General features: G+C 42.9%; 7 protein-coding genes and 1 long non-coding RNA gene across 15 annotated transcripts in view; all 8 read left to right on the top strand.

The window, feature by feature from the left end:
• Nucleotides 1-17031, top strand: part of LOC133563655 (protein mono-ADP-ribosyltransferase PARP6-like) — a 45475-nt gene extending 28444 nt beyond the window's left edge. The window contains 8 exon segments of the mRNA XM_061917916.1: nt 944-992; nt 1084-1196; nt 1258-1330; nt 1410-1479; nt 16182-16261; nt 16340-16397; nt 16472-16556; nt 16634-17031. Coding sequence (XP_061773900.1) covers nt 944-992; nt 1084-1196; nt 1258-1330; nt 1410-1479; nt 16182-16261; nt 16340-16397; nt 16472-16556; nt 16634-16730 — 625 coding nt within the window. The 3' untranslated portion in view covers nt 16731-17031.
• Nucleotides 17032-27342: 10311 nt separating this feature from the next.
• LOC133563853 (uncharacterized) lies at nt 27343-27761 on the top strand. The gene is made up of 2 exons (XR_009809138.1): nt 27343-27427; nt 27506-27761. It is a non-coding gene; the product is annotated as an uncharacterized LOC133563853 (long non-coding RNA).
• Nucleotides 27762-37485: 9724 nt separating this feature from the next.
• Nucleotides 37486-39977, top strand: LOC133563852 (ribonuclease P protein subunit p25-like). Its single transcript, XM_061918113.1, has one exon. It carries the CDS (start codon nt 37707-37709, stop codon nt 38292-38294), a length of 588 nt encoding a protein of 195 aa, XP_061774097.1. The 5' UTR covers nt 37486-37706; the 3' UTR covers nt 38295-39977.
• Nucleotides 39978-45348: 5371 nt separating this feature from the next.
• Nucleotides 45349-52819, top strand: LOC133563653 (cytochrome c oxidase subunit 5A, mitochondrial-like). Its single transcript, XM_061917913.1, has 5 exons — nt 45349-45510; nt 46783-46899; nt 52296-52417; nt 52492-52605; nt 52679-52819. The coding sequence occupies exons 1-4, from the start codon at nt 45438-45440 to the stop codon at nt 52603-52605; spliced, it is 426 nt and encodes a 141-aa protein (XP_061773897.1). The 5' UTR covers nt 45349-45437; the 3' UTR covers nt 52679-52819.
• A 12983-nt stretch (nt 52820-65802) lies between these two features.
• On the top strand, nt 65803-66258 carry LOC133562856 (uncharacterized proline-rich protein-like; the record flags this gene model as incomplete). The annotated part of the gene is made up of 1 exon (XM_061916660.1): nt 65803-66258. A coding segment is annotated over one exon (456 nt), but the record flags the coding sequence as incomplete, so codon positions are not given.
• Nucleotides 66259-67797: 1539 nt separating this feature from the next.
• Nucleotides 67798-109099, top strand: LOC133563650 (AT-rich interactive domain-containing protein 3B-like). The gene is made up of 9 exons (XM_061917911.1): nt 67798-68001; nt 69491-70069; nt 89696-89767; nt 89839-89911; nt 95667-95850; nt 102277-102527; nt 102591-102854; nt 102973-103062; nt 108106-109099. The coding sequence occupies exons 1-9, from the start codon at nt 67975-67977 to the stop codon at nt 108246-108248; spliced, it is 1683 nt and encodes a 560-aa protein (XP_061773895.1). The 5' UTR covers nt 67798-67974; the 3' UTR covers nt 108249-109099.
• A 1211-nt stretch (nt 109100-110310) lies between these two features.
• syt18b (synaptotagmin XVIIIb) lies at nt 110311-130599 on the top strand. Of its 5 annotated transcripts, XM_061917912.1 has the most exons (4): nt 110315-116250; nt 119823-119915; nt 124885-125214; nt 126150-130599. In XM_061917912.1, exons 3-4 carry the CDS (start codon nt 125070-125072, stop codon nt 127058-127060), a joined length of 1056 nt encoding a protein of 351 aa, XP_061773896.1. In that variant the 5' UTR covers nt 110315-116250; nt 119823-119915; nt 124885-125069; the 3' UTR covers nt 127061-130599. The 5 variants fall into 4 exon arrangements, 1 of the variants encoding a protein (XP_061773896.1); XR_009809076.1 differs by lacking the exon at nt 124885-125214 and having other exon boundaries at nt 110311-116250; nt 126150-126286; XR_009809077.1 differs by lacking the exon at nt 126150-130599 and having other exon boundaries at nt 110311-116250; nt 124885-125057.
• Nucleotides 130600-143309: 12710 nt separating this feature from the next.
• The window catches only part of LOC133563648 (caprin-1-like), a 99763-nt gene continuing 98893 nt past the window's right edge, over nt 143310-144179 (top strand). For 2 of the 4 annotated variants that reach the window (XM_061917908.1, XM_061917909.1), the window contains exon 1: nt 143310-143437. The gene's annotated coding sequence lies outside the window, so the exon portion shown is untranslated. The remainder of the gene's footprint in view (nt 143438-144179) is intronic. The other 2 variants (XM_061917906.1, XM_061917907.1) reach the window with 2 other exon arrangements.

Below are 144179 nucleotides of genomic sequence, written 5' to 3'. Positions count from 1 at the left end.
AAAACATTTTTAAATATGCTTTAGAAAAAGAACATTGGCCAAAATAAATCTGTGATGTGCTAGATCTGGTACGATGGGGAGGAGGGGTTTGTTCTCCCAGGATGCAAACGGACGACTCCGGACAGAACTTGCAGGTATGAACATGATTTAATCTGAAATTACACTCAACGAGGTACAAAACAGAAAACAAGGAGAAGGAACAAAGTGGCAATTGCACTTGAAGCTAATGCAAAGACTTAGCGCAGGAAACATGGAACTTCACGAAACTGTGGCATGAAACAAACAAAAGTCACAGGGACACGGCATAAAGTGAATAACGAGCGTAAACTATGGCATTGAACAAACAAAACTTACTTGGCAAGGCATGAGGTAAACACTTACCATAAACTATAGCATTGCATGAAACAAACAATGACGCCAGGCCGACTGACTGGCAAAGGCAGGCTTAAATAATGTCTCATGATTAGAGCCAGGTGAGCGTCTCGAACACAGGAGGCAGGTGAAACTAATTGGCAACCATGGCAACCAAAACAAACAAGAGTGCACAAAAAACAGGAATTCATGAAGTCCAAAACTAACAGAACATAACAAAAACATGATCCGGACCAAAGCGAGAGAAGACTGTACCTGAAATATAACCATACAACATTTATGCCAAAAGCATGTTAAACTAAGCATATAATAATGATTCAACAGAAATATGTATCTTGAAAACAAACAAATAACATTGAAAAAACTTAGATTCCAGGACTGTGATGAGAATTTACACGACAGAAAATGGAGAATAATAAACGTTGTTTGCAATGCTTCTACATCATTGAGCATTTTTGTTTTTGCACGGGCAGAATTTCATATTGTGCAGGTGTACCTAATGTTGTGGCCAGTGTGACTATGTCACAAATATTGCAAATGAGAGTGAATGTCAGCTATTTGTTCAAATCAGGATTTTATCGAGCAACAGATCCTACATTGTCAAGCTTCCAGCCAACAGGGTAGGACTGAGCTCTGCAGTAAGAAGCAGCCTGAAGTCATGATGTACAGTATACCAAGATGTACTTCTATTTGTCCCTTGCTGCACGATAGCAGCTGCCGTTCATGCACACTCCCCACCAGTTCCTGCTCATCAGCAGCCCCCCCAACAAAGAGGCTCGCTTTCAAAGTGCCCGCAAGCTTCATGGGAGCACCTTTGCTTTCCAGTGAGTAAATGACTTTTATCCCAAACAAATCATTGCTTGATATCATTATTTTCTCCCCCAGTGGTTCCCACATCGAAAACTGGCATTCTATTTTAAGAAATGGACTTGTTAATGCCTCCAATACAAAGTTTCAGGTAAAACGATGGAGAATATGAATATTTACTTTGACAACTTCTCAGATGTTTTTAGTTACGTATGTGTCTTCTTTTAAAGATGCATGGAGCTGCTTATGGCAAAGGCATCTATTTAAGCCCCATTTCAAGCATATCATTTGGATATTCTGGTAGGAAATCAAATTGCAGAACACAACACACGTGCACCTTTGGAAATTATTCTCATTTTAATTTGGGGCCCGTAATTCTTTGTTTGTGCTTCTATTTTCAAGGCTGGAATAATAAGACAATGTACATCTTCAATAAAAAACAATATTTTAATAAAAAGTATGTATGTGTATATATATATATATATATATATATATATATATATACATACATACAAACCCCGTTTCCATATGAGTTGGCAAAGTGTGTGAGATGTAAATATAAACAGAATACAATGATTTGCAAATCCTTTTCAAGCCATATTCAGTTGAATATGCTACAAAGACAACATATTTCATGTTCAAACTCATTAACTTTATTTTTTTTTGCAAATAATAATTAACTTAGAATTTCATGGCTGCAACACGTGCCAAAGTAGTTGGGAAAGGGCATGTTCACCACTGTGTTACATCACCTTTTCTTTTAACAACACTCAATAAACGTTTGGGAACTGAGGAAACTAATTGTTGAAGCTTTGAAAGTGGAATTCTTTCCCATTCTTGTTTTATGTAGAGCTTCAGTCCTTCAACAGTCCGGGGTCTCCGCTGTCCTATTTTACGCTTCATAATGCGCCACACATTTTCCATGGGAGACATGTCTGGACTGCAGGCGGGCCAGGAAAGTACCCACACTCTTTTTTTTAATAATAGATCATCTCTATTTTGCAATCTGAATTAAAGGCAAAATTGACAGATTTGTAATCATATTTAAGTGAGTAATGATTATTTTAGATGTATATTATATTGTCTGGCCACTTTAGATTGAATTAGATGGTAGTTACAATTCAAATATCCAAATTATTAAAGTGAGTTTATTTTGTTATGTTGTGTGTAAAAAGCTGTTTTCCACCAAATTCCTGCATGAATTAGTTTTTTAGAGCATGTATGCAAACATAGCAAGTGTGTGTACGGGTCAACAATGTCAGCTTCATGTCTGCAGGAGTCTTGACGAGTGTGTCAGCTCCCATATTGTTTCAACAATCTGCTACACTGATAGGGTTCAGTTTGTCATGATCTCACAACACAGTTATTATTACTTTCTTGTGCTTTGTATTATTTCCTGTTTAGCGCTCTTATTTGTCGTTCCACTTCCTGTCGGCCTCTATTCCTCTGGTCTGCTTGTTTTGCACTTCATACCCAAATGCAGCTTCACAGCTTCTTCAATTAAAAGGCCTTCTTTTCTGCATTTGCCCTACATTTCTGCATCCTGCGGTCCAGTTTAATGTTACACTTCAAATGATTTCCCTTTAGTCAAATATAAATTAGTCTGTATATTTTTGTTGTGTATGTATTATCTTTGTCAGTGGGTCAACTTCCACATTCAGTACCAGTGTTCATTTTGTTGACAACGTGTTTCATCAAAACAAATGCACATTGACAACAACTAGAACAAACTGAAGTGTCAGTTTTGTCAATGAATAATAACAAGACAAAACTGTTGACAGAAATGGACTCCAGTCAGGTGTAATTACTGTACGCTGCAATATTGTAGGGCGTTACAAGCTGCAATATTGTTGGGCGTTACCAGCTGCAATATTGTAGGGCGTTACAAGCTGCAATATTGTAGGCCGTTACAAGCTGCAATATTGTAGGCCGTTACAAGCTGCAATATTGTAGGCCGTTACAAGCTGCAATATTGTAGGGCGTTACAAGCTGCAATATTGTAGGGCGTTACAAGCTGCAATATTGTAGGCCGTTACAAGCTGCAATATTGTAGGGCGTTACAAGCTGCAATATTGTAGGGCGTTACAAGCTGCAATATTGTAGGCCGTTACAAGCTGCAATATTGTAGGCCGTTACAAGCTGCAATATTGTAGGGCGTTACAAGCTGCAATATTGTTGGGCGTTACAAGCTGCAATATTGTTGGGCGTTACAAGCTGCAATGTTGTAGGGCGTTACAAGCTGCAATGTTGTAGGGCGTTACAAGCTGCAATATTGTAGGCCGTTACAAGCTGCAATATTGTAGGCCGTTACAAGCTGCAATATTGTAGGCCGTTACAAGCTGCAATATTGTAGGCCGTTACAAGCTGCAATATTGTAGGCCGTTACAAGCTGCAATATTGTAGGCCGTTACAAGCTGCAATATTGTAGGCCGTTACAAGCTGCAATATTGTAGGGCGTTACAGGCTGCAATATTGTAGGCCGTTACAAGCTGCAATATTGTAGGCCGTTACAAGCTGCAATATTGTAGGGCGTTACAAGCTGCAATATTGTAGGGCGTTACAAGCTGCACTATTGTAGGGCGTTACAAGCTGCACTATTGTAGGGCGTTACAAGCTGCAATATTGTAGGCCGTTACAAGCTGCAATATTGTAGGCCGTTACAAGCTGCAATATTGTAGGGCGTTACAAGCTGCAATATTGTAGGGCGTTACAAGCTGCAATATTGTAGGCCGTTACAAGCTGCAATATTGTAGGGCGTTACAAGCTGCAATATTGTAGGCCGTTACAAGCTGCAATACTGTAGGGCGTTACAAGCTACAGTACTGTAGGGCGTTACAAGCTGCAATATTGTAGGGCGTTACAAGCTGCAATATTGTAGGGCGTTACAAGCTGCAATATTGTAGGGCGTTACATGCTGCAATATTGTAGGGCGTTACAAGCTGCAATATTGTAGGACGTTACAAGCTGCAATATTGTAGGGCGTTACAAGCTGCAATATTGTAGGCCGTTACAAGCTGCAATATTGTAGGCCGTTACAAGCTGCAATATTGTAGGGCGTTACAAGCTGCAATATTGTAGGCCGTTACAAGCTGCAATATTGTAGGGCGTTACAAGCTGCAATATTGTAGGGCGTTACAAGCTGCACTATTGTAGGGCGTTACAAGCTGCAATATTGTAGGGCGTTACAAGCTGCACTATTGTAGGGCGTTACAAGCTGCAATATTGTAGGGCGTTACAAGCTGCAATATTGTAGGGCGTTACAAGCTGCAATATTGTAGGGCGTTACAAGCTGCAATATTGTAGGGCGTTACAAGCTGCAATATTGTAGGGCGTTACAAGCTGCAATATTGTAGGCCGTTACAAGCTGCAATATTGTAGGCCGTTACAAGCTGCAATATTGTAGGCCGTTACAAGCTGCAATATTGTAGGCCGTTACAAGCTGCAATATTGTAGGGCGTTACAAGCTGCAATATTGTAGGCCGTTACAAGCTGCAATATTGTAGGGCGTTACAAGCTGCAATATTGTAGGGCGTTACAAGCTGCAATATTGTAGGGCGTTACAAGCTGCAATATTGTAGGGCGTTACAAGCTGCAATATTGTAGGGCGTTACAAGCTGCAATATTGTAGGGCGTTACAAGCTGCACTATTGTAGGGCGTTACAAGCTGCACTATTGTAGGGCGTTACAAGCTGCAATATTGTAGGCCGTTACAAGCTGCAATATTGTAGGCCGTTACAAGCTGCAATATTGTAGGGCGTTACAAGCTGCAATATTGTAGGGCGTTACAAGCTGCAATATTGTAGGGCGTTACAAGCTGCAATATTGTTGGGCGTTACAAGCTGCAATATTGTAGGGCGTTACAAGCTGCAATATTGTAGGGCGTTACAAGCTGCAATATTGTAGGCCGTTACAAGCTGCAATATTGTAGGCCGTTACAAGCTGCAATATTGTAGGCCGTTACAAGCTGCAATATTGTAGGCCGTTACAAGCTGCAATATTGTAGGCCGTTACAAGCTGCAATATTGTAGGGCGTTACAAGCTGCAATATTGTAGGCCGTTACAAGCTGCAATATTGTAGGCCGTTACAAGCTGCAATATTGTAGGGCGTTACAAGCTGCAATATTGTAGGGCGTTACAGGCTGCAATATTGTAGGCCGTTACAAGCTGCAATATTGTAGGGCGTTACAGGCTGCAATATTGTAGGCCGTTACAAGCTGCAATATCGTAGGGCGTTACAAGCTGCAATATCGTAGGGCGTTACAAGCTGCAATATCGTAGGGCGTTACAAGCTGCAATATCGTAGGGCGTTACAAGCTGCAATATTGTAGGCCGTTACAAGCTGCAATATTGTAGGCCGTTACAAGCTGCAATATTGTAGGGCGTTACAAGCTGCACTATTGTAGGGCGTTACAAGCTGCACTATTGTAGGGCGTTACAAGCTGCACTATTGTAGGGCGTTACAAGCTGCAATATTGTAGGCCGTTACAAGCTGCAATATTGTAGGCCGTTACAAGCTGCAATATTGTAGGGCGTTACAAGCTGCAATATTGTAGGGCGTTACAAGCTGCAATATTGTAGGCCGTTACAAGCTGCAATATTGTAGGGCGTTACAAGCTGCAATATTGTAGGCCGTTACAAGCTGCAATACTGTAGGGCGTTACAAGCTGCAATACTGTAGGGCGTTACAAGCTGCAATACTGTAGGCCGTTACAAGCTGCAATATTGTAGGGCGTTACAAGCTGCAATATTGTAGGGCGTTACAAGCTGCACTATTGTAGGGCGTTACAAGCTGCAATATTGTAGGGCGTTACAAGCTGCACTATTGTAGGGCGTTACAAGCTGCAATATTGTAGGGCGTTACAAGCTGCAATATTGTAGGGCGTTACAAGCTGCAATATTGTAGGGCGTTACAAGCTGCAATATTGTAGGGCGTTACAAGCTGCAATATTGTAGGGCGTTACAAGCTGCAATATTGTAGGGCGTTACAAGCTGCAATATTGTAGGGCGTTACAAGCTGCAATATTGTAGGGCGTTACAAGCTGCAATATTGTAGGCCGTTACAAGCTGCAATATTGTAGGCCGTTACAAGCTGCAATATTGTAGGGCGTTACAAGCTGCAATATTGTAGGCCGTTACAAGCTGCAATATTGTAGGGCGTTACAAGCTGCACTATTGTAGGGCGTTACAAGCTGCACTATTGTAGGGCGTTACAAGCTGCACTATTGTAGGGCGTTACAAGCTGCACTATTGTAGGGTGTTACAAGCTGCAATATTGTAGGGCGTTACAAGCTGCAATATTGTAGGGCGTTACAAGCTGCAATATTGTAGGGCGTTACAAGCTGCAATATTGTAGGCCGTTACAAGCTGCAATATTGTAGGCCGTTACAAGCTGCAATATTGTAGGCCGTTACAAGCTGCAATATTGTAGGCCGTTACAAGCTGCAATATTGTAGGCCGTTACAAGCTGCAATATTGTAGGCCGTTACAAGCTGCAATATTGTAGGGCGTTACAAGCTGCAATATTGTAGGGCGTTACAAGCTGCAATATTGTAGGGCGTTACAAGCTGCAATATTGTAGGGCGTTACAAGCTGCAATATTGTAGGGCGTTACAAGCTGCAATATTGTAGGGCGTTACAAGCTGCAATATTGTAGGGCGTTACAAGCTGCAATATTGTAGGCCGTTACAAGCTGCAATATTGTAGGCCGTTACAAGCTGCAATATTGTAGGGCGTTACAAGCTGCAATATTGTAGGGCGTTACAAGCTGCAATATTGTAGGCCGTTACAAGCTGCAATATTGTAGGGCGTTACAAGCTGCAATATTGTAGGGCGTTACAAGCTGCAATATTGTAGGCCGTTACAAGCTGCAATATTGTAGGGCGTTACAAGCTGCAATATTGTAGGGCGTTACAAGCTGCAATATTGTAGGGCGTTACAAGCTGCAATATTGTAGGGCGTTACAAGCTGCAATATTGTAGGCCGTTACAAGCTGAAATATTGTAGGGCGTTACAAGCTGCAATATTGTAGGGCGTTACAAGCTGCAATATTGTAGGGCGTTACAAGCTGCAATATTGCAGGGCGTTACAAGCTGCAATATTGTAGGGCGTTACAAGCTGCAATATTGTAGGGCGTTACAAGCTGCAATATTGTAGGGCGTTACAAGCTGCAATATTGTAGGGCGTTGCAAGCTGCAATATTGTAGGGCGTTGCAAGCTGCAATATTGTAGGGCGTTGCAAGCTGCAATATTGTAGGGCTTGCAAGCTGCAATATTGTAGGCCGTTACAAGCTGCAATATTGTAGGGCGTTACAAGCTGCAATATTGTAGGGCGTTACAAGCTGCAATATTGTTGGGCGTTACAAGCTGCAATATTGTAGGGCGTTACAAGCTGCAATATTGCAGGGCGTTACAAGCTGCAATATTGTAGGGCGTTACAAGCTGCAATATTGTAGGGCGTTACAAGCTGCAATATTGTAGGCCGTTACAAGCTGCAATATTGTAGGGCGTTACAAGCTGCAATATTGTAGGCCGTTACAAGCTGCAATACTGTAGGGCGTTACAAGCTGCAATACTGTAGGGCGTTACAAGCTGCAATACTGTAGGCCGTTACAAGCTGCAATATTGTAGGGCGTTACAAGCTGCAATATTGTAGGGCGTTACAAGCTGCACTATTGTAGGGCGTTACAAGCTGCAATATTGTAGGGCGTTACAAGCTGCACTATTGTAGGGCGTTACAAGCTGCAATATTGTAGGGCGTTACAAGCTGCAATATTGTAGGGCGTTACAAGCTGCAATATTGTAGGGCGTTACAAGCTGCAATATTGTAGGGCGTTACAAGCTGCAATATTGTAGGGCGTTACAAGCTGCAATATTGTAGGGCGTTACAAGCTGCAATATTGTAGGGCGTTACAAGCTGCAATATTGTAGGGCGTTACAAGCTGCAATATTGTAGGCCGTTACAAGCTGCAATATTGTAGGCCGTTACAAGCTGCAATATTGTAGGGCGTTACAAGCTGCAATATTGTAGGCCGTTACAAGCTGCAATATTGTAGGGCGTTACAAGCTGCAATATTGTAGGGCGTTACAAGCTGCACTATTGTAGGGCGTTACAAGCTGCACTATTGTAGGGCGTTACAAGCTGCACTATTGTAGGGCGTTACAAGCTGCAATATTGTAGGGCGTTACAAGCTGCAATATTGTAGGGCGTTACAAGCTGCAATATTGTAGGCCGTTACAAGCTGCAATATTGTAGGCCGTTACAAGCTGCAATATTGTAGGCCGTTACAAGCTGCAATATTGTAGGCCGTTACAAGCTGCAATATTGTAGGCCGTTACAAGCTGCAATATTGTAGGCCGTTACAAGCTGCAATATTGTAGGGCGTTACAAGCTGCAATATTGTAGGGCGTTACAAGCTGCAATATTGTAGGGCGTTACAAGCTGCAATATTGTAGGGCGTTACAAGCTGCAATATTGTAGGGCGTTACAAGCTGCAATATTGTAGGGCGTTACAAGCTGCAATATTGTAGGGCGTTACAAGCTGCAATATTGTAGGCCGTTACAAGCTGCAATATTGTAGGGCGTTACAAGCTGCAATATTGTAGGCCGTTACAAGCTGCAATATTGTAGGCCGTTACAAGCTGCAATATTGTAGGGCGTTACAAGCTGCAATATTGTAGGGCGTTACAAGCTGCAATATTGTAGGCCGTTACAAGCTGCAATATTGTAGGGCGTTACAAGCTGCAATATTGTAGGGCGTTACAAGCTGCAATATTGTAGGGCGTTACAAGCTGCAATATTGTAGGGCGTTACAAGCTGCAATATTGTAGGCCGTTACAAGCTGAAATATTGTAGGGCGTTACAAGCTGCAATATTGTAGGGCGTTACAAGCTGCAATATTGTAGGGCGTTACAAGCTGCAATATTGTAGGGCGTTACAAGCTGCAATATTGCAGGGCGTTACAAGCTGCAATATTGTAGGGCGTTACAAGCTGCAATATTGTAGGGCGTTACAAGCTGCAATATTGTAGGGCGTTACAAGCTGCAATATTGTAGGGCGTTACAAGCTGCAATATTGTAGGGCGTTGCAAGCTGCAATATTGTAGGGCGTTGCAAGCTGCAATATTGTAGGGCTTGCAAGCTGCAATATTGTAGGCCGTTACAAGCTGCAATATTGTAGGGCGTTACAAGCTGCAATATTGTAGGGCGTTACAAGCTGCAATATTGTTGGGCGTTACAAGCTGCAATATTGTAGGGCGTTACAAGCTGCAATATTGTAGGCCGTTACAAGCTGCAATATTGTAGGCCGTTACAAGCTGCAATATTGTAGGGCGTTACAAGCTGCAATATTGTAGGGCGTTACAAGCTGCAATACTGTAGGGCGTTACAAGCTGCAATACTGTAGGCCGTTACAAGCTGCAATAGTGTAGGGCGTTACAAGCTGCAATATTGTAGGCCGTTACAAGCTGCAATATTGTAGGGCGTTACAAGCTGCAATATTGTAGGGCGTTACAAGCTGCAATATTGTAGGGCGTTACAAGCTGCAATATTGTAGGCCGTTACAAGCTGCAATATTGTAGGGCGTTACAAGCTGCAATATTGTAGGGCGTTACAAGCTGCAATATTGTAGGCCGTTACAAGCTGCAATATTGTAGGGCGTTACAAGCTGCAATATTGTAGGGAGTTACAAGCTGCAATATTGTAGGGCGTTACAAGCTGCAATATTGTAGGGCGTTACAAGCTGCAATATTGTAGGGCGTTACAAGCTGCAATATTGTAGGCCGTTACAAGCTTCAATATTGTAGGCCGTTACAAGCTGCAATATTGTAGGGCGTTACAAGCTGCAATATTGTAGGGCGTTACAAGCTGCAATATTGTAGGGCGTTACAAGCTGCAATATTGTAGGGCGTTGCAAGCTGCAATATTGTAGGCCGTTACAAGCTGCAATATTGTAGGCCGTTGCAAGCTGCAATATTGCAGGGCGTTACAAGCTGCAATATTGCAGGGCGTTACAAGCTGCAATATTGCAGGGCGTTACAAGCTGCAATATTGTAGGGCGTTACAAGCTGCAATATTGTAGGGCGTTACAAGCTGCAATATTGTAGGGCGTTACAAGCTGCAATATTGTAGGGCGTTACAAGCTGCAATATTGTAGGCCGTTACAAGCTGCAATATTGTAGGGCGTTACAAGCTGCAATATTGCAGGGCGTTACAAGCTGCAATATTGCAGGGCGTTACAAGCTGCAATATTGTAGGGCGTTACAAGCTGCAATATTGTAGGGCGTTACAAGCTGCAATATTGTAGGGCGTTACAAGCTGCAATATTGTAGGCCGTTACAAGCTGCAATATTGTAGGGCGTTACAAGCTGCGACAAGCCTGAGAGAAAGAGAAGAAGAGTAGACATAGTTTCACACGTGTTGCCATGAAGAACAAGACATATTCATGTTTAAAGAAGAGGTATGTTGTGTTATCATTCCACCTTGTGAAGAAGGCAGTAAAAACAATCATTAATGAATAAGATATTCATGCCTATGACGTGCAGACTTGCCAACCCTCCCAAATTTCCCAGGAGACTCCCCAATTTCAGTGCCTCTCCCAAAAATCTCCCAGGACGACCATTCTCTTGAATTTCTCCTGAGTTGCAGCCGACCTGAGTGAGGACAGCCTGTGGTCACCTCCACTTTTCCTCCTTATAAACAGCCAGTCACGTTATAACATCTCCAGCTTTTGGAGACTACACAAGAAGAAGGAGACTATTATATATGTCTCCATTATCCATAGCTGTATCTATAACCCATAATGTCGGCAGGCACGGAGCTATTTCTCAGCCTGTCTTTATTCCAGCCAGCACGTTAATACACTGACACACAACATCCGGATTCCAATCATGCATTGCTTCAAAACTACGGCAAGTAGTAATGTCCAAAAAAAGACACTGACAGAGAATAGAACGAGGATGGACAATTCAAACCTAAACTCACTCCTTTCCTGCAAGTTAAATTTGACAGATGCTGCCCATACCTATGCTCCTTCAGAGGCTGTGCTACTGCCTGCAAAGTATTGCACTTTATATACAACACAAGTAGAGGAGTGTTATGTGTGTGTAAATACATGAACACTGAAATTCAAGTATTTCTTTTATATGCATATCCATCCATCCATTTTCTATCGCTTGTCCCGTTTGGGGTCACAGGAGGTCGCTGGAGCCTATCTCAGTTGCATTCAGGCGGAAGGCAAGGTACACCCTGGACAAGTCGCCACCTCATCGCAGGGCCTACATACAGTACATATATACTTGAAATTAACTAAATTAATTTAATTTATATATATTTATACGTATAAATAAAATAAATAAATTATATATATATATATATATATATATATATATATATATATATATATATATATATATATATATATATGGCAATTCTGGTTGCCCCCCGGCTCAAAGCCTGTACGTTTGAGTTCAACCCAGTGGACGAGAGGGTAGCTTCCCTTCGCCTTCGGGTGGGGGGACGGGTCCTGACTGTTGTTTGTGCTTACGCACCAAACAGCAGTTCAGAATACCCACCCTTTTTGGGTACACTCGAGGGAGTACTGGAAAGTGCTCCTCCGGGTGATTCCCTTGTCCTACTGGGAGACTTCAACGCTCATGTTGGCAACGACAGTGAAACCTGGAGAGGCGTGATTGGGAAGAATGGTCGCCCGGATCTAAACCCGAGTGGTGTTTTGTTATTGGACTTTTGTGCTCGTCACAGTTTGTCGATAACGAACACCATGTTCAAACATAAGGGTGTCCATATGTGCACTTGGCACCAGGACACCCTAGGCCGCAGCTCCATGATCGACTTTGTAGTTGTGTCATCGGATTTGCGGCCTTATGTTTTGGACACTCGGGTGAAGAGAGGGGCGGAGCTTTCTACCGATCACCACCTGGTGGTGAGTTGGCTGCGATGGTGGGGGAGGATGCCGGACAGACCTGGCAGGCCCAAGCGCATTGTGAGGGTCTGCTGGGAACGTCTGGCAGAGTCTCCTGTCAGAGAGAGTTTCAATTCACACCTCCGGGAGAACTTTGAACATGTCACGAGGGAGGTGCGGGACATTGAGTCCGAGTGGACCATGTTCCGAACCTCTATTGTCGAGGCGGCTGATTGGAGCTGTGGCCGCAAGGTTGTTGGTGCCTGTCGTGGCGGTAATCCCAGAACCCGTTGGTGGACACCAGCAGTGAGGGATGCCGTCAAGCTGAAGAAGGAGTCCTATCGGGTTCTTTTGGCTCATAGGACTCCGGAGGCAGTGGACGGGTACCGACGGGCCAAGCGGTGTGCAGCTTTAGCGGTCGCGGAGGCAAAAACTCGGACATGGGAAGAGTTCGGGGAAGCCATGGAAAACGACTTCCGGACGGCTTCGAAGCGATTCTGGACCACCATACGGCGCCTCAGGAAGGGGAAGCAGTGCACTATCAACACCGTGTATGGTGCGGATGGTGTTCTGCTGACTTCGACTGCGGATGTTGTGGATCGGTGGCGGGAATACTTCGAAGACCTCCTCAATCCCACCAACACGTCTTTCTTTGAGGAAGCGGTGCCTGGGAAATCTGTAGTGGACTCTCCTATTTCTGGGGCTGAGGTCGCTGAGGTAGTTAAAAAGCTCCTCGGCGGCAAGGCCCCGGGGGTGGATGAGATCCGCCCGGAGTTCCTTAAGGCTCTGGATGCTGTGGGGCTGTCTTGGTTGACAAGACTCTGCAGCATCGCGTGGACATCGGGGGCGGTACCTCTGGATTGGCAGACCGGGGTGGTGGTCCCTCTCTTTAAGAAGGGGGACCGGAGGGTGTGTTCCAACTATCGTGGGATCACACTCCTCAGCCTTCCCGGTAAGGTTTATTCAGGTGTACTGGAGAGGAGGCTTCGCCGGATAGTCGAACCTCAGATTCAGGAGGAACAGTGTGGTTTTCGTCCTGGTCGTGGAACTGTGGACCAGCTCTATACTCTCGGCAGGGTTCTTGAGGGTGCATGGGAGTTTGCCCAACCAGTCTACATGTGCTTTGTGGACTTGGAGAAGGCATTCGACCGTGTCCCTCGGGAAGTCCTGTGGGGAGTGCTCAGAGAGTATGGGGTATCGGAATGTCTTATTGTGGCAGTCCGCTCCCTGTATGATCAGTGTCAGAGCTTGGTCCGCATTGCTGGCAGTAAGTCGGACACGTTTCCAGTGAAGGTTGGACTCCGCCAAGGCTGTCCTTTGTCACCGATTCTGTTCATAACTTTTATGGACAGAATTTCTAGGCACAGTCAAGGCGTTGAGGGGTTCCGGTTTGGTGGCCACGGGATTAGGTCTCTGCTTTTTGCAGATGATGTAGTCCTGATGGCTTCATCTGGCCGGGATCTTCAGCTCTCACTGGATCGGTTCGCAGCCGAGTGTGAAGCGACCGGAATGAGAATCAGCACCTCCAAGTCCGAGTCCATGGTTCTCGCCCGGAAAAGGGTGGAGTGCCATCTCCGGGTTGGGGAGGAGACCCTGCCCCAAGTGGAGGAGTTCAAGTACCTAGGAGTCTTGTTCACGAGTGGGGGAAGAGTGGATCGTGAGATCGACAGGCGGATCGGTGCGGCGTCTTCAGTAATGCGGACGTTGTATCGATCCGTTGTGGTGAAGAAGGAGCTGAGCCGGAAGGCAAAGCTCTCAATTTACCGGTCGATCTACGTTCCCATCCTCACCTATGGTCATGAGCTTTGGGTCATGACCGAAAGGATAAGATCACGGGTACAAGCGGCCGAAATGAGTTTCCTCCGCCGGGTGGCGGGGCTCTCCCTTAGAGATAGGGTGAGAAGCTCTGCCATCCGGGAGGAGCTCAACGTAAAGCCGCTGCTCCTCCACATCGAGAGGAGCCAGATGAGGTGGTTCGGGCATCTGGTCAGGATGCCACCCGAACGCCTCCCTAGGGATGTGTTTAGGGCACGTCCAGCTGGTAGGAGGCCACGGGGATTACCCAGGACACGTTGGAAAGACTATGTCTCCCGGCTGGCCTGGGAACGCCTCGGGATCCCCCGGGAAGAGCTAGACGAAGTGGCTGGAGATAGGGAAGTCTGGGCTTCCCTGCTTAGGCTGCTGCCCCCGCGACCCGACCTCGGATAAGCGGAAGATGATGGATGGATGGATGGATGGATATATATATATATATATATATATATATATATATATATATATATATATATATATGTCTTAATTAGGCTTCACGGTGGCAGAGGGGTTAGTGCGTCTGCCTCACAATACGAAGTTCCTGCAGTCCTGGGTTCAAATCCAGGCTCGGGATCTTCCTGTGTGGAGTTTGCATGTTCTCCCCGTGAATGCGTGGGTTCCCTCCGGGTACTCCGGCTTCCTCCCACTTCCAAAGACATGCACCTGGGGATAGGTTGATTGGCAACACTAACTTGGCCCTAGTGTGTGAATGTGAGTGTGAATGTTGTCTGTCTATCTGTGTTGGCCCTGCGATGAGGTGGCGACTTGTCCAGGGTGTACCCCGCCTTCCGCCCGATTGTAGCTGAGATAGGCGCCAGCGCCCCCCGCGACCCCAAAAGGGAATAAGCGGTAGAAAATGGATGGATGGATATGTCTTAATTAGATTATCCAGAGAATAGTGCTCGATACCGTGGTAGAATGCAATATGTATGTGTGGGAAAAATCACAAGACTACTTCATCTCTACAGAACTGTTACATGAGGGTCATGAAACAGTTCTGTAGAGATGAAGTAGTCTTGTGATTTTTTCCAACACATACATATAATTATATATATATATATATATATATATATATATATATATATATATATATATATATATATATATATATATATATACATATTAATAAAATAAATACTTGCATTTCAGTAAAATCTGGCTATAAAAATTAGGGGTGTGGGGGGAAATCGATTTGAATACGAATCGAATCGAATACGTTGTGCGATTCAGAATCGATTGTCTTTTTGTTTTCTTTTTTAAATCGATTTTTTATTGTTTTTTATTTTTTTAGGTTTTTTTTTAATCCAACTACACAGCAATACCATAACAATGCAATCCAATTCCAAAAGTGAACCTGAGCCAGCAACACTCAGAACTGCAATAAACAGAACAATTGAGAGGAGACACAAACACCACACAGAACAAACCAAAAGTAGTGAATATTATCAACAACAGTATCAATATTAGTTATCATTTCAGCATAGCAGTGATTAAAATCCCTCATTGACATTATCATTAGACATTTATAAAAATAATAAAAAAGTGGCTTACACTTGCATGGCATCTCATAAGCTTGACAACACACCGTGTCCAATGTTTTCACAAAGATAAAATAAGTCTTATTTTTGGTTCGTTTAATAGTTCAAACAAATGTACATTATTGCAATCAGTTGATAAAACATTGTCCTTTACAATTATAAAAGCTTTTTACAAAAATCTACTACTCTGCTAGCATGTGAGCAGACTGGGGTAGATCCTGCTGAAATCTATGTATTGAATGAATACACAATCCTTTTCAATCGGGAAAAAAATGTTTTTTGAATCGAGAATCGAATCGAAAAAAATCGCTATATTATCGAATCGTGACCCCAAGAATCGATATTGAATCGAATCGTGGGACACCCAAAGATTCGCAGCCCTAATATATATATACTCCTCCCCCTTAAACCTCCCCAATCTCCCAACTTTGAAGGTCTCCAGGTTGGCAAGTCTGATGACCTGTACGTGAAGTGAATTGTGAAGTGAATTATATTTATATAGCGCTTTTCTCAAGTGACTCAAAGCGCTTTACATAGTGAAACCCAATATCTAAGTTACATTTAAACCAGTGTGGGTGGCACTGGGAGTAGGTGGGTAAAGTGTCTTGCCCAAGGACACAACCGCAGTAACTAGGATGGCACAAGCGGGAATCGAACCTACAACCCTCAAGTTGCTGGCACGGCCACTCTACCAACCGAGCTATGCCTTTTTAGCTGAACTTGTGATGTTTCATCAGACATGGGTAAGGGACAACACCAGGTACCAACCAAAGAAGAACTCATGGGAAAATATAATCGAATAAACAAAGTCCAAAAGGTATATATATATATTTTTTTACTATAAAAATGTTCATTTCAAATATTCTTTTGACTTGATATTTTGTGATTGTTGTAGGATCCCCCTGGCAGGTTTCTGCAAAGCAGGAACCTCAACTGTGTTGCACTTTGCGAAGGTTAGCATGAGCAAGAAAAGCCTCACGGGGTTTAGTGCGTCCTTCCTCCTAAAATGTGTTGCTTTGGTCAACAGTAATAACAACAAAGGACCTTAAGAAACACGGCAACATCTGGGTGTGCCCGACACCTGACCACGTGTGCACCCGTTTCCTTTTCGTGTAAGTTCCACCTGGCAGGAGCATCATTCCCTTCCAGATGGTCGCGTCTTCTAACGCCGCCTTTCTGTGTGTCTCAGGTATGAAAACGGTTGCGTGGGCGATGTGCACATCAACACTCAGGACGCCAACATTCATAGCCAGATTTTACACGTCACTGCGACCGAGCCAAGCTGAAAACAATGGCCTCGTTATTTGTGTTGTGTTAGAGAGCAGGAACTCCACATACTCTATGCTATAGTTTACACACACATGCCATGGAGTGAAGAACAGTAAGAAAAATGTGTGTTCCCTGCCAATTGTAGGTAGATTCCTCTTTTTGGACGGATAAAGAAAACCAAATGTCCACCACAAAACTTTATTTTCAGGTTATAAATCAGTGATTCTCAAACTGTGTTACGGCTACCACTGGTGACTCAATTAAGTGTTTTATTTCCAATATTCCAACACACCGTTCAAACTGTGTGTAATGTTACACTGGCCAAAAATATTAAATATACTTCTTAAATAAAACATCTGCCTTGTTTTTAATGAAAACTTATGCCTACTAGGCTGCTGTATTTTAATGTTGGTCATTATGGCATACTTGCCAACCTGGAGACCTCCGGAGATGGGGGGGGGGGGGGTCGCAGGGGATGCGTGTATGTATATATATATATATATATATATATATATATATATAGCTGTAATATACTGAAATTCAAATATTTGTTATTTATATATACATATATATACCTAGGGCTGGGTTGAACAACCTTTTTTAATATTTCAATATTTTTAGGCCATGTGACAATACAGCATATACATCTCCATATTTTGCCTTGAATGAACACTTGATGCATATAATGACAGCAGTATGATGATTCTATGTGTCTACATTCAAACATTCTTCTTCATACTGCATTCATATATGCTACTTTTAAACTTTCATGCAGAGAGGGAAATCACAACTAAAAGTGTATTTATTAAACAGTTATTAAGCAGTGGCACAAACATTCATGTCATTTCCAAACAGAAAGTGAAGTGAAGTGAATGATATTTATATAGCGCTTTTCTCAAGTGACTCAAAGCGCTTTACATAGTGACACCCAATATCTAAGTTACATTTAAACCAGTGTGGGTGGCACTGGGAGCAGGTGGGTAAAGTGTCTTGCCCAAGGACACAACGGCAGTAACTAGGATGGCACAAGCGGGAATCGAACCTGCAACCCTCAAGTTGCTGGCATGGCCACTCTACCAACCGAGCTATACCGCCCAAAAAGTGCAAGATTGTCAGAGACGTTTTAAAACAAGCTATGAGTGCACTTTTGTGCATGATGTCACTAAGATGACATATCAAAACAACACTAAATTAAAGTGCACTTTTTGTACAGAATGCCACTACAATAGTTTAAAACAAATAAAGTGCACTTTTGTGCATGATGTCACTAAGATGACATATCAAAACAACACTAAATTAAAGTGCACTTTTTGTACAGAACGCCACTACAATAGTTTAAAACAAATAAAGTGCACTTTTGTGCATGATGTCACTAAGATGACATATCCAAAACAACACTAAATTAAAGTGCACTTTTTGTACAGGACACCACTACAATAGTTTAAAACAAATAAAGTGCACTTTTGTGCATGATGTCACTAAGATGACAGTATGTGACGTGTGAGGTGACAGTATATGACGTGTGAGGTGACAGTATGTGACGTTTGAGGTGACAGTATGTGACGTGTGAGGTGACAGTATGTGACGTGTGAGGTGACAGTATGTGACGTGTGAGGTGACAGTATGTGACGTGTGAGGTGACAGTATGTGACGTATGAGGTGACAGTATGTGAGGTGTGAGGTGACAGTATGTGACGTGTGAGGTGACAGTATGTGACGTGTGAGGTGACAGTATGTGACGTGTGAGGTGACAGTATGTGACGTGTGAGGTGACAGTATGTGACGTGTGAGGTGACAGTATGTGACGTGTGAGGTGACAGTATGTGACGTATGAGGTGACAGTATGTGACGTATGAGGTGACAGTATGTGACGTATGAGGTGACAGTATGTGACGTGCGAGGTGACAGTATGTGACGTGCGAGGTGACAGTGTGTGACGTGCGAGGTGACAGTGTGTGACGTGCGAGGTGACAGTGTGTGACGTGCGAGGTGACAGTGTGTGACGTGCGAGGTGACAGTGTGTGACGTGCGAGGTGACAGTGTGTGACGTGCGAGGTGACAGTGTGTGACGTGCGAGGTGACAGTGTGTGACGTGCGAGGTGACAGTGTGTGACGTGCGAGGTGACAGTGTGTGACGTGCGAGGTGACAGTGTGTGACGTGCGAGGTGACAGTGTGTGACGTGCGAGGTGACAGTGTGTGACGTGCGAGGTGACAGTGTGTGACGTGCGAGTTGACAGTGTGTGACGTGCGAGGTGACAGTGTGTGACGTGCGAGGTGACAGTGTGTGACGTGCGAGGTGACAGTGTGTGACGTGCGAGGTGACAGTGTGTGACGTGCGAGGTGACAGTGTGTGACGTGCGAGGTGACAGTGTGTGATGTGTGAGGTGACCGTATGTGACGTGTGAGGTGACCGTATGTGACGTGTGAGGTGACAGTATGTGACGTGTGAGGTGACAGTGTGTGACGTGCGAGGTGACAGTGTGTGACGTGCGAGGTGACAGTGTGTGACGTGCGAGGTGACAGTGTGTGACGTGCGAGGTGACAGTGTGTGACGTGCGAGGTGACAGTGTGTGACGTGCGAGGTGACAGTGTGTGACGTGCGAGGTGACAGTGTGTGACGTGCGAGGTGACAGTGTGTGACGTGCGAGGTGACAGTGTGTGACGTGCGAGGTGACAGTGTGTGACGTGCGAGGTGACAGTGTGTGACGTGCGAGTTGACCGTATGTGACGTGTGAGGTGACAGTATGTGACGTGTGAGGTGACAGTGTGTGACGTGCGAGGTGACAGTGTGTGACGTGCGAGGTGACAGTGTGTGACGTGCGAGGTGACAGTGTGTGACGTGCGAGGTGACAGTGTGTGACGTGCGAGGTGACAGTGTGTGACGTGCGAGGTGACAGTGTGTGACGTGCGAGGTGACAGTGTGTGACGTGCGAGGTGACAGTGTGTGACGTGCGAGGTGACAGTGTGTGACGTGCGAGGTGACAGTGTGTGACGTGCGAGGTGACAGTGTGTGACGTGCGAGGTGACAGTGTGTGACGTGCGAGGTGACAGTGTGTGACGTGCGAGGTGACAGTGTGTGACGTGCGAGGTGACAGTGTGTGACGTGCGAGTTGACAGTGTGTGACGTGCGAGGTGACAGTGTGTGACGTGCGAGGTGACAGTGTGTGACGTGCGAGGTGACAGTGTGTGACGTGCGAGGTGACAGTGTGTGACGTGCGAGGTGACAGTGTGTGACGTGCGAGTTGACAGTGTGTGACGTGCGAGTTGACAGTGTGTGACGTGCGAGGTGACAGTGTGTGACGTGCGAGGTGACAGTGTGTGACGTGCGAGGTGACAGTGTGTGACGTGCGAGGTGACAGTGTGTGACGTGCGAGGTGACAGTGTGTGACGTGCGAGGTGACAGTGTGTGACGTGCGAGGTGACAGTGTGAGGTGACAGTGTGTGACGTGTGAGGTGACAGTGTGTGACGTGTGAGGTGACAGTGTGTGACGTGTGAGGTGACAGTGTGTGACGTGTGAGGTGACAGTGTGTGACGTGTGAGGTGACAGTGTGTGACGTGTGAGGTGACAGTGTGTGACGTGTGAGGTGACAGTGTGTGACGTGTGAGGTGACAGTGTGTGACGTGTGAGGTGACAGTGTGTGACGTGTGAGGTGACAGTGTGTGACGTGTGAGGTGACAGTGTGTGATGTGTGAGGTGACCGTATGTGACGTGTGAGGTGACCGTATGTGACGTGTGAGGTGACAGTATGTGACGTGTGAGGTGACAGTATGTGACGTGTGAGGTGACAGTATGTGACGTGCGAGGTGACAGTATGTGACGTGCGAGGTGACAGTATGTGACGTGCGAGGTGACAGTATGTGACGTGCGAGGTGACAGTATGTGACGTGCGAGGTGACAGTATGTGACGTGCGAGGTGACAGTATGTGACGTGCGAGGTGACAGTATGTGACGTGCGAGGTGACAGTATGTGACGTGCGAGGTGACAGTATGTGACGTGCGAGGTGACAGTATGTGACGTGCGAGGTGACAGTATGTGACGTGCGAGGTGACAGTATGTGACGTGCGAGGTGACAGTATGTGACCTGCGAGGTGACAGTATGTGACCTGCGAGGTGACAGTATGTGACGTGCGAGGTGACAGTATGTGACGTGCGAGGTGACAGTATGTGACGTGCGAGGTGACAGTATGTGACGTGCGAGGTGACAGTATGTGACGTGCGAGGTGACAGTATGTGACGTGCGAGGTGACAGTATGTGACGTGCGAGGTGACAGTATGTGACGTGCGAGGTGACAGTATGTGACGTGCGAGGTGACAGTATGTGACGTGCGAGGTGACAGTATGTGACGTGCGAGGTGACAGTATGTGACGTGCGAGGTGACAGTATGTGACCTGCGAGGTGACAGTATGTGACTTGAGAGGTGACAGTATGTGACGTGCGAGGTGACAGTATGTGACGTGCGAGGTGACAGTATGTGACGTGCGAGGTGACAGTGTGTGACGTGCGAGGTGACAGTGTGTGACGTGCGAGGTGACAGTGTGTGACGTGCGAGGTGACAGTGTGTGACGTGCGAGGTGACAGTGTGTGAGGTGCGAGGTGACAGTGTGTGAGGTGCGAGGTGACAGTGTGTGACGTGCGAGGTGACAGTGTGTGACGTGCGAGGTGACAGTGTGTGACGTGCGAGGTGACAGTGTGTGACGTGCGAGGTGACAGTGTGTGACGTGCGAGGTGACAGTGTGTGACGTGCGAGGTGACAGTGTGTGACGTGCGAGGTGACAGTGTGTGACGTGCGAGGTGACAGTGTGTGACGTGCGAGGTGACAGTGTGTGACGTGTGAGGTGACAGTGTGTGACGTGTGAGGTGACAGTGTGTGACGTGTGAGGTGACAGTGTGTGACGTGTGAGGTGACAGTGTGTGACTTGTGAGGTGACAGTGTGTGACGTGCGAGGTGACAGTGTGTGACGTGCGAGGTGACAGTGTGTGACGTGCGAGGTGACAGTATGTGACGTGCGAGGTGACAGTATGTGACGTGCGAGGTGACAGTATGTGACGTGCGAGGTGACAGTATGTGACGTGCGAGGTGACAGTATGTGACGTGCGAGGTGACAGTATGTGACGTGCGAGGTGACAGTATGTGACGTGCGAGGTGACAGTATGTGACGTGCGAGGTGACAGTATGTGACGTGCGAGGTGACAGTATGTGACGTGCGAGGTGACAGTATGTGACGTGCGAGGTGACAGTATGTGACGTGCGAGGTGACAGTATGTGACGTGCGAGGTGACAGTGTGTGACCTGCGAGGTGACAGTGTGTGACGTGCGAGGTGACAGTGTGTGACGTGCGAGGTGACAGTGTGTGACGTGCGAGGTGACAGTGTGTGACGTGTGAGGTGGTGCGAGGTGACAGTGTGTGACGTGTGAGGTGACAGTATGTGACGTGTGAGGTGACAGTATGTGACGTGTGAGGTGACAGTATGTGACGTGTGAGGTGACAGTGTGTGACGTGTGAGGTGACAGTGTGTGACGTGTGAGGTGACAGTGTGTGACGTGTGAGGTGACAGTGTGTGACGTGCGAGGTGACAGTGTGTGACGTGCGAGGTGACAGTGTGTGACGTGCGAGGTGACAGTGTGTGACGTGCGAGGTGACAGTGTGTGACGTGCGAGGTGACAGTGTGTGACGTGCGAGGTGACAGTGTGTGACGTGCGAGGTGACAGTGTGTGACGTGCGAGGTGACAGTGTGTGACGTGCGAGGTGACAGTGTGTGACGTGCGAGGTGACAGTGTGTGACGTGCGAGGTGACAGTGTGTGACGTGCGAGGTGACAGTGTGTGACGTGCGAGGTGACAGTGTGTGACGTGCGAGGTGACAGTGTGTGACGTGCGAGGTGACAGTGTGTGACGTGCGAGGTGACAGTGTGTGAGGTGCGAGGTGACAGTGTGTGAGGTGCGAGGTGACAGTGTGTGAGGTGCGAGGTGACAGTGTGTGAGGTGCGAGGTGACAGTGTGTGACGTGCGAGGTGACAGTGTGTGACGTGCGAGGTGACAGTGTGTGACGTGCGAGGTGACAGTGTGTGACGTGCGAGGTGACAGTGTGTGACGTGCGAGGTGACAGTGTGTGACGTGCGAGGTGACAGTGTGTGACGTGCGAGGTGACAGTGTGTGACGTGCGAGGTGACAGTGTGTGACGTGCGAGGTGACAGTGTGTGACGTGCGAGGTGACAGTGTGTGACGTGCGAGGTGACAGTGTGTGACGTGCGAGGTGACAGTGTGTGACGTGCGAGGTGACAGTGTGTGACGTGCGAGGTGACAGTGTGTGACGTGCGAGGTGACAGTGTGTGACGTGCGAGGTGACAGTGTGTGACGTGCGAGGTGACAGTATGTGACGTGCGAGGTGACAGTATGTGACGTGCGAGGTGACAGTATGTGACGTGTGAGGTGTGAGGTGACAGTATGTGACGTGCGAGGTGACAGTATGTGACGTGTGAGGTGACAGTGTGTGGCGTGTGAGGTGACAGTATGTGACGTGTGAGGTGACAGTATGTGACGTGTGAGGTGACAGTATGTGACGTGTGAGGTGACAGTATGTGACGTGTGAGGTGACAGTATGTGACGTGTGAGGTGACAGTATGTGACGTGCGAGGTGACAGTGTGTGACGTGCGAGGTGACAGTGTGTGACGTGCGAGGTGACAGTGTGTGGCGTGCGAGGTGACAGTATGTGACGTGTGAGGTGACAGTATGTGACGTGTGAGGTGACAGTATGTGACGTGTGAGGTGACAGTATGTGACGTGTGAGGTGACAGTATGTGACGTGTGAGGTGACAGTATGTGACGTGTGAGGTGACAGTATGTGACGTGTGAGGTGACAGTATGTGACGTGTGAGGTGACAGTATGTGACGTGTGAGGTGACAGTGTGTGACGTGTGAGGTGACAGTATGTGACGTGTGAGGTGACAGTATGTGACGTGTGAGGTGACAGTATGTGACGTGTGAGGTGACAGTGTGTGACGTGTGAGGTGACAGTATGTGACGTGTGAGGTGACAGAGCCATCGACTTTGAAACAAACTCGGGCGTGGTCAGAGTGCTCCCACTTTCCGACTAGGAACGCGAGAGTCATGACTTCCCAGTACAAATCGATGGCACCATAAAGAAGACAACAGGAAGAAGTCCGGTGACCTGTGTTTTCTGTAAATGTCGCCCCCAAGACCTTTCAGAGGAATACTGTAGGAAAAACAACAATAGAGTCTACATTGAAAATCATTCACAGGGCAAGATTGAACCTGGAGTTTAATTTGAGCAAATAACTGAGTGTGTTTATTGTCCGTGTCAGCAAACAAAGGATATGTTTGCTCCTGTGAGGCAGAAAGACAAGATTAGAACACTTTTGTGCGTCCATATGAGCCCAACTCCCAGCTGCCTCCCCTTCTCCCGTCAGCATTGTTGGCATCTGCCAGGAAATGTCCCGTTGTGTTCTACAGACACTTAGCCAAAAAAGTCACCGCTTCGAGGGTTGAACGTTCTCGTTCGTTCACATTGTGGAGCAGACATTTTCTGGGTCAGCCCAGCAGGTTATTGATTAACTACAAGGTGGATAAATGGTTGCATTAGCACAAAGGAAGACCCTTCTTCAAGACCACATGGCTCCTTGTTCATAGAGCAATGGGTATAGATTTTTCTTTCTCCTATGTCCCCCCCTCCCTTGTGGAGGGGGTCCGGTCCGATGACCATGGATGAAGTACTGACTGTCCAGAGTCGAGACCCAGGATGGACCGCTCGTCGGGACCCAGGATGGACCGCTCGCCTGTATCGGTTGGGGACATCTCTACGCTGCTGATCCGCTTGAGATGGTTTCCTGTGGACGGGACTCTCACTGCTGTCTTGGAGCCACTATGGATTGAACTTTCACAGTATCATGTTAGACCCGCTCGACATCCATTGCTTTCGGTCCCCTAGAGGGGGGGGGGGTTGCCCACATCTGAGGTCCTCTCCAAGGTTTCTCATAGTCAGCATTGTCACTGGCGTCCCACTGAATGTGAATTCTCCCTGCCCACTGGGTGTGAGTTTTCCTTGCCCTTTTGTGGGTTCTTCCGAGGATGTTGTAGTCGTAATGATTTGTGCAGTCCTTTGAGACATTTGTGATTTGGGGCTATATAAATAAACATTGATTGATTGATTGATAGATTACTAAGATCATAGGGTCATCAAGGACCGGACTTGTAACAATGGAATCAGGTCAACTTTCAGGATAATATCAATGAAGATTCGCTGCAATGCAGATTCTCGCCTGGGAAAGTGTGGAGTGCCATCTCCGGGTTGGAGAGGAGACCCTGGCCCGAGTGGAGGAGTTCAAGTAGCTCAGAGTCTTGTTCACGAGTGAGGGAAGAGTGGATGGTGAGATCGACAGGCGGATCGGTGCGGCGTCTTCAGTAATGCGGACGCTGTATCGATCCGTTGTGGTGAAGAAAGAGCTTAGCCGGAAGGCAAAGCTCTCAATTTACCAGTCGATCTACGTTCCCATCCTCACCTATGGTCATGAGCTTTGGGTTATGACCGAAAGGACAAGATCACGGGTACAAGCGGCCCAAATGACTTTGGGTCTCTCCCTTAGAGATAGGGTGAGAAGCTCTATCATCCGGGAGGAACTCAACGTAAAGCCGCTGCTCCTTCACATCGAGAGGAGCCAGATGAGGTGGTTCGGGCATCTGGTCAGGATGCCACCCGAACGCCTCACGTTAAGGGCACGTCCGACCGGTAGGAGGCCACGGAGAAGACCCAGGACACGTCGGGAAGACGATGTCTCCTGGCTGGCTTGGGAACGCCTCGGGATCCCCCGGGAGGAGCTGGACAAAGTGGTTCGGGAGAGGGAAGTCTAGGCTCCCCTGCTTAGGCTGCTGCCCCCGGGACTTGACCTCGGATAAGCGGAAGAAGATGAATGGATGGATGATGGATTTGCTGCAAGGGAGCTTCATTTAATCACGTGTATTAATTCATGATTCCTGAGGCTTCACGGTCTAAATAAAGTTGGCTTTGTGCCTTTAAGAGCTCTGTGAGAGAAGTTAAGTCCCTACCTTTAGTCAAAAGTGATTTATGACCCCCCATAAATCAATGATTTATGACCCTCAAGGTCAAAGGTCAATGATTTATGAGGGGTCAAGTTCAAAGGTTAATGATTTATGAGGGGGTCAAGGTTAAAGGTCAAGGTTAAAGGTCAGGTTCAAAGGTCAGGTTCAAATATCAAGGTCAAGTGGGTGTGGCTTACCCGGAAGAGGGTGGAGTTAAGACCTGCGGTGGGAGTGGTTAAACCAGGAAGAGGGTGGAGTTTTAAACAGAAAGAGGGCAGAGTTAAGACCTGCGGTGGGAGTGGTTAAACCAGGAAGAGGGTGGAGTTAAGACCTGACAGGGAACAGAGGAGGGTTCAGTTTTTTTTAAGAAAGCAATGTCATCTGAGCAGCATGTGACCATATATTTGATAGTTTAAATATTTACGATCGTTTGAAACAACTTCCAGATTTCGATGTATTGATGGCTGGGAATGTTACGTGTGGAGATGTGGACACGCACACACACGCACACACACACACACACACACACACACACACACACACACGCAGAGGAGGGGTACAAAAGGGAGGTGTAAGGCTTAGTCATTAGTTGGAGCTTTATACGTTAGCGTAAAGACTTTGTTCGATTCGGTCATGATTAGTGAAACGCCTGTGTCGATTTATAAAAATAATAAAACTTACATTGACGCTCCGCAAAAAAGTCGAGTGTTTCTAAATCGTATTCAGATGCCGCCGACCGAGTCTTTGCGTGAGAAATGGGATTTGGAAGGGTTAGGGATGGAGGGATCTTTTGGATTTGTATTCAGATACGAAATGGGTGATATCTGCTTATTTCAGCTAAAAGAAAGAAGAGACGGAAGCCCTTTCTCGATATTTTCATCGTTATCTACCGTGGATTGGGAAGTTTTTGGTGGACACGCACACACACGCACACACACGCACACACACGCACACACACTTCACACGCACACACACACACACACACGCACACACGCACACACACACACACACACACACACACACACACACACACACACACACACACACACATTCGTACGCACTGAAACAACTTCCATACCTCACGAAAACATATTTAAACAGATGGAAAAAACTATCGCAGAACACAGTGTCACGTAGCAACTGGTCTTTACGGTCGTTTGAATCAACAGGTCAGTTTGGGGTACAAAGGAGGGTTCAGTTTTTATGGAAGCTTGAGAATGTCGTATGAATAGCAACCATTTGACAGTTTAAATGTTTACGATCGTCTGAAACAACAGGACACGCACGCACGCACGCACGCACGCACGCACACACACACACATACACACACACACGCACACACACACACACACACACACACACCATTACCTCTGCTTTACCATGTTATTAGACATTGGTTTAACTCCATTTAAGCATTTAAACGTTAAAAGCATTGCACTTGTACGACGTTGTAATACTTTTTTTTTTTACCAGCCGATGACGACGAAGTGAAAGACGATGAACTTTGCTTAAACGGTCTTACAAAGTTGGAAGATGATTATCGAGGTGTGTTTAAACCTTCGAATTATTTAATATTGTGTGTATTCATTATTTTGTTTTATAGAGGATTCGCCGGAAGAGACCAACGCGATCCCTTTAACCCAATCGCAGTCTGGTGAGTCAAATAATTCTCATTTTTACAAGAAAAAAAACATGCGGTATACGATACATATATACATATATTTACTTACAGATTTTCCGTTTACATCTCTTGCTCACTGGTCTCCCTTAACGCTGGAGGGTCCGTCAACGGCCATTCCAGGCAGAGGAGAAGGCTTGATTGCGCCAAAGACTCCAGACATCGAATCCTTGCTCCGTGGGGAAATCATCGAAAACGACGGTGAATGTCCAACAGGCACCCGCTGTAAGTTTTTCTCGTTTTCTGTAAGCTTTTTAAGATTCTCAGGAGCTTTAAAGAGCTCCTCTCATTCCAATGTCTTTCGCTCAAATGAATTTCGCGCCTAAGGGGAATGGGCGGGGACTGATTCCGGAGGTGGGCGGTTGTTTCCGCCAAGCAACCTTCTGGTTGAAATGGAGTGTGGATCAAGATGGATCCCTACTCTATATTCTTTTATTTAACCCAATGTTTTTTAAATACGTGTATAATGCTTTATATACTATGTGTTGTGAATTCCATCCTACAATATCTTCCAAGGAACCCAAAGAAATGTTACCACACCTCCCGCTTTATTTATTCTATAGATTACCTGAACTATTTCATAAACTAAATCTTGTCTTGTTTCTGATGCTATGTTTTTTTATGCTCATCAATGCACTGTTGGACTGCGAGCACACAACTACTTTCCTTGCTTTGTTTTCCTCTATCCAGTTAACTGCCATATAAATTGCTACCAATTCCCCCGTAAAAACAGATAGTTTATCACTGATTATTTTATTTAATACTATGTTTCCTTGTGGGATAACTGCTACAGCTCTTACCTTTATTTTTTTTATATAGTTTTTGATGCATCCGTATATATCATATCTCAATCCATTTTTCTATCCGGTAACTATTTAAATTTCTATTCTTTAGTAATTGCATGTTTTCTTTTGGGTTATCAAACATCCACGGTGGTATTGCAGGCATTGGTACTGTAGGACTAACTTTAATATTGTCAATTTTAACTTTATTACATATGTCTCCTATAATCCACCCAAAACTATTCTTTTTTTCTTTTCTCTTTTTCTTGGCAGATTGGTAGCACTGGACAAGTCGGATATCCTTGCTTGGATCCTTTTAAAGTTGCCCGATAAACTGCTGAGAGTTGATCTCTCCTCTTGTCCAAAGGTTTTTCGTTCATTTTTACTTGTAATACTGCCACTAGGGTTGATGTAGTAGCTCCACAACATAACCTTAAAGCCTGTGACTGGATCCGGTCTATTTTCCCAAGTCATGTTTTTGAAGCAGATTGGTAAATAATGCATCCGTAATCAATAACAGATGGAATTAAAGTTATAAATATATACATGTATTGTTTTCAACGTTAACCTATCAGCCCCCCAATCATTACCCCTCAAAGACCTCATTATATTTAACACCTTTTTACTTTTTCCCCTATTTTTTTATTTTCCGGAAGGAACACTCCTGAAGGAATAAATAAAGTACTATCTAATCTAATCTAATCAAATCTATTTTGCTGATGTGGGTTGACTAGTTCATATTTTTATCAAACCATATTCCTAAATATTTAAATACTTGTACCTCTTCTATATTTTCACCTTAGAGTTTTTATTTGGAGCTTGTTTGGTACTTTTGTCTTTGTAAAATGTATGACTTTTGTCTTTCCAACAGAGAATCTTAAACCTCAAGCCGTTCCCCAGTCTTGAACATTATTTACCACTTTGTTAGTTGTTTGATTATTTCTTTTGACTCTAAATAATATACTAGTCTTTCATTAATCTTTTTTTTTTTTCCATTACTTTTCCCCAAATTTATAATTTCCTGCCTCTTCCGGGTCTTACCCTGACTTGCATATTGGAATTGTTACCGCTAATTTTCCCCTCTGCCGGTCATTCTCCTTCTTCATATATCCTGTCATATCATTTCAAGACCACTTCTTTGACGATGCCACCTAAGTTTTTGATCATTTGATAACCCGCTAGGTCTTTCCCCGGTGACGTATTTTTAACCTTTTTCAAAATTCGAACCATTTCATTCAAAGAAAATGTCATATCCATAGTGTTGGTAAAGCTATTAACGTTGTCTTCCATCATTTCCCCAATATTTAAACTCATTGTTTTTTCTCTCTTTTGTTTTTCCACATTTCTCAAATTATCATTACTGTGCACTTCAACAAATGTTTTTGCTAAAGGTTCTGCTGTTTCTTTACCCGTGACTACATCTTCTTTGATAAATGTGGCACATCATCCTCTTTACCCTTCATTCCTATCTTTACGAATCGTTATATATCCTTTTATTATAAAGTTTAATTTTGGCTTCAGCCCTGTTTCTTGAATACAAATTATACGTGGTTTAGTTTTCATATTTTTAATATATCCCTTTAATTCATGTTCGGTTGCTATCAAACTTCTGGCATTCCACCGGACCATTAACAGGGTGTTGGAATGTGGTGACATGACTCCGTCACGTCTACTCTCCGTAGTACAGCTTGCACCCGGTACCAAGATAGTTCTTTCAACAACTTTGATGCTGCTTTGACAATTATTTTGATCTTCTCAGTCTTATTTTTACTTTCATTTTGTATCAAAGCTGAGTTGTGCTCTCTGGTTTATTTTGCAAATGAACCGACAGAACATGATCATGTACAAGACTCGCCTACCCACAATGCACTGCAGCCCAACGCTCCTGGTCGGATGTTTTTTCGGGGTTCATGGAGAGATGCGGTAAAGAGTGGTAGCCAAGACACACGGTCACACACGGTCACACACGGTCACACACGGTCACACTCGGCAATTATTTTGACCTGGGGAGCAGATATAGAGGAAAAAATGTGTCTGGGGGGCCGGGATATCTGATTTTCAGGTACAAAAAACTTCACAATGACACAAAATAAACACAACAGTTAAACCTCACACTAAAAACAAGACATTGACTTGTACGTTCAAAAGACAGAATAGAACAAGTCAAGACATGCAATGCCATCTACAAAATGTTATGTAAATGTTAGTCATTACACACGCGGCTATGGTTTTGATGTATTTGTTACAGACATGTTTACGTCAAGTAACATCACATGGTTCCATTTGCACCTTTCAACAAATCTGAAAAGGAATATTAAGAAGTAAAACTTATATTTAATCCTACCTCTTCTCCGAGCACACGGTGACTGTACATACGGGTCGAAAAATGTTGACCTAATTCAGCATTTCTCAAAGTGTGGGGAATAGAGACATGACAGGTGGGGCGCGAGGAAATGGAGGAAATTTTTATTTTTGATTTTTTTTTACTATGCTTTCATTTTCTATACACACTGTAAATCACTTTGTGATTCTGTCTGTGAAATCCGCCGTATAAATAAATGTAAATTACTTATTTTTCCTGTAGGCTTTAAATTTCTCGGCAGGAGCGAAAGTTTGACAGACATAGCAACAGTAACTTTTGCAGGCAGGGCTAAGAGGAACAAACTTTCGCGCGGATGGGTAGCAGGCTAATGTGCGAACCACAATTACACAAAATGGATACATTTGCAACTCGCACCTCAAAGGTCTGCGGAGAAACAAAAATATGACGGGTCTAATCAACCAAAAAGTCAACCTAAAAGAAAATATGGCGAAGGGTATCTTGCTCTTGGATTCACGGCAGCGGAGGTGGGGGCAGAGGAGAGACCCCTGTGTGTTCTTTGTCTAAAACGGCTAGCAGCAGACAGCCTGAGGCCCAACAAAGTAAAGAGACAACTCGAGACCACACATGATGTCCAATAAATTGTTTTGTTGGGGCGATGGGGGTAGGTGGGCCTTGAGTCTAAAGTGGTGATGACAGAAAAAAAAAAAGTTTGAGAAGCCCTGACCTAATTGTACGGATCTCACTTTAAACGGCAAACCGATCATTTAAATGTTTTCACTTTGAATATGAAACGAGGAGTAAAATGTACAATGTACAATATTATCAATTATTTCACAAGGACATGTTTTAAGGATATTGTACAGTATAATTAAATCTAAAATGAATGTGATCACTTTCAGGATCATTTTATTTTTAGCCAGTAAACAACTGTTATGTACTTTTGAATCGGGTTTTCAAAAAAAAAAAAAAGGGAGGGACAATCAAGGATCAACAATGGCACGACTTTCACTAACTTGCGTGAGGTCAAAAGACAAGAGATTTTAGACCAATGCTGCTTTGGATCTGTTCCTGCTAAACTAGTAAGTGACTTTCAATGCTCAAATCAGAATAATAATACTAATTTTAGCTACTGGAAATTTGTGTGGTAGCAATAAATACCCACCAGCGCGATACTTTGCAGTTCCACACTGACCAACCACGCAACAAACTCAAAAGAACTGTACAAGGAAAAAACAATGCAGTGACTTCAAACTGCAAATATAAGGTTTGAGTAAAATATGTAGGTTGGTGTGAATGTTGTCCGTCTATGTTGACCCTGCAATGAGGGGGCGACTTGTCCAGGGTGTACACCTCCTTCCACCCGATTGTAGCTGAGATAGGCGCCAGCGACCCCCACGTCCCCAAAAGGGAATAAGTGGTAGAAAACGAATGTAGGTTCCTACTGTGGAAAGTTCAGTAATACAGAATCATTGTGGCATTATCGTGTCAGTTGGACGCTATATGCGCTAGTCCTCATGGTAAATGTGGTTTTGCTTTTGGGAAAACGCCATCGCTTTGGTTCACTGGTGCGGCCAATATAAACCAAAACTGAAAATTCTTAAGTGGGGCTTTAAGTAGAGTTTATAAATCTTGTATCTGTGCCACATATAGCCTTATTTCAGTGTCAACAGTCTCCAGCTTACTTGCTACACATGTTTTGGCTCTGCCCATCCCTGTGCAGTTATTGGACCGACATTTTTAATACTTTGTCTGTTGTTGTAATTACCTACTAGGCCTTCTTTGCCTTTATTTGTTGTTGTATCTTTATGTTAGCAATTGGGACTTTTTGAATGAAATTGTCTGTGGCTCCATGTTAACGAAGTTGCCTGTACTATTTGACTGATGCATTTTATTGATTGATTTATTAGCAGTAATTGCACAAAGGCATTCTTCTTCTTTTAGTTTTCTGACTGCACGTAGGCGTTCGCATCAACTTTCGTCTTTTTAACAAATGGGTAAAGGGGGAATGATGTATGCCGTAAAACTAGTTGGCACATTTAATATTTAATAATAATGAATATTGTAAAATTCTATAATTTTTGTTATTTAGGAGAAGAGGTAGGATTAAATATAAGTTTTACTTCTTAATATTCCTTTTCAGATTTGTTGAAAGGTGCAAATGGAACCATGTGATGTTACTTGACGTAAACATGTCTGTAACAAATACATCAAAACCATAGCCGCGTGTGTAATGACTAACATTTACATAACATTTTGTAGATGGCATTGCATGTCTTGACTTGTTCTATTCTGTCTTTTGAACGTACAAGTCAATGTCTTGTTTTTAGTGTGAGGTTTAACTGTTGTGTTTATTTTGTGTCATTGTGAAGTTTTTTGTACCTGAAAATCAGATATCCCGGCCCCCCAGACACATTTTTTCCTCTATATCTGCTCCCCAGGTCAAAATAATTGCCGAGTGTGACCGTGTGTGACCGTGTGTGACCGTGTGTGACCGTGTGTCTTGGCTACCACTCTTTACCGCATCTCTCCATGAACCCCGAAAAAAACATCCGACCAGGAGCGTTGGGTTGCAGTGCATTGTGGGTAGGCGAGTCTTGTACATGATCATGTTCTGTCGGTTCATTTGCAAAATAAACCAGAGAGCACAACTCAGCTTTGATACAAAATGAAAGTAAAAATAAGACTGAGAAGATCAAAATAATTGTCAAAGCAGCATCAAAGTTGTTGAAAGAACTATCTTGGTACCGGGTGCAAGCTGTACTACGGAGAGTAGACGTGACGGAGTCATGTTACCACATTCCAACACCCTGTTAATGGTCCGGTGGAATGCCAGAAGTTTGATAGCAACCGAACATGAATTAAAGGGATATATTAAAAATATGAAAACTAAACCACGTATAATTTGTATTCAAGAAACAGGGCTGAAGCCAAAATTTAACTTTATAATAAAAGGATATATAACGATTCGTAAAGATAGGAATGAAGGGTAAAGAGGATGATGTGCCACATTTATTAAAGAAGATGTAGTCACGGGTAAAGAAACAGCAGAACCTTTAGCAAAAAAATGTGTTAAAGTGCACAGTAATGATAATTTGAGAAATGTGGAAAAACAAAAGAGAGAAAAAACAATGAGTTTAAATATTGGGGAAATGATGGAAGACAACGATAATAGCTTTACCAACACTATGGATATGACATTTTCTTTGAATGAAATGGTTCGAATTTTGAAAAAGGTTAAAAATACGTCACCGGGGAAAGACCTAGCGGGTTATCAAATGATCAAAAACTTAGGTGGCATCGTCAAAGAAGTGGTCTTGAAATGATATGACAGGATATATGAAGAAGGAGAATGACCGGCAGAGGGGAAAATTAGCGGTAACAATTCCAATATGCAAGTCAGGGTAAGACCCGGAAGAGGCAGGAAATTATAAATTTGGGGAAAAGTAATGGAAAAAAAAAAAAGATTAATGAAAGACTAGTATATTATTTAGAGTCAAAAGAAATAATCAAACAACTAACAAAGTGGTAAATAATGTTCAAGACTGGGGAACGGCTTGAGGTTTAAGATTCTCTGTTGGAAAGACAAAAGTCATACATTTTACAAAGACAAAAGTACCAAACAAGCTCCAAATAAAAACTCTAAGGTGAAAATATAGAAGAGGTACAAGTATTTAAATATTTAGGAATATGGTTTGATAAAAATATGAACTAGTCAACCCACATCAGCAAAATAGATTTGATTAGATTAGATTAGATAGTACTTTATTTATTCCTTCAGGAGTGTTCCTTCCGGAAAATAAAAAAATAGGGGAAAAAGTAAAAAGGTGTTAAATATAATGAGGTCTTTGAGGGGTAATGATTGGGGGGCTGATAGGTTAACGTTGAAAACAATACATGTATATATTTATAACTTTAATTCCATCTGTTATTGATTACGGATGCATTATTTACCAATCTGCTTCAAAAACATGACTTGGGAAAATAGACCGGATCCAGTCACAGGCTTTAAGGTTATGTTGTGGAGCTACTACATCAACCCTAGTGCCAGTATTACAAGTAAAAATGAACGAAAAACCTTTGGACAAGAGGAGAGATCAACTCTCAGCAGTTTATCGGGCAACTTTAAAAGGATCCAAGCAAGGATATCCGACTTGTCCAGTGCTACCAATCTGCCAAGAAAAAGAGAAAACAAAAAAGAATAGTTTTGGGTGGATTATTGGAGACATATGTAATAAAGTTAAAATTGACAATATTAAAGTTAGTCCTACGGTACCAATGCCTGCAATACCACCGTGGATGTTTGATAACCCAAAAGAAAACATGCAATTACTAAAGAATAGAAATTTAAATAGTTACCGGATAGAAAAATGGATTGAGATATGATATATACGGATGCATCAAAAACTATATAAAAAAAAATAAAGGTAAGAGCTGTAGCAGTTATCCCACAAGGAAACATAGTATTAAATAAAATAATCGGTGATAAACTATCTGTTTTTACGGGGGAATTGGTAGCAATTTATATGGCAGTTAACTGGATAGAGGAAAACAAAGCAAGGAAAGTAGTTGTGTGCTCGCAGTCCAACAGTGCATTGATGAGCATAAAAAAACATAGCATCAGAAACAAGACAAGATTTAGTTTATGAAATAGTTCAGGTAATCTATAGAATAAATAAAGCGGGAGGTGTGGTAACATTTCTTTGGGTTCCTTGGAAGATATTGTAGGATGGAATTCACAACACATAGGATATAAAGCATTATACACGTATTTAAAAAACATTGGGTTAAATAAAAGAATATAGAGTAGGGATCCATCTTGATCCACACTCCATTTCAACCAGAAGGTTGCTTGGCGGAAACAACCGCCCACCTCCGGAATCAGTCCCCGCCCATTCCCCTTAGGCGCGAAATTCATTTGAGCGAAAGACATTAGAGTGAGAGGAGCTCTTTAAAGCTCCTGAGAATCTTAAAAAGCTTACAGAAAACGAGAAAAACTTACAGCGGGTGCCTGTCGGACATTCACCGTCGTTTTCGATGATTTCCCCTCGGAGCAAGGATTCCATGTCTGGAGTCTTTGGCGCAATCAAGCCTTCTCCTCTGCCTGGAACGGCCGTTGACGGACCCGCCAGCTTTAAGGGAGACCAGTGAGCAAGAGATGTAAACGGAAAATCTGTAAGTAAATATATGTATATATGTATCGTATACCGCATGTTTTTTTTCTTGTAAAATGAGAATCATTTGACTCACCAGACTGCGATTGTGTTAAAACGATCGCGTTAGGATCTTACGGCAAATCCTCTATGAAACTAAATAATGAATACACATAATATTAAATAATTTGAAGGTTTAAACACACCTCGAAAATCATCTTCCAACTTTGTAAGACCGTTTAAGCAAAGTTCATCGTCTTTCACTTCGTCGTCATCGGCTGTTAAAAAAAAAAAGGTATTACATCGTCGTACAAGTGCAATGCTTTTAACGTTTAAATGCTTAAATGGAGTTAAACCAATGTCTAATAACATGGTAAAGCAGAGGTAATGGTGTGTGTGTGTGTGTGTGTGTGTGTGTGTGTGTGTGTGCGTGTGTGTGTGTGTGTATGTGTGTGTGTGTGTGTGTGTGTGTGCGTGCGTGTGTGTGTGCGTGCGTGCGTGTCCTGTTGATTCAAACGGTCATAAACATTTAAACTGTCAAATGGTTGCTATTCATACGACATTCTCAAGCTTCCATAAAAACTGAACCCTCCTTTTGTCCCCCAAACTGACCTGTTGATTCAAACGACCGTAAAGACCAGTTGCTACGTGACACTGTGTTCTGCGATAGTTTTTTCCATCTGTTTAAATATGTTTTCGTGAGGTACGGAAGTTGTTTCAGTGCGTACGAATGTGTGTGTGTGTGTGTGTGTGTGTGTGTGTGTGTGTGTGTGTGTGTGTGTGTGTGTGTGTGTGTGTGTGTGTGTGTGTGCGTGTGTGCGTGCGTGTGTGTGTGTGTGTGTGTGTGTGTGTGTGTGTGTGTGTGTGTGTGAAGTGTGTGTGTGTGTGCATGTGTGTGCGTGTGTGCGTGTCCACCAAAAACTTCCCAATCCACGGTAGATAACGATGAAAATATCGAGAAAGGGCTTCCGTCTCTTCTTTCTTTTAGCTGAAAACTGAATACGATTTAGAAACACTCGACTTTTTTGCGGAGCGTCAATGTAAGTTTTATTATTTTTATAAATCGACACAGGCGTTTCACTAATCATGACCGAATCGAACAAAGTCTTTACGCTAACGTATAAAGCTCCAAATAATGACTAAGCCTTACACCGCCCTTTTGTACCCCTCCTCTGCGTGTGTGTGTGTGTGTGTGTGTGTGTGTGTGTGTGTGTGTGTGTGTGTGTGTGTGTGTGTGTGTGTGTGTGTGTGTGTGTGTGTGTGTGTGTGTGCGTGTGCGTGCGTGTCCACATCTCCACACGTAACATTCCCAGCCATCAATACATCGAAATCTGGAAGTTGTTTCAAACGATCGTAAATATTTAAACTATCAAATATATGGTCACATGCTGCTCAGATGACATTGCTTTCTTAAAAAAAACTGAACCCTCCTCTGTTCCCTGTCAGGTCTTAACTCCACCCTCTTCCTGGTTTAACCACTCCCACCGCAGGTCTTAACTCTGCCCTCTTTCTGTTTAAAACTCCACCCTCTTCCTGGTTTAACCACTCCCACCGCAGGTCTTAACTCCACCCTCTTCCGGGTAAGCCACACCCACTTGACCTTGATATTTGAACCTGACCTTTGACTTTGACCTTTGACTTTGACCTTTAACCTTGACCCCCTCATAAATCATTAACCTTTGAACTTGACCCCTCATAAATCATTGACCTTTGACCTTGAGGGTCATAAATCATTGTTTTATGGGGGGTCATAAATCACTTTTGACTAAAGGTAGGGACTTAACTTCTCTTCTGTGCACATGCCTCTCTCAGAGCCTCATGTGTTGGCATCAGCTGTCCTCACTGCTGAATTCAGCAAGGACACCGTTGACATCAGAGGGATTCGGTGAAGAAATGGCCTTTTTCCTCCTCAGTTATCTCAAAACGACAGAAGACTGAGGATCTCTCCAAAGAAATAGACATTATCACCTGGTTTCAGCAGTTTCGGACCCTTCTGGAACATGACAGAACTACAGGATCAGATGAGGAGCACATCTGTCAATCCGAACAGCTCGAGGAAAGTGAGCCGCACAGAAGACCTCGGCCCCTGTCCCATCCCCGGACTGGCCCCATCGGGCGTTCTCCACATGAGAGTGAAAGAAGGAAGCAAGATCCGCAATTTGCTGCACTTTGCCACGGCTCGCATGCAGGGCGAGGGCAAAGACAGCCTTGGGACATCGCCCAGACAGGTTGTCTTCACCGGCTCGGGCAGAGGGGTCACCAAGACCATCACTTGTGCTGAGATTTTTAAGCGTAAAGTGGGAGGACTCCACCAGGTGTCCAAACTCTACTACAAGACGGTGAATGAGGTTTGGGAACATTCCCAGCCTGGCGACACAGGTGTGACTGTGCAGACGACCGTCCCGGCCATCTGTATCCTGCTCTCCAAAGACCCTCTAAATCCTCAGGAGCCTGGCTACCAACCTCCACAAACTCTTACCACAGAGGACATGTGTGGGACATGTGGTGGCATCCACAACCCGCCTCATGGTCCACCCTCAGCTAAGAGACTCTGCATGCAAGAATTTGTATGCTCCTTCACCTCCTAAACCAGGAATATTGTTTTGGGAGCCACTCGTCCAGAAAACTTAAGACCGGAGGCCAGACTTCGCCCTTAAGCATTAGTCTCATTTTGTAAATCCCGTATAGCAACAACTTCTACAGACAATATTTGATTTTGGTCTATTTATTGTGTCAGAGTTACAGGAGCCCTCTGTTGTTTCTTGGAATCTTCTGCAAAAATGTGGATCTCTCATTAGTTCAATAGCTTAAATGAGGACCTAAAATCGACCCTTAAAAATGCAGAGGCACACCACCAGCAGAAATCATTAAAAAACAAAACTCAATGGTTGTCAAAATAGTTGGATATGACCTTAAAACATAAGCAGGCATGCATGACTATAGCTCTTGTCTCAAAGTAGGTGTACTGTCACCACCTGTCACATCACACCCTGACTTATTTGGAGCTTTTTTGCTGTTTTCCTGTGTGTAGTCTTTTACTTCTTGTCTTGCAATCCTAGTTTGGTGGCTTTTCCTCTTTTTGGGTATTTTCCTGTAGCAGTTTCATGTCTTCCTTTGAGCGACATTTCCCGCATCTACTTTGTTTTGGCAATCAAGAATATTTTAGTTGTTTAATCCTTCTTTGTGGGGACATTGTTGATTGTCATGTCATGTTGGGATGTACATTGTGGACGCCATCTTTGCTCTACAGTAAGTCTTTGCTGTCGTCCAGCATTCTGTTTTTGTTTACTTTGTAGCCAGTTCAGTTTTAATTTTGTTCTGCATAGCCTTCCCTAAGCTTCAATGCCTTTTCTTAGCGGCACTCACCTTTTGTTTATTTTTGGTTTAAGCATTAGACACCTTTTTACCTGCACCCTACCTCCCGCTGTTTCCGACATCTACAAAGCAATTAGCTACCGGCTGCCACCTACTGATATGGAAGAGTATTACAGGGTTACTCTGCCCAGCTCTAGACAGCACCCACACTCAACAACAACACATACTTTGCAGACTATAAGTACTGCTTTGCGAAAAATATTTTTAACCCAAATAGGTGAAATTGGATAAAATCCCACGGCCCAGCAGACTGTATCTAGTGTGGCGTGGCACAGTGGTTTAAAAACACTGCCTTAAGAAACACCACTAGTATATCGAAATAAGTTGAACAAATGACTACTGACTGCATTGGAAGGAAAGCAGCTAATGTCATTTATCACATTACAAAAAAATGCCAAAAAAGGAGAGGACTTAAGGGGTGCCTTGATGAACACCCCAGTCATGTATATCACAGGTTTGGACCCAAGTCTTCTACGTTTGCTCACAAGGTTCAAATGTCAATGCAAGGATCTGCCAATGTTTTTACAGCAATCCAAGTTCCTCTTTACAACAGGAGCACTCTAGTGTTTTTCCGGAATTTGCTCCAAAAATGTTTGTCTCCCAAATATTGAACTGTATGGTGTCATTCCTGAGCCAAATGGACCTGGATTGGCCCCCAGTTGAATAGTCCTGTTCTAATCTAATGAGGCAAACAATTTACAGACTGTGGGATGAATCCAGACCGTGACTGTTGTATTTCATATGGTGAGATTAATAAGATGATCAGTACATTCACAAGGTTTGTTGTGGTTTTTTGTCCTTGTGCTTTGTCAACACTTTAAGTCTGAAGAGTTTCTTAAAATTCATATTATTACATTGTTTGATTTCTGGTATTAATCCATTCCATTTAATTACACATACGGACATAACACATTTTTTAAGTGTTGTACGTGAATACAAATATTTTGAATTAGATTTTCCTCTAAGGTTATATTTATTCTCCTTTGTTGAGAAGAATTGTTGGGTAGCATGTTATAGTTTGCATAATTTTATCTTTTTGCAAATTCACTATGTCATGGAATTTCAATATTTTGGATTCAATGAATAAAGGGTTTTGTTAGAAAAATTGTATGTAAATTATCAAAAAACTTTCCGTTCTCTCAGTTCCGGTGAACAAACAAGAGGCTGTCGTTGCTGTACCAAGCCAAAGGCTTGTAAAATTCCATTATGTACGATGGGAAGAGACGGGAAGGGTTATCTAATTTGATCCAAGACCTGCCCAAGCTCGATCCAGGACCAGTCCAAGCCCGAGGCATCTTTTTGTTTTGTGTTAATGTGACCGAAAACAATGGCTGTTTACATACCCCCCATTCCTTTAGAAACAGCTGTTGTTATGTAAACAGGGGATTGGTGGCGTACAATCTTTCGCCAGAGCGTGCTGAGACACTGTACAATGGTACAGTGTCCAGGCGTCTCTCCTCAAATTAAGCCACATTGAATTATGTCTCTGTATATTTCCTTGCTTCTTGTCTTGTTTAATAGATGTCATCAGTGTTTGAACCTGACTGGTTTGAATGTTCTCTAAATCCAACATGATGTATTATTCCAACTGATCTTTTTTGTAACACAGTTAGTGAATGAAGTGTACTTTTGTGGTTATTTCCCATATTTCTGCACAATAACTCAGTTATGGTTACACTAGCGAACAGTAGAGAAAATGAAGTGATTTTTGGTCCAATGCATATTTTGCTTTATTCAATATTGACGTGTTTCTTGCAAATTTATGTTGTATATTTTTTACATGAGATTTCCAGTTCATTTTGTCATCAACCATCAAACCCAGATATTTGGTTTCATTAACTCTTTCAATTTCTATTTGTGTTTGACTTTCTCTTCTACTGTTACCGAATAACTGTATTTTAGTTTTACTGAGGTTGAAGGATAGTCCGTTTTTGTCAAACCATCTTTGTAATTTGTTAATTCCTTCTGTTATTATTTGTATTATCAATCGATCAATCAACCAATCAATGTTATTTATATAGCCCTAAATCCCAAGTGTCTCAAAGGGCTGCACAAGCTACAACGACATCCTTGGTCAACCCTTTTTTGCTTGTTTTAAAATCTGCCATATATAGTAAAAATTGAAAAACGGACCTCATTTTATTTTTTGATTTGCGTTTCACAATTTTAAAATAGATCAAATAATTGGAAATAGAATGAAGGGGAGGTACACGGACCGTCCCCGTTTAGGACAGAACAGATCACATCTGGTAGATTAAGAAATGCTTGTTAGTGTTGCAAACATGAAAGCCACAAATCTTCACCTTGGTTCAATGATGTCAATTTATGAGTACAATTTTGGAAAACGGTTATAAGTACAAATGCCCTTGAATTATTATCTTTATTGGAGGATTTGAAGTTAGATTAGACCATTAATATATATATATATATAGGGCTTCACGGTGGCAGAGGGGTTAGTGCGTCTGCCTCACAATACGAAGTTCCTGCAGTCCTGGGTTCAAATCCAGGCTCGGGATCTTTCTGTGTGGAGTTTGCATGTTCTCCCCGTGAATGCGTGGGTTCCCTCCGGGTACTCCGGCTTCCTCCCACTTCCAAAGACATGCACCTGGGGATAGGTTGATTGGCAACACTAAATTGGCCCTAGTGTGTGAATGTGAGTGTGAATGTTGTCTGTCTATCTGTGTTGGCCCTGCGATGAGGTGGCGACTTGTCCTGGGTGTACCCCGCCTTCCGCCCGATTGTAGCTGAGATAGGCGCCAGCGCCCCCCGCGACCCCAAAAGGGAAAAAGCGGTAGAAAATGGATGGATGGATATATATATATATATGTATGTATGTATATATGTATGTATGTATATATATATATGTATGTATATATATGTATGTATATATGTATATATATATATATATATATATATATATATATATGTGTATGTATATATATATGTATATTTATATACGTATATATATATATATATACGTATATATATATATATTGCTGACCTACTGCCCTCGGTAATGGCACCATTCCCAAAGTATGTGGGCTCTATTGATAACCTCACTAACAACTTTAACGACGCCCTGCGCGAAACCATTGATAACATAGCACCGCTAAAGTTAAAAAAGGCTCCAAAAAAGCGCACCCCGTGGTTTACAGAAGAAACTAGAGCTCAGAAATTATTATGCAGAAAGCTGGAACGCAAATGGCGCACGACTAAACTTGAGGTGCACCATCAAGCATTTAGTGATGGTTTAATAACTTATAAACGCATGCTTACCTTAGCTAAAGCTAATTATTACTCAAATCTCATCCACCGTAATAAAAACGATCCTAAATTTTTGTTTAGTACGGTAGCATCGCTAACCCAACAAGGGACTCCTTCCAGTAGCTCCACCCACTCAGCTGATGACTTTATGCAATTCTTTAGTAAGAAAATTGAAGTCATTAGAAAGGAGATTAAAGACAATGCGTCCCAGCTACAACGGGGTTCTATTAACACTGACACGATTGTATATACGGCGGATACTGCCCTCCAAAATAGTTTCTCTCGTTTTGAGGAAATAACATTAGAGGAATTGTTACAACGTGTAAATGGAATAAAACAAACAACATGTTTACTTGACCCTCTTCCTGGGAAACTGATCAAGGAGCTCTTTGTATTATTAGGTCCATCAGTGCTAAATATTATAAACTTATCACTTTCCTCGGGCACTGTTCCCCTAGCATTCAAAAAAGCGGTTATTCATCCTCTTCTTAAAAGACCTAACCTCGATCCTGACCTCATGGTAAACTACCGACCGGTGTCTCACCTTCCCTTTATTTCAAAAATCCTCGAAAAAATTGTTGCGGAGCAGTTAAATGAACACTTAGCGTCTAACAATCTATGTGAAACCTTTCAATCCGGTTTCAGGGCAAATCACTCGACGGACACAGCCCTCGCAAAAATGACTAATGATCTATTGCTAACGATAGATTCTGATGCGTCATCTATGTTGCTGCTCCTCGATCTTAGCGCTGCTTTCGATACCGTCGATCATAATATTTTATTAGAACGTATCAAAACACGAATTGGTATGTCAGACTTAGCCCTGTCTTGGTTTAACTCTTATCTTACTGATAGGATGCAGTGTGTCTCCCATAACAATGTGACCTCGGACTACGTTAAGGTAACGTGTGGAGTTCCCCAGGGTTCGGTCCTTGGCCCTGCACTCTTCAGCATCTACATGCTGCCGCTAGGTGACATCATACGCAAATACGGTGTTAGCTTTCACTGTTATGCTGATGACACCCAACTCTACATGCCCCTAAAGCTGACCAACACGCCGGATTGTAGTCAGCTGGAGGCGTGTCTTAATGAAATTAAACAATGGATGTCCGCTAACTTTTTGCAACTCAACGCCAAAAAAACGGAAATGCTGATTATCGGTCCTGCTAGACACCGAACTCTATTTAATAATACAACTCTAACATTTGACAACCAAACAATTAAACAAGGCGACACGGTAAAGAATCTGGGTATTATCTTCGACCCAACTCTCTCCTTTGAGGCACACATTAAAAGCGTTACTAAAACGGCCTTCTTTCATCTCCGTAATATCGCTAAAATTCGCTCCATTCTGTCCACTAAAGACGCTGAGATCATTATCCATGCGTTTGTTACGTCTCGCCTCGACTACTGTAACGTATTATTTTCGGGTCTCCCCATGTCTAGCATTAAAAGATTACAGTTGGTACAAAATGCGGCTGCTAGACTTTTGACAAGAACAAGAAAGTTTGATCACATTACGCCTGTACTGGCTCACCTGCACTGGCTTCCTGTGCACTTAAGATGTGACTTTAAGGTTTTACTACTTACGTATAAAATACTACACGGTCTAGCTCCATCCTATCTTGCAGATTGTATTGTACCATATGTCCCGGCAAGAAATCTGCGTTCAAAGGACTCCGGCTTGTTAGTGATTCCCAAAGCCCAAAAAAAGTCTGCGGGCTATAGAGCGTTTTCCGTTCGGGCTCCAGTACTCTGGAATGCCCTCCCGGTAACAGTTCGAGATGCCACCTCAGTAGAAGCATTTAAGTCTCACCTTAAAACTCATTTGTATACTGTAGCCTTTAAATAGACTCCCTTTTTAGACCAGTTGATCTGCTGTTTCTTTTCTTTTTCTTCTATGTCCCACTCTCCCCTGTGGAGGGGGTCCGGTCCGATCCGGTGGCCATGTACTGCTTGCCTGTGTATCGGCTGGGGACATCTCTGCGCTGCTGATCCGCCTCGACATCTCTGCGCTGCTGATCAGCCTCCGCTTGGGATGGTTTCCTGCTGGCTCCGCTGTGAACGGGACTCTCGCTGCTGAGTTGGACCCGCTTTGGACTGGACTCTCGCGACTGTGTTGGATCCATTGTGGATTGAACTTTCACAGTATCATGTTAGACCCGCTCGACATCCATTGCTTTCCTCCTCTCTAAGGTTCTCATAATCATTATTGTCACAGACGTCCCACTGGATCATTATTGTCACCGATGTCCCACTGGGTGTGAGTTTTCCCTGCCCTTATGTGGGCCTACCGAGGATGTCGTGGTGGTTTGTGCAGCCCTTTGAGACACTGGTGATTTAGGGCTATATAAGTAAACATTGATTGATTGATTGATTGATATATATATATATTTTTATTTTTTTTATTGATTTATTTTCAGTATTTTTATATTTTATTAGTATAAATTAATTGCTCAACGATCCGTGTACCTTCCATTCATTCTATTTCGAATTCTTAAACGCAAATCAAAAAAAATTATTTTGGGCTATTTTTCCTATTTTCATTTCAGTAACAAAAGTTGGACAACTATTTGATGAAACTTTTTTTAAACAACAATAGGACTACTGCTAAACAAATATGTTACCGTTATACTAAAAAAAAGAAAAAACTTACTAAACCCGAAGGAAAATCTAAAATACCACTTCCGGTTCTTTTTGTCATCACGCAGATAACCTCGCATTTTTGCATTTAGAATGAACATGTTTTATAATTAATATCCATAAAAGGAAAACAGCACGAAATCCATTTTTATGGTAATATTTTAATGAAAATCAACCATTTTTGGTTTGTTTAAAATCTGCCATATATTAAAAAAAAAAATCGAAAAACGGCCCTCCTTTTATATTTTGATTTGCGTTTCAGAATTGTAAAATAGATCTAAATAATTGGAAATATAATGAACGGGAGGTCCACGTACTCATTCTACTTAAGATTTTTTTTTTAAGGGGTAAAGGTCGCACACGCGCATAACCGACATGTGACGTCACAGTGGAGCTCGGCTTCCTGCAGCAAAATCTGAGCGGCCCGCGCAGCTTGTCTGTCCCGCAACATGTTGAGAGCAGCCGCCCGCCTCTCTCTCTCCGGCCTTCGCAGTCCGGCCCCAACAAAACCCAGGTGTCAAGGTATTTGTCGAATGTGTCCGTCGGACTGTTGTCCTTTAGGAGCCAACTGGTGATGAACTCGTGGCGCGGCTCAATGCGGAAGGAGCTGGGCTAGCATGCTAATATTAGCCTCACAAGTAGCGGCTAGCATGCTAATATTAGCCTCACAAGTAGCGGCTAACATGCTAATATTAGCCTCACAAGTAGCGGCTAACATGCTAATATTAGCCTCACAAGTAGCGGCTAACATGCTAATATTAGCCTCACAAGTAGCGGCTAGCATGCTAATATTAGCCTCACAAGTAGCGGCTAACATGCTAATATTAGCCTCACAAGTAGCGGCTAATATGCTAATATTAGCCTCACAAGTAGCGGCTAGCATGCTAATATTAGCCTCACAAGTAGCGGCTAACATGCTAATGTTAGCCTCACAAGTAGCGGCTAACATGCTAATATTAGCCTCACAAGTGTCGCTGACGAGCACTAAGCCGAGTTAAACTTTTCTAATTTTAAAGGAAAACCGGGTAGACTCAAACTGACTCATAACTATCTCATTTAGAGACAATGTCTGTGAAACTCCCTTTGCTGTTCGTGTCCCAATGTGTGTCCTTGTCGTGACCCACTTGAAAGACACCTGCCCCGGGCCTTGTAGTAGTGCTTCTGTTCCAGCCATGTCTGTCCTAAACTACACCTGCCCCGGGCCTTGTAGTAGTGCTTCTGTTCCAGCCATGTCTGTCCTAAACTACACCTGCTCCGGGCCTTGTAGTAGTGCTTCTGTTCCAGCCATGTCTGTCCTAAACTACACCTGCCCCGGGCCTTGTAGTAGTGCTTCTGTTCCAGCCATGTCTGTCCTAAACTACACCTGCCCCGGGCCTTGTAGTAGTGCTTCTGTTCCAGCCATGTCTGTCCTAAACTACACCTGCCCCGGGCCTTGTAGTAGTGCTTCTGTTCCAGCCATGTCTGTCCTAAACTACACCTGCCCCGGGCCTTGTAGTAGTGCTTCTGTTCCAGCCATGTCTGTCCTAAACTACACCTGCCCCGGGCCTTGTAGTAGTGCTTCTGTTCTAGCCATGTCCGTCCTAAACTACACCTGCCCCGGGCCTTGTAGTAGTGCTTCTGTTCCAGCCATGTCTGTCCTGTCAGTGGGCATGTTTCACGAAGTCTTTTTGAGATGATGTATCCTTTTTAAATGTTTTTGTTTGTGTTGACTGCATACTTTTGATTTTGTTTACCCATTTTCAAGGCCAAAGTAGGTACTTTTAATATGCTGACGATGTCATTTTCACCCTGCAGCTCTGTTGGCGTCAAGGTGCTATTCTCATGGGAAACAAGAGACCGAAGAGGAGTTTGACGCCCGCTGGGTCGCCTACTTCAACAAGCGAGACATTGACGCATGGGAGCTGAGAAAAGGTAAACGGAAGAATGAAGTTGTAGATGGACATCCATCCATTTTCTACGGCTTGTCCCTTTTGGGGTGGCGGGGGGTGCTGGAGCCAATCTTAGCTGCATTTGGGCGGAAGGAGGGGCACACCCTGGACAAGTCGCCACATCGCAAGGCCGACACAGATAGACAGACAACATGCACACACTAAGCGTGACTATATATCGATACGTCAAAACTATCGCGATATTTAACCTTATGATATGATTATCGATTAACTATTGCAGCCCCTGGTTCTACCTCAATGGTTTTACATTAATCAGTATTTTTGGCCTCAAATGCAATTAGATTTTTACTCCCAAACTGATACAATGACAATGCTATAATAGATTATCAGTGTTGGCGCTAGGAGTTCTCCAAATGGGGTCCCCTGAGGCTCCATCAAGGCATAAAAATGGGGTCCCGCAGTACATTTTTGGGTTCCTACTTTTTTGTGACTTTCGAAAACCAATGATACAATTTTATGCATTACCCTGTTATTTTTCACATTCTATATTGTTTTGGGAAAAAAGTTTTCATAAATGTTACTTGATTCGTTAAAATAATTTAGGACTGCAACTAACGATTAATTTGATCATCGATTAATCTGTTGATTATTACTTCGATTAATAATCGGACAAAAGAGAAAAAACTACATTTCTATCCTTTCCACTGCTTTATTTAAAAAACAGCATACTGGCACCATGTCCTTTGGACTTGCCAAATAAAATAAGACAAGTGTTACAAAAATGTTGTTTTTTTTATAAAGTGCACCATTGTCATGCACAACAGCAAAAATTTTGCTTTGATGAATTTCAAACCTGGCTATTACCTATTTAACTATTCTGCAATGTTGGATGCTGAATGTCTTTCCTCTAGTGCAGGGGTAGGGAACCTATGGCTCTAGAGCCAGATGTGGCTCTTTTGATGACTGCATCTGGCTCTAGAGCCAGATGTGGCTCTTTTGATGACTGCATCTGGCTCTCAGATAAATTTTAGCTGACATTGCTTAACACAATAAGTAATGAATAATTTTGCTGGCAATCAGTGTTAAAAATAATGTTCAAAATATATGCATTTTAATCCATCCATTCATTTTCTACCGCACCTGTTCAAGAAGTCACATTATTGATTAGAAATATTTTATTTATTATTGGTTAGCTTTAGAATAAAACATGTTATTCAAAATAATAGGAGACTTATTGTACTCTACAAATGTTGTTATTAATGAAAAAATGCATGCATTTAGTTGTATTCAGTGTTAGAAAATATTAAAGGGCTCTCACGGAAATACATTTTAAAATCTTTGGCTTTCATGGCTCTCTCAGCTGCGCTTCCTGAAAAAAATCTTCTCGTTAGCAAAATATTAAAAACGGACACAACGGATCAATGTACTCGGACTATGGACTGAAAAAGTTACGTACCCTGAGTTCTCTTCATGCATGGATAAAAGATGCTTCCTGTTCAGGTGTTCCTGAAGCGATGTTGTTCTTCCGTGCCATGCGGGGTTCATGCTGCACATTTTGCAGGAAACTGTCTGCTTTGCAGTGTTTAAAGTGAATTATTCCCACACTTTTGACAACTTAGGTCGTACACTTTTCTCAATTGAAGCATTAACCTCCAGATGTTTCTCCACTGAACTATCCTTACTGTTTCCCTCCGCCGTTTTTCGAATGTTTCCAGCAAAGGAGACTGCATGGTCACGTGAGCTGCACGACACATCATTGGCTGGCTCACTGCCACCTCATGAGACGTGGCCTCAGCGCCGCCCTGGCGCTGTTTTGTACTGTTTTTGTACTTATTTTGATTGTTTCTCAGCTGTTTGTAAATGTTGTGGTTTATAAATAAAGGTTTAGGGAAGAAGAAAAAATGGCCCCAACGCATGCGCATTGCATACATTCAACGAACCGATGACTAAATTGATCGACAACTATTTTTATAATCGATTTAATCGATTAGTTGTTGCAGCCCTAAAATAATTATACAAAAGACAACTAATTTTTATGCATACTTGTATAGCAATTTTTACCTTCAAGGTACTCAAAACGCTTAGTCACTATTTCCACATTTGCACACTGATGGCAGGAGCTGCCATGCAAGGCCCTAAGCATGACCCATCATGAGCAAGGGTGAAGTGTCTTGCTCGAAGACACAACGGACGTGACGAGGTTGCTAGAAGGTGGGGATCGGCACGGTCACTCTCCCAACTGCGCCACGCCGTCTCCAACATAACCAGAACTCATGATCATAATTAAAGACGGAAGTAATGTTTAATTTACTTTCCCTAAATATCTAAAAATATTCCTATTCTCTAACATTTCAACCTTTGTCCCATGAGCTACAGAAGACAACTTATTGAAGTTGAGGTTACATTCGGAGCCAAGATTCTATCACCTTGTACAAGTGATGTCATCAATCCATCCACTTTATTTATACAGCACATTTAAACAACAAAAATGTTTCCAACAATATTAAAATATTATCTTTAGCTACGCCAATGACTGAATAAAAATTAAAAATAAATATGATTTAAAAACGATTTCAAAGGGTAAAAGGTGGTCCTTGATTGGCTTGTGTCCTGCTCGTGCCTTCTCCGCTGTGATATAATGTGAATCAGCTTTGGCATCTTTTTCCAAAAAAGTCTGCTCTCATCACTATTTAAAACTAGCTGTGGTACTAAGACTTCTTCCTCCATTGTTCCATACTTGCGATCGCCATTGATTTACTTCTCGTAAATAGTCTTTTTTTTTACTCCACTGCGTTTCCCTTCTTCTTTCCACGCTGGTCTTTGGTCTTTTTGGTACAAAATGAACAAAACTTATCGAAATTTGGTCTGGGCTGATAACAAATTTTGCTGGACGATATATTGTCCCATAACTTATTGTCAGCATTCTTTTGTGACCAAATGAAGCACTTGGGCTTGGCGATATGGACCAAAACTGATATCAAGATATTTCTTGTATTCCTTAGTGGTCAACGATGCCAAGATGACTCTGAGTACTCAAGGGGCCTAGCTCTTCCTACAAAAAGTAGATGCAAGTAAAACAAATCTAAAAATAAAATACAATACATCCCTGTTCTTTTTAATAAAATGTTTGTCGAGTGATATCAAATGTTATCCATTGGTGGAGGTCCCAGACATATTGAACTATCTTGTGCTCCAACGTCATTCTACAAGAAAAAACAGATACAAACTTTAAAAAACATGAAAGTCTACAACTATTATGTGTGTGGCTCGGTCACGAAAATTGATATCAAGACTCTCCTGGGCAAATATGCATCATTTTTACTCGGGTAAGGTAGTATTTCATGATTCTACTTTGTGTCTTGTGAGGGCGCGTCCATGTCAACAAACTAGTGCCCGACAGCTGGACACGTGTGACTGCATATCATTTAACTAACTGACAATCGCTGAATCATCAGCATATTTGATTTTTGTCCTGTGATGTATACTCTGACACATTTGTGTACAAAATAAACAAGAGGGTAGACATGTAAATGCCTTCCCTGACAAAAGAAAATAAAATTGACTCTGGCTTTCTGGTTTCTGTTTGCTAAAAATTAAAGCACAAATAATATCAAGTTAATATTTTAAAGGCCTACTGAGAGCCACTACTACCGACCACGCAGTCTGATCGTTTATATATATATTAATGATGAAATATTAACATTGCAACACATGCCAATACGGCCGGGTTAGTTTACTAAATTGCAATTTAAAATTTTGCATGAATTATCCTGCTGAAAACCCGGCAGTAATTCAAGGCAGGCGCATACTATATGCCCTGCGGCAATTCAAGGAAATACGGTGTATATATAAAAAAATGGGTATTTCTGTCTGTCATTCCTTCGTACATTTTTTTTTCCTTTTACGGAAGGTTTTTTGTATGGAATAAATGATGAAAAAAAACTTAATTGAACGCTTAATTGACGCCGTGGGGCAGTGTGGCCGTGCGCAACCCGAGGGTCCCTGGTTCAATCCCCACCTAGTACCAACCTCGTCACGTCCGTTGTGTCCTGAGCAAGACACTTCACCCTTGCTCCTGATGGGTGCTGGTTAGCGCCTTGAATGGCAGCTCCCTCCATCAGTGTGTGAATGTGGAAGTAGTGTCAAAGCGCTTTGAGTACCTTGAAGGTAGAAAAGCGCTATACAAGTACAACCCATTTATCATTTATAAAAGAGGAGAAAACTGGAAAAAAATGAAAACTTAATTTTGAAACATAGTTTATCTTCAATTTCGACTCTTGGAAATTCAAAATTCAACCGAAAAAAAGAAGAGAAAAACTAGCTAATTCTAATCTTTTGGAAAAAAAATAAAAAAGATTTTATGGAACATTAGTCATTTTTCTTGATTAAGATTAATTTTAGAATTTTGATGAATTTTTTTAAATAGGTTAAAATCCAATCTGCACTTTGTTAGAATATAAAACAAATTGGACAAATCATTATGTCCTCTAGATTTTCCAGAACATAAATTTTAAAAGAAATTCAAAAGAATTTGAAAAAAGACTTAAATTTGATTCTAAAGATTTCCTAGATTAGCCAGAATATTTTTGGGGAATTTTAATCGTAATAAGTTTGAAGAAATATTTCACAAATATTTTTCGTCAAAAAAAAACAGAAGCTAAAATGAAGAATTAAATTAAAATGTATTTATTATTCTTTACAAAAAAAAAATACATTTACTTGAACATTGATTTAAATTGTCAGGAAAGAAGAGGAAGGAATTTAAAAGGTAAAATGGTATGTTTAAAAATCCTAAAATCATTTTTAAGGTTGTATTTTTTCTCTAAAATTGTCTTTCTGAAAGTTATAAGAAGCAAAGTAAAAAAATAAATGCATTTATTTAAACAAGTGAAGACCAAGTCTTTAAAATATTTTCTTGGAATTTGAAATTTTATTTGAGTTTTGTCTCTCTTAGAATTAAAAATGTCGAGCAAAGCGAGACCAGCTTGCTGGTAAATAAATAAAATTTAAAAAATAGAGGCAGCTCACTGGTAAGTGCTGCTATTTGAGCTATTTTTTAGAACAGGCCAGCGGGCGACTCATCTGGTCCTTATGGGCGACCTGGTGCCCGCGTTGGTGACCCCTGGTATAGATGCCGTGCGTGTGTGCGTGTGTGCGTGTGTGCGTGTGTGCGTGTGTGCGTGTGTGTGTGTGTGTGTGTGTGTGTGTGTGTGTGTGTGTGTGTGTGTGTATATACATATGTATATATACATATGTATATATACATATGTATGTGTGTCTTTTTAAGAGCTTAATTTCAGTCCATGTTTGTGATAACATAAATCCGCTGTCCAATCAATGCCTTGCTTAAGTGTCTCAGTTCAACCACCTCCACAGGGAATATTTACTTCTTAAACCGTAGCTTCCTAATTGTTCCAGGGATGAACACACTGATTTGTTACGATCTGGTACCTGAGCCCAAGATTCTCGAGGCAGCACTGCGAGCTTGTCGGAGGTTAAACGACTTGGCCCCTGCCATCCGAATTCTGGAAGCTGTGAAGGTGAGAGAGAAGAGTGGTGGTAAAGAAGTGTGTAGTTGTGGTGTGGGTATTGACAAGGATGTTTCCTTCCACAGGAAAAAGCTGGGCCACACAAAGAGATCTACCCATATCTCATTCAAGAACTGAGGCCAACTTTAGACGAACTGGGAATCTCCACACCTGAAGAGCTTGGAATTGACAAGTTATAAGTGAGTTATCTGAGCTCATGTTCCTTTATAGCAGGTCAGTCTGTTGCTATGACGACTTATGTTTGTATTGCAGATGCCATGGTGGTGCTTGTCCTCAGATTACACAATCGTTGTCCCTACATGTTTGCCTCATATGTCTATTTAATTTGACCTTTATTACGTTATTTTGCTTGTAAAATATTAATGAACCTAATAAAGGAAAATTTACCTGTAATGCTTGACAAAAGTACTTCGGTTTAAAAATGTTTTAAGTACTTGTTGAAACAAAAGCTTTTAACTGTAATGTGACTGCTCTTGTGTGGCCCACTTTTGCCAGCAGAGGTCAGTGTTTTCACATGTTGACTTTAAAGCCATTCTACTGCATGCCTCAAGTCTTTCCCTTTCAAGGGCAAATAAACGGGTTCAAAGGGCACTGTGGTATTATATTGGAATCAGTGCAAGGGAATGAGACCTACTCAAGCAGAGTTATTTTAAGTAAAACTCAACCATATTGTGAAAATTAAAAATGTAATAGAACACAAACTTTTTTTTTGTTTTTTTTGCCTTGAAAATTTTTTTATGTTACGTTTATGGTTAGTTTCCCATAGGTTTTTCAGAACATGTTCTTTAGTAGAGAGGTACAGTTTCAAACTTTCTGATGAAATAAATGCAGCGTAGAAGCTGCTGGGTCATTTAAAGTAAGTGTCACTTTTGCATAATATCAAAGAAAATACAGAGATACTAAAAAAGGGACCTATGTGAGCATGCAGGGACTTGTTACTGCCGCCCTTTTGCAGAGGAGAAGCCAGCCATGATTGAAATACTCCTTTTTAGGGCTGGGACATATGACCTTTTATTAGTATCTTTATTATCAAGCCATGTGACGATACAGCATATATATCTCCATATTTTGCCTTAGCCTTGAATGAACACTTGATGCATATAATGACAGCAGTATGATGATTCTATGTGTCTACATTCAAACATTCTTCCTTATACTGCATTCATATATGCTACTTTTAAACTTTCATGCAGAGAGGGAAATCACAACTAAAAGTGTATTTATGAAACAGTTATTAAGCAGTGGCACAAACATTCATGTCATTTCCAAAACAGAAAGTGCAAGATTGTCAGAGACATTTTAAAACAAGCTATGAGTGCACTTTTGTGCATGATGTCACTAAGATGACATATCAAAACAACACTAAATTAAAGTGCACTTTTTGTACAGAACGACACAATAGTTTAAAACAAATAAAGTGCACTTTTGTGCATGATGTCACACAATAAGAGTCAAATAAAAATGAGCTGCATAATAGGAAATCAAATAGTGTATGTCCTTCACTATGTGGTAGGTTCCAGCGGACGTTATCTCCTTCTGTTGTTGACTATTTTTTTTCTTACAGTGTTGATGTGGAAATGGTTGCTTGGGCATTTTGTTGGTGTGGCACTGAACGGAGATGTTGACATGCAGAGTTTCAAGCACTCATCATTCTCTAGTGGGTAACTTTTCAAATGATGCTACATTAGCAGTGCTGCTACTTTTTGTAGCAACGCTTTTGCCGCGTACTTGTTCGACATCTTCCCGCTTGAAGCCAAACCACAGCCAGACGATGCACCACCTGCTGTTTTTCTTGGGAATTAATTATTCATTTGTTAACAGATCCGCACCTTCTTTCTCTCGTATTACCACTCGCTCCACTCTGCTAGCATCACAGCTAATGTGACCCATGCCGCTACCTCTCTGCTCAGCGAGAGTGTATGACGTGACATATGTATGAAGGTGCGCTTGTTTTATGTCTCTGTGAGGAGGAGAGACATGAAAGAGTGAAGAAAAGCCTGCAGTGTAATGCCAGCAGCTAAAAGCAACTGTGTGAGGACCTATTCTCCAATATCACAATATAGTCATTTTCTATATCGCACAGAGACAAACCTGTGATACATCACCCAGCCCTACTCCTTTTGTTTGAGCACAATGTCTCTAACAGATAAAATGCAAATACAGAAATATTATAATACCCCCAAGACAAAGGATTATACATCCAAACTCCAAACAGGACTTTCACACAAAAGAGCAGGTGATCAGACTTTTGACAAGAAAGTAACACATTTTCCTGATGTATAATAGTTCACCCTAAATGGTTTTCATGTTTAGAAAAACAAACAGACAAATAAGTATTTTCCAATAAAGGTTTGCAGAAGTAAAATATTCCCCTTTTTTTCTATTTAGCAACCTTTATTAACATTTAACAGGGCACAGGAATTTAATGTAAAACAAAAAATGTAATCGTTTGGATCGTTTCGCAGCCGAGTGTGAAGCGACCGGAATGAGAATCAGCACCTCCAAGTCCGAGTCCATGGTTCTCACCCGGAAAAGGGTGGAGTGCCATCTCCGGGTTGGGGAGGAGACCCTGCCCCAAGTGGAGGAGTTCAAGTACCTGGGAGTCTTGTTCACGAGTGAGGGAAGAGTGGATCGTGAGATCGACAGGCGGATCGGTGCGGCGTCTTCAGTAATGCGGACGTTGTACCGGTCCGTTGTGGTGAAGAAGGAGCTGAGCCGGAAGGCAAAGCTCTCAATTTACCGGTCTATCTACGTTCCCATCCTCACCTATGGTCATGAGCTTTGGGTCATGACCGAAAGGATAAGATCACGGGTACAAGCGGCCCAAATGAGTTTCGTGTGGCGGGGCTCTCCCTTAGAGATAGGGTGAGAAGCTCTGCCATCCGGGAGGAACTCAAAGTAAAGCCGCTGCTCCTTCACATCGAGAGGAGCCAGATGAGGTGGTTCGGGCATCTGGTCAGGATGCCACCCGAACGCCTCCCTAGGGAGGTGTTTAGGGCACGTCCAACCAGTAGGAGGCCACGGGGAAGACCCAGGACACGTTGGGAAGACTATGTCTCCCGGCTGGCCTGGGAACGCCTCGGGATCCCCCGGGAAGAGCTAGACGAAGTGGCTGGGGAGAGGGAAGTCTGGGTTTCCCTGCTTAGGCTGTTGCCCCCGCGACCCGACCTCGGATAAGCGGAAGATGATGGATGGATGGACAAAAAATGTAAAGGCATTAGTGCTTCACGGGCCTTAAACGTCAACGCATGTTGAGTTGTACGTCGATGCCATTTGGATGTGGAAGGTGCCCACAGAGAAGATGCCTTGCTCATGTGCATCATGACATTGGACCAATTTGTTTAAAGTCTAGACCAGATATGTGGATGGTTCTATTGGTGGTTTGGTGCTCAGCAGAGTTGTGTAGATTAACCAAACATTGTACTCAGAAGTGCCGTTACTTTACAGCAGAACTTGGCAAAGTGCAGCCCGCCGGACATACTACATCATTTTTTTAGACCTTTAACATGAGAACTACAGCCACAATTATGATGTGCAGTGTTGTTTTTAAATGACCTTAAGTCTTCAACTACACAAAGTATTTACATGGTTGAATTCTTGCGCTTTTGAGTATTTAACGAGGTATTACAGTAATCTAAGTCAATGGTTCTCAAATGGGGGTACTTGAAGGTATGCCAAGGGGTATGTGAGATTTTTTTTTTTTTAATATTCTAAAAATAGCAACAATTCAAAAATCCTTTATAAATATATTTATTGAATAGTACTTCAACAAAATATGAATGTAAGTTCATAAAGTGTGAAAAGAAATACAACAGCTAGATTTTTTGTGGACATGTTCCATAAATATTGATGTTAAAGATTAATTTTTTTGTGAAGAAATGTTTAGAAGTAAGTTGATGAATCCAGATGGATCTCTATTACAATCCCCAAAGAGGGCACTTTAAGTTGATGATTACTTCTGTGTGGAGAAATCTGCATTTAGAATGTTAACAAGTTTTTAGTTATGTTTATCTTTTTTCCAAATAGTTGAAGAAAGACCACTACAAATGAGCAATATTTTGCACTGTTATACAATTGTGCTGTATTTTACTTCTTTATCTCTTTTTTTCAACCAAAAATGCTTCGCTCTGATTAGGGGGTACTTGAATTAAAAACATGTTCACAGGGGGTACATCAGTGACAAAAGGTTGAGAACCACTGATCTAGACCACAGCAGCTCAGACCAGGGACAAAGCAGAGGGGGCGGGGCTTGTTTTCAGAGCAGCCAGCCCCAAACCAGTGTGTCAGGAACAGATGCGGAAACGGACTTTTACAACAAATGTGTGCATAAAAGTGATAGTGGGGCGGTATAGCTCGGTTGGTAGAGCAGCGGTGCCAGCAACTTGAGGGTTCCAGGTTCGATCCTCGCTTCCGCCACCCTAGTCACTGCCGTTGTGTCCTTGGGCAAGACACTTTACTCACCTGCTCCCAGTGCCACCCACACTGCTTTAAATGGAACTCAGATATTGGCTTTCACTATGTAAAGCGCTTGAGTCACTAGAGAAAAGCGCTATGTAAATATAATTCACTTCATATATTGTAGGTGTTTTTTGCCCTTTGGATTTATATTTTGCTTTTTGTTACATTTTTGTTGTGTTCTACTTGATTGTAAAAGATGTTAATCAAGGAGCGATGTTCATATGTTGTTAATATTCAGTGTTTTATTGTTCATCGTTAATATTGTAAATCCCACTTTATTTTCATGTAAATTGTACGTGTCCTGTTCAGTAAAAAACTGTAAAATTCCATTCCTTTTGTTTTTTTAGGTAGTCTGTCATAACGTTTTTAGAACTCTATCGGACATTGTGACTTTTGGTTTTAGTTTTCCTGGAAAAAAAGGGAGCCAAACACACATACTGTACAGCACATTTTTTACAGCTTAATGTGTATAAATCATTTATATACACACAGGACCCCCAGACACATTTTCTTCTATCAATGTGGCCCCCGAGTCAAATTATTTGCCCAGCTCTGCTTTAGAGTAAATTGACACAAGTATTCGAGTAGTCCTCCAGATAAGTACTTCAGTAAGTGTAAGTATTCCGTGATAAAACCAGAAGTACTAAGTAACTTCTGATTTACTTGGTCATTTTTTGAATTAATTCATTCATTTTTACTGCCAATATTATCAGACGATAAATGCTTTAAATGTAATATCGGACATTATCGGTTTCAAAAAGTAAAATTTACAATTTTTTAAAAGGCCGCTGTGTACACGGACATCGGGAGAAGTACAGAGTGCCAATAAACCTTAAAGGCACTGCCTTTGCGTGTCGGCCCAATCACATAATATCTACGGCTTTTCACACACACAAGTGAATGCAAGCATACTTGGTCAACGGCCATACAGGTCACACTGAGGGTGGCCGTATAAACTACACCAACACTGTTACAAAGATGTGCCACACTGTGAACCCACACCAAACAAGAATGACAAACACATTTCGGGAGAACATCCACATTGTAACACAACAGAACAAATACCCAGGACCCTTTGGAGCACTAACTCTTCTGGCAGGCTACAGTATACACCCCCCCCTCCCCTCAACCACGCCCAACTCAACATCATGCTCTCTCAGGGAGAGCATGTCCCAAATTCCAAGCTGCTGTTTTGAGGCATGTAAAAAGAAAATAATGCACTTTGTGACTTCAATAATTTAAATATGGCAGTGCCATGTTGGCATTTTTTCCCATAACTTGAGTTGATTTATTTTGTAAAACCTTGTTACATTGTTTAATGCATCCAGCGGGGCATCACAACAAAATGAGTCACAATAATGTGTTCATTCCACCACTGTATATATCGGTATCGGTTGATAGCGGTAATTAAGAGTTGGATAATATTGGATATCGGGAAAAAAAGCCATTATCAGTCATCTCAAATTATTTCTACTAGTTTGTGTAATCATCCATCCATCCATTTTCTACCGCTCTTTCCCTTTGGGGTTGCGGGGGGCGGTGGTGCCTATCTCAGCTACAATCGGGGAGAAGGTGGGGTACACCCTGGACAATTCGCCACCTCATCACAGGACCAACACAGACAGACAACATTCACAGACTAGCGACCATTTAGTGTTGCCAATCAACCTTCTAGTTTGTACAGAACAGACCAAAAGTTTGGACACACCTCATTCAATGTGTGTTTTTATTTATTGTCATGACTATTTACATTGGAGATTGTCACATCAAAACTATGAATGAACACATGTGGAGGTATGTACTTACCAAAAAAAAGGTGAAATAACTGAAAACATGTTTTATATTCTACTTTCTTCAAAATAGCCACCCTTTTTGATTGATTGATTGATTGATTGAAACTTTTATTATTAGATTGCACAGTACAGTACATATTCCGTACAATTGACCACTAAATGCTAACACCCCAATAAGTTTTTCAACTTGTTAAAGTCGGGGTCCACCTTCATCAATTCATGGTACCCATTGCTCTGATTACTGCTGTGCACACTCTTGGCATTCTCTGGATGAGCTTGAAGAGGTAGTCACCTGAAATGGTTTTCACTTCACAGGTGTGCTTGAAGTTCATGTGTTCATTCATAGTTTGGATGCCTTCAGTGACAATTTACAATGTAAATAGTTGTGAAAATAAAGAATGCATTGAATGAGAAGGGGTGTCTTGTCCTGTACTGTACATAAACATTGAAGAGCTCAATCTATCTCAAAATGACATTTTCACAGTCACTTGTGATGTTCAATCAATCAATCAATCAATGTTTATTTATATAGCCCCAAATCACAAATGTCTCAAAGGACTGCACAAATCATTACGACTACAACATCCTCGGAAGAACCCACAAAAGGGCAAGGAAAACTCACACCCAGTGGGCAGGGAGAATTCACATTCAGTGGGACGCCAGTGACAATGCTGACTATGAGAAACCTTGGAGAGGACCTCAGATGTGGGCAACCCCCCCCCCCTCTAGGGGACCGAAAGCAATGGATGTCGAGCGGGTCTAACATGATACTGTGAAAGTTCAATCCATAGTGGCTCCAAGACAGCAGTGAGAGTCCCGTCCACAGGAAACCATCTCAAGCGGATCAGCAGCGTAGAGATGTCCCCAACCGATACAGGCGAGCGGTCCATCCTGGGTCTCGACTCTGGACCGTCAGTACTTCATCCATGGTCATCGGACCGGACCCCCTCCACAAGGGAGGGGGGGACATAGGAGAAAGAAAAGAAGCGGCAGATCAACTGGTCTAAAAAGGAGGTCTATTTAAAGGCTAGAGTATACAGATGAGTTTTAAGGTGAGACTTAAATGCTTCTACTGAGGTAGCATCTCGAACTGTTACCGGGAGGGCATTCCAGAGTACTGGAGCCCGAACGGAAAACGCTCTATAGCCCGCAGACTTTTTTTGAGCTCTAGGAATCACTAATAAGCCGGAGTCTTTTGAACGCAGATTTCTTGCCGGGACATATGGTACAATACAATCGGCAAGATAGGCTGGAGCTAGACCGTGTAGTATTTTATATGTAAGTAGTAAAACCTTAAAGTCACATCTTAAGTGCACAGGAAGCCAGTGCAGGTGAGCCAGTACAGGTGTAATGTGATCAAACTTTCTTGTTCTTGTCAAAAGTCTAGCAGCCGCATTTTGTACCAACTGTAATCTTTTAATGCTAGACATGGGGAGACCCGAAAATAATACGTTACAGTAATCGAGACGAGACGTAACAAACGCATGGATAATGATCTCGGCGTCTTTAGTGGACAAAATGGAGCGAATTTTAGCGATATTACGGAGATGAAAGAAGGCCGTTTTAGCAGCGCTAATGTCAACATGTGCCCAGGTAAAACCTCAAAAATATTATTTCTACTAGTTTGATTTACAATCACAAAACCACAACCACCTGCCCAGATCTGGACTTACATCCGGGCAAGGAGAAACTCCAAAGAAGAAATCTTGGGATCGGTCGGGTTCCTGGGTGACCGACAGCAATGGATGTACACTTATGATCGTCTGAGAGTCCTGTCCACCTGAAAGCAAGCAAAAGGGTCTCAAAGAGGAACTCCTGGGACGTAGACAACGCTGAGACGTCACCACCTGTTGTGCACGGGATGGTGAGGAACTCAATTTGGATTCTCTGCATGCCATGCACTTGTGAAGAATTGCCGATAAAGCTGACTTTGATGCATAGAAGAGTGATCACAACTTGGGACAGCTACCGCTGGTACCTGGTAACCTCCGCCATGCAGGAGAGGGGACAGAATGGAAAAGAGAAGCGGAAGGTCAACTGGTCTGAACGGGACTATTTAAAAGCTGGAGTATGTAAAGGAGTTTGAAGCTGGGACTTAGATGCTACCTCAGTAGAAGCATCTAAGTGTTGCCAGTTGGGTATTCCAGAGTACTGGAGCCACAATACAAAACGCTTTACAGCCCGCAGACTTTTTATGGCCTCGAGGAATCACTGATAAGTCTGACTTGTGCTACCTCTGATACACACTCTTTACAGTCTAGTTCTGAGAGTGGTCATGTGACTGCCAGGCTCCGTTTGATTGGTGCGCGTCACTCGTGCTTGCAGTGGCTTGGCACAGGAAGAAGTGTCTAACCAACCAAATTGTCTTTGCAAGCACTAATAAAGTATAATGACTTCAATAGAATAGAACACTTTATTGTCGTCAAAAATGAGCGCATGAATAAAATACAGGTAGCATCTGTTAGGTGCAGTTTAAATACACGACCGAGATTTAATTCATTGTGAAAACAGAAGAGTTGTAATCACTGTATTGGTGTGTAGTGCGGAAATAACTCTGACAATATCATTCAAGTCTTCTATTTTAACTGCTTCATGCTCTTGGTCAGGTCTGCAAGGTCTGAAATGTCCATCAGCGACTCCAGAGAAAGTATGAGTGTATCCTCCTTAGTCGCCATGTTCCAGGGTCCCAGGGTCCCAGGGTCCCGGGCTTCAGACCAAGACAAAAGTTGGACGAGCTCCCGTTAGCCCCGCCCACTGACTTTGATAGGTGAGTTTGACCTGTACAATTACGGGCGTCCCTCGCCACATCACACTTCAAATAGTGCGTCTTTGTCGGAGACTTTTTGAGTGTGTATATATATATATATATATATATATATATATATGTATATACCTATATATATATATATATCTCTCTATCTATCTATCTATCTATCTATATATATATATATATATATATATTAGTACAGGCCCAAAGTTTGTACGCACCTGCTCATTCAATGTGTTTACTTTCTTTTCATGACTATTTACATTGTAGATTGTCACTGAAGGCATCAAAACTGTGAAGTGAACAACATTTCAGGTGACTAGCTCTTGAAGTTCATGGAGACAATGCCATGAGTGTGCAAAGCAGTAATCAGAACTAGAATATAAAACACGTTTTCAGTTATTTCACCTTTTTTGTTAAGTACATAACTCCACATGTGTTCATTCATAGTTTTGATGTGACAATCTACAACGTAAATAGTCATGAAAATAAAAACAACGCATTGAATGAGGTGTGTCCACACTTTTGGCCTCTGCTGTGTTGGCCCTGCGATGAGATGGCGACTTGTCCAGGGTGTACACCGCCTTCCGCCCAAATGCAGGCTCCAGCACCCAGCTTGTCCGAAAGGGAAAATATATACGTGTGTGTGTGTGTGTGTGTATATATATATATATATGTATGTGTATGTATGTTTGTATATATATACATGTGTGTGTATTTATATGTATGTATATATCCATCCATCCCATCCCTTTTCTACCGCTTAATCCCTTTTGGGGTCGCAGGGGGCGCTGGCGCCTATCTCAGCTACAATCGGGTGGAAGGCGGGGTACACCCTGGACAAGTCGCCACCTCATCACAGGGCCAACACAGATAGACAGACAACATTCACACTCACATTCACACACTAGGGACCATTTAGTGTTGCCAATCAACCTATCCCCAGGTGCATGTCTTTGGAGGTGGGAGGGGCCTATCCCCAGGTGCATGTCTTTGGAGGTGGGAGGGGCCTATCCCCAGGTGCATGTCTTTGGAGGTGGGAGGGGCCTATCCCCAGGTGCATGTCTTTGGAGGTGGGAGGGGCCTATCCCCAGGTGCATGTCTTTGGAAGTGGGAGGAAGCCGGAGTACCCGGAGGGAACCCACGCATTCACAGGGAGAACATGCAAACTCCACACAGAAAGATCCCGAGCCTTGATTTGAACCCAGGACTGCAGGACCTTCGTATTGTGAGGCAGACGCACTAACCCCTCTGCCACCGTGAAGCCTAGTATTCAGTATATATATATATATATATATATATATATATATATATACATACACATGTGTGTATATATATATATGTATATATGTATATGTATGTATACATATGTGTGTGTATATATATGTATGTATATATGTATGTACATATGTACATATACATATGTATGTATACATATATGTGTGTATATATATGTATGTAAGTGTATATATGTGTGTGTGTGTGTATATATAACGTGTGTATGTACGTGTGTGTATATGTATGTATGGGTATATATATATGTATGTATATATGTATATATATATGTTTATAGTAAATATATATGTATGTATATATACATGTATGTGTATGTATGTATAAATATGTATGTATATATGTGTGTGTGTATGTATGTATGTATGTATATATATGTATGTATATATATATATATATATGTATGTAAAAAAAAAAGTAGTTTTTACAGGAAAACGCTGGAATTACCAGAGAATTCCTATAAAAATTACAGCAGCACAGTAGATAACTTTACAGTCAAAATATGTAAATTGATTTACAGTGAATTTAATTACGTCTGAATCACATTAAAAAACTGTAAAGTATACAAAAAAAACCGCGTTAATTTTGCATAACGGTGTTGTAAAAAAACAGACCAATTCCTGTATTTTTTACATGTAATAATTGCTTATTGTGCATCAATAAATGATCAAATGAACAGGGAAATATCAAACAAAACAATAATTTAAACTGGTAGAAGAACAGTTAAACTTTGCATTTTAAATGGAGCTCTTCTGTATATTATACATCAAATCTATTAATAATATGCTGTATTTTTATGTTTTAATAATCCAGTTATTATGCACACCAAAACCAAAATACATCTTGAGAAAAGACGAGAGGAAAATATCACTTTTGGAACATTTATTTAACATCCATCATTAATAGTTCTAAACAATTGGATTTTTTTCCCCCCTCTTCTTTTTTGTTAATACAACGTGATGGATCTTTTGACTGAATCCAGGTTGAAATACTGCAGAAGATGAGCCTCTTTAAATCTGGACATGTGTTGAAGTTCCAGCTGCCCCACAACAGCCGACACTCCTGTCTGGAATGTTCAACAACATGTGGCATAAAACAAGTGGGAGCATTTTTACCTCCAAAAGATTAGGCTCTTCAAATCTGGACATTTTTGTCTCAAACAGGCCAAGTTGCAGCTCTGGCTCGCTCGTTAGTGAGGTCGGCTGCCGCCATTAACGAGGAGCTTCTCCCGCTCTTCCCGCCCTCACCTCATTATCCAATCAGAGACCAGCTTCAGCTGCGCACTTTTTGACAATAAAAATTAGGCGCACTGTACAGAGAGAAAGAAGTAGTCTACAACTACAAGTCTGTGGTTATGTAGGGTAATGACACAAGGCTTACTTTACTAATATTATTTTATCAATCATATTTATCAATTACTGTAAGGTGAGCAAGGAAACAAAAAATCTTCCAAACAAATTATTATAATTGTAGCCTATATTTGTGTTTATGAATAGTCCTATGGGAGCCTCTCATGTTCACAATGACTTTTTTTTTTTGGTGTGAAAACATTTTTATTACCTCAATTTGCATTGTTTCATCAATCATGTTAAAAGTGACTCACACTTTTTTTTTGTATTTTTCAAAACAAACCGACTAAAACTATAGTTTTTACAATATTTTTATGTCAAATTAACAAAATTGTTTTGTTATGAGTATTACAATATTTCTCAATATTTGTAGTTTTCACAGTTAAATTTGATTCTAATCACATGTTGTTGTTGCAAATACAACAAAAACATTCTGTTTAATAGTTTATAAAAGTTCACTGTAATTTCAACTAAAAATATATTTTTTTGAGTTTACAATACTTTTTTGTAGTGATTTTACATAGTTTTATGTAAATTTCACAGTCATTTCTTACAATGTGTACAAATGTGTATGTACATATGTGTGTGTATATATGTATATATGTATAATGTTTGTATGTATTTATATATTTAATGTGTTTGTATGTGTGTGTATACACATATATATATAGTGTGTGTATACACACACACATATATATGTGTGTGTGTGTGCATATATACAGTATATATGTGTGTATATATGTATGTATAATGTGTGTATATATATACATGAATAAGTATATATATTTTTTAATTATCATTTGTTTTAATTTTGTTCCGTTTTACCCTACATAAAAAATGTTTCCTGCCCCCTCCCCCCCCAAATTACGATTCTGAATTTTAAGAAAAGAAACATTTATCAAAATAAGTATTAATTTCCGCAATTCGGTTCCGACCCAGGGTGTAGTCTGCCTGAGGCTCCGAGCCCCCCGCCCCCGCGACCCAATAAAGTGACAAGCAGTAAAAATTGGATGGATGGATGGGTTACTGTAATTCCATGATATCTGATCGATACCGAAATGTGCAGTATCGCCCACCCTGGGCGACGCAAGGAAATGCAGTAAATAGAGCAGTGGTTCTCAAATGGGGGTCCGTGTACCCCTGGGGGTACTTGAAGGTATGCCAAGGGGTACGGGAGATTTTTCCAAAATATTCTAAAAATAGCAACAATTCAAAAATCCTTTATAAATATATTTATTGTATAAAACTTCAACAAAATATGAATGAAAGTTCACAAACTGTGAAAAAAAAATACAACAAGGCAAGATTTTTTGTGGACATGTTCCATAAATATTGATGTTAAATATTTCTTTTTTTGTGAAGAAATGTTTAGAAGTAAGTTGATGAATCCAGATGGATCTCTATTACAATCCCCAAAGAGGGCTCTTTAAGTTGATGATTACTTCTATGTGGAGAAATCTGCATTTATCATTGAATCACTTGTTTATTTTTCAACAAGTTTTTAGTTATTTTTATATCTTTTTTTCCAAATAGTTGAAGAAAGACCACTACAAATGAGAAATATTTTGCACTGTTATACAATTTAATAAATCAGAAAGTGATGACATAGTGCTGTATTTTACTTCTTTATCTCTTTTTTTCAACCAAAAATGCTTTGCTCTGATTAGGGGGTACTTGAATTAAAAACATGTTCACAGGGGGTACATCACTGAAAAAAGGTTGAGAACCTCCTCCTCCTACACCACCACCCCCGCCTCCTCTTCCTCGTCCTACACCACCCCCACCTTCTCTTCATCCTCCTCCTACACCACCACCACCTCCTCGTCCTCCGAAACCACCACCACCTCATCTTCCTCCTCCTACACCACCCCCACCTTCTCTTCATCCTCCTCCTACACCACCACCACCTCCTCGTCCTCCTACACCACCACCACCTCCTCCTCCTACACCACCCCACCTCATCTTCCTCCTCCTACACCACCACCACCTCATCCTCCTCCTCCTCCTACACCACCCCCACCTTCTCTTCATCCTCCTCCTACACCACCCCCACCTCCTCTTCCTCCTCCTACACCACCACCACCTCCTCCTACACCCCCCCACCTCATCTTCCTCCTACACCACCACCACCTCCTCCTAGTACACCACCCCACCTCCTCTTCCTCCTCCTACACCACCACCACCACCTCATCTTCCTCCTCCTCCTACACCACCCCACCTCCTCTTCCTCCTCCTACACCACCACCTCCTCCTACACCACCACCACCACCACCTCATCTTCCTCCTCTTAAACCACCACCACCTCTTCTTCCTCTTACACCACCACCTCCTCATCTTCCTCCTCCTCCTACACCACCTCCTCCTACACCACCACCACCTCTTCTTCCTCTTACACCACCACTTCCTCATCTTCCTCCTCCTCCTACACCACCACCACCTCCTCCTACACCACCACCACCTCCTACACTACCACCACCTCATCTTCCTCCTCCTCTTCCTCTTACACCACCACCTCCTCATCTTCCTTCTCCTCCTACACCACCACCACCTCCTCCTACACCACCACCACCTCCTACACTACCACCACCTCATCTTCCTCCTCCTACACCACCACCACCTCCTCTTCCTCTTACACCACCACCTCCTCCTCTTCCTCCTCCTACACCACCACCACCTCCTCCTCCTACATCACCACCACTGCCTCTTCCTCATCCTACACCACCACCACTTCCTCTTCCTCCTCCTACACCACCCCCACCACCACCTCCTCTTCCTCCTCCTACACCCCCATCACCACCACCTGTTCCTCCTCCTACCACCACCACCTCCTCTTCCTCCTCCTACACCCCCACCCCACCACCTCCTCTTCCTCCTGCTCATACCTCACCACCACCACCTCCTTCTCTTCTTCCTCCTCCTCTTCCTACACCACCACCTCCTCTTCCTCCTCCTCCACCTTGCCAACCCTCCTGGATTTTTCAGGAGACTCCTGAAATTCAGCACCTCTCCCGAAAACCTCCAGGGAAAAAATTTCTCCCGAAAATCCCCTGAAATTCATGCGGACCTGAGTGAGGTGTATAAACAGCGTGTCTGCCCAATGACGTTATAACTGTAGAATGATCGAGGGCGAGTTCTTGGTTTCTTATGTGGGTTTATTGTTAGGCAGTTTCATTAACGTCCTCCCAGCGCGGTAACAACACACAACTACAGCAGTCAGTTTTCGTCTACTGTAAAGCAGTTTGTCTGCCGTAAACAGCAATGTTGTGACACTCTTAAACAGGACAATACTGCCATCTACTGTACATGAACAAGGATGGGCAATTCAACCCTTAACTCAACAATGAGTAGATGGGTGTTATGTGTGTGTAAATAAATAAACACTGAAATTCTTGTATTTCTTTTATTTAATTATTTATATATATATATATATATATATATATAGCTAGAATTCATTGAAAGTCAAGTATTTTTTAATGTATGTATATATATATATATATATATATATATATATATATATATATATATATATATATATATATATATATATATATATATATAATGTGTGTGAAATACTTGACTTGGTGAATTTAGGGGGAAATATACTCGTCCCCTCTTAACCACGCCCCCCACCTCCCAAAATCGGAGGTCTCGAGGTTGGCAAGTATGCTCCTCCCCCACGACCCCGACCCCCGCCTTCCCCACCACCACCACCTCCACCTCCACCCACCACCACCACCACCACCACCTCCACCGGCCTCCACCTCTTCCTCCTCCTTTGGCCCCAAAGCGTTTCCACCGTTAGAAGCAGCGAAAGTCGGCAGTGTGTCGGAGCCGCCGTCGTGCGATGTTGGCGGCTGTTGTGGCGGCAAAAGAAGACGAGGAGCGGCCATGATGGATCCCAGCGAGGCACAGATGGTGAGTGTTTGTTAGCGAAGACGTCCCACTCCGCAACAAAAGCAGACATGACGGCGTACCTTTTACTCCCCGACCGGCTTCCTTTCTTACAACATGGAACCGACAACGTGGGTTTTTGGACGGAACGTCTGCTTTAAAAGACACCATTTAAACCTCATGGAGAAGAAGTGAAGTCACAGAAAATCTCTTCGAGAAAGTTCTTCCTTTTTTTAAATGATAAAATTACGTTTTTTTAAATTTAACTCCAAAGGTTCGGTTTCAAATAACATAATGTAATTGTCTTAACTTCTTAAAAAACGTATTTTTGTCCCGCTCAAAAAGGTTCATTATGTCTTCTTATTGTACTTTTTCAAATGTTGTTGTAATCAGAGCCTATTATTTGTACCTAGACCGAGGTAAAGAAATCCATCTAATATACCGATTACAAAAAATATGAAAACACGTATTTTTGTCCATTAAGACCAAATATACAGTATTTATTTAGACATTTTTACAGAGTGAAAAGCATCCATCCTAGTGGCTCTCAAACCTTTTTCCACTGAGTACTACTTAGGAACACACTTGGCTCTCCAACTACCACCAGAATGTGTAATATTGAAATACAGTCGCGTACTAGGCCTAAATATTCATTGAAATACATCTAGGTGTTTAATTTAATGAGTAATATTAAAGATTATGGCCACTGTAACCTCACACTCAGTTTGAATGGTAACACTGTGTTTGAATATTTAATGAAGTGATTCTTTGGCACACCACTAATGAGACGCGTACCTGAGTAATATTTAAATACAGTAGCGTACTAGGCCTAAATATTCATTAAAAAACATCCAGAGGTTTAATTTAATGAATATATGTTAAAGAGTTTGGCCACTGTAGCATTACACTCAGTTTGAACAGTAACACTGTGTTTGAATATTTACTGAAGTGATTCTTTGGCACACCACTACTGGGACACGTACCACATGAGTAATATTTAAATACAGTAGCGTACTAAGTCTAAATATTCATTAAAAACATCCAGAGGTTTAATTTAACAAGTATATATTAAGGATTTGGACCACCTTACACTCAGTTCGAACAGTAACACTGTGTTTGAATATTTAATGAAGTGATTCTTTGGCACACCACTAATGAGACGCGTACCACATGAGTAATATTTAAATACAGTAGCGTAGTAGGCCTAAATGTTAATTAAAAATTTCCACAAGTTTAATTGAACAAGTATATATTGAATATTGTGACCACTGTAGCATTACACACAGCTTGGTTGTGGTTTAAAGTCATATCCAACAATTGGGACTTTTTGCTGTCAATATCGAGTTCCATTTTTTACTGATATCTGCTGGTGGTGTGTCTCCGGATTTTTTCAACGCACAAACCGTGCCTTGGCTGAAAAAAGGTTAAAAGAGACTGGTCTGAGGAACACCGCTTATCCATCAGCTGTGACTGTATCTGTAATTGAAGTGGTGGTGTTCCGTGTCTCTCTCAGTCAGGTTTATCGGAGGAGGGCGGCGCAGCCAGATGCCCCCAGTCCAGTCCTGCTGGTGTGAAGCTGGAGGCGCTGATGGAGCACATCCAAAGACAACACGAATCCAAGCAGGACATGAACTTCCAAGAGAAACACCTCCTCCAAGCTCAGTTCCTCTTCGCCCAACACGCTGCAGGGGCCACGGCTAGAGCCCAGCCGGGCTTCAGGCCGGACTTTTTGGGCAGAGCGGACGGCCTCTCTCAACAGGCGGTTCAGCAGTCGTTGAACAAGCATCCGACCAGAGCGGATGGAGGGGAGGAGGAAGATGATGACGACGACGATGAAGACTCAGAAGAAGAAGAGATACCTGAGGAGGAAAGCGGCCCGGAAGCCAAGAGTTCCAGAGTCCAGCGGGGTCCAGGTCTCCCATTCAATGCTGCTTGTGCTGAGCCTCAGTCAGCAGCTGGAAAGTCCTCCTCATCTCCTCCTGTGGCCATAAAGCAGGAGCCGGAGGAGGAGATGTTGTCTCCGGTGGGACTGCCTCCCTTCACACCAGCCAACGGTTTCACTGACTGGGCCCTTGATGAGTCTTACAAACAAGTAAGCATCCTCCATCTTCGTCCTTTTCACTCATTCATCTGACACTTAAAAAACCAACCTAACTATAGGGCTAGGCCGAGGAAACCATGTCAGTATAAATGGGAAATGGGTTACCCTTGTAAAGCGCTTTTCTACCTTCAAGGTAGGGCTGGGCGATATATCGATATACTCGATGTATCGCGGGTTTGTCTCTGTGCGGTATAGAAATTCGAGTGTACGTTCTCGAGCAGTTTCTTTTAGCTGCAGGCTTTACACTGCATGTGTTTCCCACTGTACTTGTCTCTCCTTCTCGCAGAGGCTTAAAACAAGCGCACCTTACATACGTCACGTGTGCAACGTCACACGCTCCCGCGGAGCAGACAGGTAGCGACGTGGTAACGTTAGCTGTGATGCTAACAGTGCGGTGCGGGTGGTAATACGAGAGAGAGAAGGTGCGAATTTGATAAAAAAGAAGGAAAAAAATTATTCCCAAGGGAAAAAAACACAGAGTCTATCATCTGGCGGTGGTTTGGCTTCAAGCACGAAGATGTTGAACAATTATGCAGCAAAAGCGTTGCAACAAAAAGTAGCACCACTGCTAATGTGTAGCATCGTTTGAAAAGTCACCCAGGACTGCTTAAAACTCCACATGTCAACATCTCCCTTCGGTGCCAGAGCAACTATTTCCAGATCAACACCGTATAAAAAAAAGTCAACAACAGATGGAAATAACGTCCGCAGGAACCTACCACATAGTGAAGGAGCCTGTTGTTCACTATTCTTCATTTAGTTTAAATTGCCTTTCAAATGTCTATTTTGGTGTTTGATTTTATCAAATAGGCTTCACGGTGGCAGAGGGGTTAGTGCGTCTGCCGCACAATACGAAGGTCCTGCAGTCCTGGGTTCAAATCCAGGCTCGGGATCTTTCTGCATGTCCTCCCCGTGAATGCGTGGTTTCCCTCCGGGTACTCCGGCTTCCTCCCACTTCCAAAGACATGCACCTGGGGATAGGTTGATTGGCAACACTAAATGGTCCCTAGTGTGTGAATGTTGTCTGTCTATCTGTGTTGGCCCTGCGATGAGGTGGCGACTTGTCCAGGGTGTACCCCGCCTTCCGCCCGATTGTAGCTGAGATAGGCGCCAGCGCCCCCCGCGACCCCAAAAGGGAATAAGCGGTAGAAAATGGATGGATGGATGGATGGATTTTATCAAATAAATTTCCCCCAAAAATGCGATTTATACTGTAGTGCGACTTCTGTTTTTTTCTGCCATGACACGCCCCCCCAAATTTTTATTGGTTGACGTGCGTGTGTGACGATTGCTGATATACGTCTAGTCTCTTAAGTGAATGAAAAATTTTTTTTTGATATTTTACGGTAATGTGTTAATAATTTCACACACAAGTCGCTCCAGAGTATAAATCGCACCCCCGGCCAAACTATGAAAAAAACTGGGATTTACAATTCGAAAAATACGGTATACACCACTGCCATCTAGTGTCTCAAATCTGTAACTACCTTTTCAATGTACCTTATTTTCCAGAACATAGGACGCACCATGTTATAAGGCGCACTGCCAATGATTGGGTCTATTCAGGTCTATTTTCATACATGAGGTGCACCTGGATTATAGGGCGCATTAAACGGGTCATATTATGATTTTTAGTACCAATATCCATGATGATGATTTTCTAGATTGAAAACATTTCCTTGTGGTCTACATAACATGTGCTGTTTATAACTAGAGTTCCATGGGTGATATATGTAAACCCACTACGCTGGTAGTCTTTCCATAATGAGGCCACTAAATGACTAAGTTAGAACTTTAAGTTACTTTTATATTAGAAATGGAAACAGCAGAGGATGAATGTTCCATAGAGGATAGAGAAAAAGAAGAAGCTTATCGACTACGTGCTACAAAGGCTGACATGCGCAAATTTTCAGGACTTATGCAGATCCCAAATACACATCAGCAGGTACCAGAAGGAAAGAAAAGTTGGTTTTGCTAAATATTGCGAAACAAAACGCCTGAAAAAATGTCTGCTAATAGGTGCCATTTTGCTTTCCTTCTACACAAACCATAATAATACTCGTATGTTGACTACTGTAGCCGTAACCCTCCGACAATCCATCAAGCGGTGTGCGGCTTCATAGCTTTTTGATTGCCGTGTGTAATGTTTTATATTCGCAATGGGAACATTTAAAATTTTGGCGTCATATTGCAGTCTACACATATTTCTTATGTGTGACTGCCATCTACTGGTTACACTTATCATTACATCATGTACCAAAAAAATAGCTTTGAGGTTGGTATGCACAACCAAAATTATTCCGTACATTAGGCACACTGTTATAAAGCATACTGTCGATTTTTGAGAAAATGAAAGGATTTTAAGTGCGGCTTATAATCCGAAAAATACGGTTCTTTTATTATTTTATGACCTTATCCACGCTCATCCTACCTGACTACCAGACACCCTCTCCACTGATAAATAGCACTCTTGGTAAGTTGAAAATGGTTTTACTGTATTTATTGGTAGGCTTAAATAAGTCTTAAAAAGTATCAATAATTATCAATTTTGATCAATATAAAAAACGTATATTGGATATAGTTTTTAGCCATACAGCCCAGCCCTAAACATAACCCCTCACCACCCTTTGCTTTGAGGGTGACCCTTTTGGCAAAATGCCCAAAACCTTGCTAGTTGTCCACTATCAGCCCCAGCAGAGAGCTTCTACTTCAACTAACATCATGTACTCTTGATCAAATTGCCCTTTGCCTCTGGATAATTGCTCTTGGCTGTGGTCCAAGCCTGAAAGTCAGAGTTGTACGCTTAGCGTTTTCACCAGTAGCACCGGTGCTAATAAATCCAAGCACCTATTGGCACAGAACATTTTTTGTAGCGCCGAAAAAATTTTAGGAGCAATGTAAAATGTCTTAAATATCACAATTTCATTATTACCGCTCCAACAAGGTACACATGTGCCCTCATACATATAAACACAATGGCATCATAAGTAATGCTCAATTAAACATAAAGAACATCCCTAAACTGTGCCAGCACTGTCGCCAACACGAGGGTAGGGCTGGGCCATGTGGATCAAAACGTATATCCCCATATAGTTTGACCTATAAACTAACCCATTAATGGAAATAACTAAATAACGTAACTAAATATCTCCACCATGCCTTGATTTGACATTTTCAGGATTAATGTGGATACTAAATACACAAAAACAGGTACCAACAAGTAAGAGAAGTAGGTTTTGCATAACAAGATCACAACTTGAGAGGTATTCTGAGACAAGAAACAATAAAAACGCTTTGAAAATAATATAAGACAAGTCAAATATAATCTCCAATCTTCTTTAAAAAAAAAGCATTTAGCTATGCCTATTTCTTCAGCTAAAAAAACACAAAAGAACAAAATGTGAAAGAGGCCTGGTTCAAGATGACATGTTTAAACAGCAACATAAAAATAATTTACTTTCAACAATGGTGTTATTACAGGTAAACAATATTATAGGACATACACACAAAGACTTTACCTGGAACACCAACTGCTTCATGGGGCTGTGTTTTGAAAATTACTTTTATATTATATATAGATGTGTGTGTGTGTGTGTGTGTGTGTGTGTGTGTGTGTGTGTGTGTGTGTGTGTGTGTGTGTGTATATATTACATGTATGTGTATATACATATATATGTGTGTGTATATATATATGTATATGTATATATATATATATATATGTGTATATACATATATGTATGTATATGTGTGTATATGTGTTTATTCATGTATGTATATGTTTATATATATATATATATATATATATATATATATATATATATATATATATATACACATATGCATATATATACTGTATGTATATGGGTTTATGTATTAGGGATGTCCCGATCCAGGTTTTTGCACTTCCGATCCGATACCGATATTGTTTTTGCACTTCCGATCCGATACCGATACTGGCCTATCCGATCATGTATTAAAGTTTAAAGTTATTTAGCCTACTTAGTTGTCAGATTCATGCTGAAAAGGATTTTAGTACTCTTGATAACAACTAGCCAGCTGAATTATGTGAGTTTGAATAACACACAATAGTTGGTATTCAAGGATAAACACAAAATATCAAAAATTATACATGACAAACAGAAATGGCATCATTAAACAGTAAAAAAGTGAACATTATAAAGTGCAAATAATGCTGTAAACATTATTAAAAAAAGCAAAACACACAACCTGAGTGGGATAAAATGTCTATAACTCAGCATCAATACTTGCTCTTGAACAAGTGTAAACTTAAAAAACTATATATATCTACACACTCCCTTCAATTGTTTGCCCCAGTCCAAGCATAATGGGGAGATTCTTTCTAAAAAAGACGAGCACTTGAAGTCATTATTGTCACCGATTTCCCACTGGGTGTGAGTTTTCCTTGCCCTTATGTGGGCCTACCGAGGATGTCGTAGTGGTTTGTGCAGCCCTTTGAGACACTAGTGATTTAGGGCTATATAAGTAAACATTGATTGATTGATTGAAGATGCTTAAGTGTCAGCCTGCTCCTGTGTTCATCTATGATGAGTGCTAAAAAGCCTCTCACTCGCAAGAGTCATTAAAATGTCTTACAACTTTACCACCACGCTTGACTTTATCGTGGCATGTTGTGCACTCCACCGCTTCATCATTTTCGTTTTGTAGGATAAAATAATCCCACACGGCTGAAATTTTTACCGTAACTTTTAATTCACACGGCCGTTTGAACGATTAGAACACAGACCTTTGGATGTTTTGAAGGTGTTCTGGAAAATGCGGAACAGAGTTTAGGGAGCAGCAGAAGAGTGGAATGTATTATTTAAATTGGTGTGTTGGAAAAAACGGACTGGAGTTTTTTTAAAAACTTGATGTGGATCAGTATTTTCCCATGCCTTGCCGATACGCATTTTTTTGGCAAATATCAAATCGGGACAACCCTAATATGTGTATGTATGTGTGTGTATATATATATATATATGTATATTTGTGTGTATATATATATATATATATATATATATATATATATATATATATATATATATATATATATATATATATATATATATATGTGTGTGTGTATGTATATATATATATATACGTGTGTGTGTGTATACATGTACACACACATAATATATATACACACACACACTATATATATATATACATATGTATATATACACATGTATGTATGTATGTATGTTTTTATATATATATATATATACAAATTCATATGTGTATATACATAAATATGTATATATAATTGTATGTATGTATTTATGTATGTGTGTACGTATATATATGTATATATATACACATATACATAAATATATATTTATGTGCATGTATATATATATGTGTATATATATACACACATAAATATACATTCATATTTATGTTTGTATAGATGTATATCTCTATATACTTAACTATATATATATATATATGTGTGTATTTATGTGTGTGTATGTATACTGTATTTGTGTATGTATGTTTTTATGTGTATATATCTTTGTGTCTACAGTATGTATATATTTATATATATATATATATATGTGTGTATATGTGAACACAGCCAATATCTTGTTAGCAGAAATTGAACTAATAGGACCTCTAATCGCTTGCCCGGGCCCCAACATGACACAATTAATTCTGATTAATGAAGCCTGAAGCCAGAGGAGCTCCTGGGTGGACGCCTCACAGCGTGTAACTGTAAAGTTTGTTTAGTGTACAGTATATATTCAGTGAAGCAGAAGAGGTTTTTTTTTTCTTTTTTTTTCTCCCAAATCAAAACTATTGCCCCCCTTCACCCTGAAATGTTCACATGAACTTCCTATCCAGTGTGTGTAATCTCCTTTATTTACAGTATTAAGGTTGTGTTGTCTCAGACATGATGTAACATACTCAAAGTATTGGTAAACTTCAAAGTACACTATCCTAGACAAAAAAAAAAAAAATTTAGAAAAAAGAATGTTTTCTTGTATAGGTTGATTGGCAACACTAAATGGGCCCTAGTGTGTGAATGTTGTCTGTCTATCTGTGTTGGCCCTGCGATGAGGTGGCGACTTGTCCTGGGTGTACCCCGCCTTCCGCCCGATTGTAGCTGAGATAGGCGCCAGCGCCCCCCGCGACCCCAAAAGGGAATAAGCGGTAGAAAATGGATGGATGGATGTTTTCTTGTGTCCATTAAAACCGTTCTACTTCAACCTATACTTTTTTTTTTTAATAATTCAATGGGAATTTTTTCAAATGAATCTACTAACTATAAATAATGCCATGCCCTGGTTTAATGTGTATCAATGAACAATTACTAGCTCTCTTTTTTTTGTTTGTGCTTTAAAATCTTTCTACAGCGATTGTCCAAGCATTTTGGTTGCTAAGACAAGAGCAGCTCCGTAGACAGCCCTGCATAATTTAGTTGTCACCTAGCAACAGTAAATGGCACTGTAATTTACATGCATGTAATCAATACATAATGGCCACTGCAGTGTGGATGGTAGTCTTTTCTGTAGCCCACACGACTCAGGCTGTTTTGAAACCGACAAAGGGCTCGGGATTAACACACAATTATTGGCTGTTCAAGGCTTTGGAGAGTTTCGTTTTGCTTGAAGCCCCATTGGGAGTCATGTCAAACTGTGATTTTTCACAAGGACTGTATATGTGAGGTGCAGGGTGTCACCTGCCAGTGAAAATCCTCAGATGTAGATTTAGATCTCATTCCTTTTGGTATTGCTCTCGGTGAAACCTCATTTATGAGCCGATATTCATTTTCTTCGACGGTTGCTAAGTTTTGAGCAGCTATGGGGGGCGAACATGGCATCACAATGGCGACACGTGTTTCCTCGAACGTTGGCGTGTTCATTGTTTAAAGAGGCATCTCTAAGATTCCCCACGCTGGACGACCATTGTTCAGTCTTTGTGTGCGGTCTCACTGTAAAGCCCATCTGACACTTTGGAGGGGTCTAAAAAGAGCCCCCCGTTGGCTTGGTGAGGGGGCAGATAAATGATCTTGACTTGTCTGGGAGATAATTTGATTTGGATTTAAAATTTTCCCTCACCCCTGCTGTTACATTGAAGTGGTGTGTTTTCACTTTTGCTCTGCCGGATCACTTCAATGATTTCTGTTATTAAGTCCTTTGCCATCAATTAAATAGGTTGACCATATTCTGAAATCCCAAAAGAGGACACATATATGCGTGCCAAGGTGAAAATTGGCCAATGATACTCGAACTTGCTTTATAAATAATATATATTTTTTTAAATAAAGCATTTATTCTCCTCTGTTGACAGCAGTGTTGGCGCTAGGAATTTTCAAAGTACCGTATTATTCAAAGTGTTAGTCGCTCGGGAGTATACGTCGCACTTGCCGTAAATGCATAATAAAGAAGGAAAAAAAACATACATAAGTCTCACTGGAGTGTAAGTCGCATTTTTGGGGGAAATGTATTTGATAAAAGCCAACACCAAGAATAGACATTTGAAAGGCAATTTAAAATAAATAAAGAATAGTGAACAACATGCTCAATAAGTGTACGTTCGAGGATGTCGTCGTGGTTTGTGTTGTGGTTTGTGCAGCCCTTTGAGACACTAGTGATTTAGGGCTATATAAATGAACATTGGTTGATTGATTGATATGAGGCATAAATAACCAACTGAGAAGGTGGCTGGTATGTTAACGTAACATATTATTCAAATAACTATAATCAATCAATCAATCAATGTTTACTTATATAGCCCTAAATCACTAGTGTCTCAAAGGGCTGCACAAACCACTACGACATCCTCGGTAGGCCCACATAAGGGCAAGGAAAACTCACACCCAGTGGGACATCGGTGACAATAATGACCCAGTGGGACGTCGGTGACAATGATGACTATGAGAACCTTGGAGAGGAGGAATGCAATGGTTGTCGAGCGGGTCTAACATGATACTGTGAAAGTTCGATCCATAATGGATCCAACACAGTCGCGAGAGTCCAGTCCAAAGCGGATCCAACACAGCAGCGAGAGTCCCGTTCACAGCGGAGCCAGCAGGAAACCATCCCAAGCGGAGGCGGATCAACAGCGCAGAGATGTCCCCAGCCGATACACAGGCAAGCAGTACATGGCCACCGGATCGGACCGGACCCCCTCCACAAAGGAGAGTGGGACATAGAAAAAAAAGAAAAGAAACGGCAGATCAACTGGTCTAAAAATGGAGTCTATTTAAAGGCTAGAGTATACAAATGAGTTTTAAGGTGAGACTTAAATGCTTCTACTGAGGTGGCATCTCGTACTGTTACCGGGAGGGCATTCCAGAGTACTGGAGCCCGAAATGAAAACGCTCTATAGCCCGCAGACTTTTTTTGGGCTTTGGGAATCACTAATAAGCCGGAGTCCTTTGAACGCAGATTTCTTGCCGGGACATATGGTACAATACAATCAGCAAGATAGGATGGAGCTAGACCGTGTAGTATTTTATAAGTATGTAGTAAAACCTTAAAGTCACATCTTAAGTGCACAGGAAGCCAGTGCAGGTGAGCCAGTACAGGCGTAATGTGATCAAACTTTCTTGTTCTTGTCAAAAGTCTAGCAGCCGCATGTTGTACCAACTGTAATCTTTTAATGCTAGACATGGGGAGACCCGAAAATAATACGTTACAGTAATCGAGGCGAGACGTAACAAACGCATGGATAATGATCTCAGCGACTTTAGTGGACAGAATGGAGCGAATTTTAGCGATATTACGGAGATGAAAGAAGGCCGTTTTAGTAACGCTTTTAATTTGTGCCGCAAAGGAGAGAGTTGGGTCGAAGATAATACCCAGATTCTTTACCGTGTCGCCTTGTTTAATTGTTTGGTTGTCAAATGTTAGAGTTGTATTATTAAATAGAGTTCGGTGTCTAGCAGGACCGATAATCAGCATTTCCGTTTTTTTGGCGTTGAGTTGCAAAAAGTTAGCGGACATCCATTGTTTAATTTCATTAAGACACGCCTCCAGCTGACTACAATCCGGTGTGTTGGTCAGCTTTAGGGGCATGTAGAGTTGGGTGTCATCAGCATAACAGTGAAAGCTAACACCGTATTTGCGTATGATGTCACCTAGCGGCAGCATGTAGATGCTGAAGAGTGCAGGGCCAAGGACCGAACCCTGGGGAACTCCACACGTTACCTTAACGTAGTCCGAGGTCACATTGTTATGGGAGACACACTGCATCCTATCAGTAAGATAAGAGTTAAACCAAGACAGGGCTAAGTCTTACATACCAATTCGTGTTTTGATACGTTCTAATAAAATATTATGATCGACGGTATCGAAAGCAGCGCTAAGATCGAGGAGCAGCAACATAGATGACGCATCAGAATCCATCGTTAGCAATAGATCATTAGTAACATTTAGAACATGCTATACCTTTACCAAACTATCTGTCACTCCTAATCCATAAATCCCTTGAAATCTTATACGTCTAGTCTCTTAGATCAATGAACTAAATAATATTATTTGATATTTTACGTTAATGTGTTAATAATTTCACACATAAGTCGCTCCTGAGTATAAGTCGCACCCCCGGCCAAACTATTAAAAAAACTGCAACTTATAGTCGGAAAAATACAGTAGGTACATTTTTGGGGTACCACTTTTTTGTAAGCGTTTTGAAAAAAAGTTATAAACGAATGCATTATCCTGTTACCGTATATCTCACATTCTATATTGTGTTTTGGAAAAAGGTCGTCATAAGCGTTACTTAATTCATGAAAAAAAAAAATGTGTTGACTATATATATGTAAATGTATTCAGTTAGAAACATTCATTCACTTTCTTCTTTCCTTCATGGATCTGAACTTTATCGCTGCTGGTAGTTTTGTCTATGTTTTTATTTAATAAGTTGTCGGTGTATTTATTTCAGTATAAAAGTGTAAAAAGGGTTTTGCTTTATAATGGTGTGCCAGGGTACATTATATATGTACATTTTATATTTAACGCCTAAATCTCTGGAGTCGACATCAATTTCACATATATTCCGCATTTCAACATTTTTTAGTTTATTTTTTATGTTGTTTTTTTTTTGTTTGTTTGTTTTCCGCCCTTTTAAGTTTGAGTTTATTTGGAACATGCAATCACAATTTCCAGTTCCTCTTTTTAACGTGTTCGAAAAGGAGTAGGAAGAAGCAGAGCCCCTTTTCTTTTACATAACTGTTGCTAAAACTTTTATTCACTTCCTGTTCTCAATTTATTCACAATATACTCTATAAGTAATCACAGTTTTTCTTTTTGTCAAACAAAAATATCTTTTTAATGGCAAACACACACAAATATGCAAAATCTTCCACCAAAAATATTTTTCAGAGTGGAATATTTGATGTGAAGTAATGGGAACCTTGGATAGGTCAATAATTCATAATAACATTGATTTTGATTCAATATTATGTTTTGAACAATGACAGTTTGAAAGAAAAAAAAACAGCTTTGTTTTATTAGTCGTCATTGTAACTTTTTCAAAAATTTCACCTTTTAAGCTTTTTATTTCACTTGTGTTATGTTATGGTTTATTTTAATAGTATTTTTAGAATGTGCCTTTTAAAACATTAGCGGCATATGGCCTCCAGAGCACACTTTTGACACTTTTAGTTTTCCTGAAGAAATTGATTGATTGATTGAAACTTTTATTAATAGATTGCACAGTACAGTACATATTCCGTACAATTGACCACTAAATGGTAACACCCCAATAAGTTTTTCAACTTGTTTAAGTCAGGGTCCACGTTAATCAATTCATGGAACTCTCCTGAAGGAGTCCAAAAAGTTTTATCCATCTATCTATCTACCCCTGCTATGAATAATAAAACAATTAATCTGATAAATCTATCGATAAAAAGCAGAGCCTGGCGACGCATGCGCTTTTCAAGATTCAAGATTATTTATTGTCAATTCTTAACATGCACAAGACACAAAAGACTGAAAATTACATATTTACCATAACACTCTCTCTGTCTCTGCCCCTCCCTTACGAATGCTGTTGCATGCGCACACCTTCACAATTTGTTTTGTTTTTAACCCGTTCTTAATCCTGAACGTACATTAAAAATACACACAACCCTAACTCTAAATGCCGGACATTTGAGGCATTTAAGAAACTCCGCCCGGGCAGCCCCACAAAAGAGGACGTATGGTCAGTCTAAATTAAAACCATAAGGTGTATTTCTAAAAACTACAGTAGCCTATCATATTAAAACGGATTGTTAGAGTTTTGAGTGAAACACAATAAACCTTTTGCTGACCTACATACTGAATAGTATCAGCATTCCCAGGGCTGGACGTGTGAAAGCTCTGTGAGCAATTAACTGCCGGATCTTTTGTTAATAGATCCGCAGTAGGTCTCACTTGCTCATCAATAAGGGGGGAAGGGTTTTATTTCCATGCGATGCTGAAAAGACCGGGATGTTTATCTACCTTCACATCAATAGGGTTTCTGCGTGGGGGAGTACAAGGCTCTTTTATTAGAAATTCTATGCTGACCTATTACATGTGTCTAAAGCTCCCCCCTTCCCCACTCTCGGTTTGTGGGAGATTTAGTCGAGGCGACTGGGGAGAAATGTAGTAAATAATACATTTCAGCATTAAGGTCATTCTGATTAAATTATGTACAGCCAGCGATTGTGCAAGTTCTCCCACTTCAAATGATGACAGAGGTCTGTCATTTTCATCATAGGTACACTTCAACTGTGAGAGACAGAATGTGAAAAAAAAATGCAGGAATTCACATTGTAGGAATTTTAAAGAATTTATTTGTAAATGATGGTAGAAAATAAGTATTTGGTCAACCATTCAAAGCTCTCACTGATGGAAGGAGGTTTTGGCTCCAAATCTCACGATACATGGCCCCATTCATTCTTTCCTTAACACGGATCAATCGTCCTGTCCCCTTAGCAGAAAAACAGCCCCAAAGCATGATGTTTCCACCCCCATGCTTCACAGTAGGTATGGTGTTCTTGGGATGCAACTCAGTATTCTTCTTCCTCCAAACACGACCAGTCGAGTTTATACCAAAATGGATACATGGATGATACAGCAGATGAAACCAAAAGAGAACTTTTTGGTATAAACTCAACTCGTCGTGTTCAGAGGAAGAAGAATACTTGATTCAAACTGATTTTTGCAATGTATTATTTGGTAAAATAATAACAAGATCTTAACACAGCAACTTACAGCTTACAAAACATCCTATTGGTTGCTGACGTATGACATAAACATGCACCGAGTAAGCATAGAGATGGCCTAAAAAAATGTTTTTGTATTATCCATCCATCTTCTTCCGCTAATCCGAGGTCGAGTCGCGGGGGCAGCAGCCTAAGCAGGGAAGCCCAGACTTCCCTCTCCCCAGCCACTTCGTCTAGCTCTTCCCGGGGGATCCTGAGGCGTTCCCAGGCCAGCCGGGAGACATAGTCTTCCCAACGTGTCCTGGGTCTTCCCCGTGGCCTCCTACCGGTTGGACGTGCCCTAAACACCTCCCTAGGAAGACGTTCGGGTGGCATCCTGACCAGATGCCCGAGCCACCTCATCTGGCTCCTCTCCATGTGGAGGAGCAGCAGCTTTACTTTGAGCTCCTCCCGGATGGCAGAGCTTCTCACCCTATCTCTAAGGGAGAGACCCGCCACCCGGCGGAGGAAACTCATTTGGGCCGCTTGTACCCGTGATCTTGTCCTTTCAGTCATGACCCAAAGCTCATGACCATAGGTGAGGATGGGAACGTAGATCGACCGGTAAATTGAGAGCTTTGCCTTCCGGCTCAGCTCCTTCTTCACCACAACGGATGGATACAGCGTCCGCATTACTGAAGACGCCGCACCGATCTGCCTGTCCATCTCACCATCCACTCTTCCCCCACTCGTGAACAAGACTCCCAGGTACTTGAACTCCTCCACTTGGGGCAGGGTCTCCTCCCCAACCCGGAGATGGCACTCCACCCTTTTCCGGGCGAGAACCATGGACTCGGACTTGGAGGTGCTGATTCTCATTCCGGTCGCTTCACACTCGGCTGCGAACCGATCCAGTGAGAGCTGAAGATCCCGGTCGGATGAAGCCATCAGGACCACATCATCTGCAAAAAGCAGAGACCTAATCCCGTGGCCACCAAACCGGAACGCCTTGACTGCGCCTAGAAATTCTGTCCATAAAAGTTATGAACAGAAATCATTTGAATATTTAATTGAAATTGTTACACCACCATTCTGTGTTTTTGTCTGGGTATATTTGGAATCAATCACTTAATCAATCAAGGAATTTGTACATTTTAAAAGCCCGTTTTTTTTCCGCCCGAATGCTGCTGGGATAGGCTCCAGCCACTTTTGCGACCCCTGGAGGGACAAACGGTAGAAAATGAATTAATGATTTTTACTTAGATCAAAAGATCAAGGCTGATGGTTAAAATTTAGTGAATAATTTTACCACACCTAGTGTGTGTGTGACAATCATTGGTACTTTATTTAACTTTAAAACACCACGTAGTAAACACTTTGTTGCCATTTATAAAATAGTGTATACTATTTTATGTTGCGTGCAATTTACTAACACTGCATTTGCAATTGTAAAGTAGTGCAGACCACCTTATTTGAATAAGGACTTTGCGTGTAGGGCATCACCACGGGCAGAGACACTCATTTATTGCACATCCAGGTTATCTTGTTCCTACCTGCAGCGTTTTGCTGTGTTTTCAAACAAACTTTTTATTTTTTATTTTGGAAGCAGTCCTGCATGCAGTGCATCTACCATGATACCACTTTTTTGTTGTTGTGTTTTTTGTTTTTCTTTACTGCTGAAGGTGTGCTCCTTGGTGAGGGGCTGCGCTTCACTCCGCTCAAATTGCCAAAAAAGCACACGTCATACGTGCAGCTATGATAAAGGACACATGTTTTATTATTCATAGTTTGCTTAGCAGTAATAGAATATTCTTATATGCTATAAGTGACCAGACGTCCAAGATCCAAACTGGGAGTAATAATCACAGAGAAGGGGGAAAAACGGTCAGCTATTTTTGAATTGAAGAAACAATATGATTAGGTTATATATACATGCGTGTATCCTACATAAACAACGTATGAATACATTAGATATCTATATATCTTAGGGACCTATAGACTGTAATTTATTCTGTCTTGACACTTTATATAGATATTTTGTATTACATTCTTCCCTTAAATGATCAGGTTTACAGTCATTGTTTTATATGTATTTTTTATGTATGTCGCTTCGGGTAAAAGCTTCTGCCAAGTACTTAAACATCAAAATATATAAACACCTGAAAGTGTTTATATCAGCTAAAACCACCAATCTGTTTCACTAGATTCAGAATAAAACCAAATTCTGTCTTACCCAACAATGTTAGTATTTGAATATTGTTACTTGAAGACTTATTCCTGGTTACAATTATACTGTTAAGAAAGTATTGTCTTATAATTTGCCTAAAAAGAGAATGTATCATAATAAATGGCAGCTGGTGAATTTTGTTTTAGGTGTCACAATCATTCATTTCAACTTTGCTATTTAAGTTTGACATTTTTTTATTTAATTAATTTCATTGACAAGCGATTCTATTGTGGTCATACTCTTGTTTGCTAGCGGCTACGATTTTAGTACTGTTGAAGATCTTTGCTCCTTCTCAACTCTGTGGCAATATTATTTTCACAAAATACAACCTATAGTACGTTAAGGTTCAATTTTACTTGGGGGAAAAGTAATCCCCCGATTCCTATTTTAAACAGTCCGCTCCTTTGAGCAGGAAAACGCCAAACACCAGCCATCTTTGTTTTCTACCTGTCAACCGTCGGTTTAGGCTGCTCGCCGGCTCCTCATCACCACTTCAAGATGGCGGCCAAATTGCTCACGTCACAGCAGCCAATGCTGCGTCTACTTATAAGTTGTCTATGGTTATAACATCATTGCAAACACGGCAATCTGTCGCGTCCACTGCCGTTTGCTACCTTATTCATACTTTTTGTCGAGTGATTTTTTTTCTTTAAGCAGGTTTACATGAGGTACCTACACATAACGTTACGTTAGTCAATCTATCATACACAGTCACGTAATGTTAGACGGCGGTCAGCAGCACAGCGTATTTTAGTCACATACGAAGAGACAAACATAGTCAAAGGTCAGTTAAAATGTACACTATATTAAAGGCCTACTGAAATGATATTTTCTTATTCAAACGGGGATAGCAGGTCCATTCTATGTGTCATATTTGATCATTTCGCGATATTGCCATATTTTTGCTGAAAGGATTTAGTAGAGAACATCCACAATAAATTTTGCAACTGGAGAAAAGCCCTGCCTCTACCGGAAGTCACAGACGATGTCGTCACATGTTGATGGCTCCTCATATATTCACATTGATTTTAATGGGAGCCGCCAACAAAAACAGCTATTCAGACCGAGAAAACGACAATTTCCCCATTAATTTGAGCGAGGATGAAAGATTCGTGTTTGAGGATATCGATAGCGACGGACTAGAAAAAAAAAAAAAAACGCGATTGCAATCGCGTTGAATTGAGACGGATTCATATGTTTTTAGAGACATCTACTAGGATAATTCTGGGAAATCCCTCATCTTTCTATTGTGTTGCTAGTGTTTTAGTGAGTTTAACTGTACCTGAAGTGTACGTCCACGGCCGGGTGTTGACGCGCAGTGTCTCGGGGAAGTCGACGGCAGCTGTATGGACGGCACAAGCTCTGCTGATATCCGGTAATTTTCTCACCGAAACCTGCTGGTTGACATGTAGTCGGGATCCATGTTCGCTGTGATCCATACTAAAGTTTCACCTCTGTGAATTTTAAACAAGGAATCACCGTGTGTTTGTGTGGCTAAAGGCTAAAGCTTCCCAACTCCGTCTTTCTACTGTGACTTCTCCAATATTAATTGAAGAAATTGCAAAAGATTCAGCAACACAGATGTCCAAAATACTGTGTAATTATGCCGTTAAAGCAAGACGACTTTTAGCTGTGTGTGTGTGCAGCGCTCATATTCCTAACAGCCCGTGAGGTCACGCGTACACGTCATCATTACACGACGTTTTAAAGAAAAAAGTCCCGGGAAATTAAAAATTGCAATTTAGTAAATTAAAAAGGCCGTATTGGCATGTGTTGCAATGTTAATATTTCATCATTGATATATAAACTATCAGACTGCGTGGTGGCTAGTTGTGGCTTTCAGTGGGCCTTTAAGAATATGTGTACATATTGCATAGGGCCCTGACATCTAAAAAGTACAACTCTGTTCATTGGTATGTTCTTGTATTCGTTATGTTTTTCATGTGTACGCACACATACAGTATGAGATGAGCTCAATGAGATAAGGTAAGAAGAACAGGATAGAAACTGCTGTGGAACTAGTTCCAATGCAATATGTCATGGAAATACAATGTTAACACTTTTGTGCAAATAAGTACAGTTGTACTTGTTTTTTCAATGTGTTTATTCTGTAAAGGAACGAGTTAAATGTTTTAAGTGACTGGTTAATAGTGCTATTGTGAAGTGCAATGTCAGCACTATTTTTTTCCGGTAATTTCAAATGCACTTGTTTTAATAAATAAATACAGTGTTATAAAAGGATACACAATCTGTGTAAATATATTAGTCTGTGGTTAAAAGGACTTGAAAGGACTCGAAACTCAAAATGCAGGACTTGGGACTTGACTTGAGACTTTCTAGTCTTGACTCGGGACTTGACTAGAGAGTTGAGGGCAAAGACTTGAGACTTACTTGGGACTTGGAAAACAATGACTTGGTTCCATCTCTGCCACCAAGTAGATTGCAGTCTTATGGGGAAACCCAGCAGGACCATGTTTTGTTGCCACGTGTGAGTTTTCTCATACCCCAAAAAAATAGAATGTGTTTTACTGGTCCGTCCACAAAAAGTAGGACAATGTTGTTTTTACTAGGTGGTTGTAATCTAAACGTACCCTTAGCCTTAGCAACTGAGGGGGAAATCTAGTAAATAATACCTCATAAAGAGGCTGACGTTAGAGGTGTTTTCAGTGTAAACACGAGGAGAGTTGCAGTTTATAGCCAACATGTTTTTTTTCCGTTTTGCTTCCCATGTGTTTTATAGCTGAGATGGTAGAATGCTGTTATGAAGCCACCATGTCCATACAGGTTTTGGCAGTCAAACATAAACAATCAGATTGTTAATATTGCATTTAGAGAAATACCTAAAACAGTCCTTTATTTTGATTAAGCACAAGTGACCACTTTGTGGCGCACAGGAACATGTTGTGTTGTTTTAGTATCAAACATGAAATGGAACTGAATGACCGGCCGCATATTGCGACAACATGCAGATCTGCAACAATTGCACAGTGCGCTTGGGCGATGTAGACGGTGCAAATTATATACATTTGGCCGATTAGTTGTTAATAATATCTTTGCATCATCATACTGCATGTTGATGACACATTCTAGCTGTCTGCAACAAGCCAATGAAAACCAAGGTAGAATTCTAGCTAGCGGCCAACATCCCACAACACTTCAAAGTCAGCAATCTATTTCCCATAAATGTTATCACCGGAGGATAAGGAATAGCTAAACACGCTACATTACAAACCGTAGGAGGTAGGAGTGTCAAAGGCCTGAAAATTATGTCAATAATGTCAACTTTATCTTTTTTTACTAAATGTATTTGTTCTTTCCATTTTGACATTGAACAAAAATATCTTCCGCATCTATTTTAAACTTTGATATGATCTAATACTGAAACAAAATATCATATATTCCCCCACCCAAAAAAAATGAAAATAAATACTTGGTTGACTTGTGATTTCAAAGCAAGTTATCCATTAAATTGTACACTGTAAAAATAACATTAGACTTTATGGTAAAATTTTGGTGACTGATCTCCCATTTTTTTAATATACACACATACACACACACACACACACACACACACACACACACGTATGTATGTACAGTGGGGCAAAACAGTATTTAGTCAGCCAGCGATTGTGCAAGTTCTCCCACTTAAAATGATGACAGAGGTCTGTCATTTTCATCGTAGGTACACTTCAACTGTGAGAGACAGAATGTGAAAAAAAATCCAGGAATTTACATTGTAGGAATTTTAAAGAATTTATTTGTAAATTACGGTGGAAAATAAGTATTTGGTCAACCATTCAAAGCTCTCACTGATGGAAGGAGGTTTTGGCTCCAAATCTCACGATACATGGCCCCATTCATTCTTTCCTTAACACGGATCAATCGTCCTGTCCCCTTAGCAGAAAAACAGCCCCAAAGCATGATGTTTCCACCCCCATGCTTCACAGTAGGTGTGGTGTTCTTGGGATGCAACTCAGTATTCTTCTTCCTCCAAACACATCATCTCCATAGAGCTTTTCAACATACAGCTTCAATAACCGTATTCCCATGGTCAAGCCACTCCTGAACTCTAGACAACGGAAGTTCCCTCAGTCAGCAGTAGTTTGGGGAGCCGTGTCAGCTGCTGGTTTTGGTCCACTGTGTTTCATCAAGTCCAGAGTCAATGCAGCTGTGTACATGCTTCCATCTGTTGTAAAACTCTATGGAGATGATGATCTAATTTACCAGCATGATCTGGCACCTGCCCACAGTGCCAAAACCAGCAGTAACTGGTGTACTGACCATGGCATTACTGTCCTCCATTGGCCTGCCAACTCTCCTGACCTAAACCCCATAGAGAATTTGTGTGGTATTGTAAAGAAGAAGCTGAAAGACACCCGACCCAATAATGCAAATGAGCTGAAGGCCGCTATTGAAGCATCCTGGGCATCAATAACACCTCTGCAATGCCACAGGCCGATTGCCTCCATGCCACGCTGCATTGATGCAGTAATCCGTGCAAAAGGATTCCCAACCAAGTACTGAGTGCATTAATTGAGATTTTCAAATGTTTGATTTTGTTTTGCTGTTATAAATCTTTTTTTTTTACTTGGTCTGAGTAAATATTCAAATTTTTTGAGATAGGATTTTTGAGTTTTCTTAAGCTGTATGCCGTAATCAGCAATATTAAAATAATAAAAGGCTTGCAATATTTCAGTTGATGTGTAATGAATCCAGAATGTATGACATTTTCATGATTTTAGTTGCATTACGGAATATAAAGGACTTTATCACAATATTCTAATTTTCTGAGACAGTCCTGTATATATAACTATATATATGAAAGCAATGTAGGATTTTGTGTGTGTGTGTGTGTGTGTGTGTGTGTGTGTGTGTGTGTGTGTCTGGCGTGCGTGTCAGCGGGACAATAACGTCTCAGCAGGCCTTTCCGTCCGACTGCACACACACTGGCCTCCACTTACAGTTCAACCCTTAACCGTCACATTACAAGGAGGCAATGGAGCAATAACGCGTCACAATAAACGACCTCATGACAATGGAGCCTTCTCCCTCATCTCCCTCTCAACAGGAGTAGCTTTCAACAAACTCTTCCCCCCCTTTTAAATAATGTATTATGGATACAAAGGGCAGCAACCTTTATGTGACGGGGAGAGGGGGTTGGTTCAAAGACCACACTAACATGCTGTAAATGGGTTTCAATATCAAAATGATGGCCCGAACCTAAACTGCTGCTATGATGTCACTGTACCCACAGAAAGCTCCAGTCTGGGCCGAAGAGAGCGACGGAGGAAGAGGACGAGCGGAACCGTCAAGGGACTTTGCAAAGGTCAGAGAATTTATTGGATGCTGTAGTTTTTAATTTCAGCAAAAAAAGAGCTTATTCCTTCTGCTTTGCAGCTTTACGAACTGGACAGCGACCCCCAGCGGAAGCAGTTTCTGGACGATCTGTTTGTCTTCATGCAGAAACGAGGTAAGACCCTTATAAATTTCGCGTCCGAATATACTTTTTGATTATCACAAAGTCGAGTTGGAAATACGGCCATCCGGTTTGTTATCACATGACTTAAGACTTAAAGGGGAACATTATCAGTTGACCTATGTAAGCGTCAATATATACCTTGATGTTGCAGAAAAAAGAACATGTATTTTTTCAACCGATTTCCGAACTCTAAATGGGTGAATTTTGGCGAATTAAACGCCTTTCTGTTAATCGCGCTGGAGGCGATGACGTCAGAATGTGACGTCGCCGAGGTAATACACCCGCCCTTTTCATTTTCAACACATTACAAACACCGGGTCTCAGCTCTCTTATTTTCCGTTTTTTTGACAATTTTTTGGAACCTTGGAGACATCATGCCTCGTGGGTGTGTTGTCGGAGGGTGTAACAACACTAACAGGGAGGGATTCAAGTTGCACCACTGGCCCCAAGATGCCAAAGTGTCTGCCGCCGAACCCCCATTGAATGTGCCAGAGTGTCTCCACATTTTACCGGCGATGCTAAGACAGACATGGCACAGAGATGTATGGATAACCTGCAGATGCATTTGCAATGATAAAGTCAACGAAATCACAAAGGTGAGTTTGTTGATGTTGACTGCCAGCTAATCGATGCTAACATGCTACGCTAATCGATGCTAACATGCTATTTACCGGCGGTGCTAAAGCAGACATGGCACAGAGATGTATGGATAACCTGCAGATGCATTTGCAACGATATTACGTTTCCTTCCACCCACATTTAATGCGAAAAAAACACTTACCAATCGACGGATTTAAGTTGCTCCAGTGTCAAAAGATGCAAAAGTCCTGATCGTTTGGTCCGCACATTTTACCGGCTATGCTAACGTAGCTATTCGGCCATGCTATGGCTATGAATAGCGTCAATAGCTATTTGCTCAATAGCTTCAGTTTCTTCTTCAATACTTTCATACTCCAACCATCTGTTTCAATACATGCGTAATCTGTTGAATCGCTTAAGCCGCTGAAATCCAAGTATGGCCTGGACTCTCACACTATTATGTTAGATCCACTATGGACTGGACTCTCACACTTTTATGTTAGATCCACTATGGACTGGACTCTCATTATTATGTTAGATCCACTATGGACTGGACTCTCACTATTATGTTAGATCCACAATGGACTGGACTCTCACTATTATATTAGATCCACTATGGTGGGCGCTGATCCCCGGATGTTGTCGTGGCTTGTGCAGCCCTTTGAGACATTTGTGATTTAGGGCTATATAAATAAACATTGATTGTTTGATTGATTGATGAATCCTAGCTAATGTCGCTATATCTTGCTGTGGTATTCCCATTGTTTGTTTACATTGGCAGCACTGTGTGACGTCACAGGGAAGTGGCCAGTGTCTTCACAGAGAGCCGAAAATAAGGCACTTTAAAGCTTTATTTAGGGATATTCTGAGACCGGTAAAATTTTGAAAAAAACTTCAAAAAATACAACAAGCCACTGGGAACTGATTTTTATTGTTTTTAACCCTTTTGAAATAGTGATAATGTTCCCCTTTAAAGGCCTACTGAAAGCCACTACTAGCGACCACGCAGTCTGATAGTTTATATATCAATGATGAAATATTAACATTGCAACACATGCCAATACGGCCGGGTTAGTTTACTAAATTGCAATTTAAAATTTTGCATGAATTATCCTGCTGAAAACGTCGCAGTATGATGACGCGTGCACGTGACGTCACGGATTGTAGCGGACATTTTGTTTCAGTACCGATCTCAGCTATAAGTCGTCTGCTTTAATCGCATGATTACACAGTATTCTGGACATCTTTGTTGCTGAATTGCAATTTGTTCAATGAATAGTGGAGAAGTCAAAGTAGAAAGATGGAGGTGGGAAGCGGTGTATTGCGGCTGCCTTTAGCAACAAACACAGCCGGTGTTTCATTGTTTACATTCCCAAAGGTGAAACTTTACTATGGAACAGAGCGGTCAAGCGAACACGGTTCCCTACCACATGTCAACCGGCATGTTTCGGTGAGAAAATGGTGGCAATAAGTCGGCTCTTACCTTAGACATGAGCGGAGAGTTTGCGTCGTTCTTCCTGCAGCTGTTGACTCTCTTGCCTTCTACCACCGACCGCCCCCGACTGTCGGATGCTTACACCGTGAAGGGGGGGGGGAAAAAAAATCTCAGCCCGGCTGCCTTGCCGCGTCGAGAAACGTGGCTTCCCACGGAGACACTGGCGGTCACCACACCTGTGGCCACACCCCTCCGACTTACGGTACCACCATATAATCTCACTAAAACACTAGTAACACAATAAGCAGAAAAAGGATTTTCCAGAATTATCCTAGTGTAACAAACAGTTCAGGGTGTCCCAAGTTAACAGAGAGTGTGAGGAGGAGGAGTTTTGTCCTTTCAGAGTTGCCGTGGGGCTGTGACGTAGGGTGTGTGGTTGTGGAGAGAGAGGTGTAAAGGAGTTCACATTAACGAAGCGGTGGCTACCGGATCTGCTCTGTCTCCCGTTTACTATTTTATTATATTAGTACACTGTGTAGGCGAACCCAGGCCGATCGGCTCCACTAGTAAATGTGTCTAATAACATCTGAATCGCTCCCACTGCCCTTGTCTTTTTTTTTCTTTCTTTCTGGTCCTACACTTTCACTTTCCTCATCCACGAATCGCTCATCCTAGCTCAAATTAATGAGGAAATCGTCGCTTTCTCGGTCCGAATTGCTCTCGCTGCTGGTGGCCATGATTGTAAACAATGTTCAGATGTGAGGAGCTCCACAACCCGTGACGTCACGCGCACATCGTCTGCTACTTCCGGTACAGGCAAGGCTTTTTTATTAGCGACCAAAAGTTGCGATCTTTATCGTCGATGTTCTCTACTAAATCCATTCAGCAGAAATATGGCAATATCGCCAAATGATCAAGTATGACACATAGAAAGGACCTGCTATCCCTGTTTGAATAAGAAAATGTCATTTCAGTAGGCCTTTAATGTTTAACAGAATTCTACAACATGCTTGGCAGTGACGAGTTAACAGAGAACATAAAAGTCTAGGAGCATATTAAGTTGAGCGATGCCCAAAAAAATAATGTTTTGTGTACTAGGGTTGTCCCAATACCAATATTTTGGTACCTGTACCAAAATGTATTTTGATACTTTTCGGTACTTTTCTAAATAAAGGGGACCACAAAAAATGCCATTATTGGCTTTATTTTAACAAAAAAATCTTAGTGTACAATAAACATATGTTTCTTATTGCAATTTTTGTCCTTAAATAAAATAGTGAACATATGAGACAACTTAAAAAAGGCTCCTGTCAAGACGTGGGGGTTTACGCAGCTTGCTGCGGGGTTTGTTCTCCTGGGATGTAAACGGACTATTTCGAACCAGACGTGAAGGTAGAAACATTTTTAATGATTTGCTATCAAAATAGGGAACAAACATAAACTACGACATGGAAAAAAACACGAAACTGTGGCGTGAAAAAAACAACAAAAACTATGGCTTGGCACAAAACAAGACTTACTGTGACATGAAAAACGAGCAGCATGAACTATGGCATGAACAGAGCAGCGTGAACTAATCATGAAAGGAGCAGCATGAACTATGGCATGAAAACTGGCAATGTCGCCAGACCGACTGACTGGCAAGGGCAGTTTAATTAGTCTCATGATTAGAGCCAGGTGCACCAGCGGCAGGTGAAAATCATATGTCACCATGGCAAGCAAAACAAACCAGGGTGCACCAAAAAACAGGAACTAATGGAGTTCAAAACAACAGAAAATAAGAAAAACATAATCCAGACCACAAAACATAACAGCTGCTGACATAGGCAGTACCATATTGTGTCATTTTCCTTTCTATTATTTTTGTCAAAACTATGAGGGACAAGTGGGAGGAAATTAATTATTAATCTACTTGTTCATTTACTGTTAATATCTGCTTATTTTCTCTTTTAACACATTCTAGTTACACTTCTGTTCAAATGTTGTAATCACTTATTCTTCTCTTGCTTGGATACTTCATCCGCCATCCCAGCCGTTGTGACGCTCCATAGGGTTAGCAATCATCCTCCGCCTGTTCCACCGTTGAGGTCTTGGGTTGTTATTTCCCCATAACTGGGCCCACATGGATGTGTCTTCGTTCATGTGGTGGTTCTTACATATACCTTCTCCCGCCTGCTCTGCCCTTGAGGTCTTCAGCGTATCCCTGGCTAGGGGCCAGTCAGGTACTAGGCCTTTGCCAAGGGCCACCTGGGGTAACAGTAGTAAAGGGGGTAACCTCCTAGTGCCCCAAGACCCCTATAGAGGAGCCTCCACTTCCAGATGCACTTAAACGTCATGCCCAGGACTATCAATCGATCTGATACCAAGTAGTTACAGGATCATACATTGGTCATATTCAAAGTCTTCATGTGTCCAGGGACGCATTTCCTGAGTTTATTAACATAATATACATTTTCATAGGAGTATTGACTAGATACGCTCTTGTACTTGGTATCATTACAGTGGATGTCAGGTGTAGATCCCCCCATGGCGTTTGTTTACATTCAGGAGTGCTAGATTTTGTTAGCGGTGACGTCGGTCAGCTATTGTAACCTCCTACGGTGTGTACTGAAGCATGTTTAGCTATTCCTTGTCCTGCAGGGATGATACTTGTAAGAAACTTACTTTAGTTGTTGCCATGGAGACGAGGATTAGTGATTTAGAAGTAGGCATCCTAGCTAGCTAGCCATGTCTTAAAGCCCCTCTTCCTGAGGGCGTTTCAGTGTGATAACTTCACCTTTATCGTCAAATTTTAGGCCAAAATGCGTCCGTTCTCCCTTTTCTGTCTACACACTGTGTCTGCTTGTAATTACTCCATGATTGTGCACTGCCGAACATGCTCCTCTGCTCGTAAAACCATGTCGTCATGCCCGTGAACCGGTACTTTTCAAACAGAGTATAGTACCGTTTTTGATTCATTAGTACCCACAAATATAGATAGTACCGCGATACTACACTAGTACTGGTATACCGTACAACCCTAGTTTGGCATATATTGACCTCCATAGGATTGCTTTGCTTTTAGTGTCTGTAACATACAATTTGCGGTGTTTGCTGGAAACATTTTAGACACTTTTGGTTAATGCAGTTGGTCTTTAAAGATTGCAGTGCACTACTGTGATTTAGAAGACCTTTGACTACTGTTAACATACAGTAGAGAGTAGGAAAGGGAGTTTCAAACCGCTTGTCCTTAGCTTTCTAAAATATTATATTGGGTTAAAAATATATCTGTTCAAGTATAATGTGTGATAAAAGTCTTATAATGTCAGCCATGTAAACTCGGAGATCACGCTGGAGCTAATCCTGCATGTGTTCATGCTTAGCCCCGAGTAATCTTGTTTCTACAACTTGTATTTAGCCTCCTTTATTAAATGGCTTGACCACGGACCTGGAGCTGCAGGGATAGTTGTCAACCTCGTGATTGGCAGCCACTGCTGCTCAGCCGCCCCACCCCCACGCGGTGGTGCTCAAATCAATTACAAACAAAGCTGTTGCTGTGGAATTATCCCCAACCCCCATTCAGCAGAAATAAGCAGCATTAAAAGACTGCACAGTCTTTTTTTTTTTTTTACCTGACAATAATGGTGGGGAGCAAATCAGATAGGATCAGATCTTTTATATTTTTGGTGAAATTTCCACTTGCGACTGAAGAAATCTGTGTTGCTGCAATGATTGTTTGTGTATTTAATTCAGGGACTCCGGTGAACCGCATACCCATCATGGCCAAACAGGTGCTGGACCTCTACAAACTTTATAAGCTGGTGACCGAGAAGGGAGGCCTGGTGGAGGTCATCAACAAGAAGATTTGGAGGGAGATCACCAGAGGTCTCAACCTGCCCACATCCATAACCAGTGCAGCTTTTACTCTGCGCACACAGTAGGTGTCTTAACTGTCATTACCAACAATATCAATGTTTGTTTTCTTATTGACTCAAGGGCTGTACAAAAAGTATTTATTCATTTTATCAAACAGACTCAATATATAAATTGCACTGGACTATAAGCCGCAGATATATACTGGTGCAGAAGATTTTGTAAATGTTTGTTTACATACGTGTACATTATTTTTTTTACAAACAGTGTCTGCAACACGGCACTAAAATGGAAGATCAAACAAAACAGAAGTCATCGTCATGGATCTGCTAGTTGCGCAGGCTAGCTCTCATTCAGCTAAACAGACTCAATATATGAATCGTACTGGACTATAAACCGCAGATACATACTAGTAGAGAATATTTTGTAAATGTTTATTTACATATACAGTAATTGTTGCAAAACAGTGTCTGCAACACGGCAGTAAAACGGCAGATCAAACAAAACAGAAGTCATAAACAACACCATGTCCAATGTAGCGTGACAATGGCGTTGTTAAGGACCTAAAAGTAATGAACTATATTACTCATTACTAATAAATGTAACGACATTACTAACATTGTTATTATATAATATTGTTATTACGAACACTGATAACACAGCATGTTTAATAGGGATGTCTCTCTCCGACATTTATATTGACTATTGGTCTGAAATCAACAAAAAAACAAGTATCAGATGATATTGGCCTGCATCTAAAATCTCTGACATAAGTTCGATACTCACAACCCTGTAGCGCGTTTACTTGTGCATACTGGATAGCCAGTTAACATCTAAATGTCCTCCAAAAAGCACACCAAGTTGTTTTTTTCTTGTATTTATTCCAGTCATTTACAAAAGGTCAACACGGTAAGCTATTGGCTAATAGGAGCTAGCAGCTACACAACAACTAAGCATGCAATAGCACACAAGTTAGACCTATGTAAGAAGAGTCTTCTAATTGAAACACTACATCTTGTCAAAATAAACAAGTAATACATAATTATAACTGCAGATTACTTACAGTATACAAAGTCTAAAGACAGAACTTTATCCAGTAACAAACGTGTCCGCATCATTCAACTTCCTGCATCCTGCTTTTAATTTAATGAAATAGTATGGCCAGTAAGTCTTTTCATACCTACCTTAGTTCTCTGACTCATTTCCCTTTATTCAGCGTTTTCTAACATCCAACACAATAAAATAATGCAACCATGTATGTGATTCCTGTTGATGTATCGTATTATATCGGTATCGGTCAAGACCGTGTCGTATCAAAAGGGAAAAAGGTTGTAATGTTAACTATATAAAATTGTGAGCAGTCATGTATCTTTCTCTTAATACAGTGAAATGGCAACTTTTGGTGATGGTTTGAATAATCATGAGTAATTGATTTGAAAGCTGAGGAAATCATTTTTTACAATTCAACAATTTAGACCCATACCGCTGAAAAATCACTGTGTTGAGTGAGTCTCCCCCGGGCCTTGTGGACCAAGCTGGATAATAACATGATTAACATAAGTTTTAGTGGTGAGATGTGGAAATACACGTTTTCCTGCAGAGTCAGAAAACAACAATTAAATGAGGTGTGTTCCAAAATGGCACATATTGATAGTGATAACTTGTGCTGGGTTGTACAATTAGCATTAAACAGGTCCTGTAGTACATGTGAGTGTCATTCTACTGGTCCACCGGGTTTGTAGTTCCAATGTTGGAACATTTTGCCATTTAGGTTTTACTTTCTGCTATAATTTGGAACAAAGTTGTCCTACTGCAATATTATTGTATTTGAATTATACGTCTGTTTTATATGTATATTACTTTTGAGTCACAAAGATCACTGCAGAAGTATAACGTGGGGCTTGATGTACTTAATATTTTACATGCAAACTGCATAGCACACGGAAGGCGGATCTACTCAATGTGTGCTTGTCAGGCTTGGTCAAACATGGGACTCAGATGCAGAGTAGGGAACAATCTAGCTGTGACAGACTCAAGCCGTCGTGCGGGTTCCATGGACCACCAAGCACAAACCTTTGCTTGCAGGTGTAGACTTCTGTATTCATGCAAATAAGACAAGTCTTTTGCAGGTTGCTTTGCAGCCGTCCGCGCTCTCACTGCTCGCTCCTCCTCGTAGCTTTTCAGCCGTCCACGTCGTTTTTGTCTGCCTCTTGCTCTCGCTCTCCTCCTTGTTGCATGAGCTGTTGTTTGTTCTCTCGTCTCTCCCTCTTGTTCTTTCCTTGTTTCTCCACCTCTCTCCCCCACGTTCACAGCTGCCGCACCTTTTAACAGTGCGAGAAGATTCATTAATTGTATCCAGGTGCGCGATCCACGCACCTGATCTGGCTTGTGGCGTCGCTCCCGCCTCGCCGCTCGCTCGCCATCTCCGCCTCCTCGCCGCCATCTTGGGCTGGGCTCCAGTGTAACTTGCCGCTCTGTCGGACCGTCGGCTCCGCCTCTCCACACCGGCAGGCTTTTATTTTGAAAGTTTATTTTCACCTCCAGAGTCAGGGTAAATCAACATAGGCTATAACCTGAATAGTCAACAAAAAAGTGTTCCACAAAAAGGAACAATCGAAAATCACTTCCGAAAGGAAGAAACACAAAAATAATAAGAAACTACCTGTATACCTGGCGCAGGATATCCATCCATCCATTTTCTACCGCTTATTCCCTTTTGGGGTCGCGGGGGCGATGGCGCCTATCCCAGCTACAATGGGGTGGAAGGCGGGGTACACCCTGGACAAGTGGCCACCTCATCGCAGGGCCAACACAGATAGACAGACCATTTAGTGTTGCCAATCAACCTATCTATACTTTATGAAATTAATTGCAAACAAAAAACTTTCCAAAAGGAGAAACAATGGCTGTAAAACTTCTACACTGACTCTTACCTAAAAAAGGTTAACTGAAGGTGTCACTCACAAAAATTGAGAAAAAGGAAGAACTGTAAGAAAAAACTGCAAACTCACCACTCCGGCTGCAAAACAAAATAACCAAAACCACTCTGCTGAGGAGGAGGAAAAGAAAACTCCAAATATCAAAAAGGGAATTCAGGATCAAGATATTGTAACAAAAGATGAGGTAATGCTTGGAGACAATCTGGCACAGAACAAAGGGAGGCGTGGGCTTATAAGACACATGAGGGTAATGGGGAACAGGTGGAAACAATCAGGGATCAGAGATGACGTCAGACTGATGAAACAAAAGGAAGGGCAAGTGACCTGAAACCAGAGGAGAGTTACTTTTCAAACTAAAACATGCGATTCACAAGACAGAAAAAAACAAGACAAGACCTCCCTCACCGCGGTGTGACCGTGCTAAATGGTTTGCGTCTCTTACGTAAGCGGAAGAAGGCCTGCGGTCCGTTTTCATTATCGTGAAAAATATATGCCGATTATCCAAATGCCCACAATGCTTGGATGAGTAAATGCAAATATATTATACAACACACGCAATGTGATTTATCAACACTCATCACCGTTTTGGGAGCATTATGTAGCATTTTATTCAGAATGTTTTAAAAGTGTCAAAGTTCCACACTTGGCTGAGAGAGAGGAGTGCTCACGCTCCAGAGACACATGATGGTCAAACAATCATTGTTTACTTATATAGCCCTAAACCACAAGTGTCTCAAAGGGCTGCACAAGCCACAACAACATCTTCCGCTTGGAGAGGACCGCAGACACCCCCCCCCCCCCCCCCCCCCCCTAGGGAAACCTGTGCAATGGACGTCAAGTGGGTCTAGCATAATATTGTGAAAGTCCAGTCCATAGTGGATCTAACAGAATAGTGAGAGTCTGTCCAAAGTGGATCTAACATAATAGTGAGAGTCCAGTCCATAGTGGATCTAACAGAATAGTGAGAGTCTGTCCAAAGTGGATATAACATAATATTGAGAGTCCAGTCCATAGTGGATCTAACATAATAGTGTGAGAGTCCAGTCCATAGTGGATCCAACATAATAGTGTGAGAGTCCAGTCCATAGTGGATCTAACATAATATTGTGAAAGTCCAGTCCATAGTGGATCTAACATAATAGTGTGAGAGTCCAGTCCATAGTGGATCTAACATAATAGTGTGAGTCCAGTCCATAGTGGATCTAACATAATAGTGTGAGAGTCCAGTCCATAGTGGATCTAACATAATAGTGAAAGTCCAGTCCATAGTGGATCTAACATAATAGTGAGAGTCCAGTCCATAGTGGATCTAACATAATAGTGAAAGTCCAGTCCATAGTAGATCTAACATAATAGTGTGAGAGTCCAGTCCATAGTGGATCTAACATAATAATGAGAGTCCAGTCCATAGTAGATCCAACATAATAGTGAAAGTCCAGTCCATAGTGGATCTAACATAATAGTGAAAGTCCAGTCCAAAGTGGGCCAGCAGGAGACCATCTGGAGTGGAGACAGGTCAGCAGCGCAGAGATGTCCCCAACTGATGCACAGACGAGTGGTCCACCCCGGGTCTTGACTCTGGACAGCCAGCAATTCATCCATGGCCACGGGACCTGTGTCCCCCCCTCCACAAGGGAGAGGGAGACAGAGCAGAAAAGAAACGGCAGATCAACTGGTCTAAAAAGGGGTGTATTTAAAGGCTAGAGTATACAAATGAGTTATAAGATGAGACTTAAATGCATAACTGCGGCAATGTGACAATCTACATTGTAAATAGTCATGGAAATAAACAGAGGTGGGTAGTAACGCGCTACATTTACTCCGTTACATCTACTTGAGTAACTTTTGGGATAAATTCTACTTCTAAGAGTATGTTTTATGCAGCATACTTTTACTTTTACTTGAGTATATTTATAGAGAAGAAACGCTACTTTTACTCCGCTCCATTCATGTACATTCAGCTCGTTTCTGGCTACTTTTTTTTTTTATCGATCTATTAATAGTTTGTTTTGTTTTTTCAAAGTAGGATCTACACATGCCTGCGTTTGACCAATCACATGCAGTCACTGGTGGACCAATCAAACAGAGCCAGGCGGTCACATGACCGTCACACGTCGAATCCGATTTAAAAAAGTTGACAAACTTATTGGGGTGTTACCATTTAGTGGTCAATTGTACGGAATATGTACTGTACTGTGCAATCTAATAATACAAGTTTCAATCAATCAATCAAAAGTGTAAAGGAAAAAAGACACTTTTTATTTCAACAGTACTTCCCGTCAAAAGCTTAAAGACTGATCGCACAGTTCCTGTCTTCACAATAAAAGCACCGCTCCATCGCGCCTGCGCTAACAAAATAAAAGTCTCCCAAAGCCAGAGCAAACAAGCTAGCAAGATAAGGAGTTTGCCGCCAATGTATTTCTTGTAAAGTGAAAAAAAACGAATATGGAAGCTGGACAAATAAGATGCCAAAAACCAACGACTTTCATGAGGTATTAGACAGGAAGGAAGAACTTTTTTTGTCCTCCATTTGAAAACGTGGACATTATCAGCACTACTGTCTGATTCCAATCAATGCAAGTCATCAGAATCAGGTAATACACCAACTTATATTCTTGTCTTCATGAAAGATAGGAATCTATATGTGTTAAACATGCATTTATATTCATTAAAACACCTTTAACATGTCAACAAAAACGGCAAAATAAATAAATATAAATTATATATATATATATCCATCCATCCATTTCCTACTGCTTATTCCCTTTTGAGGTTGCGGGGGGCGCTGGCACCTATCTCAGCTACAATCGGGCGAAAGACCCTGGACATATTAATATATATGATATGTGCGTGTATGTATATGATACGTGTGTGTATGTATATATGAGGTAGATCACTTCGACTTGGTGATTTATTAAATAATTGATTGACGTTGAAAAACTTATTGGGGTGTTACCATTTAGTGGTCAATTGTACATAATATGTACTGTGCAATCTACTAATAAAAGTTTCTGTCAATCAATCAATGAATGCCTACTGAGCCTGTGGTGCTGTTAATTTATTGTGGCTCAATTTGCCTTATTTTAATGTATTATTATTTAATATATATTATTGTTTTAGTTGCTTAAGAGATATTCCTGGCTCTGAATTTGCTCATTGCTATTTTTATGTTTTTGTGCATTATTTGTTGCTGTAATGAGGTTACTCATCAGTTACTCAGTACTTGAGTAGTTTTTTCACAACATACTTTTTACTTTTACTCAAGTAAATATTTGGGTGACTACTCCTTACTTTTACTTGAGTAATATATCTCTAAAGTAACAGTACTCTTACTTGAGTACAGTTTTTGGCTACTCTACCCACCTCTGGAAATAAAGAAGAAACATTGAATTAGAAGGCGTGTCTAAACTTTCGGCCTGCACTGTAGGTCATGTAGTAATTTGTTATGTATTTATAAAGCATTAAACACAAATAACATATTTCTGAGTAAAAGCAATATAGTAAAGTGGTTCCAAAAATGTTAACTGCTGGACTGTGAAAATACTTTGCAGGTATATGAAGTACCTGTACCCCTTTGAGTGTGAAAAGAGAGGTCTGAGCTCTCCAGGGGAGCTGCAGGCTGCAATAGACAGTAATCGCAGAGAAGGTCGGCGTCCCAGCTACACCAACAGCCTGTACCGCTACTCGCCATCTCCAAACGCCGCTCAGCACGCACTCCTTTCCTCGCCCACCATTCACACCCCCGTGTCTGGACGCATGGCCTCCAGTCAGTCAGCCAGCCCGATTTTAAAGAAGCACGCAAGTATGAAAACATTGCTGGCTGTTGTCACTGTCATGTTAAATACACCTTGACTCTGCTGCTCAGGTGAAAGCTCAACTCCCATGATGCCCAGCCGGCTTCCCATGGCTGTAGCTCTGGGCCAGCAGCAGCAGCAGCAGCAGTTGGCTCAAGCTGCCACTCTGGAGCATCTCCGAGAGAGGCTGGAGCGAGGTGCAGACGCTCCAGAGAAGAAGATGATGCGTCTGGCAGAGGAGCAGCAGCGCCTCATGCAGCAGGCGCTCCAACAAAACCTGCTGGCCATGGCCTCCCACCTCAACCCTGTCAACCTCAAACTCAACAATGGTCATGGTGTGTGCGTATGTGTGTGTGTATGTATGTGTGTGTGTGTCTGTGTGTGTGTGTAAGGCTATTTCATCATTACTGGAGCTCCCAGTTAATGGAAATATCTCTTGTTGTTTTTCCACAGAGAGCAAACAGGATTTGTCCCTGAGTATCTCCACTAATGGAGCAGCCAGTATTAGTGTGTCGGTTCAAGTCAACGGCACCGTGTACTCTGGTAGGTTCACCTGATCATTGACCTGTGTGCACAGCAAATTTGCACAATACTTTCAACTGTACCAGACTGCATGACGACCCCAAGTTTTAAAAACAACAACACTTTTTTAAAGACAAAAACGTGCACTAGCACAATGTTTTTCAACCTTTTTTGAGCCAAAGCACATTTTTGGCGTTGAAAAAATGCGGAGGCACACCACCAGCAGAAATCATTAAAAAAACAAAACTCAGTTGACAGTAAAAAGTCGTTGTCGCAATAGTTGGATATGACTTTAAAACATAAACAAGCATGCATGACTATAGCTCTTGTCTCAAAGTAGGTGTACTGTCACCACCTGTCACATCACACCCTGACTTATTTGGACTTTTTTGATGTTTTCCTGTGTGTAGTCTTTTACTTCTTGTCTTGCGCTCCTATTTTGGTGGCTTTTTCAAATTTTGGGGTATTTTCCTGTAGCAGTTTCATGTCTTCCTTTGACGATATTTCCCTCATCTACTTTGTTTTAGCAATCAAGAATATTTGAGTTGTTTTTGTCCTCCTTTGTGGGGACATTGTTGATTGTCATGTCATGTTGGGATGTACATTGTGGACGCCGTCTTTGCTCCACAGTAAGTCTTTGCTGTCGTCCAGCATTCTGTTTTTGTTTACTTTGTAGCCAGTTCAGTTTTAGTTTTGTTCTGCATAGCCTTCCCTAAGCTTCAATGCCTTTTCTTAGGGGCACTCACCTTTTGTTTAATTTTGGTTTAAGCATTAGATACCTTTTGACCTGCACGCTGCCTCCCGCTGTTTCCAACATCTCCAAAGCAATTAGCTACCTGCTGCCACCTACTGATATGGAAGAGTATTACAGGGTTACTCTGCCGAGCTCTAGACAGCACCCACACTCAACAACAACACATAGTTTGCAGACTATAATTACTGCTTTGCAGAAAATATTTTCAACCCAAATAGGTGAAATTAGATCATCTCCCCCGGCACACCAGACTGTATCTCAAGGCACAGTAGTGTGCCGCGGCACAGTGGTTGAAAAACACTGTACTAGTGTTACGGTGCGGCTGTGCTAGTGTGCAGGTTAGTAAACCTTACTAAACAACATTTTAAGAGCTTGTGACAGACACAGAATCTACATTTTAGCTCGATGCCTAGCGCGTTCAACTAGGGATGCAAATATTATATATTTTCATTTTATGGATGATGAGTAATAATTACATTTTCTTTATTATTATGCATTGATTAATTTCACAACAAATTCCTTGGAGATGTGTTAAATATTACTGTTGGAAATAATAGTAATCAACTAATGACATTATAACAACAGTACAATACAAATACATTAATTGCATTATCAATGTAAAACTAATAAAGTCAAGTGTTAAGTTCATCAACTGTCAATCATGCTTATTGCTGGTATTTCAACACCTGACAACACAAGCATAGGGCATTTGTCTTTGAGAAAGCCTAAATGCTGGCTAGCATGTATTCAGAACAGAGCTAGCATGACCACCGTGCAGATTTGATGAACGCGTGACGAGTAAAATTCAAGCAATCGATTAATTTTGAATATTTTTTTGATGCTGGGTTGATAGCTGAAATGCACATAATTAGATCTCCATTTTGTGACGATCCGTCAATTCATTTTTGTTTGTGCTTCCTTGTTTTGTCTTTATTTCCTGACGCTGAGCGGGACAAGCCTAGTAAAAGAGTGTGGGTACTAGACTGGCCTGCCTTTAGTCCAGACCTGTCTCCCATTGAGAATGTGTGACACATTATGAAGTCTAAAATACCACAACGGAGACCCCGGACTGTTGAACAACTTAAGCTGTAAATCAAGCAAGAATGGGAAAGAATTCCACCTGAAAAGCTTCAAAAATGTGTCTCCTCAGTTCCCAAACCTTTACAGAGTGTTGTTAAAAGGAAAGGCCATGTAACACACTGGTAAAAATGCCCCTGTGACAACTTTTTTGCAATATGTTGCTGCCATTAAATTCTAAGTTAATGATTATTTGTAGAGATGTCCGATAATGTCGGACTGCCCATATTATCGGCTGATAAATGCTTTAAAATGTAATATCAGAAATTATCGGTATCAGTTTCAAAAAGTAAAACTCATGACTTTTTAAAAGGCCGCTGTACAAAGTGGTACACGGACGTAAGGAGAAGTACAGAGCGCCAATAAACCTTAAAGGCACTGCCGTTGCGTCCCAGTCCAGTCACATAATATCTACGGCTTTTCACACACACAAGTGAATGCATGTCATACTTGGTCAACAGCCATACAGGTCACACTGAGGGTGGCCGTATAAAAAACTTTAACACTGTTACAAATATGCGCCACACTGTGAACCCACACCAAACAAGAAAGACAAACACACTTCGGGAGAACATCTGCACCGTAACACAACATAAACACAACAGAACAAATACCCATAAGCCCTTGCAGCACTAACTCTTCCAGGACGCTACAATATACAACCTCGGCTACCCCTACCTTCTCACCTCAACCCCGCCCCCCCCCCCCCAAACCCCGCCCACCTTAACCTCCTCATGCTCTCTCAGGAAGAGCATGTCCCAAATTTCAAGCTGCTGTTTTGAGGCATGTTAAAAAAAAATAATGCACTTTGTGACTTCAATAATAAATATGGCAGTGCCATGTTGGCATTTTTTGCCATAACTTATAAATAAATAAATGTGTTGTACTTGTATAGCGCTTTTCTACCTTTAAGGTACTCAAAGCGCTTTGACACTACTTCCACATTCACACACACATTCACACACTGATGGAGGGAGCTGCCATGCAAGACACCAACCAGCACCCATCAGGAGCAAGGGTGAAGTGTCTTGCGGGTTGCGCACGGTCACTCTCCTACTGCACCACGACGTCCCTACTGGGTTGAGTTTTTCCTTGCCCTTGAGTGGATTTATTTTGGAAAACCTTGTTCAATCACTCAATCAATGTTTATTTATATAGCCCTAAATCACAAGTGTCTCAAAGGGCTGCAGAAGCCACAACGACATCTTCGGTTCCTTGCCCACATAAGGGCAAGGAAAAACTCAACCCGGTGGAATGTCAATGTGAATGACTATGAGGGGGGTCTTGTTACATAGTTTAATGCATCCAGCGGGGGATCACAACAAAATGAGGCACAATAATGTGTTCATTCCACCACTGTATATATCGGTATCGGCTGATATCGGAATTGGTATTTAAGACTTGGACAATATCGGAATATGGGATATCGGCAAAAAAGCCATTATTGGACATCTCTAATTATTTGCAAAAACAAAATATGTTTCTCAGCACGAATGTAAAGTATTTTGTCTTTGCAGTCCATGTAATTGAATATAAGTTAAAAAGGATTTGCAAATCATCTTATTGTTTTTATTGACCATTTACCCAACGTGCCGACTTGACTGCTTCTGTGTGGTGTGTGTGCACCGAGCCATGATTACAATGTACTATGTCTGTCTTGCCTGTGTGGTGTGTGTGCACCGAGCCATGATTACAATGTACTATGTCTGTCTTGTCTGTGTGGTGTGTGTGCACCGAGCCATGATTACAATGTACTATGTCTGTCTTGCCTGTGTGGTGTGTGTGCACCGAGCCATGATTACAATGTACTATGTCTGTCTTGTCTGTGTGCTGTGTGTGCGCACCGAGCCATGATTACAATGTACTATGTCTGTCTTGTCTGTGTGGTGTGTGTGCACCGAGCCATGATTACAATGTACTATGTTTGTCTCGTCTGTGTGGTGTGTGTGCACCGAGCCATGATTACAATGTACTATGTCTGTCTTGTCTGTGTGGTGTGTGTGCACCGAGCCATGATTACAATGTACTATGTTTGTCTTGTCTGTGTGGTGTGTGTGCACCGAGCCATGATTACAATGTACTATGTCTGTCTTGTCTGTGTGGTGTGTGTGCACCGAGCCATGATTACAATGTACTATGTTTGACTTGTCTGTGTGGTGTGTGTGCACCGAGCCATGATTACAATGTACTATGTCTGTCTTGTCTGTGTGGTGTGTGTGCACCGAGCCATGATTACAATGTACTATGTCTGTCTTGTCTGTGTGGTGTGTGTGCACCGAGCCATGATTACAATGTACTATGTCTGTCTTGTCTGTGTGGTGTGTGTGCACCGAGCCATGATTACAATGTACTATGTTTGTCTCGTCTGTGTGGTGTGTGTGCACCGAGCCATGATTACAATGTACTATGTCTGTCTCGTCTGTGTGGTGTGTGTGCACCGAGCCATGATTACAATGTACTATGTCTGTCTCGTCTGTGTGGTGTGTGTGCACCGAGCCATGATTACAATGTACTATGTTTGTCTTGCCTGTGTGGTGTGTGTGCACCGAGCCATGATTACAATGTACTATGTTTGTCTTGCCTGTGTGGTGTGTGTGCACCGAGCCATGATTACAATGTACTATGTTTGTCTTGCCTGTGTGGTGTGTGCGCACCGAGCCATGATTACAATGTACTATGTTTGTCTTGCCTGTGTGGTGTGTGTGCACCGAGCCATGATTACAATGTACTATGTTTGTCTTGCCTGTGTGGTGTGTGTGCACCGAGCCATGATTACAATGTACTATGTTTGTCTTGTCTGTGTGATGTGTGTGCACCGAGCCATGATTACAATGTACTATGTTTGTCTTGTCTGTGTGGTGTGTGTGCACCGAGCCATGATTACAATGTACTATGTTTGTCTTGTCTGTGTGGTGTGTGTGCACCGAGCCATGATTACAATGTACTATGTTTGTCTTGCCTGTGTGGTGTGTGCGCACCGAGCCATGATTACAATGTACTATGTTTGTCTTGTCTGTGTGGTGTGTGTGCACCGAGCCATGATTACAATGTACTATGTTTGTCTTGCCTGTGTGGTGTGTGCGCACCGAGCCATGATTACAATGTACTATGTTTGTCTTGTCTGTGTGGTGTGTGTGCACCGAGCCATGATTACAATGTACTATGTTTGTCTTGCCTGTGTGGTGTGTGCGCACCGAGCCATGATTACAATGTACTATGTTTGTCTTGCACAGGAACATTGTTTGCTCAGAAGTCTGCAGCTCCGGTGGTGTCCCAGGCCGTGACTCCGGCAGGAACCAGTGGTTTCAGTGCCTTCTCCTCCTCACACAGCCCCTCCTCATCCTCCTCCTCCACCTCCTCAAAGGGAGCTAATTAAGTCTCATCTTTCTCCCATTCTCTCATTGAGCTCTATACTCTGTCATAGTCCACATGAACTGTGCGCTACACGTCTGCTTCTTTTCTCCTTACTTTGTTTAAATTAATATAGTCAAGACAATGGTGTGTGCGTGTGTGCGTGTGTGTGTGCGTGCGTGCGGACTTAGTGTAACGTGTTCATCCTTGTTTGTGAGCTAAGCATCCGTCATGTTCTGCTAGTTGTCGCTGGTTTCTCATGTGTGGATTGAACAATAGTGCTGCCAAAGTGAATGAAGACCAAAAAAGCCTTAGCTCAATGACTTAGTTGCCATTATGTAAACACTATATATCATTGCTTGCTGTGAGTGGAGTTTCCATGGCGACATGAAGGGATTTTATACACTCAGGTACCGCAGGACCTTTTGTATTTAGAGGGATTTTTTTGTTAGAAACATTTAGTTTTCTTGTTTTTTTTTATTTAATTGAGTTCTGCCTTAAATGCATCAAATCTTCGGTTCAACGGCACCGTGGTGATGAGATTGCCGTATTTACCTCGTTTTGACTTGGAAAGTTTCTGAACTCAGGAATGTCCGGCTGGACCCCGAACTTGTGTGACGTATGTTTTGTAGGGGCCAGGAATGTATGCCGACTTACCTCACGTTGTGACTGTTGAACACACTGAACCAGTGCTACCTCAACCCTGGAGAGAAATATGCAATCTGCTGAATTGTACTGTAAGCGGACAATCAAGGAAAAATTGCAGGCAAAATGTTACTGAGAACTAACAAGTGCAAAAGGCAAGACTCCGTTTTTGGGCTTTGGCTATTGAATTTGTTTGATATGGAATAAAAAAAAATCTTGTGTGCTGTCAAAGTCTTTTTTTTCTCTCTCCTACATACGGTTGTTCAGTGGCTGTGCGATTTTGAAAATATATTATTTATGATGTTGTTGTGGCTTGTGCAGCCCTTTGTTAAAGACTATATCAATCATCTTGGGATTGATTGGCTTGTGTTGCATCTCTGGGTTGACGAGCAGCTAATTGTGTATTCATAGAGTGTGAGGACGCTCCCCTAAGTGGAGAATAATCACCTCCGTTCCAGCAAATAAACTGAATTTCTGGGTGTAAAACTTCCACCTGTGTGCAGCTGGGATAGGCTCCAGCACCCCACGTGATCCTGTAAGGGACAAGCGGTAGGAAATGGATGGATGGATAGATAGATAGAACTTCATTGATTCCTTCAGGAGAGTTCCCTCAGGAAAACGAAAATGTCCAAAAAATATCGTAAATTGCAATAATTTCACCTCGAAATGTAGTGTATATTACTGGAAATGGAAAAACAGTACTGCTGTTTTTTTTGGTGAAAAGAAAAAAAGACAGCTATGTTGCCAGAAATTTACTGTAAAGTTTACTTTTTTTATTGTAAATGAAAAAAACTGCAATTTTAAAATAACATTTGGCCTGAACTGCCAGTTTGTTTGTATTTAACACAAATCAAGAAGTGTAGATTTATTGGTGTATTACTGTAAATGCCAAAATGATACCATTGTTTATTACAGTTAAAAGTAATGTTTTTTTAATTTAGAGAAAAATGCTTTAAAAAACACAATTTTACCATTTTACCATAAAACCTGTTGCTACTTTTACATTGCAAAATGTAATGGATAACTTGCTTTGAAATGGTTTGACTGTTAAATAATATATTTTTGCATAATTAGACAATATTTAAGTAAACATTTGCGATTATATGGAGTACGTATATTTTTTTCCTCCCGAAATATCCATCCATCCATCCATTTTCTACCGCTTATTCCCTTTTTGGGGTCACGGGGGGCGCTGGCGCCTTTCTCAGCTACAGTCGGGCGGAAGGCGGGGTACACCCTGGACAAGTCGCCACCTCTTCACAGGGCCAACACAAATAGACAACATTCACACACTAGGGACCATTTAGTGTTGCCAATCAACCTATCCCCAGGTGCATGTCTTTGGAGGTGGGAGGGGCCTATCCCCAGGTGCATGTCTTTGGAGGTGGGAGGGGCCTATCCCCAGGTGCATGTCTTTGGAGGTGGGAGGGGCCTATCCCCAGGTGCATGTCTTTGGAGGTGGGAGGGGCCTATCCCCAGGTGCATGTCTTTGGAGGTGGGAGGGGCCTATCCCCAGGTGCATGTCTTTGGAGGTGGGAGGGGCCTATTCCCAGGTGCATGTCTTTGGAGGTGGGAGGGGCCTATCCCCAGGTGCATGCCTTTGGAGGTGGGAGGAAGCCGGAGTAGAACCCACGCATTCACGGGGAGAACATGCAAACTCCACACAGAAAGATCCCGAGCCTGGATTTGAACCCTGGACTGCAGGAACTTCGTATTGTGAGGCAGACGCACTAACCCCTCTTCCACCGTGAAGCCCTAGATATAGTAAAAAATAGTAAAAACAATTACGTATAGTAAGAAAAGTTACAGTACTTTATTGCTACATATTATTTCCGGGCTTTGGACGGCCAAATAAAAATAATTGGCCCCCGAACCTTCACTTGGACACCAGTGGTCTGAGCAGGGGCGGAGCTAAAGGGGAGGCCGGGGTAGGACTGGACCCCCCCTGAAATCTGATTGGACCCCCCAGGTGCCACCCCAGATGATTGACATATCGCAGCACCGCACGTCTTGTCGGAAGGAGCCAGTTGCATTTTTAAATCAGTGAAGCCTATTGACTGCAAAGTCGCCAGGTCTGAGGAGAGGTTGGAAGCTTCCGGAAGGAGAGACGCGGAACTACCAAACATTTGGAGTGAATTTGGCGGCGGCGAGAGTATCTAAATCTGTTTTGGCGGTTGAGCATAAGCTGTTTTGTGACTGGATCGAGATGGAAGGGGATAGTGACGGGATGTATGAGGATAGTATGGAAATGGATAGGACTAGAGGGGAGAGAGGAAAGAAGGGGAGAGGAGGGAGTGAAGGAAAGGCGAGTACTAAAAGAGTGCATGAAGACGATGAGGTTGATAAGAGGAAAAGGGTTATGATGGATGAATATAAGATAATTTATACATTTAAATCAAACCAAGATATGAATGACATTAGTTTGATGACACTGGTTAAGGGATTAAAGAAGGACATTGGAGAGGTGGAGATAGCGAAGGTGCTCAGGGACGGACGGCTGTTGATTAAATGCAAAAATGGAGAGCAAAAGAACAAAGCAATGCGATTGCAAAAACTGTGCAACAAAATAATAAAGGAAAAAATCGAAGTGGGAGAACGAAAGGGGGCAAGAGGAGTCGTGACAGGAATCCCAAGAGGAGAAAATTTAGGTGATCTGAAAAGAGAAATAAAAGGAGGAACTGTCACTATGATGAAAAGAATGATGGCATTTAGGAACGGTGAAAAGACTGAGAGCGAATCCGTGCTAGTGCAATTTGCAGAGGAGGTCCTACCAGAGAGAATCATGATTGGGTATCTAAGCTTCTATGTTAGAGCTTACGTGCCCCCCCCAGTACGTTGTTTCAAGTGCCAACGCTATGGGCACATAGTAGTGTGTGTCATGCTAAGATGAGATGTGGAAGGTGTGGAGGGGAGCATGAATATGGACAATGTGGAGAAAATGAACAGGTCAAGTGTTGTAATTGTGGCGGGAATCACACAGCAGCGTATGGGGGCTGCATCATAAGAAAACAGGCAACAGAAGTACAGCAAATCAGAGTTGAACGAAATATTACATACGCAGAGGCAGTTAAAATAAGAAATCAAGAAAGTGCAGAACAGGACAGAAGTGAAAATAGTTCAATAAATAAAAAACAAGACGCAGCAAATACAGGAATTTCCATGGACAAACTAGTTGTATTCCTGGCTTATGTAATAAATTGTACAGAACAGGCTAGAAACAAGACTGAGAAAATCAAAATAATTGTCAAAGCAGCAGCAAAGTTTTTAAATTTAAAAGAACTATCCTGGGAACAGGTGCAAGGTGAGCTACAGAGAGTAGACGAGACCGAGTCATGTGACCACAATCCAACGCCATGTTAATTGTTCAGTGGAATACCAGAAGTTTAATAGCAAACGGACAGGAATTAAAGGGATATATTAATAATATGAAAAATAAACCACATATATGTATTCAAGAAACATGGCTGAAGCCAAAATTAAACTTTATAATAAAAGGATATATAACGATACGTAAAGATAGGAATGATGGGCAAGGAGGAGGATGTGCCATATTTATTTAGGAAGATATGCATTATTCAATATTAAAAGTAAAACAAGAACTAGAGATAGTAGGAGTAGAAGTATGGAATAATAAAGAAAGATACAAAGTACTAAACTTCTATAATCCATGCAAGAAATGAGAAATTCACCAACTAGAAACAATAATGGAGCACTGGAGTGGCAATATTATTTGGTGTGGTGACTTTAATGCACATAGCACAATGTGGGGTGAAAGGGATGACTGGAATGGGGAAACATTGGAAGCACTTTTGGAGGAAAAAGAAGTGGTGTGTGTGAATGATGGGTCGGGAACAAGGTTGGATGTCGTCACGGGTAAAGAAACAGCAATAGATTTAACACTAGTGTCACAAGGGTTAGCAGGAAAGGTGGAGTGGGAAGTAAATAAATACAGCACAATGGGAAGTGATCACTACCCAATCTTCATTCACATAAACATAAATCATAGGACAGAAAGCACTAGGATAGAAGGAAGATGGAAGTATAATCATGGTGACTGGGAGAAATTTAGGGAAATTACCGACATAACTTTAAAGGAAGTAGATATAAATCAAGATATTGAACAATTAAATACAGATATTACAAAGTGCATAATAGAAGCAGCCGAACAGAGCATACCAAGGAATAGTATAGGGAGAAAAAGGAAGATAGTGCCGTGGTGGACACAAGAGTGTACAGATGCAATACAAGAACGGAATAGAGCATTTAGAATATTGAGAAGAACACATAATTTCCAAGACATGATCCAATATAAAAGGCATCAAGCTAGAGTAAGGTATGTTATTAAAAAAACAAGAAAACACCATTGGAGAACTTTTTGTGAAACACTAAATAGAACTACTCCTTTAAGCCAAGTGTGGGGAATGATCAAGAGAATGTCAGGGCTCAGAAAAGAACATAAAAATCATGTGATGAAAGATGGAACGCGGAGTGTGGGAGGAAATAAAGAAAAAGCAGAACTTTTAGCAAAAACCTTTGTTAAAGTGCACAGTAATGATCATTTGAGAAATGTAGAAAAACAAAAGAGAGAAGAAACAATTAGTGTAAATATTGAGGAAATGAAGGAAGACAACGATAATAGTTTTATCAACACTATGGATATGACATTTTCTTTGGATGAAATGGTTCGAATTTTAAAAAAAGTTAAAAATACGACGCCAGGGAAAGACCTGGTGAGTTATCAAATGATCAAAAATTTAGGTAGCATCGGCAAAGAAGTGGTCTTGAAATTATATAATAGGATATATGAAGAAGGAAAATGAGCAGATGAGTGGAAAACAGCTGTAATAATTCCAATATGCAAGCCAGGGAAAGATCCGGAAGAGGCAGGAAATTATAGGCCGATAGCATTGACCTCAAATTTGGGCAAAGTCATGGAAAAAATGATTAATGAAAGATTAATATATTATTTAGAGTCAAAAGAAATGATAAAAAACTACCAAAGTGGTTTTCGCAAAGCAAGAAGCACAAATGACCCAGCAGTGCAGCTGGAAGAGGAAATTAGAAAGGGACAAATAAATAAAGAAAGTATAATTGCGGTATTTTTTGACATAGAGAAAGCGTATGATATGTTGTGGAAACAGGGCTTGCTGATGAAACTAAATAAGATTGGGATTAGAGGAAGAATGTACAGATGGATAAAAGACTTTTTAACAAGTAGAACATTATTAGTAAAAATAGAGAATGAATATAGTAGAGAATACAAAGTGGAAAATGGGACCCCACAAGGGAGTATAATAAGTCCAGTACTATTTTCCATCATGATAAATGAAGTTTTTAGTGAAGTGGAAGGGTTAGTGGAGGTGGCATTGTTTGTGATGATGGAGTGATGTGGAAGAGAGGTAGAAATACAAATTATATAGAAAAGAAGATTCAAAAAGCGGTAAATAATGTTCAAGACTGGGGGACGGCTTGGGGTTTAAGATTCTCTGTTGGAAAGACAAAAGTCAGAAATTTTACGAAGAGGAAAGTACAAAACAAGCTCCAAATAAAACTCTGTGGAGAAAACATAGAAGAGGTACAAGTATTTAAATATTTGGGAATATGGTTTGATAAAAATATGAACTGGTCAACCCACATCAGCAAGATAGTGGAGAAAAGTAAAAAGGTGTTAAATATAATGAGGGCTTTGAGGGGTAAAGATTGGGGGGCTGATAGGTTGACATTGAAAACAATATATATCACTTTAATTCGGTCTGTTATCGACTACGGATGCATTATTTATCAATCTGCTTCAAAAACTCTACTCTAGAAAATAGACCGGATCCAGTCGCAGGCGTTAAGATTATGTTGTGGAACTACTAAATCTACTCCAGTGGCAGCATTACAAGTAAAAATGAATGAAAAACCTTTGGACATGAGGAGAGATCAACTCTCAGCAGTTTATTGGGCAAACTTCAAAGGATCCAAGCAAGGACATCCAACCCGTCAAGTGCTACTAAACTGCCAAGAAAAAGGGAAGAAAAAAATGAATAGTTTTGGGTGGATAATAGGAGATATATGTAAAAAAACACAAATTGACAATATTAAAGTGAGCCCTACAGTACCAATTCCTGCAATACCACCGTGGATGTATGACAACCCAAAGGTAAACATGCAATTACTGAAGAATATACATTTAAATAGTTACCAAATAGAACAACGGATTGAGGAAATGTTTTTTGATAATATTATGATATTCACAGATGCATCAAAAACTATAAATAGTAAAGTAGGAGCTGCTGCAGTTATCCCACAAGGAAATATAGTGTTGAATAAAATAATTAGTGATAAACTATCTGTTTTTACGGGGGAATTGGTAGCAATTTATATGGCAGTTAACTGGATAGAGGAAAACAAAGCTAGGAAAGTAGTCGTGTGCTCGGACTCCAGCAGTGCATTGACGAGCATAAAAAACATAGCATCAGAAACAAGACTAGATATAGTTTATGAAATAGTTCAGGCAATCTACAGGATAAATAAAGCGGGAGGTGTGGTAACATTTCTCTGGGTTCCTGCTCATGTAGGAGTTGAGGGAAATGAGTTAGCTGATAGATACGCAAAACAAGCAAGCACTAAAACAGAAGTAAACATGGAGATTAAGCACAGTAAAGAAGAAGTGAAGAGCATCATTAGGATAGAACACAATAAAAAGTGGCAGGATAATTGGAATAAGGAAATAAAAGGTAGAGAGTTTTACAAAGTCCAGAGGAAAGTAGGTGTCATGAGAGGAGGGGGTAGAAATAGGAAAGAAGAAGACATTATTACTAGAATGAGAGTAGGCCATACATACCTAAATAGTTCACTAAAATTGATAGGCAAACATACTACAGGGCTGTGTGATTTTTGCCACCAGATAGAAAATGTTGACCATGTCTTAATACAATGTAGGAAATATAATAGAGAAAGAGAAATACTGGAAAATAAGTTAGCAAAAGAAAATATTAGGTTAGAAGTGGGAGATATATTAGGATTGCATTCAGAAAACATAGGATATAAAGCAATATACACATATTTAAAAAACACTGGGTTAAGTAAAAGAATATAGAGTAGGGATCCACCTCGGTCCACACTCCATTACAGTAGGTGGCGGTAATGCACACCAGAAGGTTGCTTGCCAACCGCCATAAAAACAAAAGAAGAAGAAGAAGAAGACTGCAAAGTCCCTCCTGTACAGTAGTTGGCGCTATGTACCACAAAGCCTTGCCAGCCACGTTCATAGGGGGAGAAGAAGAAGAACCCCCACTGAAGAAGAAGAAGATTTAAACTGCAGTCAATTATCGTTGCTGGAGAGCAGACATCAACGAAGTTACAAAGAAAAAGAAGGATAACCTTCTCGTCGTAAAGTAAGTTTAACGGCGGTGTCCTAATGAGTCACTGTTTAAAATAACTTTTGTAGATAGAAGTTGTTTTTTCTACAAGCAGAGAGCCACGGCATTAATGTTACATCTCATGGTGTCTTCATTCCAACAGCCGCCAACGTCTCCTTTCATTCATTTGGTCACTATTTATATTTACGTCTTTCTCCAATGATTCTACAGCAGTGCTTCTCAAATGGGGGTACTTGAAGGTATGCCAAGGGGTACTTGAGATTGTTCTAAAATATTTTAAAAATAGCAACAATTCAAAAATCCTTTATAAATATATTTATTGAATAATACTTCAACAAAATATGAATGTAAGTTCATAAAGTGTGAAAAGAAATACAACAATGCAATATTCAGTGTTGACAGCTAGATTTTTTGGGGACATGTTCCATAAATATTGATGTTAAAGATTTCTGTTTTTGTGAAGAAATGTTAAAAATTAAGTTGATGAATCCAGATGGATCTCTATTACAATCCCCAAAGAGGGCTCTTTAAGTTGATGATTACTTCTATGTGGAGAAATCTGCATTTATCATTGAATCACTGGTTTATTTTTCAAAAAGTTTTTACTTATTTTTATATCTTTTTTTCCCCAAATAGTTCAAGAAAAACCACTACAAATGAGCAATATTTTGCACTCTTATACAATTTAATAAATCAGAAACTGATGACATAGTGTTGTATTTTACTTCTTTATCTCTTTTTTTTCAACCGAAAATGCTTTGCTGTGATTAGATCAGGGGTAGGGAACCTATGGCTGTAGAGCCAGATATGGCTCTTTTGATGACTGCATCTGGCTCTCAGATAAATCTTAGCTGACATTGCTTAACATAAGTAATTAATAATTCCGCTGGTAATCACAGTGTTAAAAATAACCTCCATCCATCCATCCGTTTTCTACCGCTTGTCCCTAACGGGGTCGCGCTGGCGCCTATCTCAGCTACAATCGGGCGGAAGGCGGGGTACACCCTGTACAAGTGGCCACCTCATCACAGGGCCAACACAGATAGACAGACAACATTCACACACTAGGGACCATTTAGTGTTGCCAATCAACCTATCCCCAGGTGCATGTATTTGGAGGTGGGAGGGGCCTATCCTCAGGTGCATGTCTTTGGAGGTGGGAGGGGCCTATCCCCAGGTGCATGTCTTTGGAGGTGGGAGGGGCCTATCCCCAGGTGCATGTCTTTGGAGGTGGGAGGAAGCCGGAGTAGAACCCACGCATTCACGGGGAGAACATGCAAACTCCACACAGAAAGATCCCGAGAATGGGATTGAACCCAGGACTACAGGAACTTCGTATTGTGAGGCAGACGCACTAACCCCTCTACCACCGTGAAGCCGTTAAAAATGACCTTCAAATTATAAAACATTCTCATGCATTTTAATCCAACCATCCGTTTTCTATCGCACCTGTTCAAGATGTCGCATTAATAGTAAGAAGTATTATACTTATTATTGGTTAACTTTCAGAATAACAATTTTATTAAAAATAATAAGAAACTTACTATACTCTAAAAATGTTGGTTTTACTTAAAAATGCACGCATTTAGTTGTATTTAGTGTTAAAAATATTATATGGCTCTCACGGAAATACATTTTGAAATATTTGGCTTTCATGGCTCTCTCAGCCAAAAAGGTTCCCGACCCCCGGATTAGGGGGTACTTGAATTAAAAAAATGTTCACAGGGGGTACATCACTGAAAAAAGGTTGAGAACCACTGTTCTAGAGGAATGAACCTAGCGGAGAATCAGCCAGCCAGCTAGCTGTTTCATGCTCTGTTGTAACGTTCACACGCTAGTTAGCCTGCTGCCAACTAACTGAAAAGTCTGAATGTTAAACTTAGGTCTACAGTGGTTTATTTGCCCAGACATGTTTTAGGCTTGAAGTGGAGATTTAATAACACTTTGTGATTGTAAGTGATGCCAGGAGTAACGTTAACAAGACCGGCTTATTTTTTTCATAGGGTCAGTTGAGAATGAAAAGGCAGGGGGAGAAGATTTATGACCTCTTTTTAAAAAGAAGCAAGTCAGGGTCAGGAAAAGATGAGGCGGACAAACAGCCAGGATTCAGGTCCGCCAGCAGTCCTGGGACGAGTCAGGAGGAAAAAATGTGATGCACACGGCCCATCATCAGCAGGACAGAGCATAGAAGCAGTCACATGCTCACTTAAGTCATTTGAAGTTACTGGGTTCCTACGCTAGTATGGAAAGTTTGGATTTTCTACATTTCCAGGTCTGTAGTAATATAGAAGATGGAAATAGATTTATACATATCTAAGTTATCTTGAGATTTGTGGGTTAATTATTTTGCATACACTACCTATCTACAATCTTTTTTTTTTTTTTTTTTTTTCCCCCCAAGATGGCGCTGCTGTAGTGGCTGCTGTAGGCAGGAGCTCTGTGCTCTTGTGTCATCCTTTTGTGTTTCCCTCTTGTTTTCATGTCTTATTATATTTTTTTGCATTTTGGTCCGGGACCCTTTGGGACTGTGTGACAAGGGGTGCCACTTTTGTGACCTTTGTGGTGCTTTTTTTGTGGACTTTTGGATCTGCCTCCCGGGAGCCTTTTGGCCATAGAGACCAGCTGCTGGGTCTCTGCTACACCGGAGTCTGTTTGGAGGGACTGGAGGAGATGCGGATGAGGGGACAGGACTGTGGAGCTAGCACTGAGCGCTGGGACGGAGAGGCTTGGCGGTGTCCGGGCTGGGTGAGCAGGTGTCGGACACCTCAGTCACCTTGGACGTATCCTCGCTCATCCATGCGGACTGGACACTGGCCGAGAGTGGAGTCGGCTGTCTTGGTTGCTTTGTTGGGTCTGCTCCTGTCTCTGACTATGCTCCCTCCTCCCCAGTGGACAATGGTGTGGAACACCGCAGAGGCCACCACAGTGGATATGTTTCTTTTACTTTTTATTCATAGCTGTATGTAGAAGTGTCTGGTTGTATTTGCTGCTTTAATGTCTTTAATGTCCTCTTGATGTTTCCCTCTTACACACATGGAAGAGGGATGTGTACTATGGCTATGAGTTGTTTTTGTTTTTTTTCCCTTGGCCTCAGTCTGCACCCCCACTCCAGGGCCCAGGCTAAGACCTATTTTTATTTTTTATTTTTTTATTTTTATTTTAATCTTCTATTCCCCCGTCAGCGATCCTGTTCTGTCCCCCTGTAATGTTTGTCTGATCTTGAATGGGATTGTGCTGAAAATTGTAATTTTCCTGAAGGAACTCTCCTGACAGAATAAATAAAGTACTATCTAATCTAATCGAATCTTCTGGAAATAATTTGGTGACTTAATGGCATACAAATTCAATCATGATAACAAATGATTTCCATGATGAATTGCATAATTTATTCACATGATATACTCATCTCAAATGTCACAAATTATTGGATTCTTTTTTTTACTGAGAAGTCTGGGAATTAGGGTCTGGAAATTTCAAATGTGTAGGAACCACTAAGTTTATTTTTAGATATTCTGAAGTGTTGTTTTTTGATGGTGGTTGTATGTTCATTTTACTTACACTAATATTTTCATTTTTATGCAATGTAGTTCCATTAGACAAAGAAGAAAAAGATGGCAGCTCCCTTCCTGGGACTAGTCGGGAGAGAGAACTCGCAACACAGCACAGCCCATCTTCACCAGGTCAGAACATAGACCAGGGGTGCCCACACTTTTTCTGCAGGCGAGCTACTTTTCAATTGACCAACTCGAGGGGATCTACCTCATTTATATATATCATTTATATGTATTTATTTATGAAAGAGACATTTTTGTAAACAAGTTAAATGTGTTTAATGATAATACAAGCATGTGTAACACATATAGATGTCTTTCTTTCACAAAGACAAGAATATAAGTTGGTGTATTACCTGATTCTGATGACTTGCATTGATTGGAATCAGACAGTAATGATGATAACGCCCACATTTTCAAATGGAGGAGAAAAAAAGTTGTCCTTTCTGTACAATACCACATGAAAGTGGTTGGTTTTTGGCATCTAATTCATCCAGCTTCCATACACTTTACAAGAAAAACATTGGCGGCAAATTCCGTAGCTTGCTTGATTGACATTCACGGCACCCGAGGGTCTTGTGAGATGACGCTGGCTGCTGCCAGTTCATTATTATGAAAAAATGACAGAGAGGAAGGCGAGAAACACTTTTTATTTCAACAGACTCTAAAGGCCGACTGCACATTTCCTATCTTCACAATAAAAGCCCTGCTTCATGCTGCCTGCGCTAACTAAATACAGAGTCTCGGAAAACTGGCGTGCACAAGCGATCCCTCAGAAAGCTGGCGTGCACATCACTTGTGCACGCTAGCTTTCTGAGACTCTTATTTTGTTAGCACAGGCAGCATGAAGCAGGGCTTTTATTGTGAAGATAGGAAATGTGCAGTCGGCCTTTAGAGTTTTGACGGAAGGTACGGCGCGAGAGTCTGTTGAAATAAAAAGTGTTTCTGGCCTTCCTCTCGGTCATATTTTCATAATAATGATCTTGCAGCAGCCAGCATCATCTCACAAGACCCTCCGGTACCGTGAATGTCATTTAAGTGACGTCTTGGTGAAGATTGATGATCACTCATTTTTAGGTCTATTTTTTTTAAAAGCCTGGCTGGAGATCGACTGACACACCCCCCGCGGTCGACTGGTAGCTCGCGATCGACGTAATGGGCACCCCTGGCATAGACAGAAACAGTCACATGCTCAGTTCAGTAATTAAGTTGCCAAGTTGTGTTCTACAATTTCTGCATTGTTAATAAACTGCAAATTATATATACATAAATCTCATCTCCTGTGTGCTTAGTATGTACATTTCCACATTTGCCGTGCCGATTGCAATTGATAAGTCAAGAAAAAAATGAATTGTTATAGTCTGTGGACCCCCTGAAATAGCCTTGGCCACCCCAAGGATAAAAGTCTATCTCCGCCACTGGGTCTGAGGCAAGGCTAAACATCAACAACCCAACAAATAGTGCTTGCTTCAAAGTTCTTCACAAAATGTGATGTACGCCTTTTAAAAAGCGCACACGCACACGCACGCGCACACGCACACGCACGCGCACACGGATTTCCTCGCATAAAACCCATGGTAGCAACATGCTAGTCCGATTGGTACACGCATGCGCGAGTTCTACGTCACTTCCTGTCAACTTGATTTATGGCGATTATTTTGGGTTTTTTTGGTCTTTATTTATTTCAGTAACATAATCATATAAAAATATTACATGCAAAAAAACTACTAGAATACGGAATTTTTTTGAAATCCGAACGATGTGCTCAGCAGCTTTAAATGGCAAATAAATATATCTTTTTTTTTTCTGCTTTATTTACATCAGATAAGCATCATTTCACAATACTGATGATTTCAAATTAGACTCTTTGTTGGGCCGCAAATAAAGGTTTAAGTTAAGTTCCACTTTTAAAATATATATGTATTTAAAATAGAAATTACGAGTCAGTGGCGCCCTCGTGTGTCATTTTGATGCAATGACAAGAGCTTAAAAGTAGTTGTAATTGCGGGGATAATACTGCTGATTATTATTTTTAGTAAATCTACCCCTTGGTAGTGACGTGCGTGGACTGATCGGGTCTTCCGGGTAGTGTCTGCTAGTTTTTTATTTCTTTATTATTATTCCATCCATCCATCCATCTTCTTCCGCTTATCCGAGGTCGGGTCAGATCTTTATTATTATTATTGTAATGCCCAATTAACTGTAAACTCTATATATATATTTATGTATATATATATATATATTATATATATAAGTATGCTTGAGAGACTTTGCGCTGTGAGTTTAAGCACCATGACAGACTTGGTTGACAAGACTCTGCAGCATCGCGTGGACATCGGGGGCGGTACCTCTGGATTGGCAGACCGGGGTGGTGGTTCCTCTCTTTAAGAAGGGGGACCGGAGGGTGTGTTCCAACTATCGTGGGATCACACTCCTCAGCCTTCCCGGTAAGGTTTATTCAGGTGTACTGGAGAGGAGGCTTCGCCGGATAGTCGAACCTCGGATTCAGGAGGAACAGTATGGTTTTCGTCCTGGTCGTGGAACTGTGGACCAGCTCTATACTCTCAGCAGGGTTCTTGAGGGTGCATGGGAGTTTGCCCAACCAGTCTACATGTGCTTTGTGGACTTGGAGAAGGCATTCGACCGTGTCCCTCGGGAAGTCCTGTGTCGTGCTCAGAGAGTATGGGGTATGGGACTGTCTGATTGTGGCGGTCCACTCCCTGTATGATCAGTGTCAGAGCTTGGTCCGCATTGCTGGCAGTAAGTCGGACACGTTTCCAGTGAAGGTTGGACTCCGCCAAGGCTGTCCTTTGTCACCCATTCTGTTCATAACTTTTATGGACAGAATTTCTAGGCGCAGCCAAGGCGTTGAGGGGTTCCGGTTTGGTGACCGCAGGATTAGGTCTCTGCTTTTTGCAGATGATGTAGTCCTGATGGCTTCATCTGGCCGGGATCTTCAGCTCTTACTGGATCGGTTCGCAGCCGAGTGTGAAGCGACCGGAATGAGAATCAGCACCTCCAAGTCCGAGTCCATGGTTCTCGCCCGGAAAAGGGTGGAGTGCCATCTCCGGGTTGGGGAGGAGACCCTGCCCCAAGTGGAGGAGTTCATGTACCTAGGAGTCTTGTTCACGAGTGGGGGAAGAGTGGATGGTGAGATCGACAGGCGGATCGGTGCGGCGTCTTCAGTAATGCGGACGTTGTATCGATCCGTTGTGGTGAAGAAGGAGCTGAGCCGGAAGGCAAAGCTCTCAATTTACCGGTCGATCTACGTTCCCATCCTCACCTATGGTCATGAGCTTTGGGTCATGACCGAAAGGATAAGATCACGGGTACAAGCGGCCGAAATGAGTTTCCTCCGCCGTGTGGCGGGTCTCTCCCTTAGAGATAGGGTGAGAAGCTCTGCCATCCGGGAGGAGCTCAAAGTAAAGCCGCTGCTCCTCCACATCGAGAGGAGCCAGATGAGGTGGTTCGGGCATCTGGTCAGGATGCCACCCGAACGCCTCCCTAGGGAGGTGTTTAGGGCACGTCCAGCTGGTAGGAGGCCACGGGGAAGACCCAGGACACGTTGGAAAGACTATGTCTCCCGGCTGGCCTGGGAACGCCTCGGGATCCCCCGGGAAGAGCTAGACGAAGTGGCTGGAGATAGGGAAGTCTGGGCTTCCCTGCTTAGGCTGCTGCCCCCGCGACCCGACCTCGGATAAGCGGAAGATGATGGATGGATGGATGGACGGACTACCAGGTGAGTCGCTTCGGTGCCTTGCTCAAGGGATCAAGAGGCTGGGTCAGCGTGCGAATATTGGAAGTTCGAACGCAATCCAAAACGAACCGAATGAACTGCGCTCGCGCGTCCATCGGCCCCCCCCCCGAACTGGAACTGGCCATGGAGAGAGAGATGTTCCACCAGGGCAGCACTTGAAACATCTTCCCGCCCAGTTTTGGCGTTACACATTCACTAAGACTTCTTTTTTAATTTCTTTTTCTTCTGTTTTTTTCTTTGAAAATCTTAGACTTGCAGTTGACACGCAGCTCAAAAGGACACAATATCCAGTTAAAAAACAAAACAGTAAATATTTTTGCCAAAAAAGGAAGTAAAACATAAACAATAATGATAAAAAAATCAAACCCACTTTATATCAATAGATGTTAATTTGTTAAATGATGTGTGCACAATACACGTGTCAGACTTTAACCTGACAGTTTGTCTGTGTTTTAGTTTTTTCCTCTGCGTTTGTCTCTTTCCTCTGTTTGGTATCTCCTGTCTTTAGTTCCTGTGTAGTGCTCTTATTTTGTCAGCTTCCTGTCTTGTTCCCTGAGTGCTGTGTTCCTCCTCAGCTGCGGCTGATTGGCACCTGGCCACACCTGTTGCCAATCAGCCTGCTCCTATTTGTACCTGCTTTGTCTTGTGTCAGTTGCTGGATCATTGTATTGCCGTTGCCACATATCACTCTTGTCGTGCTACCTGTCATGTCGTTTTGTTACAGCTACTACCTGTCATGCTACATTTTGTCCTGGTCCTCGTAGCGGTAAGCTATTTCTGTTACCATTAGTTATTTCCAGTTTTTCTGTTGGCTATCCACTAGCTTCCATGCTAAAGTTCCTTTTTGTTTTGTAGCTTCCAGTGCTAGCTCCCTTAGTTTGTTATTCCGCCCACGTGCGTGCTTTTTGTTTGTTCTTGTTTGGATTGAATTAAATCATGTTTTCATATTCCATGCCTGCCTCCGTCTCTGCATCTTGGGGTTCGTCAACAACAATTAAGTCTGGCAACATGCACTATATTGCCAAAAGTGAGCAGGGTCAGTAAAAGTACATTTTAAACTATTGCTTTGATTCTGATCCTTTTTTTTTTCTAACTACATCATCAAGTCAAGTATGAAATAACAAAAAAAAAAATGCGGTGATAGGAGGCAGTGGGGTGGGGGTTTTTTTGGGCCGGATTGCAGTATTCTTGCATTATGTGGTGATGGACAGCTGGGAGAATCCAAAGATGTGTCTTGATAATGAGATGGAGCTCAGCGCCCACAGACCCCACCCTCTACTGCTACAACTAATTCTGTCACAAGCACTCCGGATGAATAACTCCCTGTCCTACTTTTACCAGGAACCACGGTCATAATCTGCCTTTCAAATGTTTCTCTTTGGCTTGGGAAGATCTGTGGAGGAAGTTTTCGTTGGAAGGACAAAAAGATGCTTGGACAGGAAGAGCTGAACGCTGAGGATGTTTGCTTGCAGTCCCAACAATAACTTTACGAGGCCGACTGGTTCGTAGCGAGACATCTGCTCAGCATGCCTTATCATGACCAGGAGTACCCAGGTCAGCCTCTCTGGCAGTCGGTGGTGCTCTTTTGCTCCAAGGGGATGATCGAGGTCATCATGGTCATCCTCTTCTTCTGGCTTCTGGTTCAGGTGCTCTTCACCAAACAACTGGAAGGTAAAGTCATTAACTATTTACATCCATGAATTGATTAACGTGGACCCCGACTTAAACAAGTTGAAAAACTTATTGGGGTGTTACCATTTAGTGGTCAATTGTAGGGAATATGTACTGTACTGTGCAATCTACTGATAAAAGTATCAATCAATCAATCAATCCTGCTGTAAGGTCAAGGATGTTCAACTAGGTCGTTTCTAGAAAGCTAAGGACCTTGGCGACGGACTTTTCAATCAATCATCCATCCATCCATCTTAAATGGGTTGTACTTGTATAGCGCTTTTCTACCTTCAAGGTACTCAAAGCGCTTTGACACTACTTCCACATTTACCCATTCACACACACATTCACACACTGATGGAGGGAGCTGCCATGCAAGGCGCCAACCAGCACCCATCAGGAGCAAGGGTGAAGTGTCTTGCTCAGGACACAACGGACGTGACGAGGTTGGTTCTAGGTGGGATTTGAACCAGTGACCCTCGGGTTGCGCACGGTCACTCTCCCACTGCGCCACGCCGTCCCTTCTTCTTCTTCTGCTTATCTGAGGTCGGGTCGTGGGGGCAGCAGCCCAAGCAGGGAAGCCCAGTACTGAAGTAAACAAGTGAGTTAGGAAACAAGAACAACCAAAAAGGAGAGGACTTAAAGGGGTGCCTTAAAGGTCACCTGGGTTATGTGAAGTACAAGTTTGTTGTTTTTGCTAACAAGGCTAAACTGTCAATGCAAGGATCTGCCAAAGTGTTCCACTGGTCCAAGTTCCTTCACGACAGGAGCACTCGAGTGTTTTTAGCAATTTGCTTCCAAGTGTTTTGTCCTACAAGCTTTGAGCTGAACTCCCGGTATAAAGTCACTCCCCGGCCGGATTTGTTGACTTGCCCTGATCCAAGTCTTTGTACCGTGATTCCAAACCCCTGTTCTTATTTTGTTGTTGTCCGCAGTCAACCTTCAAATCCTCCTCCTGGTCGGACTCATCGCGTTCTGTCTGTCTTTGCTCCTGGGATGTGTCCTGTGCTGCTGGAGAAGTCGCATCTGTTGTGACGACCGAGAAAGTCTTGACTCCGATCCAACGGCCGAGGCGTCGCCCAGACGGCAATATGAGGAGCTGGCTGGAGACACGCTGGACTACCCGTCCACCTTCGCCAGCCCCGCAGCCTTTGAGCCCGAATTGACTTCCTGGTCGTTTTCCAGTAAAGCGTGTGATAGGAAGGAGTCTTTTTTCTCCCTTCGCCGCCTCAGCACGCCGCTATTAACTCCGCCTCTTTATGAACCCATGAGTGGCAGCCGTGCTTCGCTGCCCTCGTTTCCTAAACTGCTGTCCAAAAGACGGCAGGCCCTGCAGAGGCGCTGCACTGTGACCGGCGATGGTTTTTCTCCCGAGCCCACACACTCTCCGACCACGCCGGAGGAACCCCTCCCACTGGTGCCGTTAAACCACGGCGTCAAACCCTCACCGACACAATGCCTCCGTTTTACCATGCTTTTCTCCCCAGAGGGTCAAACCCTGACCATCAGCATCCTCAGCCTCACGGGCTGCTCACACAGTCTGGAGGATGCATCCGTGCTGGGCTGCCTCCCGCCTCTGCACCCGTCCTTCACCCACGCCTCCGTCCACGCCGGCCTCAAGCCAATCCTGCTGTGGACCGTCAGATCTGCCGAGGAGCTCCAAAAGTGCACTTTAAAAATGGCCGTCTACGCGCGGGACCAACACGGCCGCCGAGGCTCAGCGCTGGGTCATCTGCAGACTGAATTTGGAGGTAGAGACTGGAGGACAGCTTGCGAGTTTCACTTCACTGAAGAGCTCCAGGCAAACAAATGGCCGCCAGAAAAGGTTGTCACGACACACACTTAGGGACGTAACGGAATGAACCTTCCATATCACGCTTATCTTGATTCAGCGGTCCTTGAACTCACCATAAAAATACCTCTGGTACATCCCTGTCTTCTGAGACAGCACACCCAGCAGGAACAAGACATTGATTATACCTACATGTCCTTTCAAACTGACTTTGGGACAACGCAGCAAAATAGTTGGATTTCTACATTGAGGCAAGGTTGAGGTCTAACGTTGGATCAACGTTGTTGGTCGGGGAAATGACCACATGTCAATGGTCAAGTCAACATCACAACCTGACATTGAATAAACAACAACAAACAATGTTGTTTCAATGTTGCATTTTGTGTTGCGAATATTGCTTGGTACCAAATTTCAATGGTCAAGTCAAGGTCACAGCCTGACATTGAAAAAACGTTGTATTTGTGTTGTAGAATGTTGGTAGGGAAATACTCAAAATTCAATGGTCAAATCCACGTCAAAATCCGACATAGATTAAACGTCGTCAAAAAGCATTTTGTTTCAACGTTACACATGTGTTGTGAAAAGAATTGGTTGGGAAATAACCAAAATTCAATAGTCAAATCAATCAATCAATCAATCAATGTTTATTTATATAGCCCCAAATCACAAATGTCTCAAAGGACTGCACAAATCATTACGACTACAACATCCTCGGAAGAACCCACAAAAGGGCAAGGAAAACTCACATCCAGTGGGACGCCAGTGACAATGCTGACTATGAGAAACCTTGGAGAGGACCTCAGATGTGGACCGAAAGCAATGGATGTCGAGCGGGTCTAACATGATACTGTGAAAGTTCAATCCATAGTGGCTCCAACACAGCCGCGAGAGTTCAGTTCAAGCGGATCCAAGACAGCAGCGAGAGTCCCGTCCATAGGAAACCATCTCAAGCGGAGGCGGATCAGCAGCGTAGAGATGTCCCCAACCGATACAGGCGAGCGGTCCATCCTGGATCCCGACGAGCGGTCCATCCTGGGTCTCGACTCTGGACAGCCAGTACTTCATCCATGGTCATCGGACCGGACCCCCTCCACAAGGGAGGGGGGGACATAGGAGAAAAAATAAAAGAAGCGGCAGATCAACTGGTCTAAAAAGGAGGTCTATTTAAAGGCTAGAGTATACAGATGAGTTTTAAGGTGAGACTTAAATGCTTCTACTTCTATCAACGTCAGAAGCTAACATTAATGAAATGTCATCTAAAAGCATGTTGTTTGATTATTGTATTTGAGTTGTAGAATATTGGTTGGGAAATAACCAAAATTCAATGGTCAAATCAACGTCAAAATCCAACATAGATTAAACGTCGTCAAAAAGCATTTTGTTTCAACGTTACACATGTGTTGTGAAAAGAATTGGTTGGGAAATAACCAAAATTCAATAGTCAAATCAATCAATCAATGTTTATTTATATAGCCCCAAATCACAAATGTCTCAAAGGACTGCACAAATCATTACGACTACAACATCCTCGGAAGAACCCACAAAAGGGCAAGGAAAACTCACACCCAGTGGGCAGGGAGAATTCACATCCAGTGGGACGCCAGTGACAATGCTGACTATGAGAAACCTTGGAGAGGACCTCAGATGTGGACCGAAAGCAATGGATGTCGAGCGGGTCTAACATGATACTGTGAAAGTTCAATCCATGGTGGCTCCAACACAGCCGCGAGAGTTCAGTTCAAGCGGATCCAAGACAGCAGCGAGAGTCCCGTCCACAGGAAACCATCTCAAGCGGAGGCGGATCAGCAGCGTAGAGATGTCCCCAACCGATACAGGCGAGCGGTCCATCCTGGGTCTCGACTCTGGACAGCCAGTACTTCATCCATGGTCATCGGACCGGACCCCCTCCACAAGGGAGGGGGGGACATAGGAGAAAAAATAAAAGAAGCGGCAGATCAACTGGTCTAAAAAGGAGGTCTATTTAAAGGCTAGAGTATACAGATGAGTTTTAAGGTGAGACTTAAATGCTTCTACTTCTATCAACGTCAGAAGCTAACATTAATGAAATGTCATCTAAAAGCATGTTGTTTGATTATTGTATTTGAGTTGTAGAATATTGGTTGGGAAATAACCAAAATTCAATGGTCAAATCCACGTCAAAATCCAACATAGATTAAACGTCGTCAAAAAGCATTTTGTTTCAACGTTACACATGTGTTGTGAAAAAAATTGGTAGGGAAATAACCAAAATTCAATAGTCAAATCAATCAATCAATCAATCAATGTTTATTTATATAGCCCCAAATCACAAATGTCTCAAAGGACTGCACAAATCATTACGACTACAACATCCTCGGAAGAACCCACAAAAGGGCAAGGAAAACTCACACCCAGTGGGCAGGGAGAATTCACATCCAGTGGGACGCCAGTGACAATGCTGACTATGAGAAACCTTGGAGAGGACCTCAGATGTGGACCGAAAGCAATGGATGTCAAGCGGGTCTAACATGATACTGTGAAAGTTCAATCCATAGTGGCTCCAACACAGCCGCGAGAGTTCAGTTCAAGCGGATCCAAGACAGCAGCGAGAGTCCCGTCCACAGGAAACCATCTCAAGCGGAGGCGGATCAGCAGCGTAGAGATGTCCCCAACCGATACAGGCGAGCGGTCCTTCCTGGGTCTCGACTCTGGACAGCCAGTACTTCATCCATGGTCATCGGACCGGACCCCCTCCACAAGGGAGGGGGGGACATAGGAGAAAAAATAAAAGAAGCGGCAGATCAACTGGTCTAAAAAGGAGGTCTATTTAAAGGCTAGAGTATACAGATGAGTTTTAAGGTGAGACTTAAATGCTTCTACTTCTATCAACGTCAGAAGCTAACATTAATGAAATGTCATCTAAAAGCATGTTGTTTGATTATTGTATTCGAGTTGTAGAATATTGGTTGGGAAATAACCAAAATTCAATGGTCAAATCAACGTCAAAATCCAACATAGATTAAACGTCGTCAAAAAGCATTTTGTTTCAACGTTACACGTGTGTTGTGAAAAAAATTGGTAGGCAAATAACCAAAATTCAATAGTCAAATCAACGTCAGAAGCTAACATTAATGAAAGCGGTATAGCTCGGTTGGTAGAGTGGCCGTGCCAGCAACTTGAGGGTTGCAGGTTTGATTCCCGCTTCTGCCAACCTAGTCACTGCCGTTGTGTCCTTGGGCAAGACACTTTACCCACCTGCTCCCAGTGCCACTCATACTGCTTTAAATGTAACTTAGATATTGGGTGTCACTATGTAAAGCGCTTTGAGTCACTAGAGAAAAGCGCTATATAAATATAATTCAATTCAATTCAATGAAATGTCATCTAAAAACATGTTGTTTGATTATTGTATTTGAGTTGTGGAATATTGGTTGGGAAATAACCAAAATTCAATGGTCAAATCAACATCACAACCCGACATTGAATAAACGTTGTCTCAAAGAATATTGTTTCAATGTTGTATTTTGTGTTGTTTGGTATTGGTTCCGAAATAACCCAATTTCAATGGTCAAGTCAAGGTCACAACTTGACATTGAATAAACGTCGTCAAAAGGCATGTTGTGTGAATGTTGTATTTGTGTCGTAGAATACTGCTTGGGAAATAACCAAAATCCAATGGTCAAATCCACGTCAAAATCCAACATTGATTAAACGTTGTCAAAAAGCATGTTGTTGCAAATCATTGTATTCTGTTTATATTTACATCCAACACAATTTCCCAACTCATATGGAAACAGGTTTTGTACATTCTCGGTGTCTCATTTAGTAAAAAAAATGTAAAAGTCCATTAGATTTCCATTCGGTCCGTCATAAAGTTTTTAGCATTCAATCAGACATTATTGTGAGGTTTTGTATTAGTGTTCCTAAAAAGAGATATACTGGCCCCCAGACACATTCTTTTCTCTAAATGTGGCCCCTCCAGTCAAAATAATTGCCCAGGTCTGAGGTGGAGGCAACGTTGACGATGCCTGGCATTGCTGCCGGAACTGCTGGCCGCCTCCCACCATGATGCACAGCATGTAAGAATGTAAGACGCACGGCCGCCTCCCACCACGATGCACAGCATGTAAGAATGTAAGACGCACGGCCGCCTCCCACCACGATGCACAGCATGTAAGAATGTAAGATGCACGGCCGCCTCCCACCATGATGCACAGCATGTAAGAATGTAAGACGCACGGCCGCCTCCCACCACGATGCACAGCATGTAAGAATGTACGATGCACGGCCGCCTCCCACCATGATGCACAGCATGTAAGAATGTAAGACGCACGGCCGCCTCCCACCACGATGCACAGCATGTAAGAATGTACGATGCACGGCCGCCTCCCACCATGATGCATAGCATGTAAGAATGTAAGACACACGGCCGCCTCCCACCATGATGCACAGCATGTAAGAATGTAAGACACATGGCCGCCTCCCACCATGATGCACAGCATGTAAGAATGTAAGACGCATGGCCGCCTCCCACCATGATGCACAGCATGTAAGAATGTAAGACGCATGGCCGCCTCCCACCATGATGCACAGCATGTAAGAATGTAAGACGCACGGCCGCCTCCCACCACGATGCAAAGAATGTAAGACGCACGGCCGCCTCCCACCATGATGCACAGCATGTAAGAATGTAAGACGCACGGACGCCTCCCACCATGATGCACAGCATGTAAGAATGTAAGACGCACGGCCGCCTCCCACCACGATGCACAGCATGTAAGAATGTAAGACGCACGGCCGCCTCCCAAAATGATGCACAGCATGTAAGAATGTAAGACGCACGGCCGCCTCCCACCATGATGCACAGCATGTAAGAATGTAAGACGCACGGCCGCCTCCCACCATGATGCACAGCATGTAACAATGTAAGACGCACGGCCGCCTCCCACCATGATGCACAGCATGTAAGACGCACGGCCGCCTCCCACCACGATGCACAGCATGTAAGAATGTAAGACGCATGGCCGCCTCCCACCACGATGCACAGCATGTAAGAATGTAAGACGCACGGCCGCCTCCCACCATGATGCACAGCATGTAAGACGCACGGCCGCCTCCCACCATGATGCACAGCATGTAAGACGCACGGCCGCCTCCCACCACGATGCACAGCATGTAAGAATGTAAGACGCACGGCCGCCTCCCACCATGATGCACAGCGTGTAAGACGCACGGCCGCCTCCCACCACGATGCACAGCATGTAAGACGCACGACCGCCTCCCACCATGATGCACAGCATGTAAGAATGTAAGATGCACGGCCGCCTCCCACCATGATGCACAGCATGTAAGACGCACGGCCGCCTCCCACCATGATGCACAGCATGTAAGAATGTAAGATGCACGGCCGCCTCCCACCATGATGCACAGCATGTAAGAATGTAAGACGCACGGCCGCCTCCCACCATGATGCACAGCATGTAAGAATGTAAGACGCACGGCCGCCTCCCACCACGATGCACAGCATGTAAGAATGTAAGACACATGGCCGCCTCCCACCATGATGCACAGCATGTAAGAATGTAAGACGCATGGCCGCCTCCCACCAGGATGCACAGCATGTAAGAATGTAAGACGCACGGCCGCCTCCCACCATGATGCACAGCATGTAAGAATGTAAGACGCACGGCCGCCTCCCACCATGATGCACAGCATGTAAGAATGTAAGACGCACGGCCACCTCCCACCATGATGCACAGCATGTAACAATGTAAGACGCACGGCCGCCTCCCACCATGATGCACAGCATGTAAGACGCACGGCCGCCTCCCACCACGATGCACAGCATGTAAGAATGTAAGACGCATGGCCGCCTCCCACCACGATGCACAGCATGTAAGAATGTAAGACGCACGGCCGCCTCCCACCACGATGCACAGCATGTAAGAATGTAAGACGCACGGCCGCCTCCCACCACGATGCACAGCATGTAAGAATGTAAGACGCGCGGCCGCCTCCCACCATGATGCACAGCATGTAAGAATGTAAGACGCACGGCCGCCTCCCACCACGATGCACAGCATGTAAGAATGTAAGATGCACGGCCGCCTCCCACCATGATGCACAGCATGTAAGAATGTAAGACGCACGGCCGCCTCCCACCACGATGCACAGCATGTAAGAATGTACGATGCACGGCCGCCTCCCACCATGATGCATAGCATGTAAGAATGTAAGACACACGGCCGCCTCCCACCATGATGCACAGCATGTAAGAATGTAAGACACATGGCCGCCTCCCACCATGATGCACAGCATGTAAGAATGTAAGACGCATGGCCGCCTCCCACCATGATGCACAGCATGTAAGAATGTAAGACGCATGGCCGCCTCCCACCATGATGCACAGCATGTAAGAATGTAAGACGCACGGCCGCCTCCCACCACGATGCAAAGAATGTAAGACGCACGGCCGCCTCCCACCATGATGCACAGCATGTAAGAATGTAAGACGCACGGACGCCTCCCACCATGATGCACAGCATGTAAGAATGTAAGACGCACGGCCGCCTCCCACCACGATGCACAGCATGTAAGAATGTAAGACGCACGGCCGCCTCCCAAAATGATGCACAGCATGTAAGAATGTAAGACGCACGGCCGCCTCCCACCATGATGCACAGCATGTAAGAATGTAAGACGCACGGCCGCCTCCCACCATGATGCACAGCATGTAACAATGTAAGACGCACGGCCGCCTCCCACCATGATGCACAGCATGTAAGACGCACGGCCGCCTCCCACCACGATGCACAGCATGTAAGAATGTAAGACGCATGGCCGCCTCCCACCACGATGCACAGCATGTAAGAATGTAAGACGCACGGCCGCCTCCCACCATGATGCACAGCATGTAAGACGCACGGCCGCCTCCCACCATGATGCACAGCATGTAAGACGCACGGCCGCCTCCCACCACGATGCACAGCATGTAAGAATGTAAGACGCACGGCCGCCTCCCACCATGATGCACAGCGTGTAAGACGCACGGCCGCCTCCCACCACGATGCACAGCATGTAAGACGCACGACCGCCTCCCACCATGATGCACAGCATGTAAGAATGTAAGATGCACGGCCGCCTCCCACCATGATGCACAGCATGTAAGACGCACGGCCGCCTCCCACCATGATGCACAGCATGTAAGAATGTAAGATGCACGGCCGCCTCCCACCATGATGCACAGCATGTAAGAATGTAAGACGCACGGCCGCCTCCCACCATGATGCACAGCATGTAAGAATGTAAGACGCACGGCCGCCTCCCACCACGATGCACAGCATGTAAGAATGTAAGACACATGGCCGCCTCCCACCATGATGCACAGCATGTAAGAATGTAAGACGCATGGCCGCCTCCCACCAGGATGCACAGCATGTAAGAATGTAAGACGCACGGCCGCCTCCCACCATGATGCACAGCATGTAAGAATGTAAGACGCACGGCCGCCTCCCACCATGATGCACAGCATGTAAGAATGTAAGACGCACGGCCGCCTCCCACCATGATGCACAGCATGTAACAATGTAAGACGCACGGCCGCCTCCCACCATGATGCACAGCATGTAAGACGCACGGCCGCCTCCCACCACGATGCACAGCATGTAAGAATGTAAGACGCATGGCCGCCTCCCACCACGATGCACAGCATGTAAGAATGTAAGACGCACGGCCGCCTCCCACCATGATGCACAGCATGTAAGAATGTAAGACGCACGGCCGCCTCCCACCATGATGCACAGCATGTAAGAATGTAAGACGCGCGGCCGCCTCCCACCATGATGCACAGCATGTAAGAATGTAAGACGCGCGGCCGCCTCCCACCATGATGCACAGCATGTAAGAATGTAAGACGCACGGCCGCCTCCCACCATGATGCACAGCATGTAAGAATGTAAGACGCACGGACGCCTCCCACCATGATGCACAGCATGTAAGAATGTAAGACGCACGGCCGCCTCCCACCATGATGCACAGCATGTAAGAATGTAAGACACATGGCCGCCTCCCACCATGATGCACAGCATGTAAGAATGTAAGACGCATGGCCGCCTCCCACCATGATGCACAGCATGTAAGAATGTAAGATGCACGGCCGCCTCCCAAAATGATGCACAGCATGTAAGAATGTAAGACGCACGGCCGCCTCCCACCATGATGCACAGCATGTAAGAATGTAAGACGCACGGCCGCCTCCCACCATGATGCACAGCATGTAACAATGTAAGACGCACGGCCGCCTCCCACCATGATGCACAGCATGTAAGACGCACGGCCGCCTCCCACCACGATGCACAGCATGTAAGAATGTAAGACGCATGGCCGCCTCCCACCACGATGCACAGCATGTAAGAATGTAAGACGCACGGCCGCCTCCCACCATGATGCACAGCATGTAAGACGCACGGCCGCCTCCCACCATGATGCACAGCATGTAAGACGCACGGCCGCCTCCCACCACGATGCACAGCATGTAAGAATGTAAGACGCACGGCCGCCTCCCACCATGATGCACAGCGTGTAAGACGCACGGCCGCCTCCCACCACGATGCACAGCATGTAAGACGCACGACCGCCTCCCACCATGATGCACAGCATGTAAGAATGTAAGATGCACGGCCGCCTCCCACCATGATGCACAGCATGTAAGACGCACGGCCGCCTCCCACCATGATGCACAGCATGTAAGAATGTAAGATGCACGGCCGCCTCCCACCATGATGCACAGCATGTAAGAATGTAAGACGCACGGCCGCCTCCCACCATGATGCACAGCATGTAAGAATGTAAGACGCACGGCCGCCTCCCACCACGATGCACAGCATGTAAGAATGTAAGACACATGGCCGCCTCCCACCATGATGCACAGCATGTAAGAATGTAAGACGCATGGCCGCCTCCCACCAGGATGCACAGCATGTAAGAATGTAAGACGCACGGCCGCCTCCCACCATGATGCACAGCATGTAAGAATGTAAGACGCACGGCCGCCTCCCACCATGATGCACAGCATGTAAGAATGTAAGACGCACGGCCGCCTCCCACCATGATGCACAGCATGTAACAATGTAAGACGCACGGCCGCCTCCCACCATGATGCACAGCATGTAAGACGCACGGCCGCCTCCCACCACGATGCACAGCATGTAAGAATGTAAGACGCATGGCCGCCTCCCACCACGATGCACAGCATGTAAGAATGTAAGACGCACGGCCGCCTCCCACCATGATGCACAGCATGTAAGAATGTAAGACGCACGGCCGCCTCCCACCACGATGCACAGCATGTAAGAATGTAAGACGCACGGCCGCCTCCCACCACGATGCACAGCATGTAAGAATGTAAGACGCACGGCCGCCTCCCACCATGATGCACAGCATGTAAGAATGTAAGACGCGCGGCCGCCTCCCACCATGATGCACAGCATGTAAGAATGTAAGACGCGCGGCCGCCTCCCACCATGATGCACAGCATGTAAGAATGTAAGACGCACGGCCGCCTCCCACCATGATGCACAGCATGTAAGAATGTAAGACGCATGGCCGCCTCCCACCACGATGCACAGCATGTAAGAATGTAAGACGCATGGCCGCCTCCCACCACGATACACAGCATGTAAGAATGTAAGACACATGGCCGCCTCCCACCACGATGCACAGCATGTAAGAATGTAAGACACATGGCCGCCTCCCACCATGATGCACAGCATGTAAGAATGTAAGACGCATGGCCGCCTCCCACCACGATGCACAGCATGTAAGAATGTAAGACGCACGGACGCCTCCCACCATGATGCACAGCATGTAAGAATGTAAGATGCACGGCCGCCTCCCACCACGATGCACAGCATGTAAGAATGTAAGATGCACGGCCGCCTCCCACCACGATGCACAGCATGTAAGAATGTAAGACGCACGGCTGCCTCCCACCATGATGCACAGCATGTAAGAATGTAAGACGCACGGCCGCCTCCCACCACGATGCACAGCATGTAAGAATGTAAGACGCATGGACGCCTCCCACCACGATGCACAGCATGTAAGAATGTAAGACGCACGGACGCCTCCCACCACGATGCACAGCATGTAAGAATGTAAGACGCGCGGACGCCTCCCACCACGATGCAAAGAATGTAAGACGCACGGCCGCCTCCCACCATGATGCACAGCATGTAAGAATGTAAGACGCACGGCCGCCTCCCACCATGATGCACAGCATGTAAGAATGTAAGACACATGGCCGCCTCCCACCATGATGCACAGCATGTAAGAATGTAAGACGCATGGCCGCCTCCCACCATGATGCACAGCATGTAAGAATGTAAGATGCACGGCCGCCTCCCACCATGATGCACAGCATGTAAGAATGTAAGACGCACGGCCGCCTCCCACCACGATGCAAAGAATGTAAGACGCACGGCCGCCTCCCACCATGATGCACAGCATGTAAGAATGTAAGACGCACGGCCGCCTCCCACCACGATGCACAGCATGTAAGAATGTAAGACGCACGGCCGCCTCCCACCACGATGCACAGCATGTAAGAATGTAAGACACACGGCCGCCTCCCACCATGATGCACAGCATGTAAGAATGTAAGACACACGGCCGCCTCCCACCACGATGCACAGCATGTAAGAATGTAAGACGCACGGCCGCCTCCCACCACGATGCACAGCATGTAAGAATGTAAGACGCACGGCCGCCTCCCACCACGATGCACAGCATGTAAGAATGTAAGACGCACGGCCGCCTCCCACCACGATGCACAGCATGTAAGAATGCAAGACGCACGGCCGCCTCCCACCACGATGCACAGCATGTAAGAATGTAAGACGCACGGCCGCCTCCCACCACGATGCACAGCATGTAAGAATGTAAGACGCGCGGCCGCCTCCCACCACGATGCACAGCATGTAAGAATGTAAGACGCGCGGCCGCCTCCCACCACGATGCACAGCATGTAAGAATGTAAGACGCACGGCCGCCTCCCACCATGATGCACAGCATGTAAGACGCACGGCCGCCTCCCACCATGATGCACAGCATGTAAGAATGTAAGACGCACGGCCGCCTCCCACCATGATGCACAGCATGTAAGAATGTAAGACGCGCGGCCGCCTCCCACCACGATGCACAGCATGTAAGAATGTAAGACGCGCGGCCGCCTCCATCCATGATGCACAGCATGTAAGAATGTAAGACGCGCGGCCGCCTCCCACCATGATGCACAGCATGTAAGAATGTAAGACGCGCGGCCGCCTCCCACCACGATGCACAGCATGTAAGAATGTAAGACGCGCGGCCGCCTCCCACCACGATGCACAGCATGTAAGAATGTAAGACGCACGGCCGCCTCCCACCACGATGCACAGCATGTAAGAATGTAAGACGCACGGCCGCCTCCCACCACGATGCACAGCATGTAAGAATGTAAGACGCGCGGCCGCCTCCCACCACGATGCACAGCATGTAAGAATGTAAGACGCGCGGCCGCCTCCCACCACGATGCACAGCATGTAAGAATGTAAGACGCGCGGCCGCCTCCCACCACGATGCACAGCATGTAAGAATGTAAGACGCACGGCCGCCTCCCACCACGATGCACAGCATGTAAGAATGTAAGACGCGCGGCCGCCTCCCACCACGATGCACAGCATGTAAGAATGTAAGACGCGCGGCCGCCTCCCACCACGATGCACAGCATGTAAGAATGTAAGACGCACGGCCGCCTCCCACCACGATGCACAGCATGTAAGAATGTAAGACACATGGCCGCCTCCCGCCATGATGCACAGCATGTAAGAATGTAAGACGCATGGCCGCCTCCCACCACGATTCACAGCATGTAAGAATGTAAGACGCACGGACGCCTCCCACCACGATGCACAGCATGTAAGAATGTAAGACGCACGGCCGCCTCCCACCACGATGCACAGCATGTAAGAATGTAAGACGCACGGCCGCCTCCCACCACGATGCACAGCATGTAAGAATGTAAGACGCACGGCCGCCTCCCACCACGATGCACAGCATGTAAGAATGTAAGACGCACGGCCGCCTCCCACCACGATGCACAGCATGTAAGAATGTAAGACGCACGGCCGCCTCCCACCACGATGCACAGCATGTAAGAATGTAAGACGCGCGGCCGCCTCCCACCACGATGCACAGCATGTAAGAATGTAAGACGCGCGGCCGCCTCCCACCACGATGCACAGCATGTAAGAATGTAAGACGCGCGGCCGCCTCCCACCACGATGCACAGCATGTAAGAATGTAAGACGCACGGCCGCCTCCCACCACGATGCACAGCATGTAAGAATGTAAGACGCGCGGCCGCCTCCCACCACGATGCACAGCATGTAAGAATGTAAGACGCGCGGCCGCCTCCCACCACGATGCACAGCATGTAAGAATGTAAGACGCACGGCCGCCTCCCACCACGATGCACAGCATGTAAGAATGTAAGACACATGGCCGCCTCCCGCCATGATGCACAGCATGTAAGAATGTAAGACGCATGGCCGCCTCCCACCACGATTCACAGCATGTAAGAATGTAAGACGCACGGACGCCTCCCACCACGATGCACAGCATGTAAGAATGTAAGACGCACGGCCGCCTCCCACCACGATGCACAGCATGTAAGAATGTAAGACGCACGGCCGCCTCCCACCACGATGCACAGCATGTAAGAATGTAAGACGCACGGCCGCCTCCCACCACGATGCACAGCATGTAAGAATGTAAGACGCACGGCCGCCTCCCACCATGATGCACAGCATGTAAGAATGTAAGACGCATGGACAGAGTCAACCTTTCACAGGGCAAGGTAAAGTACCCCCCCCCCCCCCCCCCGCCCCCCTCCCACGTTTGCCCTCAATGTTAAAGGGATTATGTGACGTCTTACTGAGTATTCACATCCAGTGGGAGATCATCCCTTTTGAAATGACATTAATCCTCCACAATCCACAGCAAAGTGTCTCTTGCTCCCCTCCGCCTCTGTCTGCTGGATCTAATCCAGGGGTCTCAGACACGCGGCCCACGAGACCTTATTTTGCGGCCCCCGCTGTAATATGAAGGTTGAATGTTAGTGCGGGTTTTATATGAATGGCTCTTGACAGCGTTGTGTGCGAAGCTGAAGGAATCTACCAATCACGGTGTGGTATGTGGCTCTGGAGGGCCGAACATTGACGTCGCTTGCGTGATGCAAGCAGAGACACTTTTTGCCGCTTTTCCACTAGACCCACAGCCTCTCTTCCTCCTTCCCTCGCTCTCTCTGTCACTGTATGTGTGTCTCTCTCTCGCTCCCTCCCCTGAAGCCGCTGTAAACAGTCCGGGCCGGGGAGACGAGCGGCCCGGTAGCTTCCCAAGCACTCCGCGGAAGGACTGAGCGACGATACAAAAGTGTGTTGCACTGGAGCCCAGCGCTGATACTCCGACAGAAAGTCGCTGGGCAAATCAGACGTGTAACACATTAGTCGTGGTGTTAGCCCGTTAGGGGCTAATTGTGCTAGCGTAACTGCTCATAACCACATTCTAGCTGCCGACATGTTGCATGCTGGGTAGTGTAGTTCTTGTATTCCCTAGCTCATAACATCGCAGTAAGTATGTGTATACATTGCTGCTGACTGGAGAAATCCAATTATTATTGTTATTACTTATGACTGATGCAGAAACTGGGAGATGCTGGACCACAAGAAAAGATTTCTTAAAAAAAAATCTAGCATGGACTTTTTTTAATGAATTCGCCTTCTTTGAATGGCTTTCCCGCCCTTGCAGACGTCTCCCTCACCATGTAGCTAGCTTTGACTGCTGCATGGCTCTTTTCTCTTGCTTTCTTGAAGAACTCTTGTTGCCTCAGTAGACTGGTTTTTGGTATTTTGCATCCTCCTCAGCATGTCTAGTTGTATAATGACGTTTCAAATTGTATTCCTTGTATTTTAATCTACATTTAAAACAACTCCTTGTGGTTTGGATCAGTGTTTCCCGAACTTGTTTCACTAAGTAACACCTCAGGGGGAAAAAAGGGAGATGACCAAGAACCCGATGGTCAGAGCTACAGCATTCCTCCTCTGTGGAGAGAGGACAACCTGTATGGTGGAGCGGCCAGACGCATACTTGCCAACCTAGAGACCTCCGATTTCGGGAGGTGGGGGGTGAGGGGCGTGGTCGGGGGTAGGGCGGAGGCGTGGTTGGGTTGGGGGCGTGGTTAAGAGGGGAGGAATATATTTACATCTACAATTCACCAACTCGAGTATTTCATATATATATATATATATATATATACACACATGTGTGTGTGTGTGTGCATGAAATACTTAACTTTCAGTGAATTCTAGCTATATATATTGATTTTATTATATATATAAATAAAATAAATAGTTGAATTTCAGATGGCACCTATCAAATACACAGTAATAAAAACACAGTTGTTCTACTAACTGCACTGTGCTTGCTGGTTACTAAAAAAACAACAACAACACTTACCTTTCACTATTTGAGTAACCTTTGTTTTGCCATTTATTTCTTCGATTACTTGTCGACGGTGTATGATATAGGGTTGGAGTCAATAACCAAGCGAGGTGATGAAGTTATGTCTCTTTACTGTGGGCTTCAGAACAGACTCCCTCATGTGCCGTCAGGTGCACAACACCTGACGTAAATCGTTGGCCAATCAAAAAGCAACCCTATAACGCTATAGCCAACATTCACCAGGAGATGGCGACAGACAACAGAATCACTCTATTACAGACGGCGTCGCCATGGCTATAACTTCCTCGTTTTTCTGCTTTGTCTCCTTGTGTGTGCAGTTTTTTATTCAAATCCGTAGATATTGTGCGTGATTGGGCGTGGCCTCCAGCTCCAGCTGAATTTCGGGAGATTTTCGGGAGAAAATTTCTTCCGGGAGGTTTTCGGGAGAGGCGCTGAATTCCGGGAGTCTCCCGGAAAATCCAGGAGGGTTGGCAAGTATGGCCAGACGGGAGCCTTTTTTTTTTTCGTAAAACATTTGCCGACATGCACCTGAAAGACTATCAGACCAGGAGAAACTAAATTATTTTGTCTGGTGAGACAAAGATTGAAGTATTTGGCGTGAATGCCAGGCCACTTTTGTCATTTCTGCCAGAGGTTTGTCAAGAAAGGGCGGTGAATACTGCAATTTAGTTATTTTCTATCATTTAACTAAATAAAGACATTGTTTTCACATTGTCAATTTGGGGTATTGTTTGAAGAATTTTGAGGGAAATATCAATATATTCCATTTTGGAATAACAAAATGTGGAAAAAGCGAGGTAGACTGATTGGCAACCAAGACCAGGTGTGCTCAGGTTGCCAATCAGGGACAGGTGAGGGGAAAACAGCGCTCACTCAGCCAGACAGGAAATGGAACCAAAATAAGAGCGCTGACCAGAAAATAAACATAGAACACAGGAAACCCCTCATTATTCTTGCAATTGCACTGTAATATATTTAAATATATTATTATTTATTGACATGTTAAAAAAAACAGTAGGTAAAAAGTCAAAGTTGTTCTATGAAAAATTTAATACATAGTGTCATGTAACATTATTGAAGTATTTGGCATGAATGCCATTTGAGGTGTTGTTTGTAGAATTTTGAGGGAAATATCAATATATTCCATTTTGGAATAACAAAATGTGGAAAAAGTAAAGTAGCCTACTTGGCAACCAATACCAGGTGTGCTCATGTTGCCAATCAGGGACAGGTGAGGGGAAAACAGCGCTCACGGAGCCAGACAGGAAATGGAACCAAAATAAGACGCTGACCACTGGGTGTGAGTTTTCCTTGCCCTTATGTGGGCCTACCGAGGATGTCGTAGTGGTTTGTGTTGTGGTTTGTGCAGCCCTTTGAGACAGTAGTGATTTAGGGCTATATAAATAATCATTGATTGATTGATTGATTTTCCGGAAAATAAACATAGAACACAGGAAACCCATCATTATTCTTGCTAATTGCACTGTAATATATTTAAATAGATTATTATTTTGTGACATATTAAAACAAACAGCAGGTAAAAAGTCAAAGTTGTTCTATGAAAAACTTTATACATAGTATGACATAACCGTATCATGAATTGAATAACGTGGACCCCGACTTAAACAAGTTAAACTTATTGGGGTGTTGCCATTTAGTGGTCATTTGTAGGGAATAAGTACTGTAAGGTGCAATCTACAAATAAAAGTTTCAATCAATCAATCAATGAGGTAACGAGAAGCGACCTTTATTTTGAAGGCGAGTTTCTCCCTCCCCTAGTTTCCGGTCGTCGCCGCGCGGCAGTCAGACGCTGACTACTTTACTCACCTGACATGTTTACGTCTTTCAGCGCTTCTGTTTCCTGTTTCCTCCCCCAAGTGCCATGGAAACATTGTAAGTACTGCGTGTGTTTTATGAGTGTAAATGTACAAACAGTTCTCTGAGACAATAGCTTTCTGTTTTAGCTTGTTGCTACTTAGCATGTAGCTGCTTTGCGCGCTAGCTCACTCCGATGCTATGTTTGCTTCTCTCCTTCTCAGTAACAGAATATCATATCTCTTATCCTGCGTTATTTGCAACCATTCCACGTGTCTATCTTATTCATGTGTAGACTTTCAACGAGACATGGCTCGCTCGGTAGAGTCGTAGACATGTTGCAAGGGTACACAGCATGGAGTGCTAATGAGACGCGGGGCCGCCATCTTGGAGTGGTGATCCGCTCCACTCAGTGCAATTCATTAGTCAGGAGCAATCAACTGTCAGCGCATTTCATTCATCTTATCCCACTGAATACCACTCATTTTCACATATTTTTTTGTCATACGTGTAGCTATGATAAAGGACACATGTTTCATTATTCATAGTTTGCTTAGCAGTAATACCATCCATCCATCCATCATCTTCCGCTTATCCGAGGTCGGGTCGCGGGAGCAGCAGCCTAAGCAGGGAAGCCCAGACTTCCCTATCTCCAGCCACTTCGTCTAGCTCTTCCCGGGGGATCCCGAGGCGTTCCCAGGCCAGCCGGGAGACATAGTCTTTCCAACGTGTCCTGGGTCTTCCCCGTGGCCTCCTACCAGCTGAACGTGCCCTAAACACATCCCTAGGGAGGCGTTCGGGTGGCATCCTGACCAGATGC

The sequence above is a fragment of the Nerophis ophidion genome, linkage group LG12, assembly GCF_033978795.1.
Source record: "Nerophis ophidion isolate RoL-2023_Sa linkage group LG12, RoL_Noph_v1.0, whole genome shotgun sequence".
Classification (NCBI taxonomy): domain Eukaryota; kingdom Metazoa; phylum Chordata; class Actinopteri; order Syngnathiformes; family Syngnathidae; genus Nerophis; species Nerophis ophidion.
Note: the sequence above shows the minus strand (reverse complement) of the source record. Positions and strands in the feature narration are given on the sequence as shown.

Coding starts and splice junctions, on each gene's coding strand:
- LOC133563653 (XM_061917913.1), top strand. CDS start 45,438: ATGTTGAGAGCAGCCGCCCGCCTCTCTCTCTCCGGCCTTCGCAGTCCG. Junction 45,511..46,782: donor AACAAAACCCAGGTGTCAAG/GTATTTGTCGAA, acceptor TTCACCCTGCAG/CTCTGTTGGCGTCAAGGTGC. Junction 46,900..52,295: donor CGCATGGGAGCTGAGAAAAG/GTAAACGGAAGA, acceptor TAATTGTTCCAG/GGATGAACACACTGATTTGT.
- syt18b (XM_061917912.1), top strand. CDS start 125,070: ATGCCTTATCATGACCAGGAGTACCCAGGTCAGCCTCTCTGGCAGTCG. Junction 125,215..126,149: donor CTTCACCAAACAACTGGAAG/GTAAAGTCATTA, acceptor TGTTGTCCGCAG/TCAACCTTCAAATCCTCCTC.
- LOC133563650 (XM_061917911.1), top strand. CDS start 67,975: ATGATGGATCCCAGCGAGGCACAGATG. Junction 89,912..95,666: donor TGTCTTCATGCAGAAACGAG/GTAAGACCCTTA, acceptor TATTTAATTCAG/GGACTCCGGTGAACCGCATA. Junction 95,851..102,276: donor GCTTTTACTCTGCGCACACA/GTAGGTGTCTTA, acceptor AATACTTTGCAG/GTATATGAAGTACCTGTACC.
- LOC133563852 (XM_061918113.1), top strand. CDS start 37,707: ATGACAGAACTACAGGATCAGATGAGGAGCACATCTGTCAATCCGAAC.